At 32.0% G+C, this 137676-nt stretch overlaps 20 protein-coding genes, 2 long non-coding RNA genes and 3 pseudogenes across 34 annotated transcripts; 11 read left to right on the top strand and 14 right to left on the bottom strand.

The window, feature by feature from the left end:
• Positions 1-373: 373 nt before the first annotated feature.
• Positions 374-2989, bottom strand: LOC149496372 (UDP-glycosyltransferase 74E2-like). The gene is made up of 2 exons (XM_089722075.1): positions 2227-2989; positions 374-1435 (listed from the first exon to the last, which is right to left on the bottom strand). The coding sequence occupies exons 1-2, from the start codon at positions 2860-2862 to the stop codon at positions 683-685; spliced, it is 1389 nt and encodes a 462-aa protein (XP_089578201.1). The 5' UTR covers positions 2863-2989; the 3' UTR covers positions 374-682.
• A 6521-nt stretch (positions 2990-9510) lies between these two features.
• On the top strand, positions 9511-10984 carry LOC105636666 (mogroside I-E synthase). The gene is made up of 2 exons (XM_012219990.3): positions 9511-10152; positions 10250-10984. The coding sequence occupies exons 1-2, from the start codon at positions 9511-9513 to the stop codon at positions 10982-10984; spliced, it is 1377 nt and encodes a 458-aa protein (XP_012075380.1).
• Positions 10985-13058: 2074 nt separating this feature from the next.
• LOC105636665 (mogroside I-E synthase) lies at positions 13059-14613 on the top strand. Its single transcript, XM_012219989.3, has 2 exons — positions 13059-13705; positions 13811-14613. The coding sequence occupies exons 1-2, from the start codon at positions 13079-13081 to the stop codon at positions 14540-14542; spliced, it is 1359 nt and encodes a 452-aa protein (XP_012075379.3). The 5' UTR covers positions 13059-13078; the 3' UTR covers positions 14543-14613.
• A 1676-nt stretch (positions 14614-16289) lies between these two features.
• LOC105636664 (mogroside I-E synthase) lies at positions 16290-17893 on the top strand. The gene is made up of 2 exons (XM_012219988.4): positions 16290-16996; positions 17102-17893. Exons 1-2 carry the CDS (start codon positions 16370-16372, stop codon positions 17819-17821), a joined length of 1347 nt encoding a protein of 448 aa, XP_012075378.2. The 5' UTR covers positions 16290-16369; the 3' UTR covers positions 17822-17893.
• A 1193-nt stretch (positions 17894-19086) lies between these two features.
• LETM1 (LETM1-like protein) lies at positions 19087-27785 on the bottom strand. 3 transcript variants are annotated; one of them, XM_020680331.3, is made up of 15 exons: positions 27672-27785; positions 26490-27128; positions 26086-26398; positions 25026-25172; positions 24853-24941; positions 24628-24720; positions 23965-24091; positions 23501-23565; positions 23208-23382; positions 22749-22943; positions 22418-22465; positions 22080-22226; positions 21909-21991; positions 20014-20129; positions 19087-19559 (listed from the first exon to the last, which is right to left on the bottom strand). In XM_020680331.3, exons 2-15 carry the CDS (start codon positions 27074-27076, stop codon positions 19489-19491), a joined length of 2256 nt encoding a protein of 751 aa, XP_020535990.1. In that variant the 5' UTR covers positions 27077-27128; positions 27672-27785; the 3' UTR covers positions 19087-19488. The 3 variants fall into 3 exon arrangements, with proteins under 3 accessions (XP_020535990.1, XP_020535992.1, XP_012075377.1); XM_020680333.3 differs by having other exon boundaries at positions 26490-27105; positions 27672-27774; XM_012219987.4 differs by having other exon boundaries at positions 26490-27743.
• A 3467-nt stretch (positions 27786-31252) lies between these two features.
• LOC119370908 (uncharacterized) lies at positions 31253-33232 on the top strand. Its single transcript, XR_005178458.2, has 2 exons — positions 31253-32036; positions 32676-33232. It is a non-coding gene; the product is annotated as an uncharacterized LOC119370908 (long non-coding RNA).
• Positions 32558-40751, bottom strand: LOC105636662 (integrin-linked protein kinase 1). Of its 2 annotated transcripts, XM_012219985.4 has the most exons (13): positions 40000-40751; positions 39709-39783; positions 39499-39603; positions 38437-38522; positions 37112-37232; positions 36602-36681; positions 36353-36415; positions 36134-36252; positions 35849-35934; positions 35536-35660; positions 35048-35179; positions 33514-33591; positions 32558-33106 (listed from the first exon to the last, which is right to left on the bottom strand). In XM_012219985.4, the coding sequence occupies exons 1-12, from the start codon at positions 40420-40422 to the stop codon at positions 33522-33524; spliced, it is 1485 nt and encodes a 494-aa protein (XP_012075375.1). In that variant the 5' UTR covers positions 40423-40751; the 3' UTR covers positions 32558-33106; positions 33514-33521. The 2 variants fall into 2 exon arrangements, with proteins under 2 accessions (XP_012075375.1, XP_012075376.1); XM_012219986.4 differs by lacking the exons at positions 32558-33106; positions 33514-33591 and adding an exon at positions 34680-34855.
• Positions 40752-45810: 5059 nt separating this feature from the next.
• On the bottom strand, positions 45811-48951 carry LOC105636660 (Ribosomal protein L2 family). Of its 2 annotated transcripts, none has more exons than XM_012219982.4 (3): positions 48687-48951; positions 47119-47306; positions 45811-46567 (listed from the first exon to the last, which is right to left on the bottom strand). In XM_012219982.4, exons 2-3 carry the CDS (start codon positions 47225-47227, stop codon positions 45975-45977), a joined length of 702 nt encoding a protein of 233 aa, XP_012075372.1. In that variant the 5' UTR covers positions 47228-47306; positions 48687-48951; the 3' UTR covers positions 45811-45974. The 2 variants fall into 2 exon arrangements, with proteins under 2 accessions (XP_012075372.1, XP_012075373.1); XM_012219983.4 differs by having other exon boundaries at positions 47119-47257.
• A 119-nt stretch (positions 48952-49070) lies between these two features.
• On the top strand, positions 49071-55059 carry LOC105636661 (ACT domain-containing small subunit of acetolactate synthase protein). Its single transcript, XM_012219984.4, has 12 exons — positions 49071-49409; positions 49724-49937; positions 50263-50346; positions 50442-50510; positions 51554-51637; positions 51732-51884; positions 52959-53045; positions 53354-53458; positions 53553-53675; positions 54027-54179; positions 54345-54410; positions 54662-55059. The coding sequence occupies exons 1-12, from the start codon at positions 49180-49182 to the stop codon at positions 54743-54745; spliced, it is 1452 nt and encodes a 483-aa protein (XP_012075374.1). The 5' UTR covers positions 49071-49179; the 3' UTR covers positions 54746-55059.
• A 446-nt stretch (positions 55060-55505) lies between these two features.
• LOC105636659 (2-alkenal reductase (NADP(+)-dependent)) lies at positions 55506-58194 on the bottom strand. Its single transcript, XM_012219979.4, has 5 exons — positions 57752-58194; positions 57130-57307; positions 56763-56929; positions 56387-56469; positions 55506-56049 (listed from the first exon to the last, which is right to left on the bottom strand). The coding sequence occupies exons 1-5, from the start codon at positions 57980-57982 to the stop codon at positions 55671-55673; spliced, it is 1038 nt and encodes a 345-aa protein (XP_012075369.1). The 5' UTR covers positions 57983-58194; the 3' UTR covers positions 55506-55670.
• Positions 58195-59963: 1769 nt separating this feature from the next.
• LOC105636658 (Transducin/WD40 repeat-like superfamily protein) lies at positions 59964-63879 on the top strand. Of its 5 annotated transcripts, none has more exons than XM_037639985.2 (3): positions 59964-60241; positions 61314-61499; positions 61860-63879. In XM_037639985.2, the coding sequence occupies exon 3, from the start codon at positions 61886-61888 to the stop codon at positions 63539-63541; it is 1656 nt and encodes a 551-aa protein (XP_037495913.1). In that variant the 5' UTR covers positions 59964-60241; positions 61314-61499; positions 61860-61885; the 3' UTR covers positions 63542-63879. The 5 variants fall into 5 exon arrangements, with proteins under 5 accessions (XP_037495913.1, XP_020535984.1, XP_089577391.1 ...); XM_020680325.3 differs by lacking the exon at positions 61314-61499 and adding an exon at positions 60547-60666; XM_089721265.1 differs by lacking the exon at positions 61314-61499 and adding an exon at positions 60519-60666.
• A 1514-nt stretch (positions 63880-65393) lies between these two features.
• On the top strand, positions 65394-68082 carry LOC149496371 (2-alkenal reductase (NADP(+)-dependent)-like; annotated as a pseudogene). The gene is made up of 5 exons (XR_016320865.1): positions 65394-65761; positions 66048-66225; positions 66349-66515; positions 67513-67668; positions 67832-68082. The product of XR_016320865.1 is annotated as a 2-alkenal reductase (NADP(+)-dependent)-like (transcript).
• LOC105636722 (2-alkenal reductase (NADP(+)-dependent)-like) lies at positions 67861-68340 on the top strand. The gene has a single exon (XM_089721266.1). The coding sequence runs from the start codon at positions 67867-67869 to the stop codon at positions 68206-68208; it is 342 nt and encodes a 113-aa protein (XP_089577392.1). The 5' UTR covers positions 67861-67866; the 3' UTR covers positions 68209-68340.
• Positions 68341-68478: 138 nt separating this feature from the next.
• Positions 68479-72794, top strand: LOC105636656 (2-alkenal reductase (NADP(+)-dependent)). Its single transcript, XM_012219977.4, has 6 exons — positions 68479-68658; positions 68954-69208; positions 69628-69805; positions 69932-70098; positions 71871-71953; positions 72278-72794. The coding sequence occupies exons 2-6, from the start codon at positions 68972-68974 to the stop codon at positions 72654-72656; spliced, it is 1044 nt and encodes a 347-aa protein (XP_012075367.1). The 5' UTR covers positions 68479-68658; positions 68954-68971; the 3' UTR covers positions 72657-72794.
• Positions 72795-73481: 687 nt separating this feature from the next.
• Positions 73482-75213, bottom strand: LOC105636655 (2-alkenal reductase (NADP(+)-dependent)). Its single transcript, XM_012219976.3, has 5 exons — positions 74883-75213; positions 74634-74811; positions 74339-74505; positions 74108-74190; positions 73482-74019 (listed from the first exon to the last, which is right to left on the bottom strand). The coding sequence occupies exons 1-5, from the start codon at positions 75129-75131 to the stop codon at positions 73641-73643; spliced, it is 1056 nt and encodes a 351-aa protein (XP_012075366.1). The 5' UTR covers positions 75132-75213; the 3' UTR covers positions 73482-73640.
• Positions 75214-75844: 631 nt separating this feature from the next.
• On the bottom strand, positions 75845-77868 carry LOC105636654 (2-alkenal reductase (NADP(+)-dependent)). The gene is made up of 5 exons (XM_037639989.2): positions 77508-77868; positions 77194-77371; positions 76717-76883; positions 76451-76533; positions 75845-76370 (listed from the first exon to the last, which is right to left on the bottom strand). The coding sequence occupies exons 1-5, from the start codon at positions 77736-77738 to the stop codon at positions 75992-75994; spliced, it is 1038 nt and encodes a 345-aa protein (XP_037495917.1). The 5' UTR covers positions 77739-77868; the 3' UTR covers positions 75845-75991.
• A 1927-nt stretch (positions 77869-79795) lies between these two features.
• Positions 79796-81618, bottom strand: LOC105636653 (2-alkenal reductase (NADP(+)-dependent)). The gene is made up of 5 exons (XM_037639987.2): positions 81252-81618; positions 80864-81047; positions 80509-80675; positions 80339-80421; positions 79796-80238 (listed from the first exon to the last, which is right to left on the bottom strand). The coding sequence occupies exons 1-5, from the start codon at positions 81492-81494 to the stop codon at positions 79860-79862; spliced, it is 1056 nt and encodes a 351-aa protein (XP_037495915.1). The 5' UTR covers positions 81495-81618; the 3' UTR covers positions 79796-79859.
• A 1747-nt stretch (positions 81619-83365) lies between these two features.
• LOC149496370 (uncharacterized) lies at positions 83366-86364 on the bottom strand. Its single transcript, XR_016320920.1, has 2 exons — positions 85977-86364; positions 83366-83675 (listed from the first exon to the last, which is right to left on the bottom strand). It is a non-coding gene; the product is annotated as an uncharacterized LOC149496370 (long non-coding RNA).
• A 1559-nt stretch (positions 86365-87923) lies between these two features.
• LOC105641608 (NADPH-dependent oxidoreductase 2-alkenal reductase) lies at positions 87924-94443 on the bottom strand. 2 transcript variants are annotated; one of them, XM_089721927.1, is made up of 6 exons: positions 94275-94443; positions 90676-90828; positions 90086-90263; positions 89379-89545; positions 88998-89080; positions 87924-88547 (listed from the first exon to the last, which is right to left on the bottom strand). In XM_089721927.1, exons 1-6 carry the CDS (start codon positions 94356-94358, stop codon positions 88169-88171), a joined length of 1044 nt encoding a protein of 347 aa, XP_089578053.1. In that variant the 5' UTR covers positions 94359-94443; the 3' UTR covers positions 87924-88168. The 2 variants fall into 2 exon arrangements, with proteins under 2 accessions (XP_089578053.1, XP_089578052.1); XM_089721926.1 differs by lacking the exon at positions 94275-94443 and having other exon boundaries at positions 90676-91045.
• Positions 94444-96428: 1985 nt separating this feature from the next.
• On the bottom strand, positions 96429-128930 carry LOC105638622 (probably inactive leucine-rich repeat receptor-like protein kinase At5g48380; annotated as a pseudogene). Its single transcript, XR_016321010.1, has 3 exons — positions 127825-128930; positions 124954-125964; positions 96429-96872 (listed from the first exon to the last, which is right to left on the bottom strand). The product of XR_016321010.1 is annotated as a probably inactive leucine-rich repeat receptor-like protein kinase At5g48380 (transcript).
• On the top strand, positions 105643-113179 carry LOC105638628 (G-type lectin S-receptor-like serine/threonine-protein kinase CES101). The gene is made up of 8 exons (XM_089722089.1): positions 105643-106956; positions 107059-107163; positions 107267-107409; positions 111462-111497; positions 111776-111986; positions 112081-112318; positions 112401-112551; positions 112660-113179. The coding sequence occupies exons 1-8, from the start codon at positions 105792-105794 to the stop codon at positions 112969-112971; spliced, it is 2361 nt and encodes a 786-aa protein (XP_089578215.1). The 5' UTR covers positions 105643-105791; the 3' UTR covers positions 112972-113179.
• Positions 116840-119937, bottom strand: LOC149496369 (NADPH-dependent oxidoreductase 2-alkenal reductase-like). The gene is made up of 5 exons (XM_089722005.1): positions 119598-119937; positions 119005-119182; positions 118298-118464; positions 117915-117997; positions 116840-117464 (listed from the first exon to the last, which is right to left on the bottom strand). Exons 1-5 carry the CDS (start codon positions 119835-119837, stop codon positions 117086-117088), a joined length of 1047 nt encoding a protein of 348 aa, XP_089578131.1. The 5' UTR covers positions 119838-119937; the 3' UTR covers positions 116840-117085.
• Positions 124449-125036, bottom strand: LOC119370903 (NADPH-dependent oxidoreductase 2-alkenal reductase pseudogene; annotated as a pseudogene). Its single transcript, XR_016320875.1, has 2 exons — positions 124954-125036; positions 124449-124853 (listed from the first exon to the last, which is right to left on the bottom strand). The product of XR_016320875.1 is annotated as an NADPH-dependent oxidoreductase 2-alkenal reductase pseudogene (transcript).
• Positions 128931-130145: 1215 nt separating the features above from the next.
• Positions 130146-132335, top strand: LOC105638623 (probably inactive leucine-rich repeat receptor-like protein kinase At5g48380). Its single transcript, XM_089721838.1, has 2 exons — positions 130146-131134; positions 131372-132335. Exons 1-2 carry the CDS (start codon positions 130295-130297, stop codon positions 132311-132313), a joined length of 1782 nt encoding a protein of 593 aa, XP_089577964.1. The 5' UTR covers positions 130146-130294; the 3' UTR covers positions 132314-132335.
• Positions 132336-132418: 83 nt separating this feature from the next.
• LOC119370905 (probably inactive leucine-rich repeat receptor-like protein kinase At5g48380) lies at positions 132419-134277 on the bottom strand. The gene is made up of 2 exons (XM_037639991.2): positions 133540-134277; positions 132419-133463 (listed from the first exon to the last, which is right to left on the bottom strand). The coding sequence occupies exons 1-2, from the start codon at positions 134182-134184 to the stop codon at positions 132588-132590; spliced, it is 1521 nt and encodes a 506-aa protein (XP_037495919.2). The 5' UTR covers positions 134185-134277; the 3' UTR covers positions 132419-132587.
• Positions 134278-137676: the final 3399 nt, after the last annotated feature.

Genomic DNA, 137676 nt, shown 5'->3' with positions numbered 1-137676 from the left:
AGCAAATGAATAACAAAGGACGAACCCCGCAATTTACCAAAATCAACCAAAATAAATAAACCTACATGACACTTACATTTTCTGATGTCCAAGATGCCAAATAATTCAGATTAGATACTATTTTACATTAATATATAAATTATCTTTTACTGTTGTACGTTAATCTTTCAGTAATAAACCGTTGGTTAAATTACAAGTAGAAATTTGTTATCAGTCAATTAAAATAATCTATTTTTGACAAATATGTGCTATAGATATGATTACAGTTGAATTTCAAATTGGAATCGAACCGGTGAAAATTCATATCAAATCTTGCTTAAGGAACTAAAAGAAAGAGAAAAAGGAAAAAAAAAAAAAAAGTTAATATGAGAAATTATTTGCAGAAGAAGCCGCCAATATTATTGGTTAACTTACTAGTTAATTACAAAAGACAATCGGGTAGAGAATGATAATCTTAACTTGTTCAACACTTAGCCCACCTGTTTTCCACTAATACATTCCGGTTTTGCAGCATTACAGGTTCAGAATTTCTTGAAAATAAAACAAGAAATCGCGTAATCCCTTTCTGCACTTGCATATTAATTCTTACATAAATGTAAGAAAAGTACCATACCCTTAATACTGCTTAGAAACATGGGAGTTTCTTTTTTTTTTTTTTTTTTTTTTGAAGTTTACAATGGTATTAAGGGCAAGAGAGATTCGAACCATTAGAGTTGCACACAAGTTTTGATACAAATTCTTCAATATTCTTGTCAGAGCTTCCGCCTTCATCTACTGCCTCACAAGCTAGTTTCTTCCATTTCTCGGAGTTCTTTCTGATTCGATTCCCAGTTTCTCCTTCCATCACTTCCCCTATACATCTTTCTATCTCTTCCTTAACAACAATTCCTTTTTCATCATCTACTTTTACTCTAACTCCTACTTTCCAAACATCAGCAATAAATTTAGCATTAGTTGGTTGATCCGTCCACTGTGGCATTGCCACCATTGGCACTCCTAAGCTCAATGCCTCCAGCGTTGAATTCCAACCGCAGTGAGTTATAAAGCAGCCTACTGATTTATGAGCCAAAACATCTAATTGAGGACTCCATTTTACAACTAAACCCATGTCTTTTGTCTCCTCTATGAAATTGTCTGGAAGTTTTTTGTCTTCTGATTCTCTTACTACCCATAAGAAGCCTTTCTTGCTGCTTTTCAAACCACAAGCCAGTTCTGTCATTTGGTCTTCATTAAGGGCAGCCAGGCTACCAAATGATATGTAAACAACTGAGTTGGGTTCCTTTGCGTTTAGCCAATTCATGCAAGCATCTGAATTGGGTTTGAAGAGGCTGAGGCCATAATCTTTGTCATCTTCCAATTGCTTGTCCAAGAACATGGAAGGAATTGTTGGTCCAATTGGCTTTGTCGGCCACTTTCTTGCCATCCAATTCACTATCTGATAAGAAATCACCAACAAACAGAACACATCAATTGAATAGCATATATACCACCCGGTACCCAGTACGTGTCAAGCTTAGTATTCGTCTTCAAGAATACATGGTTTTAATATCAGAATCTGCAATTTTCTGCTCCAATATATACTCAAACATAATAACAATATATAAAAAATGAAGCTCAAAAGAACCCAACTCTTTGGTTAACTCTCGACCCCATGGCGCAGCTGAGTCATACATACACTAGGAAACTTACAGGGGCAGCCATTTTACACGTGAGGAGAGCAACGTTTCATAAAACAAAACAGATTCTCAATATCCAAATCAGGTTGTGTTACAGCTAGCTATTGTAGTGAGTTCAATTAGCCCCACTCAAGTTGAAAATATTTATTTACCATATAAACTTAAATTGATAAAAAAATTTTAAAAGTGCATTTTATGTAAGAATATCTTCAGGTCCGTTATCGAACAAACAGATAGTATTATTCTGATTAAAGCGCTGAACACTCCCCTAAACATTATTCTTTTGTTCATTAATCAAGGGTTTGAGATTTGACATTGATTTTCTCCTAGAGATCCACACATAAAATTTATAGTGTATGAATTATAGCACGTACGTGAGAAGTGACAATGAAATGTCGTGTTCGGACAATAATTTACGATAGAGTTCAGAAATTGATGATGTCCTATTACTAGATAATAATTTACTTTGAACAATTCTAAATACAGACGACAGTCACTATATTATTTAAAACTAAGTATTCTGATTTTGAAATATAAAGCATATGCGTACCTCATCTTCAAGCTCATAAAATGTGTTCCAGAAGAGCCAATCCACGTCGTCAATATTAGAAAACTGACTGAAAACCATGTCGTATATAGCCCGATAAGCTCCTGGACCATTAACGAACGGCGGCAGATCATTGAACTCCAATTCCGGCAAAGAAGGCAGTAGAAACGACATCTTATCCTTCTCAACAGGAACTTTCAACGACCCATCGAATGCAAGATAATACAAAGCACAAACGGCGACGTTTTGAGTAAAAAAGGAAGCTCCAAATGCTCCAAACTTTCTAGCCACATCTAAAACCCAGGGTAGGATAGAGTCATATACTATACACTTAACAGGGTATTCACTGCTACTGTATTTTTCTATCAATTCTGCTAAGCTTTTCGGAACTGAAGATTCGTATCGGGCGATAAATTCTGCTGGGTCCGTTGATTTTTCTCCTTTGTTGAATCCATCATATATGGTTTCTGTATCGATGCAAGTTGAACTGTTCTCAGTAACGGAGGAGCTGCTGCTAGTTATGAAGGTGACTTTCAGGTTTTTTGATGCTAAGCGTTTTGAGAATTGAAGCATTGGGTTTATGTGGCCTTGTATTGGAAAAGGGAATACAAGTATATGGGTGCTTTTCTTCTTCTCCATTTTTTGGAAGATGAGTGGTTTCTCTATCGCCAATTCAGGATCAGAAGCAAGGAGACGTGTGCAGTAACTGAAGGTACAGAGATGATTTATAGACAAATAGTATGAGGAGCCAATGAACACCAGGGATGCTTGGCACACATTTACCTGTCATTTCCATATTTTATAAAAAGCGTTACTATTCATATATATGGCCAAAAAGGTTTTGGCCAACCTATCACAAATAGGGGTGAGCAAACTTTGGAAAAAACCCAAAACCGAATTGAACCAAATTATTTTCGATTTTTGATTTGGTTATTCGGATTTTGGGTTCGGTTTTGGTTAAAAATTTCTATAATTTCAATTTTCGATCTTTGGATTGGTTATTCCAAAATATTTATTTTTTGAATAAAATTAAACTGTTTGACCGAACCAATGCCTATCGAAATTGAACTGGCTAGTTTGGTTTGATTTTTAAAATTATTTCAGTTTGGTTTGGTTACCAATGCCCGTTTACACACCCCTAATCACAAAATATTATATATCAGGAGTGTTTCTGGTTCAGCTGATAAGTATTTCGTATCGAACAGTTAAATTGTAAGTATTTGATAAGTTTTTAAATTATTAGCTGATAGCTAGCAGAAGTTTCAATCAACTGCACAACCATCAACTACTAGCTATCAACAACCATTATCAACTGGTATGAACTGCTGAACCAAATAAGTCCTAAATTGGTTTTAAATGTGTTTACTATTTTGTGCACATGTTTTGTGTATTAAAATTTTTAAGTAATTCATTTCATTATGGGTCTTGATTTGGTAGTGAACTTCAACTAATTGTTGATAATTCTGCCCAGGCAATTGGTAATGGGGATGTGCAGTAATTCAATTTGGTTTCGAACCGAACCGAACCGATAAGTAAACTACATCTTCTTTTTTTTAAATCGAACTAAAAAATCGAATTATGCATAGCACCAGAGAGAACTGATTCAATTTGCTTATGTTGATTCAATGTAATTTTTGGATAAATTTGACTGTTTTCTATAATCGAACTGAAATTTAAAATTACCTCAAATCATAAATCGAACCGAATAAATCAAATGAATAATTAAACTAAAAAACCAAACTAGATTAATTGTGTTTGATTTTTCAGTCTTAACTGATATATTTCTTGCTCCTAATTGATAATTAATAGTTGGAAGGTAATAATTGATATATGATAATCATTTGATGCTCTTTTCATTCTTTTAAATTTTGACACTTCTAATTTTTATACAAGAATTAAGAAAATAATTGAAACTATTTAAAATTTAAAAAATATGCTATAATTAACTAAATTACTTTTTTATTAGTTCTCTAAATAATTAATATTTATTTAGTGGAAAAATATCAAGAGATAGGGGTAAAATTAAAAAAAAAAAAAATTAATGCATCATCAACTTTTGAAGTGACAAGTAAACTGAAACAAAAAATTTTAAAAATATTGAATTTCACATAGTGGAGGAAATAATATATTTTTAGCTATCCAATGAATATATAGACATTTGAAAGAAACTCTATATTAAAAATATTAATTAAATTTATTACGAGCATGACAATTTTCAAAATTATATATAATGAAAAAATTAAATCTATAAATAAAATAAAATAAACGTTTGAAAAAATAATAAACGTAAAAACAGAACACCACAAAAGTAGAAAGCAATAAACAATCCACCACCAGATTTACACACTGTGGTTTTTATTTCTTCAACTTGAAACCAAATAAGGAAGATCTCAAAGGATTCTGAAGATTAATTCTAACAAAGCCAAGTTAATCAATCAAATAAATAGAACTAGAAAAAAAAAAGAGAAACACATGAATCACACAGCAATTCAAATTGAATCAGATTAAAAAAAATCATAAAAACTGCATTTTTCCAGTAAAAAAAAAAAAAAAAAAAACCCAAATGGATAAATATTTCCAGTGATAAAAAGAATGAGAGAAGAGTCAAATTAGAAGCAATTGTCGCATGCGTTGATTTTTTTTTTTTTTGCTGGGTTGATGAATGGCCACTGATGAAGAGCCACCAGAAAGATAAATAAGATTTTCACAAATGATAACAGTCTCTTCATTTGCTTTTCTGTTTTGTATTTTTGAATCAATCAAAACTGTTCTCAAAAGTGTTTCCAGATTGTTAGCTCAAAACATAGATTTTAGAAAAAAGAGAAAAATAGGAGAGGAGCGCGAAGAATAATGTTGAGGGTGAAGAAAAGGAGAAAAACGTAAAAATAATAAATTTGGCGTAAAAAAATAAATGTAATAGGAAAAAGAAATAAATTATTAAGTTTATCATCTAATAAATGCTCTTAAAATAGAGGATATGATTGACCGTGTCTATTTATTTTTGACACATCAAATAAATATTAGTATTGGAGAGAGTTTTTTTAAATCTTTCAATTTTTTCGATGTGGCAATTAAATTAGAACAATTCAAAGTAGCGTCAACCCACGATAAAATTAGAATAGATATCTTTTGCTTTCTACTCGCATAACTTCATAGCCTGCGTTTCTATCAATCATATAAACGAATTTGTGTAGTAGACAAATTCATTTGTCTCAAAACAAAAAAAGAATTCGTGTAACATTAATATCAACAAAGAAAAAATGAATAGTAACAAATAGGACAGAAAAAGTTCAATCATACGGCACTCCTACTTTAGAAATCAAATTACTGCTAATTAAAATTTTTATCAAATATCCTTAAATTAATTATTAAGTGCAAATTAGCAATTAATCATATAATTCAACTAAAAACAAACGTTTTTTTTAATCAAAGATGAGTGGTTTGATCGAACTATATAGGAATTTGTAAATTATTATTTTTGATTGGTATCCTATAATTTCTCATATAACTGTAATTTCTTTTTTACCCTAAACAAAGCTATATTTAGGATTAATAATGATTTGTGCTAAATATCACCAAATTTTCTTCTTTACTCCTTGTGCTTAGACTCTCTCTCTCTCTCTTTAAAGATAATAGTAAAAGAAAATTGTTAATTTTCTATATGACATAAAAAATGCTACAGAACAAAAGTGCTGACCTAATTGCATATGTAAAAGAAATGCTAAATGACAAGAATTGACAGCATAAAAACGACAGAGAGTTTTATATGCTTGAAATATTGTGATTATTATTATATTTAAAATGATTTTTAGAATAAATAAATAAGATTATTAAAAACTAGTCAATTTCGTAAGTATTTACATGTTTTACCATTTTGTTTGTTTTTGGTAGTAATTTATGTAGCAAGTTTTGACACTCAACTATTGATGTTTGACTAAATAATACCAACAACATGAGATTTAGAGATTAAGTTACTTATTAGAGTTGGTCTAATCTCAATTTAAATTTTGAGAAGTGTCTATAGTCCTACTTATGGATCAAACTAATGAAATTAAAGATTTTTATTGAAAGGAGAATATTTCTAACCATACACTTGAAAAATGAAAGAATAAAATCGGAATACGTTTTTAAAAAATTCGACGGATAAAGAAGTCGTTCAAATAATAGTTACGTGTGAGCATTTGGTTTTATTTGATCTATTTTGAGAAAACTTTCAAATTGAATTAGAACAAAAAATCTAGGTAGATTGAAAAATGAACCAAAATGAATAAAATTGCCCATTTTTTAATTAAAACTGAACCAAAGTGAAGCTGTATTAATTATATTACTTTTCACTTAATGTTCATCTGATTGAAATAAAGTTTAGTGCATACTTAGATAAGAGTAAGGACGAGGCCAAGTTGTAGTGAAGGGGCCAATTCCTTTTGTGAAAATTTACAATATAAAAACCAGAGTAACGATTAGTTGAAATTGAATTCTCAATTCAAATTATTGAATATAAGAATGTTTTCAAAATTAATTGTGAAAAAATATTGAAGTATGAGGATTGAATCACTTTACTTTATTATGTTAAAAGTTTCTCCATACAAATTTTAGAATGATGATTGAATTACTTTAGTGTCTCTTTATATATATTAAACTAAATTAAATACTTTTTTTTTAAAATTTTTTATATACCCTTTAAAATAAATTTTTTATCTACTTAATTACAAGATTTTGTAGAAATTATAAAAATTATAAAAATTAAAGGGCTTATTTGCACTTGTCGTCCTTTTTTTTAAAGATAATATATTAGAATTCTATTAAAAAATTTCAAATCAATATAAATATTACAAAGAGGATATGATCCCTCTCCTGAAGAGTAAACATAGAACAAAAACTATTATAATCAAAATAATTGATGTTTGCTAATTTAAAAAGAAATCTTAATCAAAATTAGAGGATGAACTTGAAAAAAACAAATAGATCTTCAAAAGTGGTTGGTTTAATAAACCCGTCGAATCTTCTATACATAGCTTAATTATCCATGAAACAGTTGTTTATGACGAACGCAAAGAATTTGAACCACTAAATCCAATAGAGGAACAAACTGCACTACCATCATGTAGTTGAAAAATTCTCCACAAATTGCACACATGTTCAAATAAAACCAAACAAATGCAAAAAACAAAATAAACATTCCACATAAAATGGAAAGATCATAACCTCACACAAGATGGAGATAAAACACAAAATAATAGTAGAAACATAATAACATACATCTATGCCAAAATAGATATAGATTTATAACTTATTAACCAAAAAGACATGAAAACTTGCAATAAAACTAAAAATACGAGAAGAGACTGTCATAAGAGATAAAAATCAATTCCCTCCCCGTATCTACACGCTTGGTTTGTGTTTCAATAAAAAAAAAAAAATTGAAAAAAATTTTAATGGTGAATGGGAGAAAGAGAAAGGGAGGGGCGGCAACTACCCAATATCCCACAACTTTTTTCCACTTAACACTTGCACTTGTCCTCCTTGAAATATACCTTATATTTCTTAATTATCTCTATTCAATTTCTCATTTAAAAATACATCAACGTAATACAAAAGGTCGACGACCGGTAAATTAAAAGGCTTATCAATGGCAATCTTAGTTTGTGAGTTTTGGGGCTGGGTTGAGATGTGGAAGAAGACAACAAAATTTGGAATATTAAATGAGTGGACAGATTGCCGTTAGCTTTTTAAATAGCTTTTAACGTTTTGACTGGTCAAATCGTTAAAAGCTACTTAAAAAATTATTTAGTAACGTAGCATTTTGGACCAACTTTTTTAGAGGTTCGGTAACGTATCTTTTAACGTTTCATGAAAATGTACTCAAATAGTTAACAACTACTAAAACAACTAATTTTATCGAACGGACTCTATATCTTTTTATGTTTCTTATGTGCAAAAAGTTTTAAAAATGTGATTTCTTGATTTGTCTTTCCTTTGTTTCATTAATTTTCCAAAGAGTACTTAGGAAGATATTACATACGATACAACAACAATAATAATAATAACAGAGATCTTATAATAAGAATTAGAACAAAGGCAAAACAACAAGACATGGCTTTCTGCCAACACTACATGTTGGTAAAAAGGACAAAACTACAGGACAGAGATAGCATGTGCATTAATTGAGGTTAAGATGTATGAAAAACGACATATCATACGAGTGTAAACGCAAAACGACATTTTATCTTTTGTTTGGTAATTTTCTCTCTAAATATGTATACAGGGAGTTCATGTCTATCACCTAACTTGAATTGTCCTTTCTCATTTAACACTTCTACATAAACTTAATTGTTTGTTTCCTTCAAACTAAACTGTAGTTATCAAACGCCGCCGTATACATTTTATATTCTAGAATCGTGTATGATTTAAATGGAACTAAGGTGGTATTCAATTAGTATTCTTTTTTTCTATAAATATAAATTCTTTTGGAATATATTTTCTTTATTCATAAATATAAATCAAGAATATTAAAGAGTAATTAATGAATTTTTTCGAATTTTACCTTTATATGTATTAAAATGCATTAATTAATAATAGTGTGAGATAAAATGTAATTTAATTTAGTCAAATTAATGAACTTTTAGTTATAATATAGAGAAATTAATTACTTTCTTAATCACTCTGCAAAAACCTTAAAACGACTATATTTGTCCGGCATATGTGCTATTAAAACATTTACGATCCAATCAAATTCAATTTTATTAAAAGAAAATTATGCCGGTCGTTTTAAATTATGTTAATTTTATTATCAATAAATAACTGAGCATAATTCGTAACATTAATTAAAATTAAAAATTCATTAATTCATTAACTGTTATTATTTATTATACCTAAGTTTAATATAAATTAATAATTTTTATTATAAACATTGATTTTAAAATTATCGAATCCTATGCAGCGTAATCAAACTTTCGGAATTTTAGGCACTACTAAAGTTTTGTAGGAATTTTATAAATATATCTTCTTTATATATATATATATATATACACACACACACTAGCTACTGTTTGTGCTATGCTCAAACTTTTAAATAAGAGTTATATATATATATATTTTAAATTTTTAATAAGTTCATACATGATTTATTTTATTACCCTACATATATGTTTTACCTTTTTAACATTTTTGACATCATCTCCTTATCACCATTAGACCATAAATTATTCCTCTATTGTCTTCATAATCACAGCTCTACTCATGTGTATGAGAGAAAGAGAGAACAGAAAGCAAAATAGTTAACAGAAAATGGAGAGAAATCAAATAGCTGTTGAAATTCATGTAATAGCTCTTCCTTTCCCTGCACAAGGCCATATTAACCCAATGCTACAATTCTCTAAACGCTTAGCCTCTAAAGGACTCAAGGTAACCCTAGTCACCTTCCTTGAAAATGAAAATTTAACAAAATTACCCAAACACAGCTCAAATATTACTATCGAGTCCATTTCCGATAACAATGCAGTAATTTCCACGGTAGAAGAATACTGGAAAAATTTCAGTTCAATGGTAGAACAAAAACTTGTAGAAATGGTTGAAAAACAAAACAAGTTCGGTAAACATATGAGAAGTTGTCTTGTTTATGATTCAATTATACCTTGGGCTTTAGACATAGCCAAACAGCTTGGTCTCTCTGCAGCTTCATTTTTTACACAGTCATGCGCTGTTTCGGCCATTTATTACCATGTTCGTGAAGGGAAGATAAATGTTCCAATAGAGCAGGACTTTGTTTCATTAGAAGGGATGCCACAACTTGAGAGCCATGACCTACCTTCTTCTCGTTACAATTCGGAGGACCAGCCAAGCTTCATAAGCTTAATGACTGGTCAGTTTTCAAATTTGAAGGATGTTGATTGGATTGTTTTTAGCAGTTTCAATAGCTTAGAAGAAGAGGTAATTGCTAATACTTTATATTCATTTGGTTTATAATTAGCAAATTAGTCCTTTATAGAAGTATAATAGTACGTATTTCTTTCAAATGACAATTCAGGTTATGAACTGGCTGGCAACCCAATACCCAATCAAGCTAGTAGGACCAACAATTCCATCAAGGTACTTGGATAATAGATTGGAGGATGATGATGATGATGATTATGGCCTCAGCTTGTTCAAATCCAATACCAAAACTTTGATAGAGTGGCTAGATTCAAAAGAAACTAGTTCAGTAGTTTACGTAGCGTTTGGAAGCTTGGCTGCCTTGGGGGAAAAGCAAATGGAAGAAGTAGCAAACGGCTTGAAAAGAAGCGATTACCATTTCTTATGGGTAGTTAGAGAATCTGAAGAGAAAAAGCTTCCACAGAACTTCGTCGATGAGACCTCTGATAGAGGTCTAGTTGTGGGTTGGTGTCCACAGCTAGAAATTCTATCTCATAAGTCTGTAGGATGCTTCATTACTCATTGCGGTTGGAACTCAACGCTTGAGGCGTTAAGCTTGGGAGTACCAATGGTGGCAATGCCTCAGTGGGGAGATCAGCTTACCAATGCCAAATTTGTTACTGATGTGTGGCGAGTAGGAGTTAGGGTAAAAGTGAACGTAGAAGGACTTGTAAGCAAGGAAGAAATAGATTGGTGCATAAGGCAAGTCATGGAAGGAGAGCCTGCAAATGAGATTAGAAAGAATTCGGAGAAATGGAAGAATCTTGCTCGAGTAGCAGTTGGTGAAGGTGGGAGTTCTGATATGAATATTGATGAGTTTGTAAAACAACTCCAATCTTATTGGAACTAAATAGTCAAAGCTAAATTAATACAATGCTTGTGTAATAATCAACTAATATTATCCTGTTATTTCAGTTTTAACTAGCTCTGCGTTCTGAAACTCCAATATTACTCTAACTAATAAGGAAAACTGTGGTAAGAAAATACTCTTATTTCAACAAAATTTTATTTTTATTAGTTTGATTCACGAGTACGACTATGGACCTGATCTAAATAAATGAATCCCAAATGATAATAACTAATGATAAAACTTGTCTACCAAATCAATCTATAAAGATTTTTTTGAAAAATTATTTTTATTAAATATGCAATGAATTTGAAAAGAATTAGATTCATATATTATTGTGAATGGATTGAAAAGGTTTTTTTTTTTTTTTTTTTTTTGAGTACTCATGAGAGAATTCGAAATTAGCTCTATTGTAAAATCATATATACACTTACTTACCAAAATTCGACTCAGCCTGTTCAATATATCTACATATGACTTTCTACGTAAAAGTATGTTTGATCTACTTAAATACGTAACCAAACCCCCTTTTAAATTAATTTAAAGTAACCGATATAGTGCAATAATAATATCATGTTACCACTATAAATGAAATGATAATCAAACAAAAATAAGATACGCTAAAGGTGAGACTAAATAAAGATGGTAGAAAAATGGATAAAATAATAATTAAGACACTTGATATTTTTGTTGGATTGTGATTTCAATCATTCATATTAATTAAGACACTTCAATATATTTAGTTACCAACTTTATAAAAAAAAAATATACTAAATCAATAAAATAATATATTGTATGTCTAATAAAAATATGATATTACAATTAAAAGCATAATGGAACCCTTTCAAATAGCTCAAAATTATCTCCTTATTGCTTTATCACCTAAGGAAATAGGATTTTAACATGTTCCATTAAATTATATAGTTTTATAGTTCAGTTTTCTTCTAACTATGGAATTTCAAAAATAGTTTTGAAATATATAATTTAATAATTTTATTAAAATTAAAATATACTAATAAAAAGTAAGTAATAAAATAAAAGTTTATTATATGGATAAAGATATGATTTCTTTTTTCATTTTACATTTTCATTGCATATTCCATTGGTCAATATTTTAAAAAATACATTTCATTTTATTTTATTTGTCCGAAATTCCATTTTGAATTCAATTTCGATTTGAAATTTCAATTTTAATTGAAATATTCCAAACCAAGTTCGACTGCTGCTTGGGAAATTAAAGTGATTGTCTCATTCATAACAGAAGTTTAAAGAGATTTAAGGATCCGTTTACTCTTGAAAAACAATCAATATGTAAATTGGTTAATATTTAATTATGGAAATATGACATATGATACCAAAAAAAAAAAAAAAAAAAAAAAAAAACATTAATTGTAATATGAGTTAGAACAAAGGCAAGACAACAAGACATGGTTTTCTGCCAACACTACATGTTGGTAAAATGAACAAACCTACAAGACATAGATATCAAATAATTGAGCAACACAGTTAAGATTAAGATACATACTAGACGACATAACATTGGGTGCAAACACAAACGACATTTCAATAATCTATGGCCATCTGTGACAATTTGTTTGGTCTTACATACAAAATTATCTTTTCAGCCGAATGTATATATGTTGGTGTCTATTATTACCCAACTTAAATTGTCGTTTCTCATTTAACTCTTGTAAATAATTTTTTTTTGTTCCTTCTAGTAGGAGTGTAAGATTGGAGGGAACTTGAATGTACTTGTCGAAGGCCGCCATATATAATTCATGATATATAAAGTGTACCAATTACTCCCTCCGACGCATATATAATTTTTTGTCCTACTTTCATTTTTCATCCATTATTCCTTTTTTCGAGAGTAAATAATATTTAAGTTTTATTATTTTACTTTTATTTAATATGCTGTAAGGTTTTTCAAAAAAAAAAGTAGGAGGGTGAATTATTTGCCTAAAATCAACTTTCTTGGCATCATCTTCATCTTTATATCATTATTAGACTGCAAGTGGTTCCTCCATTGTCTTCTTAAACACAGACCATATATAAATGCCTCCATTGCATATCTATGTACAATCTAAAGACAGAGAAATGAAGACTGAACAGTACAGACCCTTTACTGAAACTCATGTCTTAGCACTTCCTTTGCCATTCCAAGGCCATATAAACCCAATGCTTCAATTCTCCAAGCGTTTAGCCTCTAAAGGGCTCAAAGTCACACTACTTACCTTCATTGACAACCAAATAACAAAAACCAAAAATGGCTCTGTTAATATAGAGTTCATTTCTAGTGATGCTAATGAAGAAGATGACTATTTCCAGAACTTGAAGTCCATAGTATCAGTAAAATTGCCAGAAATCGTCGCTAAAATTAGCGAGTCTGGTTTCCCTGTAAGTTGTCTCATATACGACTCTATAATGCCTTGGGCTTTAGACATGGCAAGAGAGCTTGGGCTCTTTGGTGCTTGTCTCTTTACGCAGTCTTGTGCTGTCAGTAATATATATTATAAAGCTAATGAAGGGAAGCTCAGAACTCCTGTTGAGAAGGTTCCTGTGTCGATAGAAGGAATGCCATTGCTTGATCTTTATGACTTGCCAAGTTTCTTTTTTGATTTGGAGAATTACCCTACTTCTTTAAACCTTTTGACTAATCAGTTTTTGAATCTTGGGGATGCTGATTGGGTATTTTTCAACACTTTCAATGGATTGGAAGATGAGGTATGTTGTAATCATCCAACTTAATTTGTAAAAATGCTTTTAATAGTATTTTTGATGTATTTTCTTAATTACTTATTGCTAAAAAAGTTAATCAATTTTCAATAGGTGATAAACAGGATGACAGCAAGGCAATTCCCAATAAAACCAATAGGACCAAGTATTCCATCAATGTTCTTAGACAAGAGAATACAAGAAAACAAAGAATATGGTCTGAACCTCTACAAGCCTAATATAGAAAGTTGCATGAAGTGGCTAGACTCAAGGGAAACTTTCTCAGTAATTTATGTGTCATTTGGAAGCCTATGTATAATGGGTGAAAAGCAAATGGAAGAAATAGCATTTGGCTTGAAGAGAAGCAACCATTATTTCTTATGGGTAGTAAGGGAATCAGAAGAAGAAAAGCTTCCAAGCAATTTTGTTGAGGAGACAATGGAGAAGGGCATGATTGTAACTTGGTGTAATCAACTAGAAGTTCTAGCTCACAAGTCTATAGGCTGCTTCATGACTCACTGTGGGTGGAACTCAACAATGGAGGCATTGAGCTTGGGAGTGCCAATGGTGGCAATGCCTCAATGGTGTGATCAAACTACTAATGCAAAATTTGTTGCTGATGTGTGGAGGACAGGGATTAGAGTTAAGGTAGATGAAGAAGGAATCGTCACGAAAGAAGAAATAGAGATGTGTTTAAAGGAGGTTATGGAAGGAGAGATCAGAAAAAATTGTGAGAAATGGAAGAAACTTGCTAAAGAAGCAATGGAAGAAGATGGAAGTTCTGATAAGAATATTGAGGAATTTGTGGCAAAATTAATGGCTACTTCACATATTACCAAAATGTGAAAGTCCCTAAATATGTTTGTTTATATATGAAATCATTACATGTTCCTATAAATAAGAATTTATTTTCTTTATATATCAACCAAATGTAAAAATCTATTTCACTTCATAATATAAAATGTATTGTGTTTTCTCACATCTTAACTCAATAAACTCTTCATATTGTTCCTTAAATTTTTTTTTTTCATACCATATATTTTTTGCGGACTGGAAATTTAATACCAACTCTGGAAATTTATTCATAATAACAAACTCTGTTAGTTTAATACCAACAGAAGAAATTTGGAAAATGGAAATTCAGGGCAAAGTCCCGATTTCAGACAAAGAAAGGAGAAAAAAGTTAATCTATTTGGGTTAAAGAAGGTTATTTTGACTTCCTTCGGTTTATGTTAACCCAAGGTAAAGTAGTGGATTCCATATTAAATATTGTTTCAGTCTTTTTTAATGTCTGATTTTTAAATTGGGGTGTCAATATGTTTAAGTTTTCAGATAGTGTGTTTGGGATACAAATGTAGTTTTAGGCGATTTTGCAATGACTTGCATAGTTGGGATATTTTTATAGTTTAAGTTAATTTTGTAAATTGAAATGTTTAGTTTAATTTACAGTTTAAAGTTTTTAATAAGTGTAAATTTATGAGTTAAAGTATTCAATAAAAAAAAAGTAAAAGTTGAGAGTATTAAAAAAATTTACGTACAATAGGTGAATTTATACAGTTGACAATTAGTTTTCTAAATAGAAGTATTACATACTATCCACCCCCAAAAAATAATTATTTAATTATAATACTACAAATTAGAACAAAGGCAAAGCGACATGACATAGTTTTTCCCAACAGGTATGTGCACGGAACAGCGGGAATCCCGACCTATTCCTTAAAATTGTCCAGGATTTTTCATTCCGAAAATATTCGAATATCAATTTAATAGTTTCGTCATGAATTTCATTTTAAAAGTAATTATGAAATTGGACTGGTTATTTAATTAAGATCAACGTACACCAACCTAAATTTCATTCTATCCTGTCTCATTTTTCTTTAAATTATAGGTTTCTCTTTTTGTTTTTATGAATTTCAAATTATATCCATGAAAGTCACTTCATCTTTTTCATTTTTTATTTTTTTAACCACAATTACTTGTTAACATAATAATTATATAAATAAAATAGTATGCATTTTTCTAAATATAAAACGGATCAATTAATTAAATATATTTTTCAATAAAGTTTTTTCTCTATTATTCTACCGTATTTATTAAATAAATCTTTCTGAATAAATTTTTCTATTAAATAAAAAATATATAAAGATTAATCAAAGAGAAAATATTAAGTATAATTAATATGATTATTGGATTTTGATTATGCTTAATGTTATTATTATTATTTTTTATATGATATTAATTTTAAAAAATAATTTTATTAATAATTATTTTTATAATATAAAGTTAATATAATCAAATTATAAAATATAAATACAGATCAGTTAACAAGTGATAAGGAAAAGTTATAAAACGCACCTAATAAAATTAGCCGGTGATCGAATAAAATAATTACATTCTAGTCAAAATCAGTTACTAATTATCTGAAATAGTTGAAATAAACTCTCCATAAAATTTATGTATGTGCATTCTCTTTTATTTTTATAATCTCTTTTTCTATTTGAAATTTAGGAAAACAATAAAGGAAAAGAAAAGGATATAATAGCTGTCATACATTTTTGGCATCATCTTTCAATTAGAGGTAGACCACAAGTCATTCCTCTCTTCTTACATTCTTAAATACGGACCATATATGTATCACTCTATTGCATCTCTGTGTAGTCTGATAACACAGAAATGGGGACTGAACAGTACAGACCCTTTACTGAAACTCATGTCTTAGCGCTTCCTTTGCCATTCCAAGGCCATATAAATCCAATGCTTCAATTCTCTAAGCGTTTAGCCTCTAAAGGGCTCAAAGTCACACTACTCTCCTTCATTGACAAGCAAATAACAAGAACCAAACATGGCTCTGTTAATATAGAGTTCATCTCTAGTGATGGTAATAAAGAAGATGACTATTTCCAGAACTTGAAGTCTATAGTGTCAATAAAATTGCCGGAAATCGTCGCTAGAAATGGCGAGTCTGGTTACCCTGTAAGTTGTCTTCTTTATGACTCTGTAATGCCATGGGCTTTAGACATAGCAAGAGAGCTTGGGCTCTTTGGTGCTTGTCTCTTTACACAGTCTTGTGCTGTCAGCACTATATACTATAAAGCTCATGAAGGGGCGCTGAGTACTCCTGTTGAGAAGGTTCCTGTGTCGATAGAAGGGATGCCATTGCTTGATCTTTATGACTTACCAAGTTTCTTTTTTGATTTGGAGAATTACCCTACTGTTTTAACTCTTTTGGGTAATCAGTTTTTGAATACTGGGGATGCTGATTGGGTATTTTTCAACACTTTCTGTGAATTGGAAGATGAGGTATGTATATATCATCGAAATTTATTTGTAAAAATGCTTTTAATAGTATTTTTGATGTATTTTCTTAATTACTTATTCTAAAATGTTGATTAATTTTCATTTTAGGTGATAAACGGTATGATAGCAAGGAAATTCCCAATAAAACCAATAGGACCAAGTATTCCATCAATGTTCTTAGACAAGAGAATACAAGATAACAAAGATTATGGTCTGAACCTCCACAAGCCTAATATAGAAAATTACATGAAGTGGCTAGACTCAAATGAAACTTGCTCAGTAATTTATGTGTCATTTGGAAGCCTATGTGTAATGGGTGAAAAGCAAATGGAAGAAATAGCATTTGGCTTGAAGAGAAGCAACCATTATTTCTTATGGGTAGTAAGGGAATCAGAAGAAGAAAAGCTTCCAAGCAATTTTGTGGAGGAGACAATGGAGAAGGGCATGATTGTAACTTGGTGTAATCAACTAGAAGTTCTAGCCCACAAGTCTACAGGCTGCTTCATGACTCACTGTGGGTGGAACTCAACAATGGAGGCTTTGAGCTTGGGAGTGCCAATGGTGGCAATGCCTCAATGGTGCGATCAAACTACTAATGCAAAATTTGTTGCTGATGTGTGGAGGACAGGGGTTAGGGTTAAGGTTGATGAAGAAGGAATCGTCACGAAAGAAGAAATAGAGATGTGTTTAAAGGAAGTTATGGAAGGAGAGATCAGAAAAAATTGTGAGAAATGGAAGAAACTTGCTAAAGAAGCAATGGATGAAGATGGAAGTTCTGATAAGAATGTTGAGGAATTTGTGGCAAAATTAATGCCTACTTCACAATAGGGTTGTTCATATGTGTGTGTATAGTTACTTTAATTAAAATACATTAGCTAATGTACAAGTTATGTGAATCAATGACAGAGTCACGCACCAAAGTTAGGAGACCATAGGAAAATTTTAAAGAATTGAAGGATTTAAATAAAATAAATTAAAATTTTCACTGTTTTACAAAATAAAATTTAAAAAGATTTTTGGGCTAATAAAACCTTCCATTTCAGCTAAAGACCGATTTAATACCCACTTGCCACCACCAGTTCAAATTAAGGGTATGTTCACCCATATAAACTTTTAGTAAATATTCTATTAGCCCTTAGCTAATAGATATTTATATAGTAATTTAAATTAAAAAAATATTTGATAAAAATAATTATTTAATTAATTATTTAATTTAAAACACAAAAAATATTAATTATTTAATTAGTTAAATTAAAAAAAAACGATGGATATGTTTGTAAAAAAATTTAATTCACTTTTATAAAATGTTAAAAGTTAATAAAAAAATATTAAAAATTAAATTAGAGAGCACTTAATAGAAAGTTATATTATCGAACGGTACGGTGAATAAAGATAGAGTTTTAACTGTGAGGTTGAGGGCGAGGGCCAGACACCGTACATCCGCCACTGATCTAAATGATGTGTCTTTAACTATACAAGAATCTTTCGTGAATTGAACACTATACACAGAAATTCAAATATTAAAAAATACTCTTATGTCAAAATTGATTAATTTCCCAAGCTCAGAATAAATGCCAAAGGAATTCATTCAATCAATAATCCTGTTTGTGATTTATTTGTTCAGACGTGGTTGTCACTTTCATTGTCAGTCTCCTCTTTAAACTTCTTTTCTTTAAAGACCTCATTGCTTCCATCACCATTTGAAGAAACAGAGATAATATTTCAACCTAATGTCTTTGTTCTTTTCCTCCCACTCTCTTTTACATAAAAGTTTTTGTTCTGTAGCAAATAACTGCTTCAAGAATGATGTGAACACTTGAGTAACTTGCATTATATATATATATATATATATTTATTGAGAATGCCTTATCTAAATTCAGTGTGTGAGGTCATCCGATCAAATCAATGAAATTTTTCTTTTTTTTAAATGAAGTTATTGCTGACCATGTACTGAAAAAAAAAAAAAGGATAAACTGTGAATAATCAGGCAGCGGAGGCAGAATTTGGGCAAGGCTTATCCATATGTACTTGCTTTCAATACTAAGATTGGTAGCAAGCAGTAAATTCAACAAGACGGGCGATACAAGCTGGCATGATCTCAATCAGATGCACAGAATTTATTTAGGGCACTAATTTTTCATCTACATAACTAGAAAGCCTAATAATAAAGGCTTAAACAGTCTTTTCTGTATACATGTATGTATATATTTTCTTCTTGCCTATCACCGTAACTTTTCTTTACAGCAGTAGAGTAGTAAAAATATGCAACCTCATCAAGATAATATAATAGATGACCTAAAATAGTTGTCCCCTATATAAATATATATAAATATATATATATATATATATATATATAGAAAGGTATTATAGAGGCCAAAAATTGACAGTTGGAATTTGAAGCATTCAAAAAAACTTACCAATGCTATAGGATTAGTTGACTGAGCCTGATTAAAGAATATATTAGACTCAAAATCAGGAATTATCTAATTACTCCACTACTCGGCGTTATTGCCATCATCCGTGCCACTCCCCAACTTGACAATATCTTCAACGAGAATCTTCCCATCTGTTCAATGAAATTAATGACAGTAGCTGTTACATTAGATAAACATATTATAGTGGAATAATTAACTTCTTGACATAAGAACAGAAAAAAAATTATCGTGATTAACAGGGAAAAAGTGAAGCGACAGATTTAGCAAGAATTTTCTGGCCCCTGCTCTGTTTCCCGCTTTACAGTTTTAACTGTTGTTCCAAATCCTGATAAGCAAACCTGTTAAACCTATATAGCATTTGCTTCGGGCAACAAATAATTCACTTGTAATTTTGGTAACAATTCACTTGTAATATTAGTAGAGGAATATTTTTTATGAGATGGGGGAAGTTTTTGTTTGTTCAATTTTCAAGTAGGAGAAACGCCATGTTTAGGACAACAAAATACAATGTCAACCGATGCACATACACAAGTGTGTATATGCATAAATATTGAGAGAGTAGAAAGAGAGGACTGATTGGCTGACCTCCATCTTTGGAAAGATTGCTGATGAGCTCTTGAACACCTTCCTTGCCTAATGTATCCTTCAAGTACATAGCAGCAGCTGCCACCTCTTCGGGACTTACTTTGCCATCATAATCCCTGCACACAAACAATTTAACCAAATATGACTTGTAGTTTTAGATTGTGGAGGCAGTTACTGCCACAGGTACAATTCAGATATCATGTTAGAATTTGACTGAAGTTTGATGAATGAAAGCGAAAAGACATAAAATGCTAAAAACCAAAACTTCCAATCCTAATAGTTACATACTTATCTTCCATTTCTGCAGGTGATTCGCCAATCACTTGGAAACAACAGATAAAACATGAGAAACGGATGTTTGTTTCATAAAAGTTCCTTTCAATTATTATTCATTTAATATCAAACATATTTTATTAAATTCTTTTTCTGAACTTAGATTTTTCGATGATTGTGAATTATCGATTTGAGCGACTCTAGTAATAACTTTTTGCAGCAGTTGCAGAATAGGACTAATCCAGTCCCATTTAGGCCCATTTGGTGAAACAATTTCTTTCTGTTACTATTTCTGATTCCATTATTCAACACCCTGACTGTTACCATAACTTTTATTTTGTGTTTATTAATAATCGAAGCAAAAGTAATGACCACTGAAATTTTACATAATTAAAATGACTATTACTTTAAATAATTATATGACCACAACTACCAAAGTGCACATCAAACAACCAACAAAAATTTAGAATTCTCATTGAAATTAAAAAAGAGAGAGAGAGAGAGAATTAATAATAAAATTACACACTGCCAATCAGCTAAAGAAAAACTGATTGTTCCACAGATTAATGCCAAAAAGATAAACAAAGGAAGAGGCATCTACCGTTTAAAGTACCATCAAACAATCCACAAAATTTAGAATTATCACTGAATTTAAAATGATCAACAAACAAAGATAATTAATGATAAAGTTACACTGTCAATTAGCTACAGAAAAACTGATTGTTCAACAGATTAATGGTACAAAGATAACCAAAAGAAGGGGCTTTTATGGTTGTATTCAACTCGATGTTTAAGGAAAGATCTCAATGTTATATTTTCATTCCATTTCATTGTGCATGTGACACACTAACACCACTGATTATGAAGCAAAATTATTTTGTCATTTTTTCAAGCATGTACAGAGAGAGTTATCATTTTACCTTCTATTTGAAAGACTTGCATATTTCATCAAAATTTGAATGAACAGGAATTACAATCAAACACTCAAAGTAGGGACAGAGCTATCAGATTACTATTTCAAAAAATTCACTAACAAAATACAAGTAGGGGTTTATGCCCTAGCAGCCTATTGATTGATAGACCACCTCATAATGCAGAAGGTCCAGGAATTCAAGCTCTAACAACTCCCTCCCCTTAAAAGTTCCGATGTAACCAAAAGAAAAGGACCAGGAAAAGGGGGGATGGCGGCAGCAGGGGTGGTTAAAACTACAACTATGTTGTTTATTTATGTTTGCATTCACCCACACTCGTGCATGCACATATGCATATATTAAAATAATTGTCTTTCCTTGCTATCTGGACAAGAAAAATAGCAACCCTTTTATACTAACTCCAAAGCAAACCTCATTCTATTAGCCCTGATTTTTGTTTTCCTCCCTCATACATAATAACCAGCAACAATATCATGCTCTAATGGCCACATACTCTACTTCGATACTACAAAGAAACCCTGAGTTTAAGACTGCACAGTAAAGTTTCCAATTGATGGCTGATTACAAACACACATAATATAATAGAGTCTATATATCTTTAGCTAAGTAGAGGACATAAACACATGTAAAACTGACATTCTAGTGAGCAAAGAATAACCAAAAAGATAAAACACCACAAAAATGATTCACCTGTCCAGTAGTCTCCAGTGATCACCAATTTTGGCATCCACATCGTCTATTTCCTTCTCAAGATTTTGCAGCATGGCATCAACCTGGAGCATGATAAATGACCCATAACAGTCAACAGCAGCTAAAATTTGCAAATAGGAGCTGAAATGGTAATTGATTCTATGAGTTCACCTTTTCTATTAGTGCAGAAGAAACATCATCATGTTCATCCACTTCAGAAGCATGATCACTTTCCTCCCGCGCAGCTATATATGCCCTAATGGCCTCTTTTTCACCATCTGTACCCTCTTTCTCTACCATGCTATTGTAAAGCTCTATCTGAAGTATATTTTACTAATTAGAAAAAGTTCGAAAACCTAAAAATAATGCCCAGTACCTAGAAACCAGATCATTGACTTCCCAAGCAGATCAACATTCAATACAAAGCACATGGAGAGAAAATGCCATTCAGTGTAATAGGAAAATAATGAACAAAATCTTCAGAGATATTCCAAGTTCAAAATGCATACCTCCTTATTGACTAGGCCTAAGAACTCTTCTCGTTCTCTATTCACTGACTGCAAGATTAGCAAAAAATAAAAATGAGAAGACTAAGAATATCACGACACTTATTAGGAAAATAAGAAAACAATTAACAGAACATAATTTTGTTCACTAGAAGTCCTTTATCCTGCTAAACCATGGGAAGTTAGGTTGAGCCTTCCCTTCATCAAACGCTTTTGAGGGTGCACCCAACTCCCCACACCTCCCCCACCCATAAAAAAGGAAAGCATCATGAATGGTTAAAAAAAAATTAACAAAATTTTTAACATTAAAAACTTCGAAAATCTGAGTCCTTACAGATGCGGATGCTAAAACTGCTAGTGCACGACTAAGTTCACAAAGATGCTCTTGTTTCTCTAATGTTCTAGCTCTAGCTCGTTCTTGTGCTAAAAGTGCTGCTGGGGTAGTCATCTCTTTGAGTGCCGAATCTTCTTCACTAGCTTTCGATTCTTTCATCCTGGCAAGCTCTTCTTCCTCTTTCTCCTCCTCTTCCTAAAATTATCAATTCAAACCAACATAAGTAACTCAAAAGATGCACTTAAGTTTCAAGACGCTTTAAGGCTCCTTTTTGAAAAAGTGAAGGGTGCAAGTCACACCAGAACCCAAGGTTTAGCCATTTAATTTAAGACTTGACAGACAGTACTGAATATCCCTTTTCAGCTCACACCAAATGAAGCAAAATGATGCATCAAAAAGTAAATACCAAAATGTTTAATTTTTGCCAAAACACCAAATATACTGTTTTAAATTTCAAACCTTGATCAGTTCTTCCTGCATCTCAAGGTACTCCAGCTTCCTCCTCCTCTCTGAAACAGAATCTTCTGATGGCAAAGCTGTAACACCAACAGTATCCACAACCTCATCAGGCAGAGAAGACAGTGTTGCTTGCATAGCTTCTTCTGGTTTCAATTTTCCAGACACAGTAAATGCTCTGCATGTGGTTTAAGACTAGAGAACTCAGACACAATTTAATGAAAATGTATGGGTGAAGATAAAGCCTTAAATGAAGAGGGGGATGGAGTTAGGAAAAAACAGGAACCTTTGGATACCTTGAAAGGATCAAAAGGGAAGATGGAACAGAGTGATTAAGAGACAGATCCAACCAATCACGAAGCTGCATATAAAAGGCAACAAGTTGAAAAATTAAATTACATATAACTTTAGTTTAAAATATCCCAACCCCTAGCCAGTTGGAGTTCTTTACCAACATCACGAGTATACTGTACTTTTGCCTATAGACCATTTTCTAAAAATAAGTCCCTAACTTTAGCCTCATTAAGAGAAGGAATGCTCGAATTATGGAATTATGAAGAAGTGAAGGTTAGTTAACTCATCATGAACATACACCAATGTAAGGTTTACCATTCAAATATGAAAATGCACCAACCCAGTGACTAGATATGCTGTTTGTCATAGGCAAACATAACATTATTGCCCCATGGACAAACTAGCTGATTATATCCTGGAGAATCATGTCTCAAAAAAATATGCAAAAAAGGCTAAACCCAGATACCTGTTGCCGCATTTCTTCAACAGATAACAAACCCAGCATGCCTCGCTCCCTGCACTCTTCACGAAGTTCAGCCTCTGAAAGAGACTCCACGCCCTCAGCCTGAATCAACTTATCATCATTCTTGATCCTATTAGAAAAATGCATGATCATCAACATTAATAACACAATCTATACCTATCAAATTGCCAAAGAACAAGAAGTAAGGTCAACTGCTAAACCTTAATTCTGAACAATGAAAAGATATTATTGGAGGACTACGATAATAAATACATTGAAGATCACATTACAAAGAAGCATAGAGATTAAGGTGGTTCCCACGGAAAAAGATATTTTAGGCAACAAAGTGGCACAGAAGGTGCATGCATCCTTCTCAAACTCAATTATGAGGAACCAAAAATATATAAACAAGATACTTCACTATTTTACTCTGGAAGTATCAAGGAAAACAGCCAACTCAAAGATTCATAAAGCTTCATACGCAGGAAAATTAAGTACAAGGGACATAGAAGATCAATTTCACAAGACCACAATCAAGCAAGAACTAACCTTCAAACACCCAAACTTTGGCAATACTTTACTGTCACTTCAAACATTCATCATTTGACACTAGAAGAGGATACACAAAAGTACTGACGCATTCAAGGGGGGGAAAAAAGATCTCACCTTTGAAGTCTTTTACGAAGCATAAAACGCAAGTATGCATCTGTTCCAAAAGGACTGATTCCCATGTATTTGCACATGCTGACCAACCGAGGCCTGAAATGAGCAAAATAAAGCAAAAAAAGGAAACATATCACTTAAAAGCAAATACCCAAACAAGGGAAATAATTAGATGACTTTAAATGCAGAAGGAAAACTAGCTGCTGCCTGACTACACCAAAAACCAACCTGCTAATGTTATCCAAGGTTAGTTCATCATTGAACAGTTTTGCAAAGCCCAAAATCTCATCATTAGAAACCCCTGCACCTCTTCTAACCTGCATAATTATCACATGTTGCATTGATGAAAATGAAAAAATTGACAAGTAAAAACTATATTGGCCAAAATAAACAGTTTTTACCCTGTTCAAAAACTCATCAAGATCCTCAGCAGTTTTCTTAATTTCTCCACTCCGTGAGTTTTGGACTTCCTTTGCCATTTCTTTGACGGTATCCTGGAGAAACTTTGCATATTCTATTCTTGCATTCAGCCTCCTTTTCAGTGCTTCCTATGCATTGAGTAATTGACAAGAAAACAATAATCCAGTTAAAAAGGCCGAAAGAACCTCCAACACCACCACCCCCCCCCCCCCCCAAAACCCCAAAAAAAAAAAAAAACCCAAATTTAGAGTACCATATCAAGCATAGTAGGGAAGCAAACAAGTTGAGTTTAATAAAACAAAACTGAGCAAGTTCCACACGTTTCACCTTTCATAGGAATTTGTTGAGGTTAAGTGTCCCATAATGAGCTTGATCATGGCTTGGAATAAGTCATGAGCAAACAAGCCAAACTTAACTCCTCAGTTCATAAGATACCGCTTATAAATATAACATTCAAACACAAAATTAAACTATTACAAAAATATTAACTAACTTGAATTCAAGAAACTCATAAAAATAAATAGTAGACTTTATTTTCCAAACAACAAAAAAACGCTTTTATTTGCCCAAATATGCAAAAACAAACACATAATGCACCTAATAATTAGTCAACAAATTTACTGACTTGTTCCTGAATAACCAGCTCATCTTGATCAAACTTGGATTATCTGTCAAATGATGCCAACGGGCATCAAACTTGAGAATTTCATCAACCTGAGTTCCTTGTTTTTAATGAGGAACTCAGTTTGTTTTTAGCCCTAGTATTTAGATATTGGTAAATCTGTATTTGCATAATGTGTGTTGTTATCGGCAAATGCATTCACAACACAGGTCATAAGATTATATATAATAGTGACGCCCCAACATAAGAATGTTCCATTCTATATGATTTGACTTTTGAGCATGCAATGTACTATAAAAATGACCTCATTTCATTCTCCAACAAAGCCAAATAAGACTGCCAGACTCAACCACTGAAGGAGAAGAAGAGAAACAAGTTAAAAACTACAATAAAAGGTGATTGACCATCAAAATATGTACCTGTTCCTTCATCTTATCCTGAAAGGTTGATGGCAACATGTTGGGGAATAGTTTCAGGAATACGGGTAGCAGAAATTCCATGAATGGAACAATTATAAAAACAGCAAAGGGGACTAATCTAAAAATGTCTGCAGTGGTACGAGTTAGCTGTTGTCTCTCCCTTCTTGATAGACTCTTCCCACCAGCAAGTTTGAATAGCAATCTTGAACTGATCCTCACATCAGCCCATAGAAGCTTAAATCCTAACCAGTAATGTTTCAATGTTGAAACAAATTCATGTTTCAAGTGAGTGAGTTTCTTTCCCCAATCCTCCCTGGAGAATGAATAGCAAATAAGCAAACAATTTGAAAATATACAACCTGCAGACAGTAATGATAAAACATCCCAGAGGTAAAGTTTTTAACCTGCTCATAGAAGTTACAGCCCTTAAAGCAGGACCAATCCCCAGAAGCATGGCCCATGTTCTTTGTAAAATGAATTTAACAGAATTTTGAGATTCATGCAAACGTTTGGCTTTTGCTTTGGCCTTTGCAGTACTCAAACCTTCAACAGCTTGATCACATTCTTCAGGAGATGCTTCCTTTCTTTTTCTAGCAGCTATTTCTTCATTTCCCTCATCATCACTGCCCAAATCAGGTTGCTTTGCTGTTGCAGTGGATGCATTGCGAACAGAAACTGAAATTGACCTTATTGGACAAAAAAACTCTGACCGCACATATCCAGGACCTGAAACGGCAGTACTATAAAACTTATGCCTGAACTGTCCTACACCTGTAAAGCCAAGTAATTCAACTCTTCCCACTATATTTCTTTGGGGTTCCTTTACATAATTAAAATTTGAAGAGGATTGGTTAGCAATATAGCTACAGCTGCTTGGATCCAAATTCTGAGCAGCATGTCCAAGAGATTGGATGGTCTGAATTGAGCGAATGTTGATATTCAAATAATCAAAAATGAATCTTTTCCGTCTCAAAATTGCTCTGGAAGCCATTTTTCAGATATTCCCCCTCTTCAAGAAAACTGCAATCGCATACTCAATTATGCTGGCACACAACAGATTCACAGAAGAATTTATAAAAAGAAAAAAAGAAAAACAACAAAACATATATGTCCTAAATTAAACTATCAACAACTAAAGCATTGTCGAACTTCATAAACAATTTTCAATTCACTTCACAAAGGAGAGAATTAAAGAGCTTATGATGGCTCAGTAAATGTATATATATATATATATATACACACACACACACACACACACACAAACATATATATCACTCAGAAAGCCGTACAATATACTTAAATATATTCAAAACAAATAATTTCATTAGAGTTTGAAAAACAGAGCGCAACAAACATGGCATATTTGAAGCAAAATCAATTCCGCCGCATACTATCCTTCATCCAACCAACCAACAAAAAGAAAACATAGGAACGTGAAAATCATAAGAAAAAGACACAAGAAAATTTTGAAAAAAAAAAATAGAGAGCAAAGCATATGGTGTAGAATAGATTTTCCCGCTAACCAAACAATGCCAAAACCTTAATATAGAACATGCCTACAGTTTTGAGTCGAAAGAGAAATCCACCTGGAGTGAATTAGGAAAGGAAATATTAAAAAAAAATAAGACCGGTACTTAGGCAGCGGTCTTTACATTAGAAAGGATGGGAACCTGGGGGAAGGGGTTTAAGAAGGGGATGGGGAAGGGGTAAGTTCATGTGTGACGGAGCTGCATGATTATAAGTTGGTAGTAGCCGTTCGATTAGAGTGTTTGACAATGTGGGGTCTAGAGATGTTGCGAAAGAACTGTTGGACCAATAGCGGTTTAAAAATATATATATGTTTTTTACTGTGTTAATGATAAAAATAACTTCAAACTATTCCTTTTAACTTTTTATTATTCTTTCACAATTTTTTATTGTTTTGTTTATAAACCACCGTGTCAGGACTCTCTTATCAGATATCACAGACATAATTTTTTATTATTACAATTTTATATATAAAAATTTAACAATACGTTTGATCAATCAATTCTATAAAATTTTATGGAATTCATTTAAAAATTTAAAAATTTAAAATTTTGTATTTAAAATGAGAAAAGATATCAATTTTAATTCTATGAATTGAATTATTCGGGTATGCTTAACTCAAATTCCATTTGATGAAATTTTAAAATGAATTCCACGAAACTAAGTCATTGAAATTTTCATTGACAAAATTACCTTCAACTATAAATTCAATTGTTTTTACTCTTTTTTTCTTTTCTTTTTCTTAGAAAATTCCCACTAACGTTCTTTTTTTTTTCTTGAAATCTGGTAATAACTAGTAATAATGTTTTATATTTTTGAATTCACTACTCTTTTTTATGACGTGTGTTACACGTTAATAATGCTCGTTATATTTTTATTTTTTATACTCTTTTAATTTTTTATTTATTAAAGCATAAATTTTTATTTAGATTACAATAAATACAATTGGTTAATTTGTATTAGATTTTACCATATAAGCTACTTGCAATGTTATTTCTTATGTATTTGATTCTATTTTCATATCATGAGATGGTCTCTAAACAAAGTTAAATCAAATCCTTATACCTAATCATTCAGTCCCTAACTTATAAATACAAATTCTTAAAACTCTGATAAGTGTTCAAAAAGAAAATTAAGCTATCACTCAGTCTCTAACCATTGCGTTTAATCCCAAACCAATATCTATATACAGCTATAATGAAAATTAAGAAAATGATATGAATTAATAATGGTAATCATTTTGGCTATAATGATAGTATTACTTACTCAGTGCATTAGAGAAAGGAATATATGAACATACACACAAACTCTTGAAATCCAAAAAAATGACCGAAAATAAAAATATACAGTTTTAATTTTTTTCAATTTCATAAATTTTTTTTTTCAAGTCAAATATATTTAGGATATAAAAGAAAAAATATCAAGAAAATTAAAAATATTTAATCAAGAGGCCATCTATTTATTGCAATGTAGATATAAATCTCTTACTAAATTAAAGTGATAGTAGTTACTAATTAATTCAATAACAAAAAAAGAAAATAAAAGTAACAAATTTTTATTAAAAATAAAACTCTTTTAAGAATTCAATATATAACAAGAAATAAATTATATTAAAAAAATTACCAATTTCAATTTCAAAAATAACTTTGGAAATGCTATAATTTAATTAAATTTGATTTTGATGGACAAAAAAAAAAAAAAAGTTAAGTCAATAAAGGAAAAGTACAACGCAAATCATGCTAGTATCCAATATTGGTTAGTTAATGAGTTTATTCAATTATTTTATTTCTCTATTGTTCTAAGTTGCAAATTTAAAATAAATAAATAAGTTAATTAAGTAATAAAAAAAAGATTAGATAAAAGAAACATTAGATCCTCTCGAAATAAACTTACAATTTTTCATACAAACATACAAAAAAAAGAAGAACATACTTTTTCCTTTTTATTATATATATTTATTTATTTAAAAATAATTTTTAGAAATTATACAATTAAATAATAAAATATAATTTTTCTTTTTTCGTCTTAACCACAGATATCCCAAGTCCACTAAGTTAGAACTAAATCATGCTCGTAAGTATTTGCTCCATGCATGTGGATCGAAACCTCAACCTTATCTGAGAGAGAAGAGTGTTGAACCACTCATCCAAATACTCGTTCGTATAAAAATGTAATTTTTGAATTGGCTATGACTAAGATTATTTTAAGATATTCTAAATTTTATTGAGGACAATATTAAAAATTCTATTATTCTCCCATATTTCCACATTTATATATAGTATAGATATAGATAAATAGATAGATTAGTAATAACTAGTACAAAAATTGAAAATTCCTACCAAGATTTTATATTTTTACTTTTTTTTTTTTCCTTTTAGTTACTGGTAATAACGATAATTTTTTTTTTTTTTTGTAATCTAGTAATAAACGTTAATTTTCTACCGACATGATTATTATTATGAAACTATAAAAATTGACTATCAATAATTGTTGCCAAATTCAATTGAAAACAGTAATAATTTTTAAAATATTTTTGTAGTTTTCGTATTAATTAATTAAATCAATAAGACTTTTAACAATTAAAACAATTATTATGATGAATGTAAATACGTATATAATTAATTAAAAAATAATAAATTATTATATTATATATAATAAATATAATTGGTGTTTTTTATTTATTTTTATTAAATTATTATGTCAAGGGTATTATAAGAAATAAAGATAAATGAATTTTTATTTAAAAATTTATTCTAAACATAATTTTATAGAATTCAATTGAATTTCTTATTTTAAATTATAATATATCAAACATGAAAAATTTATTTATAAATCAATTCTACATGGAATTTATTTAAACATAAATTTTATATTCATAATTTGTTTGTTCCAAACATGGTGTAAGTCTCGATTTATCTATATCTAGTCTATAACTTATAATCTATTTATTTTTAAGGGACCAATAACCCCTTAATGAAATTTGAGTACATTTTATTAGTTGATTTGATAAAATTTATTAAATTATTTTTAAAAATACATATAGATAATTAAATAGTTCAGAATTTTAAATTGTATTTTTTAATATATATATATATATATATATATATATATATATATATATATATATATAATAAATAATATGTGTATGCAATTATGATATCCACTATTTATTATTACTCAGGTAGAGAATAGAAGAAGCTCTAACTCGGATTTTGATTAGGAGGAGTAATAGAAAAGCCTGGACGATCTAAAAAATTTAAAAATACAAGAAAAGAATAGCATCAGACTTCGTCTAATTAAAATAAAAAAAGATTATGGAATTAATGTAATGAATTATCTACGTATCTAATTGCAATAACTAGACTAGATTCTATCGAAATTTCGGTAATATCTCCTCTAAAAATTGAACAATCCCCTTATTTAAATATCAATAATTTCATTAGATTTTCATTCAATTCAGATAGCTCGACAATCAATAAAGTCAAATTTTCATCCTCCTTCAAAATAACAATATCAATATTTAAGCTCCAATACTAACTTTATTTGTTACTACACAAGGTTAAATAAATAAGCAAATAAATAAATAAATGAAAATTAATATTAGTTTAACCTTAGATCCGACTAGTATAACTATCTTTTATTTCCTTCACCATTAACTATGATTTTGTAATCCATTTACCGATTCACGAAGCATCGTCTTCATAAAAAATGATAATGGCTAACAATCCCATTTTAATCGTCTTATTAAATATAAATAAATCTTTATATACATCAACCAATACGAAAACTTGAAAATACACTCATTTATATATTAGTGTTTCTACAACAACTCAATGTCACATGATATTGCTGCCAAAACAAAAATTCAAAGTTCTTCTACACTATAATCTTAGATTACACACCATCCAACCAATTTCACTGGTTTCACCGGAGGAGCAGAGAAGCGACGAGTCGGCGGTACCAAACGCAACAGATCGCGATAGCAGCTCCTCGTTTTGCTGCGCCAGTCGAAACAGAAGAGAGAAACGAGAAAGGAAGGGATCGGAGCTTTGTCGTCGTTGAGACAGACTGGAGTCGCCGAAAAGTCGAGAGGGGAGCTGCAACGTGATTTCCCGAACGAAGCAAAGTCGCAGCTCTTCCTGCGACAACTGCACTAGCTTCGCTAGCCTGAAATGGCAGAGGAGAGGGAGAGAGAGCGGCATGGGAGCGGCGGCGGCGGAAGGAGGCGGTTCTGGTCTCAGGCGATCGGGAAAACGAAAAGAAAAAGCAAGGGGGAGGGCTTAAGTCGGCGCTAAAGGGGAAAGATGGGTTTCTAGAATTTGCTTGGTTAGGTTTTTGTGAATGATTTGGTTCAAATCGAGTTTGGTTCGGTTCAAATCATGGTTTTTGTGTTCGATTTCCAATTGGTTTTCACGTAGTTGCAGGTTTGTTTCAACTGTATAAAATACATATTTGCAATTTACTGGTTAAACAAATTGGGTATTAATTTATTAAATTTTCAAATATAATTTTCATAGGGTATTAATTTATTTAATTTTCAAATATAATAAATTTTATAATGCCATTGGTTTAGGATTAATAATTAAAATTTTTAAAAATATAATTTTGAGTTATTTAATTAATTAATTAATTAATCAACTAATATTAAAAAATTATTAAATTATTAAAAATTATCTGCCATTATATTTTTCATGTCTCCTTTTTTCTTTAATAAAGTCTAAAATCTATAATTCAATAAATATATATACGTAGACAATAAACCATGTTATGTTTTTTTTTTTTTTTTTTTAGTAGAGAATAAATTTAATATTAAATGTTAATTGGATGATTAAATTTTTAAACATAAAAACACACATATTATAAACATTTACTTATTATGTGAAAAATTATATATATATATATATATATATATATATATATATAATGAATTTTAAAGAAATAGCAATAAATTGAACTGGCCGGAGGATATTTGTAATCCATTTAACTCAATCACACTTAAAAATACATCTTCATGAATAAAATGCACATGTTCTTCATTACTTGATGACACTTGGATGTGGCAGGAGGATGCTAAAGGAATCTATACAGTCAAAAATGGGTATAAAGTGCTTTACAACCAACTCCCTAATGCTTCCATTTTACTTCAACAGTTATGGAAATCTATTTGGAAGTTCTTGTTACCGCCTAAAGTGTTGAATTTTTTTGTGGCGAGCTCCGAGTAATGTTCTTCCAGTGTGTGCTTTCGCGAACCGAAAACGGTCCTCCATTGTCCAGTGGCTTGTCCGTCTGCAAGACTGTGCTGGATTCAGTCTCAGGTGGGTTAGTGGGGAGCTGTGTCAATTTTCACAAAGTGGTTCACTATTATACAAGGTAGATTGACAGGCAACAGCTTCAAAAGGCCGTAATGGTCGCGTGGCAATGTTTCAAGAGCTTCAAGAATGGCGAGTTGTCAAGTTGTCTTCGATGTGCTATAATGCTCCAGTCACGCCATTCACTGTTAAATGGCAGCCACCAAGTTAAAATTTTTCTTAGTGGTAGGAGTCTGTGGTTGGGCCAAAAATTTTACACTAAAAAACTATATAAAATTATTTTTACTTTTAAAGGAATCACTCAATATCAATCAGTAATACTATATATTTATTTTCGTGCCATAAACCTAACACTCGTGTCAATTAACAATATAATATATTTATTTTCGTGCCATAAACAGACAAAAGACTTATTTATAATACATAGTCATTTAGTTTTAATCTTAATCCATTTATTTTGCATTTAAGAGAACCGTATTATGGTATTATGACTTATTTGTAACGCCCCTAATGCATTAAGTAGGACAGCGGCAGCATGATAGAGAAAAAAGGGGAGAGAAAAAAATATGTAATTGACATATGGGCGGCTGACCTGACGTCTTAATATCTTCTACTTACTCCGCCTAGCCACATCAGCTGTCCAATATCCCTTCCGGCCTTAGTTACTTTACTGTTACAAATATGAAAAGAATTAGACAATTTTAAGAGATAAATTTAAGATGTTGGCCCAACAATCAAACAATCCAGTTCAAAAAAGACAAGAACCAACCAGAACAGATGAATGTTAGAAGAAGATGCGTAGAAAATCATTTGCATGGTATTGTACTTCCATGGCAAATAAATATATCTTTTCATTTCAATTGGTAAATCAAATTTGTAATTTATCATTATATTTGGAACAAATGAACCGTAAATGTAAAATTCATTTATAAATAAGATTCTCATATTTAGTACGTCATAATTTAAAATGCGGAGTTCAATTGAATTCTATAAAATTATATTTAAAATAAATTCTTAAATGAAAATTTATTTATTTTTATTTCTTATAATACCATTGACATGATAACTTAACAAAAATAAATAACAAACACTAATTATATTTAATATAATAACTTCATATAACTAGTAGCATTCATCATAAAATTATTTTTAATTAATGTAAAAAGTCTTGTTGATTCAAGTAATTAATTTGGAAACTAAAAAAACTATGTAAGAAGTTTAATACAGTTTTTAATTGCATTTGAAAACGATTATTGATACCCAGTTTTCATAGTTTCATTGTGATACTCAGTTTTCATAGTTTCATTGTAATAACTACGTTATTACTAGATTTAAAAAAGAAAAAAATTAAGTAATTTTGTCAATAAATCCCTCAATGGTTCAATTTTATGGAATTCATTTAAAAATTCCATCAATTTTAGTAGAATATGATTTAAGCAAACCCAATTCTACAGAATTCAATTCGTATAATTCAAACCTCTATTTCTTGTCATGCAAAACACAAAACTTTGGATTTCCAAATGAATTCTATAAAATTTTATAGAATTCATTTGTTCCAAACGGATTTTCAGTAAAATTTAAGTTAGACGTACCAAATTCTACAGAGTTCAATTCGTAGAATTCAAACATGTATTTTTTGTCATTCCAAACACAAAACTTTGGATTTCCAAATGAATTCTATAAGATTTTATGAAATTCATTTGATCCAAACGGGCTCTACGTGTGAAAATCAATTATCAAAAGATAAGTATTTGCACATATTATACAACCTCGATTTCATTTTCATTCCAATTTAATCTCCCGAGTTTCATTTTTCATTTGGTTTATAATTAGGATATTGTACATTAAGCTTTCAAACTGTCGAAGCTGATGGAGATTTTTCCAACTTTACCCTACTTTTGATTCTTCAAATGGAAGTGAATGCCTCTTATATCCTGCACATGACCCCAAAAAGGGTGACAACTATTCTGTCCATATATGTATGTATTAACATACAGATAACCCTCCAAAAATGCTAAACTACTTTATGTAGAAGGTCTATGCCAAGAACCTTGGCATGGCTTCTTTTGTTTCTAATAAAAGGAAAAACATTGCCACTTCAAACAGATTTAGTAGGAGAAACATACCAAGGAAGCTTAAAAGTGTCCTTCCACCATCCGTGTTTTGAACAGTTGACAACTATTCTGTTCAATCGTACAATGATTTCGGAAAAGGTTGGCCTAGCAACAGGTTCCGGATGCCAGCATTCATCGATCAACCTGAATGTAGCAAAGATTACATCCAAATCGCATGTTTCATCATATTCTTATAATATAAGTAACATATGCACATAAATAGAAGGAATTAAGAGGCTTGGACAACCAGATGATGCTTTGAAAAAAAACCTTTATATTGTGACCTTTCTTAAAGTTCTTAAGGCAATGGGAAAAATCAACCCCACGAACCTAGAATTGTAAGAATTGTTACTAACTTAATTCCATTTAAGAATCCTTTCCAAGTAAACAATATCCCTAGTACAGTTTTATACTCATCTTATTCTATTAACTTCTGTTCAACCTGCAAAAGAGTAACAGGCCATAGCAAATATGATATCTTACTGAAAAACTAAACTTACTCTTTTAGATCAGGAGGATAACTTCTTGCTTTTGTCTTGAAAGCTGGTCTTTGTTTCTCCAAACACATCAACCTGAAAGCCTCTTCAGGAGACTTGGGATGGAAAGGCAATACTCCCTCCATCATCTAAGTGCGGACAAAATACAAAAAGGGGGAAGAAGTATTTAGTATTTACACGTGCTTCTTACCACTAAACCATTGTTGCCTTAATGCTTATATGACAAATCAGATACAGATGTCCTAATTAGACTTCATGGAGTTGCATCAACTTGTTGGCTGCTATTGTATAAGATAATTTAAGAAAAGAAATCTACCTCATATACGATGATACCAAAAGAATATGCATCCACGCTTCTATCAAATATTTCCCCTTGATAAATCTCAGGCGCCATATAAATATCTGCAAATTAATAAAAGAACACTATTACAAGTATAACATAAATTGCACTTTATGGGATTAGATTGGTAAGGAGTCACAAAAAATCCTAACAAATCATGAATTGGTTCTGCTTTAAACTTTATCTTGAAAGCGGATGTTATAGGTGCAAAGTACAAGAAATATCCTATACAATAATGGATTTTGCACTAGAAGCGCTTACTTGAAGGATCAATGGGGGTCCCTGGTGCTACTTTAGCTTTGTCAGGTGAAATCTTAGACAACCTTATCAAACCAAACCCAGCTACCTTCAAATGACCACCATTATCCAGCAAAATATTTCTGGCACCTTACCAAAATTTCAAATATTAAAGAAGTGCACGTCCAAATGTCTAATAACAGAATCTCATGCAATATTAACTTCTTCATTTGGTTGTCTTACTTCGGCTTTAAATCACAATGTATGATTGGATCTGGTTTGCATTCATGAAGATAGTTCATGCCCCTGATATCAAGAGATCAAGTCATCTTAAAAATCATCAAGCTGGAGACAAATGAGAGAAGTATAAAATTGGACAAGGACTTGAAAGCATTATTAACTATATCTATCTGTTGGTGTAATAGTGCAGCAATTATTCTAAATTCATTAGATAAGAAAACATGAACTTTTATTCTAAAGAGTTGAACGTGCCTAGCAATGTCAAGAGAGAATCTCAAAGCTTTGGATGGAGAAAAACGCCCTTTCTTCTGAAGATAGCCTGCTAAGTCACCCTGAAATATGCAAAACATACTGTTAAAATTAAGACTCAAATTCATTCAATCAAAGTGCTGCACTGCCTGCTACTGCGCTACAACATTTCCCTTGTGTAACCAGACTAAGGAAGAAACTGCAGTGAAAGACATCTATGATGGATCTAATTCAACAAATCAAATCCAGATGATTTCTATCAGGAAATTTGAAAAACAAAGGAATGCAAATTTCAAAACGATTGAAAATGAAAGCAATGGTTTAATTGAAGATACAAAAAATGAATAAGAGTCTGGTATATCATCAAGCTGTAAACTGCTATACGATTTGTTAATAGGAAACCTCCTCATACCTGAACTTCTGGACATATTGGATTTTTCAGTTTTTATTGTAATACATCACATAGTACCCGGTGAGAGAGAGAGAGAGAGAGAGAGAGAGAGAGATGCTTACTTTTGCATGATACTCAGAAACAATCATCATGGGTATATTTTGGGTAACGGCGCCTACAAACTGAACAACATTGGGATGCCTTACCTTCTCTAATAAGGTCAGCTCATGTTTGAAAGCATTTCTGTTACACAGAAGAGGAAAAAGAAAAGAGAAAGAAGAGAGAGAGAGAATAATGAGAGAAGTGTTAAAGTCCTGAACAATAAATTCCACAATTTCTTGGAACATGAAATCCCAAATAAGTAACTGTAAAGGAATTCTAGCAGCCATAATAGTACTCAAAATGGAGACAATAACGTTGATTATGTGGAATGATACAAACTTTCAACTGCCAACACTTCATCTGGCAATAATTTAGTGTACCTTATTACAAAATATATTACTAGCATTATTAACTTGAAGGCGAGCATGGAATATAATTGATGTTAATTCAAATAGCAAACTCAAGCAAAACACATCAGACAAAGAAACTAAAAAGAAAAGGTTAAAAAGTATGTCCATCACCTAAGGAAAGTGAACTGCAATTGTAAGATGCTAAAATAAGACAACAATAGGTACTGTTACTGATATCAATAAACATTACATTATTTGACATGAACTGAAGAAAATACTTGGTGTGCTAGTCCAAGTAAAGGAAAAGATCATGATGAAAATATACACATTTTTCAATAGAAACTAATGACAAGTTGATGATGGAAACTGCCATCTTAATTGAAACTACAAAGGATTATCAAGTTGTAGATCACGAGATTCCATTACAAGGTAAATAAATAGAAGTGCCTCACTTTCAACCTATGACCACCACCTGGGATTTCCTTTGACTCTTGCATGCTATTGAACATTCATAATATCTTGAATCTACAGTTAGCTAGTACTTGCTTCCAGGAATATCCCAGATCATGAGTTTTTAGACGAACTCAAAAATAAAAAGGGTTCTCTCCGTATCATGAACGAACTTAAAAGACAAGATGGTGCCTCATGTAGAGAACATATTAATAAGCAGGAAGTGCTTAAAGGATATCCCATATTCCCCAGTCAAACATAATAATAGCAATAAAACATGTAAAAAAATTGAGTTGTATTTGCAACAGGGCTGTATGGACATGAAACAAAGTCTAGTATACAGAAATTTCATCAAAATAAAAAGGATAGGCAAGTCTAATTACTGCAAGCATATATATACCGAATTCTGTATAGGAAATAAATATATATGGTGATATTAATTGCTAATATCAGAAACCAAAGCATATCCAGTCCTGAAAGAAAAAAAAAAGAAAGAAGAAAGAAGAAAGAAGAAAGAAGAAGAAACTAGAAAAGTGAGAACATACATGCTCTCAGGGTCTGAATAGCTGTCCTTATCAAGTATCTTTACAGTAACCTTGGTACCATTCCATTTGGCCACTTGATATGTTCCCTGTATAAAAAATATCCATTAGTAATTCTGATAGAACATCAAGCAAAGAATTACAAAAATCACTTCCCTGCTGCAGAAAATATACATCAATACTTTACAGGTTAAGTAGCTGTAATTATTCAAAGGAGAGACCTTTGGAATTTCCTTTCTTTTCGTCATACACAAAAAAGGCCATAGTTTTAAAGAAAAAAATCAAGCCTATTCTCTTGTTTCAACAGAAAATTAAGGCCTTTTTAACCTACAAGAATACTAAACAAGAAATAAAATTGTGAAAAAACTATGGGAAAAAAAAGCAAGTGGTTATAATAATTTTTTTTTCTTATAATTAAACATATTAATCTAAGTTTTCAAATGATTAAACAGCTTAATCCCAAAGTCAATGCAGCATCACAACTCCAGTAGAACACAAAGGAACACATGAGATAAACTAAAAGCAGAAACAGTATATTATATATTTAAAATACAAATTGCTGAGCGGCATCTTCTTGCAAGCACAGCTAAGTTCAAACAAAACAATATCATGATATTATTGAATAATTCCAACCATTAAAAAAAAAAAAAAAAAAAAAAGCAGACAAGAAATACTAACTGTGAATGAATAAAAACATGAACAAATTACTCAATAAAGCGAACTTGATATTAACAACTACATATTACAGAATAGACATTCTCTTAGTCACAAGCTATGTATGTCAAACAGGAAAGGCAACCCTTATCTGTCATTATATCTGCACAAAAAAGAAATGCATGCTCATCTAGATAGCTAGGCAAAGCATCTTGCCTCCTAGAAGAGAAATAATTCCAAAATAAAGAAGGATTAGTAATTAGTTCTATTATCAGTTGTAAAAGAAAGGGAGGCCTCAGAAGTCTTTGAATCATCATTTATCATTGATTTTTGAAAAGCGCCCATTACACAACTTGCCCCAAACAAGCATAATTTTACTGGAATCTTGAAGGGAATAATATAAGACTATACCTTTGAGATGCCATCAGCCTTCCGAACCTGCAACTCTAATGGATTAAGCTCATACTCTGGAACTTCTCGAGGATTCGCAACAGTCATTGGCGTCTTCCTGGTTTTCTAAAATATTGATAAATACGTGAGCAATCAATCCCTCTCATTTTCAAAATAATAAATAAGTACATATGCTCAAAAAGGAAAAAAGAAATGAAATTCATGTTATACCGGAGCTTTAGCTCCTCGAGCCTTCAAAATATTGTACACATCTATATTGCCGTAGTACTTAGCATCGGCACACGCCTGTTCAAACAAAAATCATATAGAATATATATAAACATATTGAAGATATAACATTAGAAATGATTGACCAAACGTTACATTCCAATTTCCACTTTTTCACATAATTAAACTCAAAATTGGAATTCGTTTCCAGGTTTTTAATTTCCTTCTGACCAAACTAGACCAAAAAAGGAAAAGAAATGTGTGTATATATATATATATATATATATATATTACCGTACTCCCCCAGCGATCACGAGCATCAATATTAGCCTTTCTAGTCAATAACAACTTGACAACCTCTACGTGTCCTTCACAAGCAGCAATATGCAAAGCAGTCCTTCCATCCAAATCAATACTATTAACATCAATTCCTTCATTCAACAAATCCTCAACCCCTCTCACATCTCCTCTACACGCCATAAACAAAAGCTGCATCGTAGAGTCAAGATTGTCCGGCACTGTAAACTGTTCATCGTGAACAGGACTCCGCCGTATAGGATCGAGTGAAGATTGTCTTCCAAAGCTAAATCTCAAATTATTCCTCCTCGGATCAAGTGACGACTGCCGTGAGAATTGTCGGCTGAAAGACTTCCTCAACGACCCGGTTGAGAACTGCCGCGAGATTCCTCTCCGTAACTGCGTAGTGATTCCTTCCATTTTTTAAATTATTGTTACTGTTATGTATCGTTTTTGTTTTGATTATTTTCGTTTTCTTTTGCTCTCTCTTTTCTCTCTCTCGTTATGTCTGGTTTGGTTGCTCGATGGATCGAGAGCGACTCGGGAGAGGAGAGTTAAGCTCTCGATATCGAGCGAGGGAAAGAGAGAGGAAAGAAAAGGGGAAAAGAACGAAGTGAGTTACAAGGGAAAAGAAATGAATGATGGAATGGATGGATGGTTTTCGGGATCCGAGCGAAGCGCAAGGGAAAGGGAAAGGGAGCGACAGGAGAGAAGGAGAAAGAGAGGGAGAGAACAATTTGTCGATTCTGAGGAAAAAGCCGTTATAATTTTAATTTTTATTTTATCCAGTGCATGCGCGTGTACGCTGCCTGTATAAAAAACACGGATACGGTCTTCTATTATGCGGTTAATACCTTTTTTTTTTTTTTAAGATGGTTATTTTTGGAAGTTGTTAGATAGGGGCAATTCGATAATATAATTTACTTTATATATTTATACACGTTAAGAAAATAGCAATTAATTTATTTGTATAATTTTTTTATTATACTCATTTTAAATAATACATGAAAAATTATTATATTAGAATAATATATAAGAATTAACGAGGATTATTAAAAATAAAATTAAATTTAATAATGATATAATAGGTAATTTAAAGATTAATTATCAAACAAAAAGAAAAATAACTATATTTTGAAATAAAACAAAAAGAAAAAATGTATTATATTTTTAAAATGAATAAAGTATTTATTTACCTAAACCATAAAAGAAAAGTTAAAAGTTAAAAAGGTATTTATGGTTTCATAACTCGCTCATCCTATCACGCGGTTAATATTTTTTTTTTTTAAAGATAGGTTATTTTTGAAAGTTGTTAGGTAGGGTTTATTCGGTAATATTATCTATTTTAGTGACTTTAACTAAACTATAAGAGGAAAGAAAAGTTAAAATGAAAAATTAAAATTTAAAAGTCAAACTTTAAACATATTTAATATTTCATACATCACTCTATCCTCTAAAAATTATTATAAAAGATATGTTACCAAGTAGAGACATTATTATTAAGTTATGTTATCTAATATTATAAATAATAAAAATAAAGTTTTGAATCGGTCAACACACTAAAAATTAATTTAAAAGCTATTATCGAAACTCAAATTAAATTAATTTTAAATTTTAAATAAAAATTAAAATTGAATTAAATAGTGTAAAAAACATAGGCTAAATTGATTCATTTATTAAATTTAGAACGTCCGTAACTATTCTTTTGAAAATTTTGGATCCATTTTTAAGATTTCACAAAAGTCAAACTAAATCAAAAAAATATCTATTTTACTAAAATCGAACTCAAACTACATGCAATAAAAATTAAACAAAATTAAATTATTTAATGTCAATTAGATGTGGTTTGGTTGGTCTTGAGTTCGAGTTCTCTCAAACATAAGTATTTTCATAAATTTGATAAGTTCATGGGAATGTTACTTATATTGTGTAGTAGGTAATATTATTTCGACTTATCGACCTTTTGATAAATAAAAAAACAAATTATTTTAATTTAATCAAAATATATTCACTCCTAGTTATGAATTTTTCTAATTTTTATAAGTTGTGGAACATTGTATTGCAACCTAATTCATTATAATTAATGAAGAAATAGTCATTAAAAATTTCATTTTGCAATTTTTCTTTCTTTAGCATTCCCTTAAAAAAAAAAAAAAAACGAAAGAATAGAACTCAAAAATTCACGGAAATTCAGTAACATGCAGAAAAAATGGCGACAACGTAAAGTTTACGCAAGTCTGACACGTAATCTGTACACTAATTTAATTTATCATGGAAATGAAAATGTAACAACTTGTTAGTAGAAAATAAACTCTTTTCATTGAGATTACGCAACACTTCAAACAAATAGTACCAACCAAATACCTATGTTGGCATTAGGTTTGACAAACTACATACTTAAGACTTAATAATTTATGATCCGGGAAGAATTTTAAAATTTTAATCATATTTTTTAAAAAATAAAAATGTAATGTTAGGAATAATTTCAAATATGATTTCAATATTATCTTAAATGCACCGCTATGTTTTATAAATCTTTATATAATATAATCGAATATATATTTTAAATGTATATATGCATTTAATATTACTATTTACGCATGAACGAAATTATGAAACTGTCGGTTTTTATTTAAAGAATGGTAAAATCGAAATCTAAACTCTAAAGCAATTTTTAAAGAAATCTAAAATGATTGATTTATTTGGTTTGCTTTTGATTTGGAGTTAAAATTAAATAATTTTAATTTATATAAAAAAACAATAAATAGTAATATTAAGAAATATTAAAGTAATTTAATAAATATTTTTTTCATGTTTTATAATAATAATGTAAGAAGGGAGATGTCTCATATCGGACACATTTCTACTACATAAATTTTTATCAATTTGATGAATTTAAGAGAATTCTCATCTTACCTAAATCTTGTTTCCAACTATTTTAATTATCCAATAAAAAAATTATAAAATAATAAATTAAAATTTTATTTAATAATTTTTCATGTCACAAATTTTTTTATGATTTAAAACTAAAACCACTCATTACAAATCGAAATTAAATTATATACATGCAATTTTGATTTTAGTTTGAAACTAAGAATCTAATTATAGTTGGGTTTCAATTTTGACAAATTTAATTTCCGTTCCAAATCCAACGGAGCCGAACCGTGATTATGCCTATTGCTACTTATCAAAACTAGGTTTTAAGCATCCGCAGGTAAGGATCTGGAAGAAACGATATTGTCGTTTTATGGAACATAAAAAAGGCAAGAGAATATGATGTCGCTTTCCCGTAACCTTGCTTTTTTACCGAAATGACATTGTCCACATTGCCATGCACTGGCACAAGCGAGGGAGACATTGCTCCAACTTTAATGTGAACAAGTGGAAGCTGGCAGCTTAACCAGATAATGAAGATATGGTATGGGCCCACGTGACTGGGCAGTTAGGTCAAATTAATTGCTTAATAATAAATAAATAAATATGATCAATTGAATTTTTAAATAATAGCTATAGATATAGCTTCTGGCAGTGGCCACTCTGCCGCTCCCTCTATTTAATTTCCAAACGTGGTAGAGTCTCATTTGTCAGAGGGCCATGGGTCCCACATAAATATTTATATTTTTGTTCTCATCCTTAAAAAAACAAAAAAAAAAAAAAATCTATATAATCTTTTTAATAATTTCACTTTGAATATTCCACTGCCATCGCTAAAGATGTATTTGATTTAGCAATTTGTCTATTGAATTTAAAAGTAATATATAAATTTACTTAGAAATCAATTTTTTTTATACTTTATCGCTGAATTTGCATAAAAAATAAAAAGCTTATTTAAAAAAATAATTTTACTCCCTCCATTCTAAAATATTTATCTTTATTTTTATTTTTAGATGTTCTAAAATATTTATCTAATTGATTAAAGAGATAATATTTACTTTTACTTTTATATCTCTCGTTATAAATTAATTTTAAATTTTAGAAATAATCATTTTATTTTAAAGGAAGAAAATTAAAAAAAAAGAAAAATATTTTATATGGTGTGACATTATTATTAGTTTGTTTGAAATGTAAGTTTTTATCGGATAATGTTTTTGTGTGAGATCGATAATTTTGCGTCTATAATTCTATCTGAAAATAATTTTTGATACAGTGTTTAGTGATTAAGTCAAATCATTAAATATTAGTATTTTGTGATGTGATGTTGATATAAATGTTTAAAGCTTTAAAAAACGAATTATGAAACATTTGACAATTATTAAAAAAAATAATAATTATTAAAATAATTAATTTTATTCAAGATTACTTGTGAATTTGGTATTGTATTTCATACAAGTAAGAAACTATTAAAAACTGAGTATTTTATTTCTACAGTTGGAACATGATGTCGGCAGTAACATGATCCCAATTTCAATATGTTACACACTTACGACTTTTTATTTATTCATTTATTCATTTTTTATTTTATTATTACAACATTGTAATAGGAAATCCGCAATGGATAGAATAATAATTTATGAATTTATTTGTAAATTCAATCCTGAATGTTGTTTTTTAATATACTCTTAATTTTTAATTTAACTCATTAAATATGTCAATTTATAAAATTAAATCTATTAAGCACTTCAACTTGTAAAATTATTTTATTGAATATTTTAAATTACAAATTAGATCAATTAAACACATATTAAATAGTAAAAAACTATTACTATTATTGCTGAATAAAATAAATACTAAATTGTGGAATTCTTTTAGATTTCGCTTAATCTATTTCCTTAATCTAATCTATTAATAAATCCCTAACTTTAGGTCTTTTTCAAATTGATTCAATTGTAAAATAAAATATCATGACGTGTATATTTAGGGAATAGTCGCTTATGAAAAGGTAGACAATATTATCAAAATTTGAAAGTTCAAATATATAATAGGTCATTCACAAAATTCAAAGTGCCGTAAAATTAAAGCTGTAAAATTCAAAAATAAATTTGTTCATTTGATCATATCATTTGAAACTTGCAAACCAAAATTTTTATAGATTTTTCTAATGTGTCAGAGATTCAAGTTGTGTGCTATTGACTATTATCCCAAAACTTGTAACAACAAACATGCAATGCTCAACCAATACTAAAAAAGGAAAAACATAAGAAATTGCAACAGTCGATCTAAATGTTGTTACACCCAACATTCATGGACTTAAAACCAATATTTTTTTTTGAGCAAATCTAAAGTAGATACCATGTATCTAAGACAAGTGGACTTATAAAAGGTACAATAATACAACAAAAAAGCCAAAGTTTGGTTTCATTCTTGCAAGCTCATAATGACAAAATTTTATATGTGAAAGCGAGCTCATAGATCCCTGAGCTTCATGGAATAATACCATAGCATATGTGCATAACTGCATACATGTTCTAATTGTTCACTAAAGTAAAAGAATATGGAATCATAGTTACGCTTGTTAAACGTGTTTTGCCTGATAAAAACTAATAAAATTACTACTACATGCTATAGATTGTGAAGATAATAGCTAAGCTAATTAAAACTCCAATTCACCAAGTTGTGAGACAAATATCTGTATAGGAACAATTAAGTTTCACTTACCCAAGTGCTTCCCTAATCCAAATTCAAGAGCATCTGCAAATCATGCAGCCATGAAAGTTAAAGAGTTAGTAATTTGTAAACTAGCACAGTGAAAGGAGTACATTATGCATTACCAGATACAGCAGCCAGCATTATGTAATTAAATAGAGCTGAATTCAAAAACCAAAATTGCAAATAACAGCAACAAGTGTGCACATATACAGAGTGCATCGATTTTGGATTTATGAAGATGCAGATATTAAAATTGAACTAATGAAACAGTTTAAACCAACGTCATCCAAAAACATACTTCATTTTATGTGTATATAGCAGACCTAATAATTAATTTCCTGATACGAAACCCAGTGCTACAAAATGAAGGAACAAAATAAAAAAGATCAGTTAGAAGCAGCATCCTGCTTGCGATCTTTATATTTCTTGGCTTTCTTTTGTTTGTTCTTTGGTGCTTGATACAGGCCAAACTTGCCACTCCGCTTCTTTTCTTGATTCCTGCCACATTTAGTTGGCTTGCCCCATGGTGTTTGTGACACTCTCCCAAAAGACCCACTACTTTTGCTCCGACCCTCACCTCCACCATGAGGATGATCAACTGGATTCATTGCCACTCCTCGAACTACTGGTCTTCGACCCAACCATCTGCTCTGCCCAGCCTTCCTGAGCTTCCGAGAATTATGGGTGGCATTTGAGACCCTGCCAATTGTGGCCCTGCACTGAGAATTGAACATTTTTTCAACACCTGAAGGCAGTTTCACCAAACATTCTTTTGATGTCGGCTCTTTCAATATCTTAGCACAAGTTCCTGCAGCTCGAACCAGCTTCCCACCTTGACCTGGGTTCACCTCAATATTGTGGATCAATGTTCCAATGCGCATAGAAGCCAACGGCATGCAACTTCCTACTTGTGCATTGATATCAAGATGAACCATTTGTTTCATCATCTTGTCCCGCAATGTCGGAGTATCAGCTACATCTGTCATAATAATTTTTAGATGAGGGTGAGAAAGTTCATATTTTGTGCTAAAAGCACATCTTAAGAAAATGAAATCAAGCTCTTCAGTATGAAACAACATTATTTTGGACAATACTCGCCAATAAAACCATTTTTATCATCTTATGAAGATTCACGATAAAAGAAAACAAAGAAAAATACAACGAGTTCCTAAATATCTTCTTTTCTATCAAGGAAGAAAACATAGAACATCTATTTTATTTATTTTTCCAGTTTTTAAGTGATCTAAGAGCAAATGAATCAAATACAACCTTTAAAATAAAGAAATAAAACTATCATTCATCCTTGCATTTTCATTCATTATAGTTAATCGCGGTTACTTTTAAATTTTTCGTTTCAACTTTTCCCTTTTCCTCCATTTCCTCAAGAAACACCAAAATACCAAAACCTTTCCTTTTCAGCAGTAAACTTAACATGCATATTCAATCAATTAGATGCCAAATAATCAAACTCAACTTGGAAGAATAGGTATTAGGCAGAGAAATTGAAATTGGGTGAAAAGAAAAAAGTACCAGTGGAGAAGTTGCGCAGAACATTATTGATGGAGGAATGAGAAGAAGAATGCTGAAGAAGCCTGTTCAAGACAGAAGATGCAGCAGCACGAGCTCTCCATAGAGACATTGATTCCTATCAGGTGCGTCTTTAAGATCACTGTTCACAAGGGTTTTAGGGCTCTTCAAGTGGTTGAAAATGACAGCATCTAACAATCCATATTGATAAATTACTATCGTGAGGTTTAATCTAACATACAGATAAGTTTCTGTTATTTTAAAGCTATATTATATGATTCTTGAAAATTAAAATATTCTTCTCAAAATAAATAAAACAATAAAATATTAACTATTTAATTTTTTTACATATGTTGGGTTTGAAGAGTTTTAGACAAGAAATGTTTTAGTGACCTCATGAGGTTTAACCTAGCCATTAATTTTTAAAATTTAAATATATTATCTATTTAATGAATGATATATTCTAAAAAATATATATTTTTATTTACAAAAGTACCCAATAAATTTATGTTTTTGATTTCTACACGAACAAAATAAATTATAAAAATTTTGAAAAATTGTATGAAATCTTCAATTCGAATATGTTTTGATGGTTAATGAAAAAAGTAAAAAATATTTACATTTATTAATAAAATTCTCTATTTCTTTTTTCAAAGCCCGACATCTCAAAAATCCTCAAAATCTCACATAATTATAGCCAATTTCATCAATTGTATATTCTAACTTCATCCATTGCATATCACTTTTTTTGTATGTTCTAATATTATCAATTGTACATAGTACCAAAGGAAAAACCAATATCATAACAAAGAAGGAGATGAGAAAATTGAATTAGAAGGCAATTTCAACGGCCAAGAAGACTGGTTTCAAAGTCGGAAATTAACTATCTCAATGTATGGAATACATACATTGGCCTTGTATAGCGATCAAATCCAAAACAAGCCAAACAAATACATATTAAGAATCAAAGGACTACATAAGTCCTCTTTTAGATAAAAAATTACAGAATGCCACGCATTTCTAAAAGGCCAAATATCCATAAGCTTTATTTTGACGCACATATATATGTAGCTCAACTAGGATTGAAAATCCTGAAGTAACCAGGCAAGAACCCTGTTCTTATGGGACTTAAAATTTTAGTTTTATTCATGTATTTACAGGTGGTCAGAGAAAGTTCAAGTTATTTCAATACCCATTAGCAAGTTACTCGAAGACACATTATCTTTATGAGGCATTTCATCAAACAGATTACGTGCTTTTAATCAGACTACCAAATCTTGCACGGAAATCCACTAAACATTTCCTATACAATCAAATCCAGAACCCATGAGCCTTAATCAAAACACATTACAATCTAATAATTCGTATATAAAAAATTATACTAATAAGCATTGAAGCTAAATGTAATTCCAATACAATCAAGTAATAGAGATTATGATATACCAAGTAAAATTACCTTAAAAAAATTAAAATTTACTCATTGAGTTTTCTCTAACAAGCAAGTGCAAACTTAAAAATTGTTAAAAAAAACAAAAGAGAGAGATTAATGAAAGAAAAAAACGAAATTCTACCTGCTATAGAGGTTTCCGCGGAGCTAGAAAGAGGAATGGTGTCCGAGAGAGAGTTTTTTAGAGCAGTTGCCGTCGGAGTGAAAAGACGGATTAGAACAGAACGACGGGCTACTGGAACGAATAAGATAATGGATGCATTTGTTAGTTTAGCTTTAGGTTTTGAAAACTGCGTAGATCGAGCAACGAGTTGTCGTTGAACCGAGGGGGAGAGAGCCGCAAATAGAAACGACGAGCGTAGCGGGTTTAGTTGCAGAAAGGGTTTTAGAGGCGATTTTTCATGGTGTTTACTATTATTACAGTAGAATTTAACTGTAAAAGGTTAAGGGCAATTTAGGAAATCTAAGTTTTTAGAATCCTGCGGCTATAGCAGCTTCTGATTTTAGCTAGGTGCATGATGACGCATATGATTTTTTGTAGCAAGTGAATTTCTCCTGCTTTTGCGTCGTCTTCTTCATTTCTCGAGCTGTGCTGATCTCTCTATTTCTGCATTCTCATGGCGGCTACATCTTCAACAAGCTTCACAACAATTCACACTCACAAACCCTCTGCTTCTGCTTTTGCTTTGAACTCTGCTTTTGGTGCCCCCTCTTCCTTGGCAATTTCGACATGCACCACCAACCATTACCACCGTAGAAGGAAGCTCGTAGTCTCTGCTACTGCTGCTGATAATCATAACAACATTTCTACTAGTGTATCTTCTTCTTCTATAACTTTATCAAAAAAGTATGTCAATTTCTTCTTCTCTTTGTACAATTTTCTTATGTTTTGATTTCTGATTTGTGTCTTATTGGACTGAAACTGATTAATTCAATTACTCAAATCTAAAATGGGCTGTTAGGTTTGGCTTTCGGTTGTTGTGAAACATGATTGTTTCATTTGGCTAAAGTAATTTAATTATCTAAACCATGAAGACGGTAAATCTGGGATGCTACATTACCTATAAATTTATTTATAGTCATGAATAAGTATTAAATTCTCTTCATCTGGTTGTTTTGATGTGTTTAATTCCGTTTTCTCTCTCTTTTTGGTGACTTCAGGGTTAGGAGACATACTATCTCTGTGTTTGTTGGCGATGAAAGTGGAATGATTAATCGAATTGCAGGGGTTTTTGCGAGAAGGGGATATAATATTGAGTCGCTTGCTGTTGGTCTGAACAAGGATAAGGCCCTTTTCACCATTGTTGTCTCTGGAACTGAAAAAGTGCTACAACAAGTTGTAGAGCAGCTTCAGAAACTTGTCAATGTTTTAAAGGTTGCAACTTGCAATATTATATAGGATTCTCGATTCCAAACTTTTGACCTTTCATTCATGTTAGGGCTTCTAATTTGGATTTTTTCTGGCATTTAGTTTTTTACGTAAGCATATTTACTTCCCTTTGAACAAAGTAGAGTAATCTGGAATTTGGTAACTGAATCACTTTCAACAATGGAAGCGATCAGAGAGAAGTATTATATCACAGATATATTTTTCACTTTACATATAAGAGCAGTATATTGAAAAGTAAAGTGTTTGATCTAAAGAATTAAGAGCGGGAGGTTCTAATTCCTCAATTTCTTATGTTTAATTTGATAGCCAGGTTGAAGATCTCTCCAGTGAGCCACAGGTAGAACGGGAGCTGATGCTTATAAAAGTGAATGCAGATCCTAATTATCGTGCTGAGGTAATTCTTTGGTAGATGAGTGACAATGATCTTCATAATTTTCAAATGCAAACATGTATCAACTCTTGTTACGTTTTATTTCTTTTAATCTCCAGATCAAGTGGTTGGTTGAAATTTTCAGAGCAAAAATTGTGGATATCTCAGAGCACTCAGTCACAATTGAGGTGATGAATTTTGAACTCAGTCAGATTGATGAAAAAAATGGAGCAAATGAACTTAACCACTAAGATTATTCTGTTGTTTATCACATTCACTGGAATAGAGAATTTGTCGTTGGCAGAAAGTCACAACACATTTATTCATGTTTGTAAACAGAGTAAAAATGCATATGAAGGTATATAAATGTACTTATTATGTAAATACAGCCATGATACATAAATCTCATAATTTGTCTGTTATATGAGTGGACCTTAATTGAGATCCAATAGGGATTCCTTGGGTCGTGGTCCAGATTCCTTGTCGGCTTTTTTTTCTCTCAACACTAGGAGTTGCTCATCTGGCTGCTAAGATGGCATCGTGACAATATTTACTATTCAAGCAACTCAGTTGCATAAAAATTGTTGTTCAGGGACCATAGAGCAAAAGCGTATAATTGTAGAAGCATTTAAACATTCCTGGTGTTTTTGACAATTATGGATTAAAAAAAACCATCAGGACTATGCTGTTTCTTGATAATGATAAGATAGATTTGCTACTGAATTTCACTTGATAATATGACTCCATTGCACATGCTTAGCTGTAATAGGCTATTCCTATTATCCTCTAAATTTATATTGTCTTCTGTACTCGATGCTCTTGTTACTACAATAATAGGAAGCTATTGCTGCCTTCAAGGATACATTCTTGGTTATGAACAGAAATTAGGGAATAAAAGAAGATGGTCTAGTATGCTATTAAGTTTGGAATCGAGGTCATGGCTTTAACATCAGGGGTTTTGGGTGGAAAAATTAATAACTTTGGTTGATGCAAATTTTTATTTTATTTTATTTTTTGGAATTGTGAAGTATGATTTTGAGAATAATAAGATCATGTTAGCAAAATCTACCTCATCGACAACATTTTGAGCTCACCACCAGCAAGTCTTTTTTTTTCTGTCTAAGCATCTAATGTGTTTTTACTAATTGAACTTCCATTGCATTTTCAAATTCAATTGTCTTTGTGAAGCCATAAAATTCCTAAATGACAAGTTCTTCTGCAAATGGCTTAGGTAACTGGAGATCCAGGGAAGATGGTTGCTGTTCAGAGAAACCTAAAAAAATTTGGAATCAGAGAAATAGCAAGAACCGGAAAGGTTGTCTTTTAGTTGTCCTTTTCATTGACTTACATTAGTTTGTGTCTGCTTGCAGGTTTTGTTGTTAATTTCTGAACCAATTGCTTTTTAATAGATTGCATTGAGAAGGGAAAAAATGGGTGAATTTGCTCCCTTTTGGCGATTCTCAGCTGCTTCATATCCTGATCTTGGAGAAATAAGGCCTGATGATGCTCCTTTGGGGTCTAAATGCAGAGTAGTCAGAGGTGAAGATGATACGTCCGTGGGGGTATGCATTTCTGCAAGCTTTACTTTTGGTTCTACCAGATGATTATTTCTGTGGCCTTAACATTGATATGTACAGAATTGATTATATAAGGCTAGCATTTAGCTTTTCTTTTTTTCTTTAATCAGCAACAGCAGATCTTTGTACGAGTAAGGTCTTTTGCATACTTCACTTTATGTTCTCGTTGTAATTAGGAATGACAATAGGGCTTTATTGGTGCTTTTGTTCCAAATTTCACCTTGTTAGGGAAAAAAGTGGGGAAAAGTATTGGGCGTGGGCTGGAGTCCATGTTTTATTAAAATCAAATTCTTTTTTATTAAAATCATAATTTCATATATTATCGTGAAATGCTGAATGCATCTATATTAAAATATCAATACTATTTGTTAATATTTGAGGAGAAAATAATAATTCTATAAAATTAGGAATAAATAGTATGTCTTCAAAGATAAACAAGTTCTCTCATATTTATTTATATAAATCAAGTTATAAAATAACAGTATGTTTTTTAAATTGGGGTAGAAATGGGACAACAGCCTAAACCCATCCCTGCCCTCTAGCTTTTATGGGCAGGAATTTCCCTTTGGGCTCCTGCAGTGTGGATAAAGCCAATGGTGTGGTGTTACTGCTATCTCTAAACTGGTTTTCTTACACGGTAATATTTATTATACCCTAATATCTTAGTTTAATATTAGTTCTTTGAAATGAGTTTTCACATGATTCTCACAGGTTGCGCCAGAAGCTTGTCTACATTATTTTTTATCAACATGGCTTTGGCTTATTGTTGAGAATTGCAATGAATACTCTATTCATTAATCATGTTCTAGAACTTTGTTTTGTCAAAGAAATATGTGCTGGATGCTGTTTCCTTGTGCTATTGCAATGCCATATATACTTCACTTTTGTATTCCTATTTTTGTCCATCTAGTAACTGAAGGCTGGATATATGTGTCAATATCAATCTTAGTTTTTATGTATATGTGCTTTTCTTATTCTCACGCATATGTGTACTTGATTTTTTTTATAACTGTGTTAATAGATTGTGCATTTTTACCTTTTCCTGTCCTGTTAATCCAGGGTGATGTTTATCCAGTGGAGCCATCTGATGACTTCAAAGTCGCTCAAGTTCTTGATGCTCATTGGGGTGTTCTCAATGAGGACGATGTAAGAGTGCTTATTTCTGCGTAGAACTTCTGTTTCCTGCAATCTAAGCTTTTTTATTAGGAGTGAAAGGGACAATGCAGTATTAGGAAAAATCCTTCCTCAATTTCTAACATTGAAGATTAGTTGAGTAAGAGTTATTTATTTTGTATATTTATGCTTACTGTTTTCATTTGATTCAATTGCAAAACTTCTTTCTTTCTTTCTGAAATTGAATCTGTGTTACAATGGGGATGGTGCTGTAGAGATATTGCTCCTATTTACATTGATATAATATAGCGAATGTATAAGTACTTGGTTAAATATTTCAGACTACTGGACTTCGATCTCACACTCTATCCATGCTTGTAAATGATGCTCCTGGAGTTCTTAATATTGTGACTGGGGTATTTGCTCGAAGGGGTTATAACATTCAGGTAGGTGCTTTCTTCTCCTCTTTCTCTGTCTCTTCTCCTCTTCCGCTGAAAACATTTAGTCACTCATCTTCTTTGTTTTTTCCATCTGCATTAGAGTTTGGCTGTTGGGCACTCAGAAACTGAGGGCATCTCTCGAATTACAACAGTCGTGCCTGGTACAGATGAATCGATAAGCAAGTTGGTGCAGCAACTATATAAGTTAGTAGAACTTCATGAGGTGAGGAATTTCAGTAATCAGAATGATATGATATATTAGGCAAGTGTATGAGTTTTTATGGGATCTTATCATTTCTTTTGCATAAATCTCTTGTTTAGCCTGTGAAAGACAAACCCTTGTATTACCAATCACACCCTGTCTCCAAGCTTTTACTTCAACCAGAAAGCATGGCAAAAAACTGTCTTTGGACTTTTGACCTAACATGCTTTGCTTCTGAATCACTTATATCCAAAATCAAATAGTTTATTACTTTCAGAGGTTAGAGGCACTTAATGGGTTAGTACAAACGTGTTTATGTTTGTTAACATTTATGTTAAGAAGTTAAGTGTGTTCTGATGAAAACTACTTCAGGTTCAGGATCTTACCCACTTGCCATTTGCTGAACGAGAATTGATGTTGATAAAGATTGCTGTAAATGCTGCTGCTCGGCGTGATGTTCTTGACATTGCTAGCATTTTTAGGGCAAGAGCTGTTGATGTATCAGACCACACAGTAACTCTTGAGGTAAGTAAAATTCATTCATTTTTTCTTTTGTTAACAATAGCTAATATTTGGTTATTACAATCCCGATTCCCCATTTATTTCCTGTCATTTCATCTGCCATGGTTTTGTAAGAGGCTGTCGTGCTGTATAAGTCCCAATCTCATTGCCTTATAATGCTCATTCCAGCTTACAGGAGATTTAGACAAGATGGTTGCACTGCAAAGGTTGTTGGAACCCTATGGTATTTGTGAGGTTTGTTTTACAAATCTTAAATCTTCTGAGTTGGAATTTCGAACTATGCATGTTTCACTGCCAATGGAAACATGTTACTGCAGTTTTCTTTAGATCTACTATAACAAACTCCAAACAGCTTGGGCAGCATTGTTCTGTTCTTTACAACAGTTTTAAACTAATAGAAATCTTACATCACTTTGATGTACGTCTAGTCTGCTTTGTCCTTGTATCTCTCATCTAGTAATATAACATTTATACCTCTTCTTTAGGTGGCAAGAACTGGGAGAATAGCATTGGTGCGTGAATCAGGTGTAGATTCTAAACACCTCCGAGGATATGCTTTTCCTATATAATGAAAACTTGATGTTGCTTTTTTACCTGGCGATGCGGAAACCCCAGTGACGGCAAATTTGTGCCTTGCACATGTAAAAATACAATATGTATTTCATGGACAAGGATAGACCAGTAGTTTGTGAATTTTAGTGGATGAATTAGCATTGCAGCTTCCCAATTTTTGTTGTTTTTAGAACATAGTTCCAGCTACCAATTTTTGTCTTGCTTTTAGAACATTACTTTTCTCTCAGTGTGCCATGTTTATAGGTCAACAGTTGCTTTCAAATTGATATCCTTTTGAAATTTCTTTAATGGCGATCTAGTTATTTATTAATTTTTTGAACTATGATACGGTTATTTCTGTAATTACAATAGTAGGAAATAACATCTTAGTTACTAAGGGTAGCAAAACGTAGCAAAACTTTTGTGAATAGGCTATCAATTCATGGGCTGAAAATGATTCTAAAAATGGCTGAAAGCATAAAAGAATCCCAAGTTCAAAATTTACAGGCCAAATATTTCTTTGTTGTTTTAGCCGTTTCAAAAGAATTGTGAGATGGGATATATTAGGATTAGATGCATGAAATTCAAAAAATCCCTCAAACTAAAAATTAACATTATTGTTTGTACTGCTATTGAGAAGCCACTGTTGAAAATATTAAATAAGAAATCGTTAAGGTTTGTTTATTTTAAGATAGCTTTCGCACGTTTCAACTTGAAAGTCCAAATAACTCGATTTTCTACCCTAAAAAAATAATAATAACAATAATAATAACTCCATTTTCTAATCAAAAGGACAACTTCTATAAGCAACACATCTCCATGAATAAAACAAGTCATAAAGACACAGGAGCAAATATAAACCATTTAAACAGAGGCCAAGACACATTCTCAGGAGCTCTAATGTCTGTAAAGACTAAAAAGTAGACTATAATCATATTATTTTCATTCACGAGCAACAACAACCAACTGTTTTCCAACATTCCGGCCAGTGAATAGTCCTATTAGAGATGTAGGTCCACTCTCAAGTCCTTCAGCTACATCTTCTACATATACAATCTTGCCTTGTTTGATGTAAGGGATAACCATTTCTAGAAATTTGGGATAAAGGTGGTAAAAATCACCAGCCAGGAATCCTTCCATGCGAATTCGTTTCGCAATAATAGATGCTAAGTTGTGTACACCTTCGGGATTTTCAAGATTGTACTGAGAGATCATTCCACAAACAGCAATTCGACCACGAATCCTCATGTTGAGGAGCACTGCATCAAGCATTTTCCCACCAACATTTTCGAAGTAAATATCTATGCCTTCAGGAAAATACCTGCAATCCCAATATAACACTATTGTTAGATATGAATATAAAATGCCAGGAAATGGGAGATAAGAAACAACTATTTGGTTTTGAAATGGCCTATGAACAGCTTTAGAGAGGTGCAACGTTTCCTGTGGCAAGATCACCTGCATTTTCTTTTCAATGCACATTCACTACATTACGTCCAATTTGACCTACATTTTGTTTTCTTAAAACAGAACAACCCAATTAAGTATGTGGTGTCTTTTTGTATATTATAATAGATTTCCAATGAAACTTTATACTAATATAGCAGACTATATCAGACCCAAGCTTGACAATGATACTTAAAATTTTATGTACTTGCCTTTTAAGAGCTGCATCTAAATCTGGCTCTTCCTTGTAATTGAAAGCATCATCGAACCCAAACTTGTTCTTCAGCAGATCAACCTTGTGTTGACAAAATGATAAGGAACAAAAATTAGCAGCCAATAAAAATTTGAAAAAAAAAAAAAGCAGCATAATACATGGCAAGAGAATAAGAATACTAGTTTCTAATTAGTAGTCTGTCTATGCTTTTGTTTCACTTGTTTACTGTAAACAGAGAGCTAAGAGCTTTGCAGTTATGAGCAATACAAAATATTTCCAACTGGATCAAATTAAACTAAACAGACTAAAAGAGTTATTGTATCCATATTATGCTCAAGAGGATAGCATGCATAAGAGGGTTGGACTTGGCTCACCTTCTCTTTAGAGCCAGCGCTTCCAACAACGTAGCAACCCATTAATTTTGCAAATTGCCCAACAATCTGACCAACTGCACCAGATGCTGCTGATACATAAACAAACTCTCCTTTCTTTGGAGAGCAAACCTCATAAAAACCGGCATAGGCAGTCACACCAGGCATACCTAAGAAGCACAAAATAGCAACAATAGTATGAGTTTGACAAAAAGTACGCAGGATTGCTAGAAAATCCCTATTTTCCATGCAACAAAAATTTAAATGTTCCAAATGCAAACACATTATTTCAAATCCTAATTTCACGTACTTAACATTCCAAGTGTCTTGACCAGTAGCAGTAAATGTATGGTTAAAAATATAAACTGACCTAAAATTCCAGTATAGTAGGAAAGAGGTAGATCAGTGTGTTCAATTTTAATTAAAAGCTGTGGTGATGTAATGAGACTATATTCTTCCCACCCAGTAAAACCCCAAGCTAAGTCTCCTTTCTTGTAATTTGGATGTGTAGAATCCAAAACTTTGACCACTCCATATCCATTCATAGGCTGCATAATTCAAAACACCAAGTTACCAAAAGAATCTTACCTTCAATAGAAAAACCAACAAAAGCAGAACTTAAAATTTTCTAGACATTATAAGCAAAGCAAAACAAAATGGGGGAATTAGAAAATTTTGTCAGCATTTTCTGTAAACCTTGATTGTGTAAACCCTCCAACAAATAAGAGAAATGGTAATTGAAAATTCTCCGTTGACCCTAGTTGGTTGGTCCAAAGAGTCTCATCTTATAGGCACTAACAGTTAGTTACATCAAGAAATTTCAGAAATTCCATTCTAACCAACTCCTCCCCATCTCTCTCCCACCCCACACCCCACACAACCCTCCCCCCCCCCCCCCCCCCCAAAAAAAAAAAAAAAAGGAAAAGAAAAAGAAAAGAAAAGAAAAGAAAAGGAAAAAAAAACAAGAAGTGGGTATTTTATGAATCACTGACCTTTCCAAGCTCAAAGGAAGGAACAAAGGTAGGGGTATCACGCTTAGTCATGCGACCACGCATATAAGGATCACAAGACAGGTAAAGATTCTTTACCAAAACAGCATCTTTATTGCCTTCTGGAATCTTAAGCCTTATAGAAGAAGTGACGATTTCCATGTCAGATTCCTTTGGAAACCCAGATACATAATTCTTTAATATTACTTGCTTGTTTCTTACTTCATCGGCCATTGTTATTTGATTGGTAGCTCTGTAATTCAGTCTCTCTGTTTTGGTCTTCTCTTCAAAGCAAAATGGAAGTTCTTTAACCCTTTTGTAGGCTTATTATTGATTACTATGGAGTGTGAACAGTGTATCGACCAAATCAGATATTTGCAATGAAAGCGGCTAACTAAAATGGGAAAGCCAACAATCTGATTCTAGAAACCTTTAGATTTCGGTTTATGTTCTTTCTTTCGGTTTTTGGGCTTGGATCAAATTTAGCGGTCCGTTCGGTATATATATATGATTATTAAGATCCCTAAAAATGTCCGTATTAAATTTTTGAATTGAAAAATATTTTTCTTTTAAAAAAATTTGATTTTATTGATTACAAAAATAATTCAATTTTCATTGTTTTATATTAATTTTTTATTTAAATCTAAATTGTATTCAAAAATTATTTTTATGTTCCTTATGTTTTACAAAATATATTAATTCATCTTTGTTTTTTGTACTAATTATTCCATAGTCCTTAACATAAGTCTCCGTCTAACTCTTTAGTTCTTCCGATGAAAAAGCAATACTTTTTCTGTTAATTTTACGTAAAAAAGATAGAAATATTTTCATTAGAAGACTTAGAAATATAATTTTTCTATTTTTAACTACCCTTAATTATAGTATATTATGAGACCCACAAAAAGTAATCAACGGAAACACTGTCAACCTTATCCCTCCCCGTCGGTCAACCTTATCCCTCCCCGTCGGTCCATCCATCGTAAATCCAAATTTCTAATCGAAAGCTCAATACATACGTCAAAGACTATGAAATAATTTATACAAATAGAGGATAAACTAATATATTTTGCAAAACTTTAGGGATTCGAAAATAATTTTTCTTTTATTAAATATAATAAAATATTATATTACATACTACATAATATATATTAAATATAATAAAAATACAATATCTTCAAAGATTTTAACTTTATAGGTAAATTTTTTTTTGAAGGCAAATTTAACTTTATAGGTAAATTTAATTGGTTTTTTATATTAATTTTCTATTTAAATAAAAAATCTATTTGAAAAAAGAAAAAAGTGTGTTATATAATAAAAATAAGATTTAAAGAATATAACATTTTTAAGGATTTAAATATTGGTTAAAAAAATAAAAATAATTTAATTTTAATTAGTTATATTAATTTTTTATTTAATTTAAATTTTTATTGAATAAAATAAAAAATATATTTTATACTAACTAAGGTATATTTTTAAGTATTTTATAGAAATTTTTTTATTAAAAAATAAAGATAATTTAATTTTGATTAGCAATATTAAATTTTTATATAAATTTAAAATTTGTTAATGTAAGGAAATATATTACATAATAAATAAGGAAAAGAAAAAAATTTAATAAAATAAGGCGGGTAGAAAAACCTATTAGAAAACGTTGATTTTGATATCTAATAAATTCTACCTACCAAAATATAAATTGCAATATATAAAGTAATAATTGTCATGCTTTTTATCTAATTTTTTTATTATAAATTTATTTTATATTTTTTTATCGTTCATAATTTTTTTAAATTTATTTATACATGTTTGTCTATACTTCAAGTTATTACTTTAAGGTAATATAAATTATCATTATTTTTTGTTATCTGTGTTTCATGTTTATATAATAATATGCTTTTTTTGTTTCAATTGGCTATATACAAAAATACTATAATAGCATTTTTTTTCTTTCGAATTTATTGCATAAATATTTCACTTATTAATCAGATTATAAAATTTTAATTTCACACGATATATTTAAATATGAAATGTATACCATTTATACATTATATGTACTTTAATTTTTTAATAATTTATTTAATATATATATTTTTATATCTCAAAATAAGTATACTATATCATATAGCCGAGCAAAGCGGTGAAAACCGTGGAGCAGCTTATAAAATTTAGAAAAAGAGGGACCAGGTCAAAAGAAACGAAACTACACCGGTTGGATGGATAAACTCAACGAGCGCACCATCCAGGTTTAACAGAACCTACATAAAAAACTATGTCGTTTTGGTTATAGGGTTTTCAATTTCCAGTTTCACTCAGAAGCACAAAAGCTAAAGCCGTGAACCGTTCTCTTTTTGTTGCCTCTTGAGTGTTGCCTCATCCTGCTCATCAATCTCTCGCTTCTTCGCACTTTTATGCAAAACTCGAGCTCAATCTGTCCTTTAAACCCTAATCTTTCCAATAGTCATTGCCAACAATAATTAAAAACCTCGCGTATCTCAGGTACTTCCTTTAATAATTTTTGATTTTATGTGATTTGTGGTTTTTGCTTTTTGTTTCGTTTGAAATTGGGTTTTCTGGTTTAGGTTTTCATTTTGCTGAACTTTTTTTAGGTGTGATTTGAACCATTTTAAATTACTTCATTTCTGGTTACCTCCAGATGCATCGGCAATTTTGTCGTTCTCTTTGTACGTTGGATTGTATTTGGAGCCATATTTCTAGAGTTATTGATGCTGGAACTAAACTAGTGACCAATTGCTAATTGACAGCTTTTTTTCAGTTCTTAAAACAGTATTTTTTTGCTTCAGTATGTTAAAGCTTCTATGTAGTCGAGCATTTTCCTGAAGGAGAAACTATCAATTTTGAGCATAGTGACTTTGTCTTTGAGCTGTATGCTTGAATGCACCAAGGAAATGGATCTGTTGAAGGTATTGGTAGGACTATATTAGGTCCTGTAGTGCATGCTAAATACAGGCCTGAGAAAAGCTTGGTTTCCTGTAAAGATTTAGACAGATTAAGGAAAATAGTACGTTCTCTAAATGTTATTGTTTTGTTGATAAATTTGAAGTTTTATCAATTATACTTGACTGATAAAAAATGGCTTTTGGTGTTGTTGAACTTTTGCTCATCTAACAGAGTTCTTTATTAAGGCTACTCTTTGTTTGCTATTTGTAATTTTTTATTTGTAGTTTAAGTCCTGAGAATCTGCTTTGGGTTGGCAAAATACAGCATCGTATTTTCAGCATTACTGGTTTTCTTTGGACACTTTTGCCACTGAAATAATTCCTCAGCTGTAGGTGATTAAATGCTGCTATATTGTAATTTGAGTTGATGACCTCTTGATTATAAGATTGTCATTGTTGCAATATATATATATATATATATTACCTGTTTTAGTGTACGAGTTCAAGCTCGAGCTTGTAAACGAGCTGAGTCTCAACTCAAGTATATCTATCATAAACCGGGCTCAAGCCCTTCACTGCTCGGCTCGACTCAGCTCAATCACAACTCTAGTTTCAATAAAAAACCTAAAGACCTAAACTGACAAATCCATCCATTATCTTACTCATTTCAGCAGTTGCCATCCTCTCTATTCTAATCTTTCTTGATTTCTCCAAGTCTCCGACTCTCTCATCTTGCAAGCCACCATCGACGACTCTTCCATTCCTAGAACAGCCTTTTCACTCTGACGGAAACTGCAGTAAAACGTTCTCCCGTCAGTCACTGCTGCTCTTTTTTAATCCATCTTTCTAGCTCAAGGGTAACCTCTAAACCAAGTGTAATTTTTATTTTTTTTATTAATATCTCTCTTTCATTACTTATTTACATTTTTAATTTTTCACATGCTCATTAGAGAAAACTCTAGAGACAATAAAATTTAATCTTTAGGTAATTGTACTTGGTTTATCATAATCTTTGTCACTTGATCGTATTTAAATTACATTTTAGTGTAACTACTTATACTTAGCTTCAAAGTTCATTGTGACTGCCTGGTGACTTTTGTGGAACTAATTTAGTGTTTTATAATCTTTGTGGAACTAATAAAATATTTATAACGCTTGGGTTATTTAATTTTTTACAAATCAATAACAGTTTTGCTTGAAATGGTCTCACTTTGTAGGCATTGAGAGTTTCTTTTGTGGAAAGATGAGTTTGATTTCTCAAAATGTTGGCTCTAAAAACAGAGACAAGACTAGAAAGGAGGAGACTGATAAACCTGCATTTATGGAAGGAAATAAAGAGGGTGATGGTAGAGAATATGATTTGGTTATATCAAAAGCCAAAAGGAGAAGGAAAGAAAACGAAGAGCTTGATGAAGGAAGGGAAATGAAAAGGTTGGAGAATTTTTTGTTTGGGTCCCTATACTCTCCTATTGAATTTGGAAAAAATGATGAGACTAGGGATGGTTCTGCTTCATTCTTTGTGGACCGTTCGGCAAATAGCGAATTGTCTGTTTATGAGGAGGATTCCGAATTCAATGAGAAAAGTGACCTTGAAGAAGAAACTAAACAAGGGAAAGCTGTATGGGTTGATGATGAAGAGGAAAAGGCCACAATTAATATTTCTAAGATTAATAGGTTAAGAAAACTTAGGAAGGAAGAGGATGAGAGCTTGATTTCAGGTCGGGAATATGTTGCAAGATTAAGGGTTCATCATGCAAAGTTGAATCCAGGAACTGAGTGGGCTCGACCTGGTTTTCAGTCAAGAGATGATAGTGAATCATCAGATGAAGGAAATGGCTTTGCAGCAGCACATGGTTATGAGGATGCTGAATTTTTTAGTGATATTCTTCGAACAAATGAAGATCTTGTAGTGAAGAGCAGGTCGAAACTGTTGCCTGGGCGTCTTGAGTACTCAAGACTTGTTGATGCAAATGCTCAGGATGCATCCAATGGTCCAATAAATTCAGTGCAGTTCCATCGGAATGCACAGTTGCTACTTGCTGCTGGATTAGATCGGAGGCTAAGGTTTTTTCAAATTGATGGTAAACGGAATACAAAAATACAAAGTATCTTCATTGAGGATTGCCCCATTCACAAGGCATCATTCTTACCTGATGGATCACAGGTTGTTATAGCAGGAAGAAGAAAATTCTTTTACAGCTTTGATTTAGTGAAAGCAAAAGTTGATAAAATTGGCCCCTTAGTTGGCAGGGAGGAGAAGAGCTTGGAAGTTTTTGAGGTTTCCCCAGATTCTAGCACGATTGCTTTTGTGGGGAATGAAGGTTATATCTTGTTGGTGTCATCCAAAACAAAGGAGCTTATTGGGACTCTGAAGATGAATGGAACTGCTCGTTCTTTAGCTTTTGCAGATGATGGGCAACAATTATTGAGCCATGGAGGTGATGGACAGGTCTATCACTGGGATTTGAGAACCAGGACATGCATTCATAAGGCTGTTGATGAAGGTTGTATAAAAGGCACAGCACTTTGCAGTTCTCCATATGGAAATTTATTTGCTGCTGGTTCAGATAGTGGCATAGTAAATGTTTACAACAGGGAGGAATTTTTAGGTGGAAAGAGAAAGCCAATCAAGGCAATTGAAAATTTGACCACTAAAGTGGATTTTTTGAAATTTAATTATGATGCTCAGATATTAGCCATTTGCTCACACATGAAGAAGAATAGTTTAAAGTTGATACATGTCCCATCATTTACTACCTTCTCTAACTGGCCTCCTCCAAATAGGTCCCTGCAGTATCCCCGCTGTTTAGATTTCAGTCCTGGTGGAGGTTTCATGGCTGTAGGAAATGCTGCTGGGAAAGTATTGTTATACAAGCTACACCATTACCAGCATGCATAGAAGGTATATGAGAAATGGCAGAACCCCCATTGTTGACCTTAAATCAGGTAGGAAATTCCCTTATTCTGTGAGGTGTTGAGTTGATTGAGGTTCGAAGAGAGTTAGCAAATGTACAAGTGCCACTTATTTTTGCATGCAGGTGCTTCTCAATATCTTGGAGGTTATTAAGGTAGCTTTGTTTTCAAATTTTTGGTTATACATCTGTCAATCAAGTTTTGTTTCAGTAGTCATTTGATGGTTGTAAGATCTTCAGCATTTTCCGGCATCAACTTTAGACATAGAAGAATTTTCTACAATGAATTTTATTAATTTTAAATTACATGTTGTTCTCCTTGTTATGCTTGTTTTTTCTTCATTTAAATTATACCGTTTAATGCTGTTGCTTTTCTTATTTTTATGAGCACTGGAATGTCTGTCGTGAGACGGGGTTTCCAGATACAAATAGTCATGAACTAGATGTAATTAATTCTCACTGTGCACAGTAACTGGTACTAGACTTGTAGCAGAATTGCGATGTTTGATATTTATCTGCAACAAAATTTCTGGACTAAACCATCCTTAGATAGTTGTACTGTTTGTATGTGCTAGCGGAAGAGGAGATTAATTAGGTGCTTTTTACCCCATGGAACCCATCGATCTTATCTATACAAGGGTGTCTGTGCTGAAACAGATGGAAAATTGGCAGATTTTATTCTTTGTAATGGACCTTCTATTTTCCTATTGACAGAATTTTAAAATATCTTTTTCTTTGATTTTTCTGAGATGTGGAGTAACCTGGTGGAATTTTTGTGTGATTTCATGTGATTTTTTGAGGAAAAATCACAAAATACTAGTAAATTTATATATTGCTTGGGTGTTGGAATGCTATTGTTAATTTTTTTGTCTCGGAAGGGAAAGAATAGTTGGCACTGATTTTTGGTAGGACATTCTATTTGTTGAGACATATCACTCACTTATAGACACCTTCAATAAAATAAAGCCACATTAACAATTTATTTTTTTTTTCTACAGGAAAAAATAGTTGAGGAAAAAATAATGAAGAAAAACCCTGAAATTGAAGAAAAACTTGAAACATACCGTATTAGGGAAGGACAAATAGAAAGAAAAAACTAGAAAATGGATTAATAAAGAAAGAAAAAAGAATTATTCTCGTTCTATATTCAGACTAAAAACACAAGGAAAAGGAAAAAAACCATTTTTCTAAAATTTTCCTCTTTTTTATTTTTTCATTTTGTTTCCTTTCCTTTCTAATTTCTAATCCAAATAAGGTGTTACATTCTATTTTGTTTAAGTGAATTTCTGAAAATTTAATCAAATTCAATTGAACTTCATATTTTTAATTGCTTTGCCTGGAAAATAAAAAATTATAATTCAATTCTATGAACTGCATATAACTAAAACCAAATTCTATAATGTTTTTCTTAAATATTGAATAAATATTGAAGAAAGAGAAAATTTGAAGATTTTCCAAGCCGAATTCTGTGGCAATTGGCAAACAAACAACCCCAAATCCCATACATTTACTCGCCAAGACGTATGATCAATTCAATTCTGTTTGTCTCAGTCTGTACAGGCTATAAAGTTATCTTTCCTGTGTGTCAAAAATAGAGATATATCATGGTGAAGCAGTGAGCAATAAGCAAGTGATATTGAAGGACTACGTCCCTGGTTTTCTTCAAGAATCAGATTTCTACATCACAATTGGTTCCATCAAACTCAAGGTCCCATCTGTATAAATGGTGTTCTTGTCAAGAATCTCTAGTTGTCTTGCGATCCCTACATGAGAAACCGAATGAGAAATTTCCACGGCTCATATATCCCACCCTTCAAGCCTGGTTCGGTCGTTCAACTCCTATCCATTTCCGTTGTTATTCTTCTTTTTTTGTTTTTTGTTCGTTTTTGGATGATTCAATTTCTTAAATCCTACTTGCATATAATTGTCGTATTGATTTCTATTGTGAACTGTAATTTTTGGTTGGTTCTGTGATTATTGTTCATGGATAGTTGATATAAATAATGACGTGTAAAGGCATTGAATAGTAATTTTGACTATTGAATAATATACAATATATTACTTCTCTTCTCTTTTAATTCTCTTTTCTTCTCCATAATTCTTCTCCTCTTCTACCACTTTTTTTTCAGTTTTCTATGTCTTTCTCACTAACCAAACAACTGGGTTAGGATTCATATGCCTGAGAATTCTAACAGAACCGTTGTTAGGTATTTCTGTTTTTTCGTTTTTAGTATTCTGAAGTAATTTTATAGCTCTCTAGTTGTATTGTTTTGTCGGTCTACAGTGATTGTAGTTCCTTAACTCTATTAGCTTTAAATTCATATACTAGTTGGTTCTGTTTAAAATCTCTGTATAATTTTTTCTTTAATTTTTTTAAGATTAGTTTCTTTTCTTGGAAAACTTTTATATATACTCTAATTCTCATGCAATAAAAAGAAATTGAACCAAAGTAATAGAATTTTGATTTTGAGATGTTTGAAACAATATATGCAGCCTAAAACTGGCTCGTGGAGTGGCCAAAGTTGTGGATTCAAATCACTCGACTTCAAGAAAGGTGACACAGTAATTGGAATGACTGGGTGGGAAGAGTACAGTCTTATAACAGCAACTGAAACACTTGTTAAAATTCACGAGAAAGATGTGCCTCTTTCTTATTATCTTGGAATTCTTGGTGAGATGTTGCTTCCTTCCCCTCGTTTCCTCCTCTCTTTTATTATGCACTCAATTTATGCAACTAGTTAGATCACTGTTGTTGGTAATGGTTGAAGCTAATTTAATTATTTTATCTTTTTAGGTATGCCTGGTTTGACTGCTTATGTTGGTTCCTACGAGATATGTGCTCCTAAGAAGGGGGAATTTGTCTTCGTTTCAGCTGCTTCTGGTGCAGTTGGTCAGCTTGTCGGGCAGTTCGCAAAATTGACAGGTTGTTATTTTGTTGGCAGTGCTGGAAGCAAGGACAAGGTGATCATCCTTCATGACTGCTCATTTTATTAATTCAATCCATAATATGCCCCTAGGTAGTTTGCAAAATCGACAGGTTGTTATGTGTTTAGGTATCACTTGCTGAATTTGTTCTCTTATTGAATTTGAATATATGTCTCCAATGCAGCGACTTTTTTGTTCTCTGTTTCCCTCTCTATCCAATGTAGTGTGTCCAATCCAAAATGTGTCTAGGGTAGCCTCTACTACCAAATTAGTTTCAGCTTCTCAAAATTCATCACCAACCATAAAATTAAGAATTTTGTGGATGCTTTGGGTGTTTATGATGCTTTGTAAGTAATTGAAAAGGATGGGAATTTGAGGTGCATCTCTAGTTAGAAGCCAGTTGAAAGTTACTATTGTGAATAGAAAAATGGGGGAGAATTCACACATCCAAGTATGCTTACATATTATAAATATTTATGGTATGATCTATTATTCTACTGCGATCGCCTTTTTTCTTTTTGCTTAGCATTTAACAACAATATTAAGTTACTTTTAGATTTGCATGCTATATTATTTGTTATCCACGTGACTTCTGTACTTTTTTTTTTTAAACTGGTACAAGCCATTGGTTGAAATACTAGTTAAATTTTATTGTTTCAGGAAGTTTACTTTATATATCTAATACCAGTTTAGCAATTTTCAGTTTACTTGCATAGAAAAAATTTATACAACACAGAAAATATATATCATCAATTAATAAAGTCTTAAGTGGGAATACATCTAAAAATTCATTGAAGGGTTCTGAGGTATTTTTTTTGCAGTTAGGTCTTTTCTATGCATAACCAATGCATCCTAAAATTAGCATGGAATTGTAATTCCGAGTAGCAGGTAAAATTCTTCTCAAGGATATATTCTATCTTGCACAGTGCTTATTCATGGATAAACGCCATTGAGGTATGGTATATGATGATCTGTCAAATTAAGAAAGCAGCCTCATTAACTAGTTCCTCATTTTTATTTGTGTGAATGCAAGGTTGATCTATTGACGATAAGTTTGGTTTTGATGATGCTTTCAACTACAAGGAAGAGCCAGACTTGGATGCAGCTTTGAAATGGTTAATAACAAAATTTGCTGAACTGAAATCTATATATGGAGTCTCAGTCAGAAATTTAGAAAGAAATCAAGAAGGTCTGATGATCAAATCTATGGTTTTAAAGCCTTAATGAAGGCATCGCTTCTTCCTCTTTAGCCTTAAAATTCGTAGTTATTAGGATACAGACTATATACTTTTTTTTGTCCTTAATGATCAAGTTATTTAGTGTTAAAATATGGTTTCAATGCTATGTGGCAGGTAGTTCCCTGAAGGCCTAGACATATATTTTGAAAATGTTAGGAAAGATGCTGGATGCAGTTCTACCAAACATGAGGGTCCATGGAAGAATTTCAGTTTGTGGAATGATCTCACAATACAACCTTGAGCAGCCAGAAGGTGTGCACAACTTGATGCATCTCGTTTCAAAACGAATTCGAATGGAAGAATTCCTAGTTCTTGATTACTTTCACATGCATTCCAAATATCTGGAAATGGTTTTGCCTGTCATCCAAGAAGAAAAAATTGTGTATGTAGAAGATAGAGCAGAAGGGCTTGAGAGTGGCCTAGCAGCTCTAATAGGGCTCTTCACAGGCCACAACATTGGGAAACAGGTGGTTGCTGTTGCTCAAGAATGACTTAACTCAAATCTTGTACCTGGAAATCAAATTAGGATGTCTAATTGTCATGCTGAGCATATATAAATACTGAGGTGTAAAAGTAACTCTACTGTACATTTTCATGATTAATAAAATTTAAGCGCTTGAACATCTTGGTAATTGTTTCAACTTTCAATTACATGAATCCAATAAAAAAGAAATCTCCAGGTTGGATCTTCAGGGTTTTATAAGGATCCATTACATAAGAAGATGGAGATGCAGGAAGAAGGAACACTGAAAAAACTACTCTTTCTTAAAGCATATTGTTTTTCTCTCTCCTATAACTTGATCTGAAACCAAGACCATGAAGAACCAATATGCCCATTTCCTCCAGTCACACTCAAAATTACGAAATACTCAAATTATGTGCGGAAGAGGTTGATCGACTGCTTGAATCCACGGAAAGATGCTGCCAATCGCGCGCTCTCTGTCCGTCTTCTTTGCCGCTGCAATTTCTATTTCGATAATTAGGGATTTATTCTTCAATTATCCAACTACTATTACATATTTCTTTTTCATTTCAAAATTATTTAATTACTTTCTTTTTTCACTTTTGACACGTATCCTACACGCGCATTTTCCAGACACAAGCTAGGTTTATTTATCTGGCCAATGTTATGCGAGTTGGTGTGGAAAATGTCACAAGCTGGGTTTTGTTTTCTTCCTTTATTTGTAAGTTAGGGGCTAAAGTGGCCATTATTTCTTCCTTCCTCTGTGTTCATAGATAGAGATTGATGCAACAATGGAGAGTGATCATGGTGAAGTAGTGAGCAATAAGCAAGTGATATTGAAGAACTACGTGCCTGGTTTCCTTCAAGAATCAGATTTCTATATCAGAACTGATTCTGTAAAACTCAAGGTCCCATCTGGTACAAATGGTGTTCTTGTCAAGAATCTCTACCTGTCTTGCGATCCCTACATGAGAATCCGAATGCGAAACCTCCACGACTCATATTTCCCACCCTTCAAGCTTGGTTCGGTTAGTTAAACTCCTACACATTTCCGTTTCTTCTCTTTATCTCTTTTAATTGTTTGCTGTTTCCTTTTTGGAGAGTTTAATTTCTTAAAATTTCAAAGATTTATCAGAATTTTGGTTTTTTTTTATTATTCTGAAGTAATTTTATAGCTCTTTAGAAGTATTACCTTATCAGTATACAGTGATAGTAGTTCCATAACCCAATAGGTAGTAGCTTAATTCAATTCATAGAGTAACTGGGTTTGTTTGCAATCTCTATTTAAAAGTTAAACTTTTTTTTTTTTTTTTTTTTTTTTTTTTTTTTTTTTTTTTTTAAGGTTTAGGTTTTTTATTGCAAGAACTCTTTTACTGTATTTCTTATCCAATAAAAAAATGGAACCAAAGGAATTGAGATTTTGAGATGTTTGAAACAATATATGCAGCCTATTACTGGGCGTGGGGTGGCTAAAGTTGTGGATTCAAGTCATCCAGACTTCAAGAATGGTGATTTAGTGTTAGGCATGACTGGGTGGGAAGAGTACAGTCTTATAACAGCAACTGAGATGCTTTCTAAAATTCATGAGAAAGATGTGCCTCTTTCTTATTATCTTGGAATTCTTGGTAACATGTTGCTTCCTTCCCACTCACCTCCTCTTCTCTTTTATTATGCACTCAATTTATGAACCTAATTAGATCACTGTTGTTGGTCATGGTTGAAGCTAATTTAATTGATTTTTATACATTTAGGTATGCCTGGTTTGACTGCTTATGCCGGTTTTTATGAGATATGCTCTCCTAAGAAGGGGGAGTTTGTCTTTGTTTCAACAGCTTCTGGTGCAGTTGGTCAGCTTGTCGGGCAATTTGCAAAATTGACAGGTTGTTATGTTGTTGGCAGTGCTGGAAGCAAAGACAAGGTGAGCATCCTTCGTGAATGTTCATTTTATTTAATCCATAATTTGTCCCTAGTATCACTTGCTGAATTCCGATACTTGTTCTCTTACTGAATTTGAATATTTGTCATTGTCCAATGCAAAGACCTTTTGGTCTCTGTTCCCTTCTCTATCCAGCGTATTGTGTCCAATCTACAATGTGTTTGGGGCAGCCTCTACTGGCATTGTTGTTTAGTTTCTCAAATTCACCATCAACCATAAAACTAAATAATTTGTATGCTTTGTAGCATTTTATGATGCTTTTAAAAGTAATTGAAATGAATGGGATTACAAATTGCATTTCTAGTTATTGGGAAATAGTGCAATGACACATCTTCAGCGATGGTGCTTTCTGAGTTGTGAAGTGGGTGAAAAGGACTATCATATTTGGGGTAGAAGCCAGTTGAAAGTTACTACATAGTGAATAGGAAAATGGGGGATAATGCACCATATATCAAAGTGGCGTGGCGTTTCACAGTGCGAGGTTGAATGATCATTCTTCTTTTCCCAGAATTAAACTTGCAATCCCATAAATAGCCTCTACAAGAACTTCTCTAGCAACTTCCTAGGAGTTAAGCTATTGAGTAGTACAAAACTGATTACATTTCAATCATTTTTGAGAAAGATTAAAGATTATGTAACTCACAGAAATAACAATTTTTTTTGTTAAAAGCTCACAAACACATTCATTGACATGCCAGTAAACCAGATTTGATTCCCTTTGTTTTTGTTCTTTTTGTCTCTTTATGAATGTCTGTCATGCATATAAATTTCTGTCATACATGGATATGGAGAATCAGATGATTCCACAGTCTGAAGTTCTTCGAGGATTATAGATTTGATTCCACAGGATGATTCCAAAATCAGATGAAATTTTGGATGCAGTCTTGTTAGCCAAGGTAATGCATATTTTACTTTTTATTAAGCTGAAACTGGAAGTGAAACAATAGCACATACTTACGTTTAGAGACGGGTGGAGGGTGGATAGTGGGTGACTGGGTGCTTTCTTATAATCAAATTCTGATTTCTGTTAATTGATGATATGTGATTTGGATACTGTTTTAATTTCATCCTGTGCACAAACTCACAAATTGAATAAATTATTGAACTAGTACGGGTATAAGAGATAAATGTAAAGGTAAAATACATCTGAGGTATCTTTAAATTATACTTTCACTCCTGTAGGTTGAGAAAGTATGCAGAAACTACGGATATTATAAATTAAAGTTTATTATATTACTGTGGTTATCTTTTTTTTTTTTCCCATTTATTATTTAACATAAATAGTAGCTTGTAGATTTGCATACTGTATTATTTGTCATCCATGTGCTATAATGCAAGCTTAAGGTTGAAATCCTAGTTAGGTTTTATTGGTTCAGGACGTTTATTTTTTATGCCTTATACGAGTTTAGCAATTTTCACTTCATATGCACAGGAAAAATTTATACAAAATAGAAAGTTTGTATCATAAATTAATAAAGTTTAAATGGAGGATAAACTTTCAGTAAAGGGTGCTGGGATTATTTTTTTTTATTTTTTTTTTCCTTTTAGACCTTTTTTATGCATAACAAAATACATCCTAAAGTTAGCATGGAATTGTAATTCCTAGAAGCAGGTAAAATTGCAAGTTCTGAAGGATGTATCCTATCTTGCACAATGCTTATTCATGGATAAGCCATCAGGGCGTATGATGGACTGTCAAATTAAACAAGCTGCGTCATTAACTAGGTTATTGTTTTTGTTTATGTGAATTCAAGGTTGAGCTATTGAAGAATAAATTTGGGTTTGATGATGCTTTTAACTACAAGGAAGAGCCAGACTTGGAGGCAGCTTTGAAAAGGTTAGCAACAAAATTTGCCAAACTGAAATCTGTGTATCGAGTCTCTGTCAAATAACTTAGAAAGAATGAATCAAGAAGTTCAAATGATCAAATTTACGATTTTTAAGCCTTAGTGAATGCATTTCATGTTCCTTTTCAGCCTTAAAATTCCAAGTTCAAGAGATTCATGAGTTTATTTCTCTCCTAGTTGTTCATGGTTTACCAGTGCATTTAACAATGGCAAGCAACTGCCTAATCAGTTAGGATTACAAGCTACTCTTTTTTTCTTGTCCTTTAATAACCATTTATTTACTGTTAAAAAATGGTTCCAATGCTACGTGGCAGGTACTTCCCTGAAGGTATAGACATTTATTTTGAAAATGTTGGAGGAAAGATGCTTGATGCAGTTCTACCAAACATGAGTATCCGTGGACGAATTTCGGTGTGTGGTATGATCTCACAATACAACCTTGAGCAGCCAGAAGGCGTGCACAACTTGATGCATCTTGTTTCCAAACGAATTCGCATGGAAGGATTCATGGTTCGTGATTACTTTCATCTGCACTCGCAATATCTGGAAATGGTTTTGCCTCTCATCAAAGAAGGAAAAATTGTTTATGTAGAAGATACAGCAGAAGGGCTTGAGAGTGGCCCAGCAGCTCTAATAGGGCTCTTCACAGGCCGCAACATTGGGAAACAGGTGGTTGCTGTTACTGAGGAATAACTTAACCTTATGTGCAGCATCTATTATGTAACTTGGATTTTATCTGCACCTAGTTAACCAGCTTATTGTGCAGTTGAACTGCTTGATTGTGGATATTGCAAGAAGAATAAAAAGTGGTCAGCTGTATATTTCTAGTTAGCAAGACTCACATAAAACTACTTGAAATCTGGTACCAGAAAGTGTCAAGGAACTGAAAATTATTGAAAGAAAGATCAAGAGAAAACAGAGTTTTAAGATCGAAAATCCAACTTGGGACTAAAAATTCTGAAAAATAATTGTACGACAAATCGAGAATGGCAAGTGAAGAAAAATTGATATGGACTAGTGGAGAGAAATGACTAAATTGACACCTTTACAAGCTCAAGAACATGGCCAGCAGAATTGTTGCAAATAACTCTGGACCAACTGCAACAGTTTCATTGTCAATTTTCCAAGAAGCTAACTGGTTTGCAGGATCAGCAAGATTATGCTTCAGTTTCAAAAGAGCTTCTCTTTCGCTCTTAATACAAACTGAATTGCAGAATCCAAGATTAATGGTTGATGTAATGAGAAACCAAAGAATTAGACTCTTTTTTGACATTTTCTCTCCCTTTTTATAACTTGAAATTTCTATATTTGGCTCCATAGCTTAACCTTGTAAATGGATTGCAATTTATGATTGAAAAAAAATTACTAGACCTTGCGGATACCCAAACGTGCACGACATTGTGCTTTCTTGTCGTAGAAAACAGAGTTGCTGTTTCATTTAGGTCCATAGAAAATCGGCATATACCCAGGAAAATGGAACGCAAGGAAATAATATACAGTTGACATGAAAGCAACTAATTTATGAATTTCCCTGCACGTCGCCTGACTATTAATTTAGACTGAATACCAAGTTTTTGACTCTTGTTTACAGGAAAAAAAAAAAGGCTATTCCTTTTTAACTTGCATGAGAATAATCTTAAATTTATTGGCAAATGACTTGGAATTTCTGAAGCAAATTTATCCTTGAGCAACTATTACCACTTGCTTTCCCACATTTTTGCCACTAAAAATTCCCACCAGAGCTGCTGGACAGCTCTCAAGGCCTTCAACTAGGTCTTCTACATACACCATCTTCCTTTCTCTTATGTAAGGCAACATTATGTCTAAGAACTTGGGAAAGAAATGGTAATGATCAGTGACAACAAATCCTACCAAGTGAAGCCTTTTATAAATAATGCACATTAGGTTTTTTATGCCTTGAGGTTGATCAAGAGTGTACTGTGAAATCATTCCACACTGAGCAATGCGGCCATGGATCCTCATGTTCAGTAGTACTGCATCGAGCATATTTCCTCCAACATTCTCGAAACATATGTCAATGCCTTCAGGAAAGTACCTAGAAAACAATCCAATACAGCAGCAAAAATGACATATTATGAACAATCTTAGCTAGTATATATGGGATCCAGTTTTAATGATCTAACCTTTTCAAAGCTTGGTCGAAGTTCTTTTCTTCTTTGTAGTTGAAAGCCTCATCAAACCCAAGTTTGTTCTTCAATACATCAACCTTGAATGGGAAAATATATGAGAAAAAGAACTTAGATCTCTTGTTGAAATTGTATCCATGCAGGTAAATTTAAAAGTTGGGAAGCCATTAGACTTTTTTCTTGTAAAGTTCAAATGATAATTTATGTGTTACAGTCAATATTCAATACCTTTTCTTTACTTCCTGCACTACCCACCACATAACAACCCATCAATTTTGCAAGTTGTCCGACAACCTGGCCTGTAGCACCAAATGCTGAGGAAATGAAAACCCTTTCTCCTTTCTTTGGAGAACAAAGCTCATTAAACCCAACATAAGCTGTCAAACCTGGCATCCCTATATTATATATGAAATAAAAGGAAAAGAAAGAAAAAAAATCCAACAAAGTAAATTTTATTCAAACAATTCTACAATGATACTCAAAAATAAAAATTGATAAAAATAATTGAGAGAAAGATGTATACCAAGGATTCCCAAATAGTAGGAAAGGGGTACATCTGTATGATGAATTTTAAAGAGAGTTTCAGGTTCTGTAATGAGACAGAACTCTTCCCATCCTGTCGTTCCCCAAACTAGGTCATCTTTCTTGAAATCTGGATTTCCAGAATCCATTACTCTACCTACTCCATAACTTGTCATCACCTGCAATTTTCACTAATTATAGTTACTTTAATTGTTAATCCAATTAATTAAAGAGATAATTAATTACTTACAGAACCAGGAGGGTAGGAAGAGAAGTAATCAGGATTGTCAATTCTTGTGGATCGAATATACTGGTAAGGATCTATTGATAAGTAAAGGATTTTGACAAGAACTGCATTAGATCCTTCTGGAATCTTCAGCTTTATGGGATCATTTGTTATGAACATGTCTGATTCTTTGGGGAAGCCATGAATGAAGTCTTTGAGTTTCACCCTCTTGTTGTTGACCTCTTCTCCTACATCTACATCTCCGGTCTCCATTGTTTGCTCTGATCTTTAGAAAGATTAAAACTCAGTTTCTTTCCTTTTGTTTCTCATAATTTTTTTTCCACTGTTATATCGTATCGCTATCATTGTCACTGTCACTGATGATAAGATTATTTTTGTCCATTATGCTTTAATAATTGAAATTGATTCACAACCATAACATTGAATAATGATGTATTTGCTTTATTAAAAAGTTCATACAAAAACAGAACCATTTGGATGTACCGAATTAAATGAGTTCGTTGGATCCAATTTTCTGTCAGACTTGAAAATTACTCACTGGAGTATTGAAAATTCAAACGGTGCAACCCGATTTACATTTTGACCAGTACCATCTACAATGAAAAAGCTAACAAAAAGGTTTATCTGTATTATAAAATAGTTAACAAATAAAAATTGTTACGCAAGTTAGTTTTAAACAGTCCTATACCCTAAATCCTATTTCCAAAACTTTAAAATTTTGCTCTGTAAATTTCGAAAATTTTCCTTTAATTCAACATAAACTAATAAAGTATTTAACCCATAAATCTTTATTTTTTTTATTTACTAAAAATTCTAATGGGTAAAAATAGCATTGGACTGCACAACATAGATATGTAGCTCTCCCCTAATCTACAAATTAGTAAAAATATTTATAGTTTAGAGGACTGAAATCCAAGATCTCCCCATTTTACAATCTCATCAAAAGAAAACTAACCAGACTCCAATTGATCTGCCACAAGTTTTTATTTTCATAATCAAAGAAAATTATAATAAACTTACAAGTGACAACCCCTTGTCTTAGGTATGAGAGTCACCAAAAACAAGCAGAGATTAATAAACTTTCGAACTAAGAAAAACTAATTTTCGCAAAATCAATCACTAGCAACAACAACTACTCCTTTTCCAGTACTTTGGCCAGTAAAAAGCCTTTCTAAGGCTTCAGGTCCACTCTCAATGCCTTGGTTAACTTCTTCCATGTGTACTATTTTTCCTTCTCTTACATAAGGCACCACATGATCCAAGAACTTGGAATATAAGTGATTATAATCATAAACTAAAAATCCTTCCATCCGAATTCTCTTATATACGATCTGCATCAAATTGGTTACACCTTCAGGATGTTCAAGATCATACTGAGAGATCATTCCACACGCAGCGATTCTGCCATGAACTCTCATGTTTAGTAGCACTGCGTCGAGCATTTTGCCTCCCACATTCTCAAAATATATGTCAATACCATTTGGAAAGTACCTGTAATGAGAATACCGAATATCAATTTCAATAGCTACCTTATTATATTTATTTATTTTCTAATATGGAAATTAATTAACCTTTTCAGAGCTGCATCGAAGTCCTTCTCTTCCTTGTAATTGAAAGCTTCATCAAATCCTAACTTGTCCTTTAGAATATCAACCTGTTTTGAGGCCAGAAAATTCAAGAATCAGCGGTACACAACCATCCCATCATATAATTATTCTATATTTGGTATATGAAAATTTGGATTCAAGATGCTCAATTATATATAAATCAATAAGATTATATCTGATGATTCGCATTTAATTACTTTAGTTTCGAAATTATGTTGAAAATATAATACCTTTTCCTTGCTTCCAGCACTGCCAACAACATAACAGCCCATTAGCTTGGCTAATTGCCCTACAATCTGACCAATAGCACCATATGCTGATGATATGAACACATGTTCTCCTTTCTTAGGAGCACATATTTCATAGAACCCAACATAAGCAGTGTGGCCAGGCATCCCTTCATTTGATATTTTTTTTAAAAAAAAAATCAAAATGTTAGTAATAATATATTTTATGCATAATTAAATCTTGACACTCATTTTCTTATTTATATCTCAAGTATTATTTGTTAAGATTCGGGAAATACCAAAAATATAAAGGATGGAATGCTAACTCGCGAATTGATTTGCACTAATTTTTTAGCGTTAGTTGGTAATCTCTTACCCATTCATTCATCTCTATCCTTTTCAATTTGCAATGTTATTATTAAATTTTTTTACGTGTATCCATTCGGTTCTAGTAAGAATTTCCCAGAAAGAAACACTTACCAAGAAGTCCAGTATAATAAGAAAGAGGCACATCAGTGTGTTGGATCTTTACAAGGGCATCAAGGTCTGTTAAGAGACTATACTCTTCCCATTTTGTTGGGCCCCAGACCAAGTCTCCTTCCTTGAAATCTTCAGTGCCTGAATCCACAACTTTTGCTACTCCATATCCAACTACTGGCTGTTTGTTACATAATCACCATGGAAAGATATAATACAAAACACTGATGACTAATCTGGGTAATGAAGCCAAACTTAAGATGACTGAAAATCAAGAATCAAATTATCTATATATATATATATATATATATACTTACAGATTGGGTAGCAAAGGAGTAGAAAAGGCGATCATGCTTCTTTTCCTTGACACCGCGCATGTAAGGATCGCAAGACAAGTAGAGATTCTTAACAAGAACAGCTTTTGTTCCTTTTGGAACTTTGAGCGATATGGTGGTTGTTGTAATGTACATATCAGATGCTTTTGGCAACCCATATATTTCTTCTCTGCAAATCACCTGCTTGTTGCTTATCACTTCCTCACTTGACATTTTGTTAGTGTTTTTGGATATATTATCATATCCAGAGCATATGTCTCTTTTATACTAGTTGAAGATGATGTCTACATCTATTTGATTGCCATATGTTTATGTTCAAATGGTTACACCTAAAAAAAAAACAAGTATCAGCTATAATAAAAAATTCTGGCGGCTATCTTGGTTTAGGAGAAGTAACGTGGAAGCACCTGAAGCTTAATAATTATTTTATCAAAAGACGGGGAAAAAAAATCTAGGCGGCTTCTAAGTTTTATTTTCATTTTTTAATAACTCCAAATATTTTATTAAAAAGAGAAGAAACCAGTACATGCACACAGATGAAAAAATAGAAAAATTTATATTATATATCTATTCATATATCAAATCATTTAAAAATAATTTTGAAACTCAAATAATAATATTTTTTTGTCGTTTATTAAAAAAAATTTAAAAAATTCCTCTTTTAATTGGAAGGGAGTAGGGCGAATCCACACATAAAAAATAAAAAAACTGACCTCAAGAAAAGGTGCCGAACTATAAAAATAACTGGGTAATCATGATTTAAGGTAAACCTTTTTAGTGCTAATTACCGGTGTTCGCAGCTGTCAAGACAGATGGCTTGGTATGGAAGACCTTGATCATCTTTCAAATTTTAAATTATTTAAATTCTAAATATATAATTTATTGATCAAAGATCATAGGAGCATATCTACGTTGAATATAGACAAGTCTTATTTTGAAATTTTAATATCTTATGTGAATATATGTATATAATAACTTGATGCATTATCTTACTTATGCTTCCAAATAGTAGGTTTTTACTCGATAAAATTTGAGTAATTAAATTAGTTAATTGCAGAAACCTCCATGTAAATCTGTTGAATGATTGTCTACTTGTCAAGGATGCCTGCACCCAATTCAATCATCATTTATTTATTTTTTATTTTTCATCACATAAATTAAATATCAGGTACCTTCATCATTGTCTAAGTATTACTAGCTACTACTTTGTTTTTTCATGGCTAAATAAATTGAAGAGTGCAAATAATATCTTGCCCGAATAATATGACTGATGTCCTGAAACTAATTATTATTAGTATTTCGTATTATTATTATTAGTATTTCGTATTTTCATAACTCCGTGAGTTGCAATTGGGTTAGATTCACCTATGACACCTAAACTACAGGAGTAATCAAATTGTTGTATCCAAATTTTATTTTTTTTAGTAGTGAAAGAGGAAATTCAAATCTGTATTTATTATTAGGTCGTACATGTGTATGTAAGAATCACGAAATAGGTAGAGACTCTTAACAAGAAAAGCTTTTGATCATTTTGAAACTTTGAGCGATTTGGTGGTCGTATATGTATATATGGGAATCCTTTTGGATTAAATTATTGAATTTTTTTTTTTTGGACAAGGCAAATTATTGAAGTTGCTTCATATGTATCTGACAAATTGAGTAAAATTTCTAATTTATTTCTATAAAAATTAGATAAGTATCATCTTTGTTTCATTATACATATTTTCTATCTATTATAAAAAGCAATAATATATATATATATATATTAACAATAAATAAAACACAACTAATTTGGTTGTCTCTCAATTTTGATTCGATTATTGACAATTCAGTTTTCTATTTTTTCAATTTTGATTTTTCAATTAGTTTTATTAGTTGAGTTTAATACGATAGTTATAGTAACACGTTGACGGAGCTAGGGGGCAGGGGTGGCCCCCCGCTCCCCAATAAAAATTTTTTTAAAAGAAATACCCACAAAATATTGAATTTTTTTTTTTTTATTTTTGCCCCCCAAAATAGTAAATTTTGTCGATTTCCCCCTTAAACTCTAGAAATATGTTTTAGCCTTTAATTTCAATTCGTGGCTCAATCACTGCAATGACATGCAAATAATGAAGAAAAATAGGAAGAGAAGGCTGATGCGTAGAAAACATCTTTAGAAGCAAGCTTATATATATATAAACTTTGCAAGAGAATTAGAACACATGTAAGGGAAATCTTATCAGAAAAACAGAAACAAAGGCTAATATATCCTGAAGAACAGCAGAAGGGACAGGAAAACCATTTCATTATTATATATAATGAAGTAGAATAAGAAAATTACACAAGGATTCATCACTCACGATGAACTACAACCACCTGTTTTCCAACATTTTGACCGTGAAAAAGCCCTGCAAGAGCTGCAGGGCCTTTCTCCAGGCCTTCAACAATATCCTCCACATATGTTATCTTTCCTTCTCTAATAGAAGGCAATATAAAGTCCAAGAACTTGGCATATTCCTTAAAGTACTCAATAACTACAAACCCTTCTATACGAACACGCTTATAAACAATAGACATCAAATTATGAACCCCTTCAAGTTCCTCGCGATTGTACTGTGAGATCATTCCGCACGCAGCCACACGGCCATGGACTCTCATGTTCAGAAGCACTGCATCTAACATTTTGCCCCCAACATTTTCGAAATAGATGTCAATGCCTTCAGGGAAGTATCTATATATAGCAATTCAAAAAAATCAGTTGTGAAGTTATAAATATAAATTTTGTATCTAATAGTTGAGAAGCTAATATATAATTTTCTTTAACAGTCAACCTTTTCAAAGCAGCATTCAAGTCATGCTCCTCTTTGTAATTGAAAGCCTCATCAAATCCAAAATTGTTCTTCAATAAATCAACCTAAATTTTACATGTTAAATAAAAGTGAGTAATTTATTTATTTTTAAATTGGGATTATAGAATAAGGATAACAGTGAATAGAATGACCTTTTGTTGAGTTCCAGCACTTCCAACAACATAACAACCCATCAACTTTGCAAATTGTCCGACAAGCTGACCAACTGCACCTGCTGCTGCTGAAATGAAAACATACTCTCCTTTCTTTGGACAACAAACCTCATAAAAGCCTACATAAGCTGTCAATCCAGGCATACCTAAAATAGACATATAAAAAGGAAATTACTGAACAATGAGTGAAAAAGGTTGCCAAAATTTAAATCTCTCTTCTCTTGCCATTTGACGCAGGAAATTGATAGTTGGGCAACTTTCTCTTTTTTGTTTAAATAAATAAATAAATAAAAATTTGAATATTAACGAGACATGCCTCCCCCATATAGCTTACCAAGAATTCCAGTATAGTATGAAAGGGGAACATCAGTGTGCTGAATTCTGAAGAGGGGTATTTCAGGTGTGATAACAATTAGACTATACTCTTCCCATCCGGTCATTCCCCATACTAAATCACCTTCTTTAAACTCTGGGTGCCTTGATTCCAGTACTTTGCCCACTCCAAACCCAGTTAGCGGCTGCAAGATTTCACCAACAACAAAGTTTATATGTGCAAAAGAAGCAACTTGAGCAATCAATCCATAATACGGAAAAAGTTAGACTAAATTTTATTTATATCATAAAAGGATTAACATTTCAGAATTTTATAGTTCAATTGACTTTTACTTACTGCATTCTTGGCAACCAAACAGAAGCCAGATCAGAAAGAGTAGAGAGCTTACAGAGCCAGGTGTGTAGGAAGGGAATATGCTAATATTCTGATTCTCCATCATCTTGATTCGCATGTACGGATCACAGGAGAGATAGAGATTCTTTACAAGAATCCCATTGGAGCCATCCTCACGCACCTTCAGCTTTATACTACCATTTATCACTTGCATGTCTGATTCTTTAGGGAAACTAGTCACGTAGTCTCTGAAAATAACCTGCTTGTTGCTTACTAATTCTCCACCACCAGTCGCCATTGTTAATCTGCTAATATCTAGGCAGGGAAGTTAAACTGAGGCTGTCTCCTTTTTCTTTTCTTTTATTTGGGTATGTCAAGGAAGCTTTCAAAGTAATCTTTTTTTATCCACGAAGATGGGTCTATGAATGCGGTTGGTTTGAGTTCATTGCTTCTTTTGGTCGTGGATAGGCATGGCCGGTTAAGCGAACCTCCAGGTTCCAGTTTACTGAATTACCGGTTCAATTAGTTTAAAATTTTGAACCGGAATCAACTCTTGAACCTTCAGTTCCGATTTGATTTCGGTTTCACATGGGTCCGGTACAGTTCCGATGAACCGACGGTTCAAATTACAGTTCCGATTCGGTTTCGGTTTACGTAAATTTTTAAAAAAATTAATAAAATTAATAAAAATTTGATTCCGAATTCATAAATAAATAATAATTTTAAAACGTTTAAATTTTATTAAATAAATAAATTATTATAAAATTTTAAAAGAAAAACTTCTATTAACCAACTTAGATCTATTATTACATTAAATTTACAAATTTTATTAATTCACTAATATAGAAAATTATAATATTTTTATTTTGGACTTTCATTAAATTAAAATTAAAAAATTTAATTTAGTTGCCTACGTATCCGGGTGGAAATTGGAGGAAATCAAAGCCTATGTAATTTTTTTTTTATTACAATGGAAAATAATCTCCCAATTATTATAATTAAATTTATTTATAGGTGTCACTAGTCGCCGTTAATGAGTTGGAAATCAAAAGTCACATATTATATAATTTGAATTAAATGTAACTCTTTTTTCCTACAATTTAAAGTTTTTTTTTTTTTTTTTTTTACAAATCAACTATTCATGTATCATTTTTTGTACAAATTAAATCAAATCATGTGTACTTTTTTCACCACATTTTATAAATTATGTACCATTGTGTATTTCTCTTCACCATAAATCAAATCAAGTGATATAAATCTTTTTCTAAAAATTTTAAACTACAATTTTGTTTGTGCATCCGTTTCGAACTGGATTGGAACCGCCAGTTACTACCGGTTTCGGGTTGATTCAGGTTTATATTTAATATTCACATGAATTTTAACTCATCCTTAAATTACCAGTTTCAATTTAAAATTTTAAACCACCAGTTTCAATCTAATTTCGATTCGTATATAATACGATTCGATTTCGATTCGAACTGAAGCGGTAGCCACGCATAGTTGTGGATGAGAAGATTTTGGATTGATACCTACTCGAGCTACCAGCCACTTGTTATTGCTTTATCGTGTGTTTTTTTCCCCCTCGTATTGTTTTTTTTTTTTTAATTTTCATTTTTTACTTGCTTTCGATCCGTCATTTTTATATATGGCCTGGCCTTTAAAAATAACTTATGCTTGCTGATTGACGGAGATTTCAGTCCACAAAAATAAAAATCTTGAAGAAGTAAGAATCCTTTTCACCTTTTATTTTCTTTTCTTAAAGAACCCTTTTCACATTTATAAGTACATGACCTAATATAACTGATTGAATTATTAATTTAATGCTCCATCAATTTTCCCCTCTTTTTCGATAAATAAATTAAAATGTTTCTAAGATTTTAATTTATATATTTTTTTTGGTATTATCCGGAAATGTAATCCCCTCGGCTCATAGAGTGTAAAGGTTTTTAGAATAAGATTACTCACTTCAGACAGCTATAGAGGTTGCGGATAACTGATAATAAATGAACAATAAGTGTTTAGTAAAAGATGTACCAAACTGTCACGACCCGATTCCATGGGCCGGACCGGCACTAGGGCCCAGGTAAGCTTAAGGCTCCCGAGGCCCGTAGTAAGCCTGAAACACTAAAATTTGCTATCTCAATATAAATTTCAAATATTCAGCCCATATTACTAAAAAAATAAACCTCAAGATTTTATTTCATCTTAGCCCAAATTTATCTTCTACAAAATTCCACAGTTCGGGCCCAATTTACAATACATCACATTTCTAATATAGGCTCACAGAATCATTTCGTCTATGATAATACACGACTAAGTGTAAGTAAATTCTACAACTGCGGAGTCACTAACTATTTGGTATACATAGCTTTTTATACATATAATTACATAGTAAAATAATTATAGAACTAGGAAAATTTCTTTATAGCCCTGCGGTGAAGAAACATAGCTTATACCGAATTAAAGAGAAATTTACTTCCTGAAAAATTAAACAAGACATGTGAGTTTTTTAAGGAATAATAATTATTGCACAACACACGCAGTCACGCATATGTGTATACATATCAATCTAGTCATCCGACTAGTTATATGCTCACGCAGCCAGTCACACAAATGACACATCACCAGCACTCACAATCATTAACATCTTCATATAATCACATCACGTGGAAATTAGTCAGTGGCGCCACCTGAAACCCCAACGAGCCGTCCTCACACATGGCTCGCCCTCTCGTACATGTGCACCAGGGAGCCGATCCCCCATACGGCCAACTGGTCTAATCCTTACTGACCAGTCCTCTCATTGTTTTTTTTTTTTTTTTTTTTTTTTTCCACTCTCTCGTTTCTTTTCCATATCGACAGGAGGCAACCCGGTGGTCTCCATCCAATCTAGATCATCAAGTGCTCACAACAGGAGGCCACCCTGCGGGCTACAATCAAATCTAGATTATCAAGTGCGCAACAACAAGAAGCCATCCTGTAAATCCCCATATAATCTATATCATCAGGTGCACAAGGGGGCGCCGATCTCCCATTTTCCCGGCCGACGGTCAAGTATCATATCTTATTCAGGATCCACATCACAGACCGTCCTCACAAACCCATGGTGGTCCACTTCATCCCAATTCCACACAAACAAAGCATAGCATAAACACAACACAATTAATCAAACATTGCAATTAAGTGCAGACATATTGATCAGTTGGACAACGTAATGCAATGCACAACTAGACAACCATTCTCAAGTGCAATTAAATAAATAAATAAATAAATAATATTAAGAATAAACAAACAATTAAATAAATTATAATAATGGAAATAAATAAATAATTGAATAATTCGATGAATAATAATGAAAATAATTAAATAGTTAGAGCACTCTATTTAATATTTATGAAGTCATAGAATTAATCTAAATAGACTTATTAATTATGTCATTACTTAAAACTAGTCTAAGTTCTATCGAAATTTCGGCAGCATTTCCCCTAAAAATGGGACTATCCACCTGTTTAAATATCAAAAATTTCATTCAATATTAACTTAATCCACACAGCCCATCCGTCGGGCAATCAATCAAATCAAATACCCATCCGCCTTCAATAATATATCACCAATCAACCAAAATTTACAAATTAAAAGACCTTCAACTATTCTAGGAATATTATCAATAATTCTTTGCTTAAGGTATAAACAATATCATTAAACATTTATTAAAGTTCTAGACTAACTATTAAGAACTAATATTTCAATTAAATTACAATTTAATAAATTCTTCTACTAGATAACTCAACTCGAAACTTAACATATAACTAAAGCTTCATAAATTTCTCCGTCTTAACATAAAAATACCACTTCTAGATATAGCTAAAGAGTTTTACAATTGAATCGTTAAATTTGCAGGAATATTGCTATCAAGCAGTAACCAACACTAACCAACATAAGAGTATTGAAAATATAAATATATTTACATACATCTGTTTCCATACCAATTATTTAAAATGGTACGAAGTACCTGAAATAGCTACTGCGCTCAAGAAAAATATATTTTTGCTTAAACTTGAGCTCATATCGCATTAAGAACTTGGTTTATGACTTCGCATATTCATCCCAAACACTATAATTCAAGAAATCAACTAAATAATTACTGCTAGCTCAAGGATTTCAAGATTTCCTATTAAGTACCCATAATATATCCCCTGGTTTTGCACATTTTTTTTTTTTTTTAATAAAAATTCAGTTTATAACTCATTCAAATTGGAAACAATTCAATTCCTCCTTCCTAAGATATCGAGAACTTGACCATATAGCTAACTAGTTGTTTTTAAGCTAAAGAATGCTTAATTCTTCACAAGGATTTATAATAAACGCAATAATCTAACCATCCCAATATAGATAATAAACGCAATAATCTAACCATCCCAATATAGGAATCATTTATATACCGATTTCAAGAGCAAAAATTCAAAATTTCCATTAACATTCGCCTAAACAGTAGCTAAATTTATGAATTCCTGCAATAGATCAAGTACTAGCGATAATGTTGCTGTCATAATCATGCTATATTTATTCTTAACTAAAATTCCCTTGTTCATGCTAAACTTATCCATTAACTTAGCTAATAATTTAAACTAACTTAGAGAATCAAATTTTCCTAAAAAAAATGTATGACAGTAGGAGCTAGGGTCTAGATTTATGTAATAGTTTTATTCACGATTCAAAACCTCCATCTTTGATCAAGGAATTCATAAATTAAACTGATGAAGGTTGGGGATTGACTTACTCAGCTGGAAAATGTCAGAAACTTGAAGGTGAAAGCAGGTTACGCGACTGTCTCGAGTGAAATGGAATCGCGACTCGCTCGTGATTTCCATGCTTCGCCAGAATCGGAGACGAAGAAGGAGAGGGAGAAGCTCGCTGTCGATGAAGGGGAGGACTGGAACCGTTCGGTGGTGACAAGGTCGCCGGAAAATCAGTGGAGTTGCAACGCAACTTCCCGATCGAACGAATCGCAGGCTTCCTGCGACAGCCGCGCTAGCCAGAGACAACAGAGGTGAGGGAGAGAAAGAGCGGCACGGGGAACGGCGGCGGAAGGCGATGGGAACGGCGCTGGCTTCAGGTGACCGGAAAAAGCGAAAGGAAAGCGAGAGGGTGGAGGTCGACGCCGCTGGAAGAAGAAGAAAAAAAAAAAAAGAAAAGAAAAGAAAAGAAAAGAGAATTCTAAAGCTTCTAGACCATTCCGGTTCGATTCGAACCGGTTTGGTCTAATTCTATGATTTGGCTCAATTTGTTTGGTTTTCGAGTTTTTCGCTTGATTTTCGAAAAATCGAATTGGTTTACGGGTCCAGTTTAGCAATAATAAAATACTAGCTGGTATAATCTCATTGGTTGAAATAAAAAATTTAGTTTTTAAATGAAAATTCTACGAAATTAAATTTTCGGGTCGTTTCACAAACTATTGCTCTTAATATGTAAAATGACAAATAAGAACATATTGTTAAATAAATTTAAATTTACACATAAACTATTTCTAATGAATTAAATAAATGAAAAAATAAAAAAATATTAAATTATTAATCTTAATTAATAAAATATATGAGAATGTTAATAAAACCTATTTAATTATTATCTTCTTTTTGACATTAAATTATGAGCAATTTGGCTACGTAAAATATTAATATGAACTGCTTCAATTTTTGGTTGAGTTTCTTCTAGCTGAATGTCATTTGTATTACTAAATATTAAATGGCATAAAATTAAGATCTTAATCTAATCGAACTAATGCTGGATTTGCCAATACTTTTCTCCGAACATAATTATCGGTTGTTATATATGTAATTACAATACCTTTATGTATATGAAATGAGTATGTAGGCGCTAGTCATAATATCTTTCGTCTTACTTTATAACCTTTAAAAGTTCTTTCAACGCAATTGATGTGTTATTTTTATAATATTTTTAATATAGTTTTTATTAAGATTTTTAATATTTTTAATTACTTTAATTAGTTTTTATTTAATTTTATTTATGTTTTTGTTCAAAATTTCCTTGAATCATATTTCACTTGATATCGAGGAATTTTGTAGGATTTTTTATAGAAAACTAGCCAAAAATGCAGAAAAACTTCCATCAAACTTCAGAGCAAACTGACGAGTTATTGTTGCACTTTCTCTTTGATCAAGAATGGAATATGACTTTTGGTTTTCTCTCACAGCAATGGTATAGTTAACATAGGTTAATTTAGTCTTTTCCAGGAAAAATTAGGGTATTTCCATCTTTTTAAATGGAGTTAATGGAAAAATGAAAGAAATTGGATGGAAAGACCAATTAATTCAGCGGTGGTAAACCTTAGAACTAATAATTAATATTATCAAAATACAAAGATGATTTAGTTAATTTGATTAAATGTGGAACTAAATAATAATTTTCTCTAATTTATATAACTAATGTGGGTGGTATACTATTGAGCCATAAATAAACAAAATTTTCATTTTTATGCTTCAAAAATCATAGCTCTCGCCTTAAACAGAGGAATCAAAGGCTAAAATGAAATAGCAGTACCATGGACTGACATTTTTGAGGTTTGCATGAACCACTCTGTTTTGAACTTCTCTCTTCTTTTGTTTTTAATTCTCACCCTCTCTCTTACTTTCCCAAGATAATAATTGTTAAAATAAGATGTTTGCTAAATACAATTATATAATTAATTACTTCAGCTTAAGCAATGTGATAACCAGAAATGGGTTTTATTATTACTCAAAAATCTGAAATCTGCTTCTGAACAGAAAATTACAGCCCTTTGTATGGCACACGTCAAGCCAGAATAAGGTTTAATACATAAAATCTTCTCTTTTTTTATTTTTCTTTTTCTTTTTTTCAGTACAGACATACTTAAATAACACACAAATATGAAATTGCCAGAGTACAATAGAACTTTATTCCTGCATTAACAGATAATCCAAAAAGTAGGCAAAATCACTCATGAGCAAGTGCTACAACCTGTTTTCCAACGTTCCGGCCGCTGAAAAGGCCCAGCAGTGCAGAAGGACCATTCTCAATGCCTTCAGCTATGTCCTCCACATAAGTAATCTTGCCTTCTCTAATGTGAGGCAGAACAAAGTCCAAGAACTTAGAATACTGGCTGAAGTAATCAACACATAAAAATCCTTGTATTCGAACTCGTTTATAAACAATTGTCATCAAATTGTGCACTCCTTCTGGGTGCTCCAGATTGTACTGAGAAATCATTCCGCAGGCAGCGACTCGGCCATGGGTCCTCAAGTTCAGAAGAACTGCATCAAGCATTTTTCCTCCAACATTCTCAAAGTAAATGTCAATGCCTTCAGGAAAATATCTGGAGAATGGAATTTAATGAGTTCTATTACATATTAGATGGCTCTGAGAAATTTTGTACGGAGATTACATTAGTCTCACCAATATGTGGTAAGAAGTTTTCTCATGGTTGTGGTCACACAATTTCAGTTATAAAAAAAACAAAAGTATTTCACTGGAATGCACAATTTTATCATGACGTATGTTTGTCATAGATAAGAGCCACCAAGAAATGTTGGCACAGCATGGGCAAGATACCAGATTTTCATATTTTAGTTTTACATATTCCTGTTACGGTACATATTGTTCTACCAATATTTGAATAATAGGAAGACGTATATATTAATTGTAGGCAAGCAAAGATCCCCAAAAAATTAAAATAAATGGGAATTATGTCAAACAAAGAACTTAAAATTTTCCATCAAGTTTGAGAGGAATGTTTTTAACTTTTTCTTAAATAACACACACTGACCTTTTCAATGCTGCATCCCAGTCTTGCTCCTCTTTATAATTGAAAGCAGCATCGAAACCAAACTTGTTCGTCAATAAGTCAATCTTTATGTGAGACAAACCAGAACAAAATTAAATGAGTTCAGCATGTTTAATCATCATTGAAACCAAACTTGTTCTTCATAAAAAACCATCCAATCACTACATTTAATAAAGAACAGACATAATACAAAATATATACTATATGCAAAATGCAGAAAGTGATCATACAATAGAACTTTGGCAAGTAAATAGGTTAAATGACGATTAGGATGATAATTCTTGATTCTTTTCATGTAACAAGTCATTCAATAAGAAATGAAGATGAACCAAAGATGGAAGTGTGCTCTTCATAGTGATTCACCTTTTGTTGACTTCCAGCGCTGCCCACAACATAGCAACCCATCAACTTTGCAAACTGCCCAACAAGCTGACCAACTGCACCCGACGCTGCTGAAATGTAGACACGTTCTCCTTCTTTAGGAGAACAAATATCTTGCAGACCGAAGTAAGCAGTGATGCCAGGCATACCTATTAAAACAAGAAATAAGTTAAAAATTTACAAACCATAATATCCTAACCAGAAAAGAGACCGGATATTAAACATTGTTGAAATTTTGTCCGGATGGTTCTATTAACAGCAACAAAGTAGTCTGAATCTTGTATAAAAAAACTTTTCAAGTCTCAGTTGTTTAGCTATACAAGTCTAGATTACTATTATAAGAAAAGCTACAAGTTTGAGAACCTTTCAATAGAAATTTTGATTAGAGAATCAAACCAATGATGCCAAAAATAAGAAAATTCCATCAATACCTTTCCAATTAATCTAAACTATCATAATCAAAGAACTGATAAATCTAAATTCTGACTAGAGATTGACAAAAATTAAGAAAACTCCATAGATACCCAAACTCCTAATTTATCTACATACAATAGTCAATAACACCTCAATTTCATCAATAAGTCTGACATTCAAACAATCCTGACCAGAAAAGGAAAAGAAATTCCACCAGTAGCAAAAGTCCTAACCAATAAAAATTCCAAGTATCATAAACTGAAGAAAGAACTTACCAAGTAGTCCAGCGTAGTAGGAAAGGGGAATATCTGTATGGAGGATTTTAAAGTAGCTTTCAGGTTTTGTTAAAAGACTATACTCTTCCCAACTTATAACTCCCCACAAAAAGTCACCTTTCTTGAAGTCAGGGTGCCCTGAATCCACCACTTTGGCCACTGCAAATCCACTTATTGGCTTTTTTTTTTTAAAAAAAAAAAAAAAGAAAGAAAGAAAAGAAAAGCTCATAAGATGACTGGGCTATTCAATTTGGGTACTAATTTCACATAAAAATCATCAATTCTCTCAAAACCATCATAAAAAATTTCAGCAATACAAAAAAGAAAAAAAAAAGAAAAAAAAAGAGAAAGGACTAACAAATAAGAAAACAATTTACAAACGATGAGAAGAAAAGGTATTCAGAGAACAAAAACAGAGCTATTCAATTGATGCAGTAATTTCACATCAAAATCATCATATTTTCCATCACCTTTATAAGAAATTAATACAACCCCAGAAACAAACAACTATAATTGGTTCCAAAAAAACCCAAAAATAAATAATAACACAATTTATAAAATATAAAGAAAAATGGATTGAGAGAAATTACAGAGCCAGGAGTGAAAGGAGCGAATTCGGTATCATCTGCCGGGCCATTACTCATGCGACCACGCATATAAGGATCACAAGACAAGTAGAGATTCTTGACCAAAACAGCTTTACTTCCTTCTGGTACTTTAAGCTTAATAGAAGTAGTGTTTATGTACAAGTCAGATTCATTAGGAAACCCAGTCACATGGTTCTTTAATATCACCTGCTTATTGCTCACTACCTCGCCTTCGTTCGCCATTGCTTCTATTTTCTGTTTCTGAGTACTTCTTTCTATAAATGACCTTATCTTTTCTGACTTCTACTGATAGTTTCTGGAAAGTTGATAAGAAGAGGAAAGCATTATAAACGTGAATTTCGTCAGTTGGGGCAAAAGGAATACAGAAACAGGTATGCAATAACTCACATATACGACGTAATGCATGATATCTTTGATTTGACATTTTAAAGATGTTTTGTTTTACTGGAAATTACTATTACATCCATTATCTACTAAATACAACTACTCAGTACCTTAATTTTTTGATATGCTTTTAAGAATCCTTATATTGCGTCACAATTTTAGTCATTCCATTCAATTTTATCTAATTAGGGTAAAAAAAAAAAAAAGGATGAAATTTCATTTTAAAAATACCCCTGTGTTCTTTTTTTAGGAAGAAATATGAATTTTATTAATGGATATCTAAAAATAAGAACCAAATATATATTTTCATAAATTTTTACATTAAATCATTCATTTGATTTTGGTACTAGAAATTGATTTTTTTGTAGTGGACCATATATTTGATTTTATTATTAAAAATTTATTTTAATAAATATTAAATTTGAGGTTTCATTTAATTTATAAAAAACTATCTTCAAGAAATATTTATCTCAATAAACAATAACGTAGAAAAAAATATCACCAAATATTTTAAACATTGATATTATTCACTAATAACAAAACAAAAATTTATCCAGAGGAATAATTTTAATTAAGGTCACAATTATTTATAAATTGCAAAATATTAAAAATATTTTCAACATGATTAAGCATCCAAAGTTAAATAAAAACATCACAAAAAAATAAGATTCCTAATAAAAATTTAAACCATTTCCAAAATTTGCCATTTATTTCCAAAAGAAAATTGAAAGTTTTTTTTTTTTTTTTTTCAAGTCTATCAAAACCATCTCTTTAACCTGTTAGATCAATCTGTTTCTGCCACTTATTTTCAAAAGAAATCTGAAAGTTTTATTTTTAATATCTACAATATCAGAACCATCTCTTCAATCACTAGATGAAAAAAAAAAAAAAAAAAAAAAAAACAAAAGCACCGGTTACATCAATCTATTTCTTCTTCCTCTAATCCATCTCCTCCCAATCATAAATTGGATTATAGATACAACGATCCCGTTGGCTTGAAAACAATGAAGATAAATGCTCTTGATTTGTCTCCTAAACAGTTGGTGAAAATATAACCAAAACACAGAAAACTATGTGATATCAATTTATCTCTTCATAAAAGAAGATTAGTGATAAATTGGGTTTGTACAAAAAAAGAAACGTACAAGGAACTAAGAGAGAGAAAAAGGAAAATAAAGTTGTTGGAGAGAGAGAAAATTACTTGAAATGAAAATAGTAAGATTATTTAAATAATTTTATATTTATTTAATGGACAAAATATATTAAATTAGACGAAAGGACTAAATGTACACCGGAATAAAAATATATTGACTTCAAAAAGCATTTAAAAAAATGCTGAGACTGACTAAAACTGTATTTTCAAATGTATAAGAATATAATAATAATTTTCCCTTTGTATTACGCTATTTTCTTGATTCCACGGTTTCCATTAGTAGTAATAGTAAGAGGAATGAATGTTAACTGGTTAGTGCGTTATGATGGGTTTCACTAGAAGTGACTGCTTAGAGCGCATTATGACGGGTTTCATGGGAAGTATTTCAACTTTATGAACACATAAGATATCAATTTCAATTTATAATTTAAAAGTGTTGGGATTAATTTGTTGGAATTAATGCTCTGATACCATTTGTTGGATATCAGCGCAGTGATAAATTTCAAGATTGGTTAATAATTTATAACATAAAAAATAATAACAGGAAAGGCAACCAAAATAATATTAACACACAACACCAAATATAATTGTATTAATAAGAAGCAAATATTCACAAAGTTTAAGGAAAGAATTACTTACTTGGTTTTTGCTTGGTGTTTGCTTGGTTTTTACAAATGAGAGGAGGGATGGTATTTATAGACATTTCCACCTCCTCAATGTACGGATAAGATTTGTTTACAAAAATGGACGGTCTAGATTACAAGGAACATTCTAGAGTTAGGTAAGATAGTTTCATTACATCTCATGTGTGGAGAATTGTGGAATATTCTAGAATGTGGGCTTGGACCTCTAACTTTGGGCTTGGGGTTTTAGGCTTTAAGCTTGCCAAGTATTTATATTATTGTAGTAACCCATTTTGGTGGTTATCTTTTCTAAATTAATCAGTGATATTTTAATACTCTCCCTCAATGATTAATTTCTCTTTCTTCATCATTCTCAACTGTTGGCGAAAATACTTATATGTTTATTATTGTTTATATAAGACGTCTAATAGTATGTAATAATACACTAAATTATGCAATAAGGTCAATTCTTGTCTTTTAATAATATTTATTAAATTCGTAATTATTTTTTATATAACGGAGATGACTCAATCAAACCAAATTTCCTATATTAGATTGCAGGAACGTTATTATACTTTCGTTTATTTATTTTCATTAATTTATTTAAAAAATTTTTATTTTATATAAAATTATTATATTTTGTTTTTGATTAAGAATTCCATTTTATTAGTATACATAAAATTTCTGTGAATATATAGTAATTACGATATTAAATTTACTATGTTTGATTTATTATATTTTGCTAGACATTGTTTTTAAAATTTTTAATTACATTTTTAATATTTATACATAATTGCATTACCTTTTTGCAATTTATCATTCCATTATTATTAATCAAAATAAATAAATAAATAAATACACAATGGAATACTCAACCATCGTCAACCAATACGGGTGAAATTGTTTATTGCATCTAACGGGTGAAAAGAATTTTTGATTTTTTAGTAATTGATAAGATATAGTTTGATTTTTTTAGTAACCCAACTATTTGCCCAATCCTAATTACATGGGCTAAATTCATATCACCTGCTTGTTGCTTATCACTTCCTCAGTTGACATTTTGTTAGTGTGTTTTTGGATATATTATCATTTCCAGAGCATATGTCTCTTTTATACTAGTTGAAGATGATGTCTACATCTATTATTGATTGTCATACGTTTATGTTCAAATGGTTATACCTTAAAAAAACAAATATCAGCTATAATAAAAAATTCTGGCGGCTATCTTGGTTTAGGAGAAGTAAGAGGGGGAAAAAAAAAATCTAGGCGGCTTCGAAGTTTTATTTTCATTTTTGAATAACTCCAAAAAATTTATTAAAAAGAGAAGAAGCCAGTACATGCACACAGATGAAAAAATAGAAAAATTTATTTTATGTATCTATTCATACATTATGTATTTATTTTATGGTGGTTGTTGTAATGTACATATCAGATGCTTTTGGCAACCCATATATTTCTTCTCTGCAAATCACCTGCTTGTTGCTTATCACTTCCTCACTTGACATTTTGTTAGTGTTTTTGGATATATTATCATATCCAGAGCATATGTCTCTTTTATACTAGTTGAAGATGATGTCTACATCTATTTGATTGCCATATGTTTATGTTCAAATGGTTACACCTAAAAAAAAAACAAGTATCAGCTATAATAAAAAATTCTGGCGGCTATCTTGGTTTAGGAGAAGTAACGTGGAAGCACCTGAAGCTTAATAATTATTTTATCAAAAGACGGGGAAAAAAAAAATCTAGGCGGCTTCTAAGTTTTATTTTCATTTTTGAATAACTCCAAATATTTTATTAAAAGAGGAAAAATCATTACATGCACACATATGAGAATATTGAATTGAAAAATATATATACTTTTTTTTTTCTATTCATACATCAAATTAATTAAAAATAATTTTTAAATTTAAAAAATAATATTTTTACTGTTTATTAAAAAAAGAAAAATTTTAAAAATCTCTCTTTTAATTGGAAGGGAACATGGCGAATCCACCCATGCAAAATAAAAAAACTGACTTCAAGAAAAAGTACCAAATTGTAAAAATATTTGGGTTAAACACGATTTAGGGTAAATCTTTTTAATATTAATCGATATTTATAACCTTCAAGACAGATGACTTGATTCGAAAGATCTTGACCATCTTTTAAATTTAAAATTATTTAAATTCTAAATATATAATTTACTAATCAAAGGCTATAGGAGCGCACATGTATAGATGATAAACTATATTGGATATTTACAAATTTTATTTTCAAATTTTAATATCTTAGGTGAATGTATGTATATAACTTGATGCATTGTCTTACTTATGCTTCCAAACAGTAGGTTTTTACTCGGTAAAATTTCAGTAATTAAATTAATTAATTGCAGAAACCTCAATGAAAATCTGTTAAATGATTGTCTACTTGTCAAGGACGCCTGCACCCAATTCAATCATCATTTCCTTTTTTTTTTCTTATCACATAAATTAAATATGAGGTACCTTCAACGTTGTCTAATTATTACTAGCTACTACTTTGTTTTTTCCATGAGTAAATAAATTGAAGAGTGCAAATAATATCTTGCCCGAATGATAAGACTGATGTCCTGAAACTAATTATTATTAGTATTTCGTATTTTCATAAATCAGTGAATTGCAATGGCGGTTAATTTCACCTATGATGACTGAATTACAGGAGTAATTAAATTATTGTATCTAAAATTTAAATTTTTTTTTTTTAGTAATAAAAGAGGAGATTCGAACTTATATTTATTGTTAGGCCGTACATGTGTATATAAGGATCACAAGATAAGTAGAGATTCTTAACGGGAAGAGTTTTTCATCTTTTAGAAACTCCGAGCGATTTGGTGATAAATGGGAATCCTTTTGAATCAAATTATTGAATTTTTTTTTTAAGAAGGCAAATTATTGAAGTTGATACATATTTATCTGACAAATTGAGTAAAATTTCTAATTTCTTTCTATAAAAATTAGATATTATCATCCTTATTTGATTATACATATTTTCTATCTATTATAAAAAGCAATATATATATCGACATATTAACAATAAATAAAACACAACTAATTTGCTTTTCTCTCTATTTTGATTCGGTTCGATTATTGAAAATTCAGTTTTCTATTTTTTCAATTAGTTTTATAAGTTGAGTTTAATATGATAGTTACAATGACACGCTGACGGAGCTAGGGGGCAGGGGTGGCCCCCCGCTCCCAATAAAAATTTTTTAAAAAGAGATACCCACAAAATATTGAATTTTTTTTTATTTTTGCCCTCCAAAATAGTAAATTTTGTCGATTTCCCCCTTTAACTCTAGAAATATGTTTTAGCCCTTAATTTCAATTCGTGGCTCAATCACTGCAATGACATGCAAATAATGAAGAAAAATAGGAAGAGAAGGCTGATGCGTAGAAAACATCTCTAGAAGAAAGCATATATATATATATATATATATATATATATATATATATATATATATATATAAACCTTGCAAGAGAATTAGAACACATGTAAGGGAAATCTTATCAGAAAAACTGAAACAAAGGCTAATATATCCTGAAGAACAGCAGAAGGGACAGGAAAACCATTTCATTATTATATTTAATGAAGTAGAATAAGAAAATTACACAAGGATTCATCACTCACGATGAACTACAACCACCTGTTTTCCAACATTTTGACCGTGAAAAAGCCTTGCAAGAGCTGCAGGGCCTTTCTCCAGGCCTTCAACAATATCCTCCACATATGTTATCTTTCCTTCTCTAATAGAAGGCAATATAAAGTCCAAGAACTTGGCATATTCCTTAAAGTACTCAATAACTACAAACCCTTCTATACGAACACGCTTATAAACAGTAGACATCAAATTATTAACCCCTTCAAGCTCCTCAAGATTGTACTGTGAGATCATTCAGCAAGCAGCCACACGGCCATGGACTCTCATGATCAGAAGCACCGCATCTAACATTTTGCCCCCAACATTTTCGAAATAGATGTCAATGCCTTCAGGGAAGTATCTATATTTTAGCAATTCAAAAAAAAAATCAGTTGTGAAGTTATAAATATAATTTTGTCATCAAATAGTTGAGAAGCTAATAAATAATTTTCTTTAACAGTCAACCTTTTCAAAGCAGCATTCAAGTCAGGTGTTAAAGTTACAGCTACAGCTCCATTGAAGAAATTGATGCAAGTGTTGTTGATAGTTTTTGGAGGTATTTGTTAAAGTCATTTAGATTTTGTTGTAGTCAAGAAGTAGTTGAACTACCTTGCTTTTAGGTAGGTTTGGTGAACAACCTTCCTTGACTTATGGAAGGTTGGTGAACAAACTTTAGACTAGCTCTACTATAAATGTTTATATTATGCTGTAATGGAAAATATAAGAAGTGAATATTTGTTTCTTCACACTTACAAAATCTGCAGTTTTTTTTCATTTTCTGCAGAATTTCCTTCTCTTTCTTAATTTTCTGCTCTTCTAAACCAACAAGTGGTATCAGAGCAACCTTGATCTCAAAGGGCTGTGTGTGTGTTTGAGTGAAAATCATAGAGAAAGCCACCAAATAAACCAGAATTTGTGAAGTTTTTCTGTTTATTTGCTTTTCTGCAAATGGCTTCCAGCACCATGTCTCTTTCACCACCTCATTTTAATGGGGAAAACTATCATGTTTGGTCTGTGAAGATGAGAGCTTATTTCAAGGGGCTTGGATTATGGCAGTATGTGGAGGAAAACAGAGTACCTCCACCTCTTAATCAAAATCCAACCCTTCAGCAGATTAAACAACATGAAGAAGAGGTTGCTAAGGCTCCAAAAGCTCTGTCCTATATCCATGCATCTGTTGCAGATCCTATCTTCACCAAGATTATGACATGTGAGACAGCACATGAAGCTTGGGAGAAGTTAAAAATTGAGTATCATGGATCTGAAAAAACTAGACAGATGCAGATATTCAATTTAAGAAAAGAATTTGAAATGTTGAAAATGAAGGACAATGAAAATGTGAAAGATTACATTGATAGAGTTATGAAAATTGTAAACCAAATTCGATTGTTGGGAGAAGAGTTAGAAGAGAAGAGAATCGTGGAGAAAGTTATGGTGACTCTCCCTGAAAAATTTGAAGCCAAGATTTCTTCTCTTGAAGAAACTTGGGACATGTCACAAATATCCTTAAATGTGCTTTCAAATGCTCTACAAGCTGTAGAACAAAGAAAAGCCTATAGGGAAGAAGAAACCATTGGAGAGAAGGCTCTTGTTGTGACTCATAAAACAAAAATGCAAGAAGGAGGTTCAAAAGGCCAGCAAACTGACAGAAAACCAAAAATGAAGAAGAATTTAAGAAAAAATTGGAGGAAGGACAGATTTCCACCTTGTCCACATTGCAAAAAAACAAACCACACTGAGAACTACTGCTGGTTCAGACCTGGAGCTCAATGTAAGGTTTGTAAGCAATTTGGTCACACCGAGAAAGTTTGTTCTACAAACCAGAATCAACAAACACAAGCCCATCATGCACAAGTCACCGAAAATTCTGAAAAGTATGAAGAACAACTATTTGTTGCAAATGAAATTGAAGAATGTGGTGTCTCAATTGAAGCTAAAGAAGCATGGCTTGTTGATAGTGGCTGCACTAACCACATGACACCAAACTTGATGAATTTCGATAGCTTGGATACAAACTATTCTTCAAAAGTCAGACTTGGAGATGGTAGGCTTGTTGATGTCAAAGGCAAAGGAGATGTGATTGTACAAACTCCTTCAGGTACAAAGCTTGTTTCCGATGTTCTTTACGTACCGGAACTAAATCAAAGCTTGTTTTCGGTTGGTCAATTGCTGGATAAGAATTATAGTTTGCTATTTAAAGATAAAACTTGTGAAATAAGTGATCCTTCTGGCTCAAAGTTATTTGCTGTCAAAATGAAACGGAGAAGCTTTCCTCTAAATTTAAGAGACTTCGAAGAAGAATCTTGCTTGAGTCATAAAGAAGAATCTGATTTGTGGCATAAGAGACTTGGTCACACCAATCTCAATTCATTAAAATTGCTGCAATCCAAGAAGTTAGTTGCTGATTTGCCATCTATAGTTGAAGAAGACAGCAGTATATGTGAAATATGTCAGTTAGGCAAACTCAGCCAAACACCATTTCCATCTGATCAAGCATGGAGAGCTTCTATGAAACTTGAATTAATACACACTGATGTGTGTGGCCCTATGAGTGTCTCATCTTACAATGGCATCAAGTATTTTCTATTGTTTATTGATGACTACACCAGATTCTACTGGGTATATTTCCTCCAATTCAAATCTGAAGTTTTCAAAATGTTCTTGAAGTTTAAATCAATGGTAGAGAATCAAGTTGGCTCCCCAATCAAGATTTTAAGATCTGATAATGGGGCTGAATTTACATCCAATCAATTCAAGCAATATTTGCAAGAAGCAGGCATTCACCATCAATTAACAGTAGCTTACACACCTCAACAAAATGGTGTAAGTGAAAGAAAGAATCGATCTGTGATGAATATGGCGAGATGTCTCTTGTTTGAGAAAAATCTACCCAAAGTTCTTTGGGCTGAAGCTGTAAACACTGCTGTATATCTTCAAAATCGGCTTCCAACCAAAGCTATTGATGGAAAAACTCCTTTCGAAAGCTGGTTTGGAGTTAAACCATCGGTAGGTCATCTCAAAATCTTTGGAAGCATATGTTTTTCATTTATTCCAAATGCAAAAAGAGGGAAATTGGATCAACGAGCTGAAAAGGGAATTTTAGTAGGCTACAGCAGTGAATCCAAAGCCTACAGAATTTTGAATCCTGTTACTAAACAGGTGTATGTCAGCAGGAGTGTCAAATTTGATGAGAAAGGTGAATGAGATTGGAGTAAAATGGAACCAGAAAATTCTAAATCAGTTCTTGATTTTCAGCAAGAGCAAGAACTTCCAGTTGACAATGAAGAAGAATCAGATGAAGATGATTATGCAATTAGAGGGACTAGATCCCTAGATGAAATTTACAGCAGATGTAATGTTGTCTCACTTGAACCAACTCAGGTGGATGAAGCCTTAAAATTGCCTGAGTGGAGAGCTGCCATGGAGGAGGAGTTGAAGATGATTATGAAAAACGAAACATGGATTTTAGTTCCTAGACCATTGAATAAGCATGTAATTGGAACTAAATGGGTATTCAAATTGAAATTAAATTCTGATGGTTCCATCAATAAGCACAAAGCAAGATATGTTGTTAAAGGCTACGCTCAACAGCAAGGGGTTGATTTTACAGAAACCTTTGCACCAGTTGCAAGATTTGACACTATTAGATTGATTTTGGCACTAGCAGCAAGTGAAGGTTGGCAAGTCTTTCAATTGGATGTGAAATCAGCTTTCTTAAATGGTTCTTTGAAGGAAGAAGTGTATATTGAGCAGCCTCAAGGTTTTAATGATGGAAGCAATAGAGTGTGTTTGTTGAAGAAAGCACTCTATGGTTTAAAACAGGCCCCAAGGGCCTGGTATGCCAAGATTGATCATTACTTACTGAATTTGGGTTTTAAACGAAGCTTGAATGAGGCAACACTTTACGTAACTCAACAAGGAAGTGATGTGCTTATCGTTTCTGTGTATGTTGACGATCTACTTGTCACAGGCAACAATTTATAATTAATTCAAGAATTCAGATTGAAGATGCAGCAGGTTTTTGAGATGAATGATCTTGGCTTAATGTGCTATTTCCTTGGGATTGAAATTGCTCAAGATGAGCAAGGGATTTTTATTTCACAAAAGAAATTTGCTTGGGAGCTGCTTAAAAGGTTTGAACTTAGCAAATGCAAACCAGTGAGTACACCTACAGCCCATGGAATAAAATTGCAAAAGGATGATGGTTCTCACTCTATAGATGCTTCAACTTATAGGAGCATGGTTGGTTCTTTGCTGTATTTATCTGTAACAAGACCAGATATCATGTTTGCAACAAATTTACTGTCGAGATTCATGAATTCTCCAACTGAAAACCATCTTACAGCAGCCAAACGAGTTTTGAGATATGTGCAAGGGACTGCTGAATTTGGTTTGTTTTATAGAAGATTAAATGGTGTGAAGTTGTTGGGGTTCTCAGACAGTGATTGGGCTGGGTCATTGGATGATATGAAGAGCACTACTGGTTTTTGTTTTTCACTTGGTTCTGCTGTCATTTGCTGGGGAACAAGAAAGCAAGCTTCAGTCGCTCAATCAACTGCAGAGGCAGAGTATGTTGCAGCATCTACTGCTGTAAATCAAGCTATTTGGTTGAGAAAGGTGTTAGTGGATCTGAATTTTCTGCAAGAAAATCCAACTAAAATACTTTGTGACAATAAATCAGCTGTTGCTATGGTTAAGAATCCAATTTTCCATGGAAAAACCAAGCATATAAAAATCAAGTACCATGCAATTCGTGAAGCTGAAAAGGAAAATGAAATTCAGATTGTTCATTGCAGTTCTGAAGACCAAACATCAGATATTTTCACCAAGGCATTGCAAAAACCAAGATTTGAATTTCTTAGGAATAGACTTGGTGTTTGTCTCAACTCTTGCATCAAGGAGGAGTGTTAAAGTTACAGCTACAGCTCCATTGAAGAAATTGATGCAAGTGTTGTTGATAGTTTTTGGATGTATTTGTTAAAGTCATTTAGATTTTATTGTAGTCAATAAGTAGTTGAACTACCTTGCTTTTAGGTAGGTTTAGTGAACAACCTTCCTTGACTTATGGAAGGTTGGTGAACAAACTTTAGACTAGCTCTACTATAAATGTTTACATTATGCTGTAATGGAAAATATAAGAAGTGAATATTTGTTTCTTCACACTTACAAAATCTGCAGCTTTTTTTCATTTTCTGCAGAATTTCCTTTTCTTTCTTAATTTTCTGCTCTTCTAAACCAACATCAGGCTCCTCTTTGTAATTGAAAGCCTCATCAAATCCAAAATTGTTCTTCAATAAATCAACCTAAATTTTACATGTTAAATTTATGCAGCATCTATAATTTCACTTTGAACATTTTGAGTTTATGTTCAAATGAGCTACACGGAAGTTGCAGCAATGGTGAAGCCACGCCAAGCCTCTCGCTAAACCAACAGTATTAGGATATTCTCCCAAGTACCACATCGAATAAAAAGGAGAAGAGGAACCAAAATATAATGGTTCAAACCCAACCCACTAGTATGAGCTTTTTTGAGAGGTGCCCAAAAACAAATCCGTGAAAGCTTGGCTTAAGCGAATAATATTATATTAATTCGGGTTTGGGTGGTACGCGCCGTCCTATCAAACAGCAATTTTCATTCTTAAAGGCCATTGCAGAGTCTTTCTTTTGTCTTCCGTTGAATGTAACCAATCAAAAAGGTTTCCATTTGATAAGTACTTATACACGAGAAGCCTTTTATTTGTTCTTTGCAGAATCCGAGGAGTGGAAGTAAGTTGTCATTAATTTATTAATTTATTTAAAAAAATTTTATTTTATATAAAATTATTATATTTTGTTTTTGCTTAAGAGTTCCATTATATTAATATACATAAAATTATTGTGAATATATAGTAATTAAGATATTAAATTTACTATGTTTGATTTATTATATTTTGCTTGACATTTTTTTTAAATTTTTAATATTTATACATAATTGCATTACCTCTTTGCTATTTATCATTCCATTATTATCGATCAAAATAAATACATAAATAAATACACAATGGAATACATCAACCATCGTCAACCAATACGGGTGAAATTGTTTATTGCATCTAATGATGTGTATACGGTTGGTTTAATTCAATTATATTAAATTAATTTGAATGAAACCAAATTTAATAAAAATTTATCAAGAACCTAATTAAATTGAGTCAAATCAGTTTGATTCAAGTTGATTTTAGTTGGAGTTTTGATCAAGTTTCTTTAGTTTTTTTAGGCTTCAAACTGAATTGTGCCAAAAGAATTTTTGATTTTTCATCATTAATCAAAATACAACCGGATAGAAAAATAATGAACCAATTCAAATCGAATAATTGATAAGATATAGTTTGATTTTTTATTAACCCAACTATTTGCCCCAACCCCAATTACATCTTTTAAACATGGGCTAAATACATATCTCTATACTTTATTAAAAAAAATATAACCATTTCAATTTTTATTTTGACGCATTAAATAATTAAATTTATAAAAATAAAATAACAAATTAGACACTTTAATTTATAAATTTTTTCTATTTTTAATTAATTAAAAAATTTAAAAATTATCGTATTAAAAATTATGATAATCAAACGTTAAATCATTAATTCTCTCAAACCCATCATCAAAATTTAACAAAAAGACAAAATAATAAAACATAAATTTATTGGGAAGTAGATGAAACTGCCAAGAGCTTTAAATTTAATGTGTGGGGTAAAGAATACAATTGACGTAATGAATGATATCTTGAACCGTGTATAAAATATCATAAATTTTGAATGAATAATTACAAAAAAAAAAAAAAAACCAAATAGACGTTATGATTGCTAAAATGAATATATCAAACCCTTTTTCTCCGCCCCCTCTTGGCCTTGGTGAAAGGGTAATCATGCTTGCTTATCTATCAAGTATGAAAAATAAATTGTAGTCACTGTAAATAAGACCATTTGACATCTCAATTCATAACTTGTACTTGCATTCTTTTTGAAGACAGAAAAAGAAAAAAATTCTTTTTGAAAAAAGAAAAGAAAACGAAAGACCTGCCTGGTTGTCTATTTCTCTATATAAGGAGTTATGATGATTACCTACCAATGCAGAAAGTCAAATCAAACTCTACTGCTTTGAAGTATCCATACCGTAAAGTCGGTGGACAATGACCGGGAATATCATTTTCGTCTCACAAACTTATTAACACAAGTAAAAATTAAAATACACTACTCCTTTTTATAAACAAAAGTCATTTCAATAATTTTTTTATAAATAAAATATTAAGAAATAATTAATAAATTTTTTAAATTTTACTTTATATATATTACATATATTAATTATTAATAATATAAAATAAATGATAATTTAGTTAAATTAATAATTTTTTTACTATTATATAGATGAAATCGTTTTTTAAATCAACATATGGAAACTTTAGATAATTTTCACTTGTGAATAGAAAAAGTATTACATTCGTTCCAATAATTTTAGCATTCAACTTTTTCATAATAATTGAGAAAATATTTTAACTATCTAATTCTATATAAAATAAAGGTAATTAACTAAATTACCTTTTAATTAATTATTTGTAATTAAGAGAGAAAATTTGCTTGAGATACTTAAATAATAGTAAATCAAAATAAAATTAATAATTATATTTATTTTCTAAAAGTGTTGTTTTTTATTTTGGAAGAGTCAAAAAGTGTTGTTTAGTGAAAAAAAAAGGTTAAAAAAAATCAAAGCAAGGTAGTAGTAGTAAAAGGTGGATGTCAGAACTTTCGATTTCTTTTCTTTTCGTAATTAAAGTGATTTTAGTTTCGTAAATAATGGGAAATTAAAATTCGTAAAAAAAACTATCTTTTGATTTTAGTTTTGGTTGATTCGTAAAAAAAACCAAAACTCTAAGCTAAATTGCATAGACCAGATAAGTATTAACAAAGATTATTTTTTGGTAAAATTAAAAAAAAAAAAAACCTATGAAATATCAACAAAGATTAATACTTGTTATACATATTATTATTTAATTTTTTATATATATTTTCTTAATAATTTTTATTTTATGACATCATATTATAAATCATTTATATTTTAAAAATCGAAAGGCATAATTATATTTTATGATGAGATATTTCAAAATGGAGTAAAATTTAATGACTTAAAAAGAAAAATTAAACTATCTTTTGATTTTTACAATACTTTTTAAAAATACTTTTTTTATTTGTTACCGAGTTAAGAATGTAGCTCTATTACTGAAAGTATACTTCCAAAATAAGGAAAATCTAACTAAAATTTATAATGAAATGACCTAAAAAGAAAAATTAAATAACTCAATAAAAAGTCAATAAGAATAAAATAATTAATACCTCTACAATCAAGAAGGAAATGATCGTTTTTTTTTTAACTCTAAAACTAAAGTTTTAAATAAGATTAATACTATTTTTTTTTCTGCACACACATTTTGCTTGTTGGTTTGTATTACATAAATTTTACTTTGTGTTATAAAATTTGTTTTCATTTTAATAAGATTTCTTGCAAGACTGATACAATAACGGACGTTTGGTTAATAAAAAAAAAAGAAAATCAATTTCCAAATAATATTTTCTTTAAAAATGACTTTTTTGACCATAAAAATATTTACCACTGATTTATTTTTCCGAAGGTATTAAACAAAGAAAAATTATGAAAAATTTTTTTCCGTAATTTATTTTATAAAAATAAATAGAGCTTAAATAAACTTTCATTTACTGTACTACAATAATAAATGGGGAAATAGAAATATATATATATATATATATATATATATGTGGACTTATTGCCAAAGACGAGTAATAGCTCTGCGAAGCTCTCTCCCTCTGGAAAACCGTGTCTTTGAAAATTGCCTGGCACCTACTAGCGATAAGTGAGAAGAGTGTGCGTGGTGAAGAATGACTTTTTCATATTGAATTCGATAACCACCATGATTAATATTTTATTAATATTGTTAAAATATTAGTTGACTTGTCAACTCATAGAGGAAGGAAATTAAGAGGAAAAAACGAAAGATAATCTTTGCCGTCTAAGGATTCTTATTTTTTAAAACTCTTTGCAATTTTAAAAAATCGAACGTATATTCTCAATTTTTTCATATTGAATTCGATAACCACCATGATTAATATTTTTAAAAAATATATTTATTTGATCTATAGACATTTTGTAGGCAGCTAATTTCTTGTATTATATGTATATGTATTTGAGCTCAAAAAAACGAAGATAAAGCAATAATAAAGCTACGGACATGGCTGACAAAGAAATACTTCTATTATTGTATTTAACTTTTTCTTTGTTTTGCTTCTGTCACGCTTCAACCAATTATACACAGCTCAAACAAGGTGATATGCTCAACTTTTCCGATCAGCTTGTTTCAACAAATGGGCTTTATGCTTTAAGATTCTCCGGCAAATACCTAGCAATAAATTGCACCTACGTGAACACCGAGGGCGGTGATCTAAGCGACCATGCTGTCTGGTTAGCCAACAGAGACAAGCCAATCGCCGAAAAATCTAGTTATCTTACTGTAGATGATGCTGGGAAATTAATAATCAAGCATCCTGATGGCCAAATTGAGTTGTATTCAGGTCCGTTCGCTTCCCCTGAAAATTTGACAGCTGAATTAGAAGATAACGGTAACTTTGTGCTGAAAGCGAATTCCGGCGGCCAGACACAAATATTATGGGAAAGCTTTGATAATCCGACGGACACGCTTTTGCCTGGAATGAAATTAGGGTTTAACAGTAAGAAAAATAAAAATTGGTCTCTCACATCTTGGCTAGGTGAAGAAACTCCAACGCTTGGAGCATTTACTATGGAGTGGGATTATATAAAACGCGAAATCATCGTTAAACGGCGGGGAGTTATATTTTGGACTAGTGGGACCTTGACTTCTGATGAATCATTTGCAAACATTCCTTTTCCAGATCCGTACAACCATAACTATAGGTTCGATATAGTTTCAAATGGAGAAGAGGAATCTGTTAGCTACCGGCTTTATTTTATTGAGTTCACTCCTGTTGAGCGGAGAAATATTTCCAGGTGGTTTTTAGATTATGATGGAAGCATACGGGACGCAGGGAGGCCAACAATTTTGTCTTCTGCAACTTGCGACGGATATATAACAAAATATGGATGCGTGAAATGGGAACTCCCGAATTGTAGGAACGATGGTTCTAAATTCGAATTAAGAATTTCTAACTATCATTCGGATGATGTCGCATATGATGAAAATCAGAGTCTTAGCTTCAGTGACTGTAAAGATCTATGCTGGAAAGACTGTAATTGTACTGGAATTCGGAATCATGTGCTAACTGGATGCTCATTCTATCGCGGACCTTTTGATTTCACAGGTTTGACAGGGAATGAACCACAATTTTATGCGATTATCCCTGGTCCCCCGCGTCCCCCTCGTAAGTATTACCTAGATAGTTTAGATTTAAATAATAATTGATATTTATAATTGGTTGCTGTTGTCAATGAAAGTTTGTATGGCTCTGCTGAATTATCTACAGTTAATGAGGTTTGGAAATGGATAGTGATTGCTTTAGCAATTGTTGTGTTCGCGGCATTAGTGGGCATATTTCTGTATTTGCGATGGAAAAAACTCGAACAAGAAGGTATATTTACCTTATGTCATTCATCCAATATAAATATTCTTAGCATTGCTCAAACTGAATTCCAAGTTTCTAATTTTTAATCTTTCTGAAAACAATCAAACAGAGAAATTTCTAAAAGAACTCTTGACGTCAAATAGACCAAGCGATGCAAATGAGCTTCAAAATAGCAGTAACATCGGCCATAATTTGCAACTATATAGCGTTGCATCCATAAGAGCAGCCACCAATTCTTTCTCATTGCAAAACATGTTAGGATATCGACTCTGATACCAGTTGTTGGGCATCAGCTCTGATACCACTCGTTGGGCCCTTTAACCAATTAAGAGAAAATAATTACGGCAGCGGAATAATAGAAATGGGACACACAGAAATTTACGTGGTTCACCCTCAACTCTTTTAGGGCTACGTCCACGGGACAAACTCCGAATATTTCTTCCACTATTAAAACAATAGTAGGTACAAAGAGAGTAATACAAAAATAGTGGCACACAAAGTGTTTCCCAAAAACACCCCAAAATAATCCTCACTATTTTTCTCTCCCTCGTTTTAGGAAACTCATCCTAAAACGGTAACACTCGCTCTCTCTACATTTTTTTCTTTCTTTTCTGGTGTGTTTTGTGTTCTGCCTCTGCCTCTATTTATAGGCAGGTTAACGCGTAGGAATGCCATGTACAACTCCTGCCGTGTACAACTCCATTGCCTTCCATTTTTGACTATGCGTAGGAATGCCGTGTACAACTCCGTTGCTTTCCATTTTTGACTTCCTTGATTTTCCTTTCAAATTTATTGTGGGTCCCACTTGAGTGGGCACCGCACAACAAATCTCCCCCTGCACACTCAAGTGGGACTTTAGCCATCATCGTCACTCCAGCTAACCGACAGTATTCGAACTTCTCCTTTGAAAGAATCTTCGTCAACATGACTGATCCATTTTCTTCTGTATGGATCTTCTCAAGCTGTAACAGCTTCATCTCCAACACATCCCTGATCTAGTGATAGAATGGAATGAGGAATTCTTTCCAAGGTGAATTGAGCTTTGACTGTCACGACACGGCTCCCGCTGCAGCTATAATCTATTAGATCTGCCCACCATCTTGTACCGCCGCTACAACTTTGCGGGACACGCCGCCCGAACTCCTTTTGTCGGGAAGACTTTCGACACAAGGCACCACCTGCAGATCTTTTTTCGATATAGCCACTATTTCTTCCTTCTCTCCATCCGTAGAAGGGCATTCTCCTGTGACAACCATAATTTCTTGGCTCTTCAATCTTCATGCCAAGAATTTGCTTTGCTGGTCCTAAGTCTTTCATGAAAAAGACTTACTTAGCTGTATCTTCAAGCTAGAATTCTGACCAACAGTCACCATATCAACCACATAGAGCAAAAATAATGTAGTCATCATCAGAGAATATCTTTATAGTGATCTGAAGTAGTCTTTCTGTAGCCTTGCTCCCCCATAACAGACTCAAACTTCTTGTACCAATGTCTCAGTGCCTGCTTCAAGCCATACAGACTTTTCTTCAGTTTGCAAACACAATCCTCTTTTTCTACAAAACTCTCTGGTTGCTCCATGTATATTTCTTCTTCCAAATCTCCATGTAGGAAGGTAGTCTTTCCATCCATTTGCTCGATTTCCAGATCAAAACTGGCGGCCGTTCCGAGCACTGTCCGAATGGATGTCATTTCACAACTAGTCTAGCTTTGAATCGTGGTTGGGAGCTGTGTTCTTCCTGCTTCATCCTGAACACCCACTTGTTTTTCAAAGCTTTCTTACCTTTGGGCAACTTCACCAGCTCAAATGTTTCATCCTCATGCAAGGACTTCATTTCATCTTGCACGGCTTCAATCCAGTTCCTTTTGTGTTCATTTCCATAGCTTCTTCAAAGCTTTCAGGTTCTCCCCCGTCAGTCGTCAGTACATACTCATTGACTGGATATCTAGTAGATGGTTGTCAGACTCTACTAGATCTTCTTAATGCTTGAGAACCTTCTGGAGCTGGCGCCTGAACATGAACACCACAATCTTCATCTGGTTCATTTTCATTAGGAACTTCTGGATTTTCTAACTCTAGCACTTGTTCTTGTGGAACAGTTTCTTCATCTCCAATTTGTCTGCGTTCTATTGGAGGTACTCTCTGTATGTATATTGGGTCTTCATCAGATCTATTGGTACTCTGCTTCAATATCTTCAATAGTCTGATTTTCAACAAATACAGCATCACGATTTCATATAATCGTCTTCTGGATTGGGTCATAAAACCTATAGTCACATTGGTCTTGGCCATAGCCAATGAATACACACTGTCTAGTCTTGACATCAAGCTTCGCCCGTTCATCCTTCGGGACATGTACGAAGGCTTTGCAATCAAACACCTGCAAATGATCATAGGAAACATCCTTTCCTAACCATACTCTCTCTGGAGTATCATACTGTAGAGGGAAACAGAGTGAACGGCAAACTGTTGTGAGTAACGCTTCACCCCAAATCTTTTAGACAACTTTGCATGTGAGAGTAAACATCTGACTCTCTCCATCAAAGTTCTGTTCATCCTCTCAGCCAAACTGTTCAGTTGTTGCGTCTTGGGAAGTGTCGTTTGATGTCGAATGCTATGCTCTTTGTAGAAAACATCAAATGGCCCAGTGTATTCTCCACCATTATTTGTCTTGATACACTTCAGCTTCTTGCCTGTCTGTCTCTGAACCAGGTTTAGAAGGCTTCAATGTGTATACCCAAGTCTTCCTAGAATGGTCATCGATAAATATCACAAAATATCAATTTCTACCATATGACAACGTCAATGGTCCACACAAATCTGAATGAATCAGATTTAATACATTCTTCATTCTAGAAGGAGGGATAATCTTGAAAGCTACTATGTTTAGCTTTCATGCCATACAATCAGGACACTTATCTAGGTGAACTTCATCCAATCCAGGTAGTACATTCTTTCTTGCCAGAGTTTTCTTACTCATGTGGCGTAGTCGTTTTATGCCATAAGTCAACTGTACTATCATTCTCCGCTACACTCAAAGTGTCTTGGGAGAGTTTTGCATGCATCACGTACAGCTTTCGGCCTTTAGCTACTACAAATGAACCTTTTGTGAGCCTCCACTGACCATTTCTGAAGGTGCTACAGAAACCTTCATCATCAAATCTACAACTGAGATTTGGACGCATGCTCAAAAAACCCATTTTTCATCAGTCTTCTCTTCCGGTTTAGTTCAACTAAACACAAGCAAATGCATTTTGATTACCATAAGGAGATCTCTCATTTCTCCATATATGGTAATTCCCGCCATGTAGACTGATCATTTTACTTGTCCATTTTGACTTGTGCAGAATATCATCACCAACATAAACCGTATACATGAACAGTAGTATACGTGAATAGTGACCATGAATAGTAACAGTATACTCGAATAGTAACTGTATTCGTGAATACTAACTGTATGCGTGAATAGTACTATGCGTGAATAGTGCTGGGCTTATTTGAAACGGACTCAGCAACGCCAATAGTACTGTTCACCATCAACTTTGAGTTACTATTTTACTATTCATCACTAAGTCGATTCTGCAACGTCTTTCCGAGCGGACAACACCAATGGACTCGTCGTAATTTTCTCTTCATCGTGGTATATTTATTTTCAAAATATATCCACGGATCCGGTACCGCTATCTGACCGGCTGGACCTGCCGAAACCTTCGGCTCTGATACCACTTGTTAGGATATCGACTCTGATACCAGTTGTTGGGCATCAGCTCTGATACCACTCGTTGGGCCCTTTTAACCAATTAAGAGAAAATAATTACGGCAGCGGAATAATAGAAATGGGACACACAGAAATTTACGTGGTTCACCCTCAACTCTTTTAGGGCTACGTCCACGGGACAAACTCCGAATATTTCTTCCACTATTAAAACAATAGTAGGTACAAAGAGAGTAATACAAAAATAGTGGCACACAAAGTGTTTCCCAAAAACACCCCAAAATAATCCTCACTATTTTTCTCTCCCTCGTTTTAGGAAACTCATCCTAAAACGGTAACACTCGCTCTCTCTACATTTTTTTCTTTCTTTTCTGGTGTGTTTTGTGTTCTGCCTCTGCCTCTATTTATAGGCAGGTTAACGCGTAGGAATGCCATGTACAACTCCTGCCGTGTACAACTCCATTGCCTTCCATTTTTGACTATGCGTAGGAATGCCGTGTACAACTCCGTTGCTTTCCATTTTTGACTTCCTTGATTTTCCTTTCAAATTTATTGTGGGTCCCACTTGAGTGGGCACCGCACAACAAAACAAACTCGGACAAGGTGGTTTTGGACCTGTTTACAAGGTAGAGTTATATATATATATATATATATATATATATATATATATATATACATTTGTTACAATTCTACTATGTGAAAAACGAATCATCCAACTTCACTTTTGTTTAATTTGGTTTCATGTTTTTTCTGCAATTTAGTTTGATTCTTTATTTGTTCAAGTAATTTTAATAGGCTCTGTTTTCTCTCACTTTTAAATACGGGAATTAGAACAGAGTGAAACGATGGTCATCTTTATTACAGAATAAAGAAATTAATCTTCAATTATGCAATTACTGCACAGGGAAAATTTGCAGATGGGCAAGAAATAGCAGTGAAGAGACTATCCAGAACATCAGGACAAGGGCTAATAGAGTTCAAAAATGAGCTTATACTCATTGCTAAACTGCAACATATGAATCTTGTGAGACTATTAGGTTTTTGCATCCAAGAAGAAGAGAGATTGTTGATTTATGAGTACTTGCCAAATAAAAGCCTTGACTCCTTCATCTTTGGTAAGCAAGCTTTCGCTCCTCCTTTCATGGAAGAAGTTGAATATGTTCATCTCATTTATTTAGCTCATATTTTTATTTTTATTTTTTTTTCAAGATCAATCAAGAAAGCAGCTATTGAATTGGAGAAAGCGATATAATATCATCGAGGGAATAGTTCAAGGTCTAACTTACCTTCATAAGTACTCAAGATTAAGAATCATCCACAGAGATCTGAAAGCTAGTAATATATTACTTGACAAAGACATGGTTCCCAAAATCTCAGATTTTGGTATGGCAAGAATTTTCAGGGCAACGGAGTCTGAAGCAAATACTAACAGGATTGTAGGAACCTAGTAAGTAAAACATTATCATTATCAACTTAATCAAACTTACTTCTCAATTTCATTTTTCTTAATTAAAAAAAAAATATTGCAGTGGTTACATGTCTCCAGAGTATGCTATGGAAGGCATTTTCTCCATCAAATCCGATGTTTATAGTTTTGGAGTTCTAATGCTTGAAATTATAAGTGGTAGAAGAAATCACAGCACTTACCATTATGATCGTCCGCTCAATCTTGTGGGTTATGTAAGTTTAATTATCTCATTAATGTTTTCATATTATTGCATATCCCTAAATTAAATAAATTATATATTTATAAATTAAATAAATTAATTGATGATAATTTTATCTCAGGCATGGGAGCAATGGAAAGGAGGAAGATGGGAACTAATATTAGATCCGACGGTGAGCGATTCAGCATTAAACGACCAAGTTCTGAGATGCATTAATGTGGCTCTGCTATGTGTAGAACAGGATCCTTATGATAGGCCAACCATGCCAGATGTTTTATCTATGTTGACTAATGACGTACAGCTTCCAATGCCTAAGCAGCCTGCATTTTATGTGGGAACTACCACTGTAAAAACAGGTGAGAGTAGTACTAAAGACTTGGCTGAAAAATTTTCAGTAAATGGCTTGTCCGTAACTGATATGGTTGGTCGATAAATCATGGTTTATTATTGTATTTTTTTTTTTTTAATTTTAATCATCCGATGTCCGAAGTCCACTTACCCGATTGATCCGGATTCACTTTGGGCAGACTTACAAAGGGAGGCAAAGCGTTCCCTCCCTTTAAACTTCCTTAGTGTTTGAAGGGATTCCATTTCCTATAATAATCAATGTGAAATGTATATATAAATTAGTCATAGTTACGCCCTTAGAGCGTAGTTATAGTATATTGTTAAAATAATAATATTATTTATTTTAATATTAATAATATTGATAATTAACATGCATTTTTTCTTATTCAAAACTTGACCACGTAAAATCTCTCCTTTCAATTAATAGATTTTATAAAATAAAATAACAAGGAATGATATTTCAAAAAAGAGAGAAAATATTTAAATTCATTGAATAAAAAAGAATATTATTACTCGTGATATTAACATTAACAATATATTTAAAAGTAACAAAAAATTTTACAATATTTAATTTTAGTTGTTACATGCAACTACTCTTATTCCAAATATTAATAGTTTTGCATTTATATAAGTTAAATTAGAGAAGAATTTGTGTTGTATCCGAAATTGTAAAAAAGCTTTCGAAAACAATTTAAATGAATTATATTATCATATGTAATTCTATATATATAATTGAAATTATTCAATACAGATAATTAAAAATAATAATAGTTACAATTTAAATAAATACTTAGGTGTCCAATTATAATACGATAAGATAGAACGTAAAACTCAATAATTGATAAAATAAGAAAAAAAATGTTATAGGAAGTCATTTAATAATAACTAACTTAAAAAAAAATAAAGATAAAGTTAACAAATTAAAATATACAGATAAATGAGGAAATTTTTTACAGGTAGATATATATATATATATATATATATATATATATATATATATATATATTTAAAAAGGAAGTTAATACTGAAATTAAATAATTTAATACTCTAATTAACAATTAGAAACTAATTGCAAAACACAAATTCAAACAACAACTAATTCATAACAATTCAAATAATTTATAATAGCAACTAACCTGGTAAAACACAACAATAAGTTAAATAATTTATAATTCACTCAATCTTATAGATGATGATATAAGCTAAATTCAATTGCTAGTGAAGGAGTTAGAGGGAGAATAGAGAATGAAGGCATTTTAAGATTGTAATGGCTAATGGAAAATAGATAGGTGGAAAAAGGAATATGAACGGAAAATATATAACTGAAAGCAAAATAAAATAAAATCAAACAAAAGGTAATTATATATAACTTAAATACTCAAAGAATAGATAATTATACATAGATAAACTTCAACCATTTAAATAATTTAATATGGGTAATTCATAGTATAATAATAATTAAAATATTTAAGTTGTCTAATCACAACACAAAAAATTAAAGAAAATGTTTAAAAATTTCTAAAAAAAGAAAAATACGCCTCAAACTTCTCTTTGTTTCAACTTTTATACATATAGATGTTTGGACTGTAAAACTTTTCATTCTTAATTGTCAATTGAAAATACAATAATACACTGTGACAACAGCTTTTAAAGCAGCATTAGTATTTTGAGCAAGGGTAAAATGTTACCTCTATTATTTTAAATTGTTCAGTGAAGTAAGATTTATAGAAGTGTTTAGAGTTTGAGGGCCATCAACATCGAATTCGCTGGACTCCTCCGGTTGCTGGCATGTATAAGCTTAATGTTGATGCTTCTTTTGTTCACCAAACTGGGACTACTGGTTGTGGTTGGTTCTTACAAGATAGTTTTAGCTCATGTGTTGGTGGCGGGATGAAGCAGTTAGGCAAGGTGCAGTCGCCTTTAATGGCAGAAGCTCTAGGCATTAGAGAAGCCCTCAATTAGTTGAAAAGAAAAGGTTTTGTGTTACAGGTGGATGTGAAAGGTGATTCCATGCTTCTAATGCAGGCTCTTAGTCGACAGGAAGAAGATTCCTCTTATGTTGGTTCTCTTATGTCTGAATGTAAAGCTCTTATTGCTAAGTTTTCTTCAGTTTCTGTTAGGTATGTTAAAAAGACAGCGAATTAGACTACTCATTCCTTAGCAAGGGCGTCTGTTTCTATGACTGGCTTTATGGATTGGGATTCTGAGTACCCAACCTTTTATTTCTGATGTAATGGCTTTTGATAGTATTAATAAAACTAAGCCATGTGGATTTTTCAAAAAAAGTGTTTAGAGTTTGTGAGAGCAAATTATGAAATGTTACTCACTTTAATATTAGTTAAACAGATAAAAGCTACAATATACCGAATAGTTTTGGGCGCAAGAGGCCATCGAGAGAGAGAAAGGATAGAGAGAGAAGGAGAGTTTTAGAAATAGAGAATACTTTTAACATTGTCGTAATTCCAAAAGAAGCAATACAATAGTTTGTATACCTTAGCTAGGTGGCAACCCACTCCACATTACTAGCCAGTAAGAAATAACATGATATCTGACTCATCATTATTATACGTCAGTTACAAATAACCACCCCCCACCCCCCAAAATGATTAAATACTAAGAGTTCAAGTCCTTATTACATAATTATATCCTAACAACTCCATTCTTTGTTTAAAAAATCTTGATCTTGCAATAAATAGTAAATCCTATAAAAAATTTTTGCTATCAACAGATTTAATTAGCATTTTCCATTTTAAAACTCTAAGCGGCAGATGGCAATTAGCAGTTTTTAAATAAAATAAAAAAGTTTAACGAACATTTTGTATGGAGAAATCAAGTGGTGGAAAATAAACATGAAACTGGATAGGAACCTCATAAACCATTTGTTAATCACAAAGATGAATGGCCTTCCCTGAAGTCTTCGTCGACTTTATTCAAATACAAGTCTTGATTCCAGATGAAATCGGGAACTGCAAGTCTCTCGAGTTTCTTGAACTACCAAATTTATCTTTTTTTTTTTTTTCCTGGTTCTTGTGTTAGCTGTTAAGCAATGCAAACTACCGGCGAAAATTCCTGAGTGCCGATTTGACAAGAATTCATTGATTTGCAGAAATTCAAAGCATATTTTGCTAAAAATGGCGTCTGCAACCACAAGTTCGCTCCAGAGGCAACCAGGTTGAGATGCGCCGGCGTTACCTGTTAAATGGGAACAACGATCACGTTAGTCCTTTCTTTTCGTTCTAGGTTGATCAAAAGGTTCCATCAAACTTCAGAGCAAGCTGACGAGTTATTGTTGCTCTTTCTTTTTGATCAAGAATGGAATATGACTTTTGGTTTTCTCTCACACCAATGGAATAGTTAACCTAGGTTAATTTAGTCTTTTCTAGGAAAAATTAGGGTATTTCCATCTTCTTAAATGGAGTTTAGTCTTTTCTAGGAAAAATTAGGGTATTTCCATCTTCTTAAATGGAGTTAACGGAAAAATGAAAGAAATTTGATTTCTTAAATGGAGTTAACGGAAAAATGAAAGAAATTTGATGGAAAGATCAATTAATTTAACGGAGATAAACCTCAGGAACTAATAATTAATATTATCAAAATACAAGGATGAATTAATTAATTTAATCAAATGTCAAGACTAAATAATAATTTTCTCTAATTTATATAACTAATGTGGGTAGTCTACTATTGAGCCATAAATAAACAAAATTTTCATTTTTATGCTTCAAAATTCATAGCTCCCGCCTTTAAACAGAGGAATCAAAGGCTAACATGAAATAGCAGTACCATTGACTGACATTTTTGAGGTTTGCATGAACCACTCTGTTTTGAACTTCTCTCTTTCTTTTGTTTTTAATTCTCAGCCACTCTCTTACTTTCCCAAGATAACAATTGTTAAAATAAGATGTTTGCTAAATACAATTATATAATTAATTACTTCAGCTTAAGCAATATGATAACCAGAAATGGGTTTTATTATTACTCAAAAATCTGAAATCTGCTTCTGAACAGAAAATTACAGCCCTTTGTATGGCACACGTCAAGCCAGAATAAGGTTTAATACATAAAAATCTTCTCTTTTTTTATTTTTCTTTTTCTTTTCTTAAGTACAGGCATACTTAAATAACACACAAATATGAAATTGCCACAGTACAGTAGAACTTTATTCCTGCATTAACAGATAATCCAAAAAGTAGGCAAAATCACTCATGAGCAAGTGCTACTACCTGTTTTCCAACGTTCCGGCCGCTGAAAAGGCCCAGCAGTGCAGAAGGACCATTCTCAATGCCTTCAGCTATGTCCTCCACATAAGTAATCTTGCCTTCTCTAATGTGAGGCAGAACAAAGTCCAAGAACTTAGAATACTGGCTGAAGTAATCAAAAGCTATAAATCCTTGTATTCGAACTCGTTTATAAACAATTGTCATCAAATTGTGCACTCCTTCTGGGTGCTCCAGATTGTACTGAGAAATCATTCCGCAGGCAGCGATTCGGCCATGGGTTCTCAAGTTTAGAAGAACTGCATCAAGCATTTTTCCTCCAACATTCTCAAAGTAAATGTCAATGCCTTCAGGAAAATATCTGGAGAATGGAATTTAATGAGTTCTATTACATATTAGATGGCTCTGAGAAATTTTGTACGGAAATTACATTAGTCTCACCAATATGTGGTAAGAAATTTTCTCATGGTTGTGGTCACACAATTTCAGTTATACAAAAAACAAAAGTATTTCATTGGAATGCACAATTTTATCATGACGTATGTTTGTCATAGATAAGAGCCAACAAGAAATGTTGGCACAGCATGGGTAAGATACCAGATTTTCAAATTTTAGTTTTACATATTCCTGTTAGGGTACATATTGTTCTACCAATATTTGAATAATAGGAAGACATATATATTAATTGTAGGCAAGCAAAGATCCCCAAAAAATTAAAATAAATGGGAATTATGTCAAACAAAGAATTTAAAATTTTCCATCAAGTTTGAGAGGAATGTTTTTAACTTTTTCTTAAATAACACACACTGACCTTTTCAATGCTGCATCCCAGTCTTGCTCCTCTTTATAATTGAAAGCAGCATCGAAACCAAACTTGTTCGTCAATAAGTCAACCTTTATGTTAGACAAACCAGAACAAAATTAAATGAGTTCAGCATGTTTAATCATCATTGAAACCGAACTTGTTCTTCATAAAAAACCATCCAATCACTACATTTAATAAAGAACAGACATAGTACAAAACATATACTATATACAAAATGCAGAAAGTGATCATACAACAGAACTTTGGCAAGTCAATAGAAGTTAAATGACGATTAGGATGATAATTCTCGATTCTTTTCATGTAACAAGTCATTCAATAAGAAATGAAGGTGAACCAAAGATCGAAGTGTGCTCTTCATAGTGATTCACCTTTTGTTGACTTCCAGCGCTGCCCACAACATAGCAACCCATCAACTTTGCAAACTGCCCAACAAGCTGACCAACTGCACCCGACGCTGCTGAAATGTAGACACGTTCTCCTTCTTTAGGAGAACAAATATCTTGCAGACCGAAGTAAGCAGTGATGCCAGGCATACCTATTAAAACAAGAAATAAGTTAAAAATTTACAAACGATAATATCCTAACCAGAAAAGAGACCGGATATTAAACATTGTTGAAATTTTGTCCGGATGGTTCTATTAACAGCAACAAAGTAGTCTGAATCTTGTATAAAAAAACTTTTCAAGTCTCAGTTGTTTAGCTATACAAGTCTAGATTACTATTATAAGAAAAGCTACAAGTTTGAGAACCTTTCAATAGAAATTTTGATTAGAGAATCAAACCAATGATGCCAAAAATAAGAAAATTCCATCAATACCTTTCCAATTAATCTAAACTATCATAATCAAAGAACTGATAAATCTAAATTCTGACTAGAGATTGACAAAAATTAAGAAAACTCCATAGATACCCAAACTCCTAATTTATCTACATACAATAGTCAATAACACCTCAATTTCATCAATAAGTCTGACATTCAAACAATCCTGACCAGAAAAGGAAAAGAAATTCCACCAGTAGCAAAAGTCCTAACCAATAAAAATTCCAAGTATCATAAACTGAAGAAAGAACTTACCAAGTAGTCCAGCGTAGTAGGAAAGGGGAATATCTGTATGGAGGATTTTAAAGTAGCTTTCAGGTTTTGTTAAAAGACTATACTCTTCCCAACTTATAACTCCCCATAACAAGTCACCTTTCTTGAAGTCAGGGTGCACTGAATCCACCACTTTAGCCACTGCAAATCCACTTATTGGCTTTTTTTTTTTTTTTCAAAAAAAAAAAAAAAAAAAAGAAAGAAAGAAAAGAAAAGCTCATAAGATGACTGGGCTATTCAATTTGGGTACTAATTTCACATAAAAATCATCAATTCTCTCAAACCCATCATAAAAAATTTCAGCAATACAAAAAAAAAAAAAAAAAAAAAAAAAAGGACTAATAAATAATAAAACAATTTACAAACGATGAGAAGAAAAGGTATTCAGAGAACAAAAACAGAGCTATTCAATTGATGCAGTAATTTCACATCAAAATCATCATATTTTCCATCACCTTTATGAGAAATTAATACAACCCCAGAAACAAACAACTATAATTGGTTCCAAAAAAACCCAAAAATAAATAATAACACAATTTATAAAATATAAAGAAAAATGGATTGAGAGAAATTACAGAGCCAGGAGTGAAAGGAGCGAAATCGGTATCATCAGCCGGGCCATTACTCATGCGACCACGCATATAAGGATCACAAGACAAGTAGAGATTCTTGACCAAAACAGCTTTACTTCCTTCTGGTACTTTAAGCTTAATAGAAGTAGTGTTTATGTACAAGTCAGATTCATTAGGAAACCCAGTCACATGGTTCTTTAATATCACCTGCTTATTGCTCACTACCTCGCCTTCGTTCGCCATTGCTTCTATTTTCTGTTTCTGAGTACTTCTTTCTATAAATGACCTTATCTTTTTTGAAACATAAATGACCTTGACCTATACTGATAGTTTCTGGAAAGTGGATAAGAAGAGGAAAGCATTATAAACGTGAATTTCGTCGGGTGGGGCAAAAGGAATACAGAAACAGGTATGCAATAACTCACATATATGACGTAATGAATGATATGTTTGATTTGACATTTTAAAGATGTTTTGTTTTACAGGAAATTACTATTACATCCATTATCTATCGAAATACAACTACTCAATACCTGTATTTTTTGACATGCTTTTAAGAATCCTTATATTGCTTCACAATTTTAGTCATTCCATTCAATTTTATCTAATTAGGGTAAAAAAAAAAAAAAGAGAATGAAATTTCATTTTAAAAATACCCCTGTGTTCTGTTTTTAGGAAGAAATATGAATTTTATTAATGGATATCTAAAAATAAGAACCAAATATATTTTTCTTAAATTTTTACATTAAATTATTCATTTGATTTTGTTACTAGGAAATGATTTTTTGTAGTGGACCATATATTTGATTTTATTATTAAAAATTTATTTTAATAAATATTAAATTTGAGGTTTCATTTAATTTATAAAAAACTATCTTCAAGAAATATTTATCTCAATAAAAAATAAAGAAGAAAAAAATATCACCAAATATTTTAAATATTGATATTATTCACCAATGACAAAACAAAAATTTATTCAGAGGAATGCTTTTAATTAACGTCACAATTATTTATAAATTGTAAAATATTAAAAATATTTTCAACATGATTAAGCATCCAAAATTAAATAAAAACTTCAGAAAAAAATAAGATTCCTAATAAAAATTTAAACCATTTCCAAAGTTTGCCATTTATTTTCAAAAGAAAATTGATTTTTTTTTTTATTTATCAAAACCATCTATTCAATTAGTAGATGAAAAAAAAAAACCAGCAGCACTAGTTAGATCAATCTGTTTCTGCCACTCATTTTCAAAGAAAATTGAAAGCTTTTTTTTTTTTTAACACTATCTCTTCAAAATTACATCAATCTATTTCTTATTCCTTTAATCCATCTCCTCCCAATCATAAACTGGATCATAGATACAACAATCGGGTCGGTTTGAAAACAATGAAGATCAATGCTTTTGATTTGTCTCCTAAACAATTGGTGAAGATATAACTAAAACACGGAAACTTATGTGATATCAACTTATCTCTCTGTAAGAGAAGATTAGCGATGAATTGGGTTGTACAAAAAGAAACATACAAAGAACAAGAGAGAGAAAAAGGAAAATAAAGTTGTTGGAGAGAGAAAATTACTTGAGATGAAAATAGTAAGGTTATTGAGGTAATTTTATATTCATTTAACGGACAAAACATATTAAATTGGACGGAAGGCCTAAATGTATGAGGGAATGAAACGTGTTGACTTCAAAAAGGCATTTTAAAAAATACAGAGACCAACTTCAACTAAAGTTGTATTTTCAAATATATAAGAATATAATAATAATAATTTTCCCTTTGTTTTACGCTATTTTCTTGATTCCACAGTTTTCATTAATTGTAATAGTAAGAGGAATGAATGTTAACTAGTTAGTGCGTTATGATGGGTTTCACTAGAAGGACTTAGTGCGCATTATGATGGGTTTCACGGGAAGTATTTCAACTTTATGAACACGTAAGATATTAATTTCAATTTATAATTTAAAAATACTCAAATTTTAATTTATTATTTAAAATTATATGACCATACCAACAACAAGCAATAATATAATTTAAAAATACTCAAATTCAATTTATTATTTAAAATTTTAGTGTAGTTGACTCAGTTATTATCATGTCCATACCACAGCAATCAATACTTATATGTTTATTATTCATATAAGACATCTAATAGTCCGTAATAATACTGTAAATTATGCAATAAGGTCAATTCTTGTCTTTTAATAATATTTATTAAATTCGTAATTATTTTTTATATAATGGAGATGACTCAATCAAAGCAAATTACCTATATTAGATTGCAGGACCCTTATTATACTTTAGTTTATTTATTTTCATTAATTTATTTAAAAAAATTTATTTTATATAAAATTATTATATTTTGTTTTTGCTTAAGAGTTCCATTTTATTAATATACATAAAATTATTGTGAATATATATTAATTAAGATATTAAATTTACTATGTTTGATTTATTATATTTTGCTAGACATTATTTTTAAAATTTTTAATTACATTTTTAATATTTATACATAATTGCATTACCTTTTTGCAATTTATCATTCCATTATTATTAATCAAAATAAATAAATAAATAAATACTCAGTGGAATACTCAACCATCGTCAACCAATACGGGTGAAATAGTTTATTGCATCTAACGGGTGAAAAGAATTTTTGATTTTTTAGTAATTGATAAGATATAGTTTGATTTTTTAGTAACCCAACTATTTGCCCAATCCTAATTACATGGGCTAAATTCATATCACCTGCTTGTTGCTTGTCACTTCCTCACTTGACATTTTGTTAGTGTGTTTTTGGATATATTATCATATCCAGAGCATATGTCTCTTTTATACTAGTTGAAGATGATGTCTACATCTATTATTGATTGTCATACGTTTATGTTCAAATGGTTATACCTTAAAAAAACAAATATCAGCTATAATAAAAAATTCTGGCGGCTATCTTGGTTTAGGAGAAGTAACGTGGAAGCACCTGGAGCTTAATAATTATTTTATTAAAATAGGGGGAAAAAAAAAATCTAGGCGGCTTCGAAGTTTTATTTTCATTTTTGAATAACTCCAAATATTTTATTAAAAGAGGAAAAATCATTACATGCACACAGATGAAAAAATTGAATTGAAAAATGTATATACTTTTTGTGTTTCTATTTATACATCAAATCAATTAAAAATAATTTTTAAACTCAAAAAAATAATATTTTTACTCTTTATTAAAAAAAAAATTTAAAAATAGCTCTTTTAATTGGAAGGGAGCATGGGGAATCCACCAATGCAAAATAAAAAAACTGACCTCAAGAAAACGTATCGAATTGTAAAAATATTTGGGTTAAACATGATTTAGAGTATATTCTTTTAATGCTAATCGGTATTCGCAACCGTTAAGACAGATGACTTGATTCGAAAGATTTTAACCATCTTTTAAATTTAAAATTATTTAAATTCTAAATATATAATTTACTGATCAAAGGCTATAGGAGTGCACATGCATAGATGATCAACTATATTGGATATTTACAAATTTTATTTTCAAATTTTAATATCTTAGGTGAATGTATGTATATAACTTGATGCATTGTCTTACTTATGCTTCCAAATAGTAGGTTTTTACTGGGTAAAATTTCAGTAATTAAATTAATTAATTGCAGAAACCTTCATGAAAATCTGTTAAGTGATTGTCAAGGATGCCTGCACCCAATTCAATCATCATTTCCTTTTTTTGTTTTTTTTTTCATCACATAAATTAAATATCAGGTACCTTCAACGTTGTCTAATTATTAGTAGCTACTACTTTGTTTTTTCATGACTAAATAAATTGAAGAGTGCAAATAATATCTTGCCCGAATGATAAGACTGATGTCCTGAAACTAATTATTATTAGTGTTTCGTATTTTCATAAATCAGTGAGTTGCAATCGCCGTTAATTTCACCTATGACCGACTGAATTACAGGAGTAATTAAATTGTTATATCTAAAATTTAATTTTTTTTTTAGTAATAAAAGAGGAGATTCAAATTTGTATCTATTGTTAGGCCGTACACGCATATAAGGATCACAAGATAAGTAAAGATTCTTAACGCGAAGAGTTTTTCATCTTTTGGAAACTTCGAGCGATTTGGTGATAATATATATATGGAAATCCTTTTGAATCAAATTATTGAATTTTTTTTTTAAGAAGGCAAATTATTGAAGTTGATACATATTTATCTGACAAATTGAGTAAAATTTCTAATTTCTTTCTATAAAAATTAGATATTATCATCCTTATTTGATTATACATATTTTCTATCTATTATAAAAAGCAATATATATATATATATATATCAACATATTAACAATAAATAAAACACAACTAATTTGCTTTTCTCTCTATTTTGATTCGGTTCGATTATTGAAAATTCAGTTTTCTATTTTTTCAATTAGTTTTATAAGTTGAGTTTAATATGATAGTTACAATGACACGCTGACGGAGCTAGGGGCCAGGGGTGGCCCCCCGCTCCCAATAAAATTTTTTTTAAAAGAGATACCCACAAAATATTGAATTTTTTTTTTATTTTTGCCCTCCAAAATAGTAAATTTTGTCGATTTCCCCCTTAAACTCTAGAAATATGTTTTAGCCCTTAATTTCAATTCGTGGCTCAATCACTGCAATGACATGCAAATAATGAAGAAAAATAGGAAGAGAAGGCTGATGCGTAGAAAACATCTCTAGAAGCAAGCATATATATATATATATATATATATATATATATATATAAACCTTGCAAGAGAATTAGAACACATGTAAGGGAAATCTTATCAGAAAAACTGAAACAAAGGCTAATATATACTGAAGAACAGCAGAAGGGACAGGAAAAAAATTTCATTATTATATTTAATGAAGTAGAATAAGAAAATTACACAAGGATTCATCACTCACGATGAACTACAACCTCCTGTTTTCCAACATTTTGACCGTGAAAAAGCCCTGCAAGAGCTGCAGGGCCTTTCTCCAGGCCTTCAACAATATCCTCCACATATGTTATCTTTCCTTCTCTAATAGAAGGCAATATAAAATCCAAGAACTTGCAATATTCCTTAAAGTACTCAATAACTACAAACCCTTCTATACGAACACCTTCAAGCTCCTCACGATTGTACTGTGATATCATTCCGCAAGCAGCCACACGGCCATGGACTCTCATGTTCAGAAGCACCGCATCTAACATTTTGCCCCCATCATTTTCGAAATAGATGTCAATGCCTTCAGGGACGTATCTATAAATAGCAATTCAAAAAAATCAGTTGTGAAGTTATAAATATAAATTTTGTATCTAATAGTTGAGAAGCTAATGTATAATTTTCTTTAACAGTCAACCTTTTCAAAGCAGCATTCAAGTCAGGCTCCTCTTTGTAATTGAAAGCCTCATCAAATCCAAAATTGTTCGTCAATAAATCAACCTAAATTTTACATGTTAAATTTATGCAGCATCTATAATTTCACTTTGCACAAATTGCTCTCCTAAAGTGCCAATTGTCGTGTACACATCAAGCATGCTTGGCCGTTGCTCTGCAATCTCTTGAACACAAGTACATGCAAGTTGAAGACATTGAAAGATTTCATCATCATGTCCTTGCCCTATCAGAAGCTCATCCACGAAATCATGCAGACAATAAGAGTTATTGGAAGAATGGTAGCTTACCCATTTATCCAAGCTTCCATCAGAAATGTTTAAAGTAGCAGCATTTTTTCCTGTAATGAGCTCAATCAGCAGAATTCCATAGTTGAAAACATTTCTTTAAGAAAACACCTTTCCCCAAATTCAGTATCCATAACAAAACCCCTGTTTGAGTTTATCTCATTTGGATTGACAAGTGTCGCCCTTCCGAAGTTTGATAGCTTAGGCTTAAAATTCCGATCAAGCAAAACACATTTTGAGTTTATGTTCAAATGAGCTACACGGAAGTAGCAGCAATGGTGAAGCCACGCTAAGCCTCTCGCTAAACCAACAGCGATTTTCATTCTCAAAGGCCATTGCAGAGTCTTTCTTTTGTCTTCCGTTGAATGTAACCAATCAAAAAGGTTTCCATTTGATAAGTACTTATACACCAGAAGCTTTTTATTTGATTCTTTGCAGAATCCGAGGAGTGGAAGTAAGTGGTCATGTCTTAATCTTCCTAATATCTTCAATTCAGATATGAAATGCTCTTCAGATTGTTGAGAATTATAGATTTTCTTGACTGCAAGAAACCAACCATTAGGAAGTGTTGCTTTATACATAATCCCCGTTTCTCCATTTTCGATTATGTTATTTTGGCTAAAATTTTCTGTTGCGTTGCTGAGCTCTTCAAAACTCATTCTTGTAACAAAATTCTCCAGCATAGAAACCTGTAAACATATTCAAGCTTATTGGTATGAGGCAGAGCATCGGATATATTTGCATTATGACATAAATATGCTGACACACCTATTTTTGGAAAACTAGTACATGTCACATTATTGTGCAGTCACATTGTTGTGCAAGTTGTCTGGGTTAGGAACCGGTACATGCCATATTTCGATCTATAATAACTTGCTTAGACCCGGTTTATTGGCCGATCAATTGATTAGATCAATAAAAAAACTATTTTTTTAATGAGAATATTTTTTATCATTTAATGGGGAAAAAAAGAGATAAAATGAGAATAGTTTTTAAAAAATATATATATTAATTGCTTTGGTCCATAACTGCCCTATAGATGTAATTTGACTGCTCAAAAGAAGTTCGGTTGATCATGTCGCTCTATCTGAACCAAAATTATTGTTTGTCTCATCTTGATCTTAAAATCAAACCGATTAAACAGCACAAATTGACTAATACAATTCGAGTCGATTCGATTTAAATACCCATTTTCAGTTCGACTCATTTTACTTATGGAAATTTCAGTTTTGTATTTTCTTTCACCTTAGTTTGATTCAGATCACTATTTGCTCACCCCTAAATGTAGGAAAAATAATTTTCTTTAAGAGTACTTTTAATATCTTAGTCACTTAATGGAAAAATAACTATTGGACCTTATAATGTATTGGAATTATAATGCAAAGGCTAGAGAAAGATTAGAGAAGAATGAGATTTCTTATTTCTGGAATTAAAAATATTAAATCATGTGTCATTATCTTACTTTTTTGGCTTATATGTAGAGTTATGGGCTAGGTCTAGACGTCCAGTAAGTATTATAGGGCTAAGGGCAATTTTATCAATCTTTTTTATACTCCATTATTTGACATGCCAAAATCCGACGTGTCAAGTTATTTATCATCTTAATCAGTATTATTTTGAATATTAAGTGGACTTCATAAGTCCTATTTATGTTTCTGGCAAGCCACGTAAGACGGAGACACCTGATTAAAAAAAATTTATCGATTTAAATATTTGGTTGTAAATATTTTCCGTTAAAACACTGAAATAGAAATTTTTCGAAAGTTCAGACACTAAATTTATAATTAACCCAATTTAAAACATATAATTCATTTGAGTTTGACATAATCATGCATGTAATAAATTTATAATTGAAAATTCATTTACTTTTATTTCCTAAAATATCCTTAAAATAGTAATTTCATAAAAATAAATCATAAATACCAATTATATTTATGTTATGCTATATAATTTTTTTATATTTTTATTAAAATAAAAGTAAATTATTGCATTTGATTCAGTGGTAAGTGTATATTTAACTCGAATCTCTCTCAATAGTAAAAAAATGTTAAAAAATATTTAAATAAAAGATAAAAATATTAAAATAAAAAACACATTAATAAAAAATATTTTTCTAAAAAAAATAAAATTTTAAAATTATTTTGGTCAAGTTTAATAAAATAAATAAGTTAAATAAGTAAATTGATAAATTGACTTTGTAGGAGAAGAATGGTATAGTTTTGTCATCAAAAGTTGAATTACTTAGTTTTGTGGAAATTCCACTTATTTTGTGAAAATTTGATGTAATTATATTCAATCCCATGAATTGAATTTCTATAATTGAAATTGAAATTTTTTTTTTTTTAATTTCAAACACAAAAATATGGGTTTGCAAATGATTGCACAAATTTGTTCCAAACAAAGGGGTTAACAATTTGAAACTAGTATTTTCAGCATACTGCCTCATTTTTTTATTATTATTTATCAAATATGAAACCTAAATAAAGTTCGTTAAGATTATAAGTGTCCCAGTAAATATAAGAGTCTAACTAATAACGTAAATGAAATACCTCATTCTCCAGTAGAAACTCCAGAGTTGACGAGCTCTCCAAATGGTCAAGCTCTGTTTTCTTGCTTTTTCTCTTCATCATCATCATCACCATTGTTGTTATTGTGATCCTCTCATCCTTTGTCCCCGCATGCACCCAAGGTACGCAATAAGAAGCATAAATTACCATAGCAGAAATCAAAGAAACTGCGTATCCAATAGCAAACCCATCTTTGAATGAATAAACAAATCGCCAGTGGAATTTCTCCGAATGAACTCTGCATCTTTCCAAAGGCCTTCCACAGAGTCCACTGTTATTTGCGTAGGATCCAATATATGTAGAATTAAAATTGGGTACTGCTCCTGATAACAAATTATTAGCAACACTAAACCACTTGAGCCGACTAAGCAAACCAATTCCTTGTGGAATATGACCGGTTAAACTGTTGTTGTCAAGTCTAAGAACAGTTAAATTAGAGCAATTAGCAATGCTCAATGGGATTTCACCAGAGAATTTATTGGAGGATAAATCAAGCAATGTAACAGACGGTAGTAGTTTTTGAATATCAAATGGAATTTGTCCATAAAGCTCGTTATTGGTTAAGTCTAGGACTGTTAAGCTTGTACAATTTTGAAGCCCTCTAGGGAACCGACCTTTAAGTCCCATATCATAGAGGCTGAGACTTAAAACCTTGTTTTCATCATCAGGCCCGCAATCCACACCAGCAAACCTACAAATAAAACCTTCTATATTGTTGTTGAAATTCCAGGAAGAATTCAAGTAACCAAAAGGGTCTTCTAAGGAAGCTTTGACAGATTTTAAGCAAGCAATATCAGTTTCTGTACTGATAGTTGCAGTAAAAGTGGCCAAAAATGAAAAGATAAATATGCACAGAGAAACTGCACCAACTCTTCTAGTTTTGCAAGACATCTAATTACTGAAATCTAAAAGCTGCAAAAGAAACAATATAGTGATGGATAAAGGATTCAAGGAAGGGCTAGCAATGAATTATGTATATGCTCAAGTGGATGGACTTGTCTAGCAACAATTGATGGTATGTGTAACTTGCTAGCTACAATATTTAAAGAGAATTGATGGTATAATTTTCACATTGTAAAAAAGCTCGATCCATGAAAAGCATTTATAGAGAGAGGATAGCCACAGACTCTAAAACAAATTAATATTATATTTAAAGAAAATGTGAAAATACCCGAAATTTTTTTTTTTTAAAAAAAGATATACATATACATATATAAGTCCAAGGAAGAATCCTGTCCTCCAACATGCGTTGGGCAGACTTTGATTTGCATGTACACAAATTTTCCATACCGTAAAAGACTTGCTTTTCCACGACCCCGACCGGATCGAGAAAATTTTTTTTCCAAAGCCAACATATAATAAATATTATAAAGATGACTTAATAGCAATTTAAAGAAGGGTCCTAAAGGAAATTTATAAAAGATGAAAAGTGAATTAATCCCTTCTTTTTGGGTTCGATGGTTTTTACTGTTTCATATTTTTCCTCAATTTTGTAATATAAGTTCAATTTCATCAAGGTTTATTTGATGTAATTCTATTTTTTTAATGAATGAATTCAATGATACGGTCGGAAATTAAAATTAGGGGGTAAAATAAAATTTTTAAGAATTAAAGGGATGAAATTGATAAATTTATTATTTTAAGGATAAAATAAAAAAATTTGAAATTTTATGACATAATTCTTTGAAAAAGAATTAGTTAGAGGCGGGCCACCCCGGCCCCCTAGCTCAGAAATACGACTTTTATTTTTTTAATAATTACTACTTATTAAGTGAGTAAATTAACGATAGATAATTTTATGGATCCTACATTTACCTATAAAATGTTAATAATTTTCAATTTTATCTATAAAATAATAAATGTTTTCAATTTTATCTCCCTTAAATTTTAAAAAAAATTTACCCCACCTCTTATTTTTGGCTCCGTTACCGGTATTGATATATGGTTATGATGGATTATTTGTCTGTATTGTAGTTTTATTTTAATATTAAATTCTATTTATTTATTTAAAGGAACATGATATTAATGCAATATAGGAAAAGTTTATAACTGTGGTTATCCTTTAGAAAATGTAGTAATTTTAAATAAAAGAACTAAAATTAGAACCAAATAACCAAAACTGCAGAATGGAAGTACCTAATTGAAATTTTGAGAACTGGAACTGAGACAGTGTACCGAATTTCTTTTGTTTCAATTCCAGTTCCTGAAAAACAAGAAATCGAAACTGGAACCAGATAACCACGAAGCCCCCAAGGAAGTATCCTCTTTCAATATCTATATAGCGGGTCAACCAGCCCGAAGACTTTGATTTCGATGTACATGGACTTTCTTTTTTCCACCACTTCAATTTTCCATGCCGTGAAAGACTTGCTTTTGGACTTTCTTTTTATTCTGCAGTTAAATATTTCGTAATCGTATTTCAAGAACAACACAATATTTCTGTACAAGAATTATGGGGTTCTTGTTCTTCATCCACTTAACTCTTTTATTTCTCTTGAGTACGTCTACATTCAGTACCAGCACTGATACTGATATTGCATGCCTGAAATCAATCAAAGACTCCTTCAAAGATCCTCAACATCGCTTACACTCTTCCTGGAACTTAAATAACAATACCCACGATTTCGTCTGTTATTTTGCTGGTGTTGATTGCTGGCACATAGACGAAAATAAAGTCTTAAATCTCAATCTCGCCAATATGGGTCTCGAAGGCAACTTTCCTACGGGTATTGAGAACTGCACAACCCTTACAGGCTTGAACCTTTCAGGCAACCAAATCTCCGGCACAATCCCATCTGATATATCCAAAAGAATCCCATTTCTCTCCGTTCTTGATCTATCTCACAATAATCTCTCTGGTGAAATTCCTGTTAGTATAGCCAATTGCTCTTTCCTTAATGTGCTAATACTTGATAATAACAGGTTAACAGGGCAAATACCGACGGAGATTGGGCTCCTGAGTCGACTCCGGAGATTTAGTGTTGCTAACAATTTGTTGTCTGGGCCTGTGCCTAATTTTAATCCTAATTTCACTGCTTGGGTTGGTAGTGATGGTTATGCAAATAATGAAGGACTATGTGGTGTACCTTTGGATCCTTGTCTTCCTCCTCCTATTGAGTTCCCTGTTCCCTTCTTTCATGGGTTTGTTGTTGGTTATGCTGTTGCTTTTGCTCTGGTTATTGTTCTTTTTGCTCTGTATTCTACAACCAAGTTTTCGAAGAATAAGGTTCTAGGGAAGAAAATTAAAAAGCCAATAAAGATACCAATTGATGGAAGAAGGATGGATATAAAGGTATATATATCACTCTCTGTATTTAACATATTCTGGGTACACAAATTATTATTGAATATTGTTTATGGGCTTATAATATATTTTGGAAAAAGTTTTCAACATCATTTTCAAAAAGCTACATTAACATCCTCTACTCTACCCATTAGCTTGGTCTTTAATGTTAATTCATTTTGTCTAGTTGTTTAAAGTACCCAGATATTATATAATCAAGAGAAGTTGATTTTTTTTTTTCAACAGATTTCTACATTGGAGAGGATGGTTACAAGAATGAGTTGCAAAGAAATTGCTGATGTAACTTCAAATTTCGATAAAGAGAATATCATTGGTCAAGGAAAAATGGGAACAATGTACAAGGCAACACTTCCAAATGGTTGGTTTCTTGCTATTAAGAGGCTCTACAATTTCCAGAATTTCAAGAAAGAATTTGTATGTGAGCTAATGACTTTAGGTAGGTTAAGACACACTAACTTAGTGCCTCTAATAGGATTCTGCATAGAAAAGAAAGAAATGCTTCTAATCTACAAATACATTTCAAATGGAACCCTTTATGATTGGCTTCATAAAACCAAAATTGGTGGTGATAATAACATTGATTGGCCTTTAAGGGTTAAAATAGCAATTGGATTAGCAAGAGGCTTGGCTTGGCTTCATTACAACCCTAATATTCAGGTTATTCATCTCAACATAACCTCCAAATGTATTTTACTTGATCAGAAATTTGAGCCCAAAATGTCGAATTTCAATGGAGCTCTGTTCTTGAATCGAAATGATATACAATCAACTAGAGATTTCATTGTGCATAGAGAATTTTGGGAGATGGGTTTTGTTAAGAAGGATGTCCACAGCTTTGGAATGCTTCTTGTTGAGCTAATTACAGGAAAGGATCCTACTGGAATCATCAATTCGTTTAGCATATTTAATGGTACTGAGCTTTCAATTAGTTCTTCTGGACTTTATGATGCTATTGACAAGCGTATTGTTGGGCAAAGAAATGATGGAGAGATATTTCAGATCCTGAGAATTGCTTGTGATTGTGTTCAGGCCTTTCCTGAGAAAAGGCCAACAATGCTTAAGGTCTATAGAACATTAAGGGCTATTGGACAGAGATATGGGCTTGAAGATGATTCTGATATGTTGTCACAAACTGAAATCTCCATGTTTAAATTGGGTTTGAAATAATAATGCTATTGATTTCACTTTTCTCGACTGTGTTTTTTCTTTTAATACATCCAAAATATTTTTCCAATTTATACTTTGCTTTGCTATTAATTTGATTAGAGTGGATATTGGAAACAAATGATTCATATAGCCGATCCGAACTAGATCGGCTCTAATTAACTACTACACTTGATATACAACTTACAGAATGTGTGTAACAGAAGCATGCTTTTGCTTCCAACAAATCTCAAGCCTATTAAGAAATTTGTCCTAATTTCTTGTAGCTTGTAAAATCTCAATCGCTGATAGTGCTAATTGTCGTGTACACATCAAGCATACTTGGCCGTTGCACTGGAGATTGATGAATGCAGTTAGACGCAACTTTGAGGCATTGAAAGATCTCATTGTCATGTCCTTTCCCTATCAGGAGCTCATCGACAAAATCATGTAGACGATCAGAGTTACTAGAAGAATGATAGTTTACCCATTTATCCAAGCTTCCATCAGAAATGTTTAAAGAAGGAGAAACTTTTCCTGTAATGAGCTCAAGAAGCACAATTCCGTAGTTGAAAACATCTTCCTTAAGAAAACATTCTTCCCAGAACTCAATATCCATAACAAAACCCCTACTTGAATTGATCTCTTTCGGATTTATGAGCGTTGCCATTCCAAAGTTTGATAACTTAGGCTCAAAATTCTGATCGAGTAAAACACATTTTGTGTTCATGTTCAAATGAGCTACACGGAAATTGCAGCAATGATGAAGCCATGCTAAGCCTTTTGCTAAACCAATAGCAATTTTCATTCTTATAGGCCATTGCAGAGTCTTTTTCTCGTCATCCATTGAATGCAACCAATCGAAAAGGTTTCCATTAGACATATAGTTATACACCAGAAGCCTTTTCTTTGATTCTTTGCAGAATCCGAGGAGTGGAAGTAAGTTTTCATGTCTTAATCTTCCTAATATCTTCAATTCCGATATGAAATGTTCTTCAGATTGTTTGGAATTACAGAATTTCTTGACTGCAAGAGACCAACCATTAGGAAGTGTTGCTTTGTACATAATCCCCATTTTTCCAAATCCAATTATGTTATTTTTGCAAAAATTTTCTGTTGCATCGCAGAGATCTTTAAAACTCATTCTCGTAACAAAATTCTCCGATGTAGAAACCTGTGAACATATTCATGCTTGTTGGTATGAGGCAGAGCATCGGATATATTTCCAATTAACAAAGTAAAAGAAATACCTCTTTCTCCAATAGAAACTCCAAAGTTGACAAGCTTTCCAAATAGTCAAGCTCTGGTTTCTTGCTTCTTCTCTTCATCATCATCATCACCATTGCTGGTATTGTGATCATCCCATCCTTTTTCCCCATATTCACCCAAGGGATACAATAAGATGCATAAATCACCATAGCTGAAATCAGAGAAACCACATAACCAATAGCAAACCCATCTTTGAATGAATAATCAAATCGGAATTTCTTGGAACTGTTTCTGCATCTTTTCAAAGGCCCTCCACAAAGTCCTTTGTTAGAAGCATAGCGATCAGCTGAAAATTTAGCATGAAAAAAATTGGGAACTGGCCCTGATAACATATTATTAGAAACATTAAAAGTCCTTAGCCGACTAAGTCTACCGATTCCTTCAGGAATTTGACCTGTTAAACTGTTGTGTTCAAGTTTAAGCGAAGTCAAATAAGAGCAATTGGCAATATCCGGTGGAATCTGACCGGAAAAGTTGTTAGAAGAAAGATCAAGACTTGTAACAAAATGAAGCTTTTTTGATATATCGGAAGGAATTGTTCCTTGAAGGTTATTGTTAGACAGGTTTAGGCCGGTTAAGCTTGTACACTTTTCAATTCCGTTAGGAAATTGGCCATTGAGTCCCATATCACTAAGTTCAATATTCAATACCCTGTTTTCATAAACATGCCAGCAATAAATCCCGACGAATTTGCAGATGTTGCCTTCTGTATCGTTGTTGAAGTTGTTAGATTTCTGGCATTTCAGTTCCAGCATACTGTTAATATTTTTCTGTTATTTCTTTTTTTTTACAGCATCAAATGGTGGAGTTAGTGGCTTAAGTTAGTGGCTGTTTTTTAGCTCTTAGTTGCAGATTTTTTATTCAGTTTTTATCCACCTTATGAGTGGCTTCTAAATAGGAAGTTTGTTATTTTCATTCTTGTATAAATTCTGCAGTATTCTTCAATGAAAAATATGCTGGAATTCTCTATCAATCTCATAAGATTTAATCTGTAAATTCTCCACTGTAGTTTGTTTTAACAGTGGTATCAGAGCAGTTTATCTTACGGGACCAAACTACAACCAAAGTTTTTTTAATCCAAAACTCCAAATGGCATCCAGCAGCCAATCTTTAAACCCGCCTATCATCTTAACTGGTCAAAATTATCACATTTGGTCAGTGAAGATGCAAGCTTTCTTGGAAGCCTTTGATCTATGGGAATCTGTAACAGAGGATAAACCAATTCCTTCTCTACCAGCAAACCCCACCTTAGCACAAATCAAATCCAACAGTGAAGAAAAAGCAAAGAAATCTAGAGCCAAGTCAGTTATTCAAAATTCAGTAGCAGATTCTGTGTTCTACCGAATTATGGCTTGCAAAACTGCAAAGGAGGCTTGGGACAGGTTGAAGGAAGAATACCAAGGCAGTGATAGAACACGTCAAATGCAAGTTTTGAACTTGAAAAGGGAATTTGAGTCGTTGAACATGTTGGAGGATGAAACAATCAGTAAGTATGCCGATCGAATTTCTTTGATTGTTAATAACATAAGATTGCTTGGTGAAGATTTCTCAGATACAAGAATTGTGGAAAAAGTTCTTGTGACTCTTCCAGAGAGGTTTGAATCCAAGATTTCTTCTCTTGAAGAGTCCAAGGACCTAAGTACGATTTCATTAGGTGAACTAATGAGTGCACTTCAAGCGCAAGAGCAAAGAAGGAATATGAGGCAGGAGAGATTCACCGAAGGAGCTTTCTCTATGCAAAAGCAAAACTCTTATAAGGGGAAACATCATCCCAACCAGAAAAATAAGGGCAAGCACGATGGTGGAAATTGCAGTGAAGGGTCAAAGAAACTGTTTCCTTCTTGCAAACACTGCAAAAAAACAACACATCTTGAGAAATATTGCTGGTGGAGACCTGATGCTGTATGTGGCAGTTGTAAGCAGATTGGGCATGTTTCCAAAGTCTGCAAATCCAAAAACAAAGGCTCAAAACCTTCTCAAGCTCAAATGGCAGACGAAAATAATGCACAGGAGGAGCAACTTTTTGCAGTTTCTTGCTTCTCAATGAATGACTTCTCTGATGCATGGCTTATCGACAGTGGCTGCACTCATCACTTGTGCAATGATGCAGAGATGTTCAGGACTCTTGATGTTACCTACAAATCCAAAGTAAAGGTGGGAAATGGAGAATTCCTAGAAGTCAAAGGAAGAGGATTAGTGGCTGTCTTAACAAAATCAGGTATCAAAACCATTCCAGATGTTTTGTACATACCTGAAATTAGCCAAAATTTGCTAAGTGTTGGGCAAATGCTTGAAAAAAATTATTCACTTCTTTTTAAGGATGACAAATGCATTGTTTTTGATCCTTCTGGAGTTGAATTATTTAGTGTGAACATGAAAAATAGAAGTTTTGTGGTAAATTGGGAGAAAGCATCTGAGAAAGCTTACACAAGTGCTTCACATTCAATTACAAACTTATGGCATAAAAGGCTGGGACATTTCAATCAAAGAACAATTGCTGAAATGAACAAGAAGGGTCTGGTGGAAGATATGCCTGAAATTTCCTATGATACTCAAGTTTGTGAGATCTGTCAGCAAGGGAAGCAATCGAAGCTACCATTTCAAACAAATCAGGCATGGAGAGCAAATCAAAAACTTCAACTCGTCCACACTGATGTGTGTGGTCCGATGACAACCAAGTCCTTGAGTGGTAACAATTATTTTCTCCTATTTATTGACGACTGCACCAGGATGTGTTGGGTTTATTTCATTAAACTCAAAAGTGAAGTCTTTGATGTGTTTAAACAATTTAAAGCTTTAGTAGAGAATCAATGTAATCTTAAAATTAAAGCTTTAAGGTCTGACAATGGTGGAGAATATACTTCTCGCCAGTTTGCTGAATTTTGTAAAAGTGCAGGCATTGAACATCAATTGACTGTACCTTACACTCCGCAACAAAATGGGGTGTCTGAAAGGAAGAATAGGACAGTAATGGAGATGGCCAGGTGTCTTTTAATTGAGAAACACATGCCAAACCAATTCTGGGCAGAGGCAGTCAATACATCTGTCTATTTATTAAATAGACTTCCCACAAAAGCTTTGCAAGACAAGACTCCTTATGAAGCTTGGTATGACCACAAGCCAACAGTACATCATATCAGAATCTTTGGGTGTATATGTTATTATCAAGTCTCTGAATCAAAAAGAAGCAAGCTAGACAACAGGGCTGAAAAAGGCATTTTCATGGGCTATGGTTCATCGTGTAAAGGGTACAGAATTTTCTGCTTGAAAACTGAAAAAATAATTTTGAGCAGAGATGTAAAGTTTGATGAGGCTGCTGTTTGGTGTTGGGAGAATCAAAAGGATACTCAAGCTAATCTCTTTCCAAAAGAGCAACCTCAACTTGTAGCAGATGATTTGGTGGATGACTTACCGGTGAGAGGTACAAAGTCCTTAGAGGACGTTTATGAAAGGTGTAGCTTAGTTGTCAATGAACCAACAAGCTACGATGAAGCACAAGAATTTCAAGCATGGAGGAGAGCTATGCAAGCTGAATTAGAAATGATCAACAAGAATGAGACATGGCAGCTAGTTGATAGGCCAGCAAATCGCAAGGTGATTGGTGTAAAGTGGGTCTTTAAGACCAAATTTAATTCTGATGGTTCAGTTTGTAAGCATAAAGCCAGATTGGTGGTGAAGGGATATGCACAGCAATATGGGGTGGATTACCAAGAAACTTTTGCTCCAGTAGCAAGGTATGACACAATCAAACTCCTTCTTGCTTTTGCTGCTCACAATTCATGGCAAATTCACCAACTTGATGTCAAATCAGCATTTCTGAATGGGTTTCTCAATGAAGAGATTTTTGTAGAGCAACCTGATGGTTTTTTAATTCCTGGTAAAGAGGATCAAGTTTATCTTCTAAAGAAAGCTTTGTATGGCTTAAAACAAGCTCCAAGAGCTTGGTATGAAAGGATGGACAATCATCTCATGCAACTTGGCTTTAGCAGAAGTCAAAGTGAAGCTACCTTGTATGTAAGAAATACAGATGATGAGTGTTTAGTTGTTTCAATTTATGTTGATGACATGCTTGTGACAGGTAGCAAACTTGAACTCATTCAAAAGTTCAAGAATGAAAT

Source organism: Jatropha curcas, chromosome 5 (genome assembly GCF_041381405.1).
Source record: "Jatropha curcas cultivar XTBG-Jc1 chromosome 5, XTBG_Jcur_1.0, whole genome shotgun sequence".
In the NCBI taxonomy this organism is placed as follows: Eukaryota; Viridiplantae; Streptophyta; class Magnoliopsida; order Malpighiales; family Euphorbiaceae; genus Jatropha; species Jatropha curcas.
Note: the sequence above shows the minus strand (reverse complement) of the source record. Positions and strands in the feature narration are given on the sequence as shown.

What these genes read in the sequence shown, in the direction of transcription:
- LOC105636653 (XM_037639987.2), bottom strand. Translation starts at nt 81,494, where the DNA reads ATGGCGACTGGTGGTGGAGAATTAGTAAGCAACAAGCAGGTTATTTTC. An exon ending in CTTCCTACACACCTGGCTCT is followed by an intron (nt 81,048 to 81,251) that starts GTAAGCTCTCTA and finishes GAAATCTTGCAG; the next exon opens with CCGCTAACTGGGTTTGGAGT. An exon ending in ATACTATACTGGAATTCTTG is followed by an intron (nt 80,676 to 80,863) that starts GTAAGCTATATG and finishes TGTCTATTTTAG; the next exon opens with GTATGCCTGGATTGACAGCT.
- LOC105638623 (XM_089721838.1), top strand. Translation starts at nt 130,295, where the DNA reads ATGGGGTTCTTGTTCTTCATCCACTTAACTCTTTTATTTCTCTTGAGT. An exon ending in GAAGAAGGATGGATATAAAG is followed by an intron (nt 131,135 to 131,371) that starts GTATATATATCA and finishes TTTTTTCAACAG; the next exon opens with ATTTCTACATTGGAGAGGAT.
- LOC105636654 (XM_037639989.2), bottom strand. Translation starts at nt 77,738, where the DNA reads ATGTCAAGTGAGGAAGTGATAAGCAACAAGCAGGTGATTTGCAGAGAA. An exon ending in ACTCCTTTGCTACCCAATCT is followed by an intron (nt 77,372 to 77,507) that starts GTAAGTATATAT and finishes TGTAACAAACAG; the next exon opens with CCAGTAGTTGGATATGGAGT. An exon ending in TTATTATACTGGACTTCTTG is followed by an intron (nt 76,884 to 77,193) that starts GTAAGTGTTTCT and finishes TATCAAATGAAG; the next exon opens with GGATGCCTGGCCACACTGCT.
- LOC105636665 (XM_012219989.3), top strand. Translation starts at nt 13,079, where the DNA reads ATGAAGACTGAACAGTACAGACCCTTTACTGAAACTCATGTCTTAGCA. An exon ending in TCAATGGATTGGAAGATGAG is followed by an intron (nt 13,706 to 13,810) that starts GTATGTTGTAAT and finishes AATTTTCAATAG; the next exon opens with GTGATAAACAGGATGACAGC.
- LOC105636666 (XM_012219990.3), top strand. Translation starts at nt 9,511, where the DNA reads ATGGAGAGAAATCAAATAGCTGTTGAAATTCATGTAATAGCTCTTCCT. An exon ending in TCAATAGCTTAGAAGAAGAG is followed by an intron (nt 10,153 to 10,249) that starts GTAATTGCTAAT and finishes ATGACAATTCAG; the next exon opens with GTTATGAACTGGCTGGCAAC.
- LOC105636656 (XM_012219977.4), top strand. Translation starts at nt 68,972, where the DNA reads ATGGAGAGTGATCATGGTGAAGTAGTGAGCAATAAGCAAGTGATATTG. An exon ending in TTATTATCTTGGAATTCTTG is followed by an intron (nt 69,806 to 69,931) that starts GTAACATGTTGC and finishes TTATACATTTAG; the next exon opens with GTATGCCTGGTTTGACTGCT. An exon ending in GTGCTGGAAGCAAAGACAAG is followed by an intron (nt 70,099 to 71,870) that starts GTGAGCATCCTT and finishes TGTGAATTCAAG; the next exon opens with GTTGAGCTATTGAAGAATAA.
- LOC105636659 (XM_012219979.4), bottom strand. Translation starts at nt 57,982, where the DNA reads ATGGCCGATGAAGTAAGAAACAAGCAAGTAATATTAAAGAATTATGTA. An exon ending in GCGCTGGCTCTAAAGAGAAG is followed by an intron (nt 56,470 to 56,762) that starts GTGAGCCAAGTC and finishes TGTCAACACAAG; the next exon opens with GTTGATCTGCTGAAGAACAA. An exon ending in TTAGATGCAGCTCTTAAAAG is followed by an intron (nt 56,050 to 56,386) that starts GCAAGTACATAA and finishes TTGGGATTGCAG; the next exon opens with GTATTTTCCTGAAGGCATAG.
- LOC105638628 (XM_089722089.1), top strand. Translation starts at nt 105,792, where the DNA reads ATGGCTGACAAAGAAATACTTCTATTATTGTATTTAACTTTTTCTTTG. An exon ending in ATTCTTTCTCATTGCAAAAC is followed by an intron (nt 107,410 to 111,461) that starts ATGTTAGGATAT and finishes GCACAACAAAAC; the next exon opens with AAACTCGGACAAGGTGGTTT. An exon ending in AACAGGATTGTAGGAACCTA is followed by an intron (nt 112,319 to 112,400) that starts GTAAGTAAAACA and finishes AAAATATTGCAG; the next exon opens with TGGTTACATGTCTCCAGAGT.
- LOC105636655 (XM_012219976.3), bottom strand. Translation starts at nt 75,131, where the DNA reads ATGGAGACCGGAGATGTAGATGTAGGAGAAGAGGTCAACAACAAGAGG. An exon ending in CTACTATTTGGGAATCCTTG is followed by an intron (nt 74,506 to 74,633) that starts GTATACATCTTT and finishes TATATAATATAG; the next exon opens with GGATGCCAGGTTTGACAGCT. An exon ending in TTCGACCAAGCTTTGAAAAG is followed by an intron (nt 74,020 to 74,107) that starts GTTAGATCATTA and finishes ATTGTTTTCTAG; the next exon opens with GTACTTTCCTGAAGGCATTG.
- LETM1 (XM_020680331.3), bottom strand. Translation starts at nt 27,076, where the DNA reads ATGGCTTCCAGAGCAATTTTGAGACGGAAAAGATTCATTTTTGATTAT. An exon ending in AGGATAAGATGAAGGAACAG is followed by an intron (nt 25,173 to 26,085) that starts GTACATATTTTG and finishes CTCAATGCATAG; the next exon opens with GAAGCACTGAAAAGGAGGCT. An exon ending in CTTCGTAAAAGACTTCAAAG is followed by an intron (nt 24,092 to 24,627) that starts GTGAGATCTTTT and finishes TTTTTCTAATAG; the next exon opens with GATCAAGAATGATGATAAGT.
- LOC105636661 (XM_012219984.4), top strand. Translation starts at nt 49,180, where the DNA reads ATGGCGGCTACATCTTCAACAAGCTTCACAACAATTCACACTCACAAA. An exon ending in AGCACTCAGTCACAATTGAG is followed by an intron (nt 50,511 to 51,553) that starts GTGATGAATTTT and finishes CAAATGGCTTAG; the next exon opens with GTAACTGGAGATCCAGGGAA. An exon ending in GAAGGGGTTATAACATTCAG is followed by an intron (nt 53,459 to 53,552) that starts GTAGGTGCTTTC and finishes CATCTGCATTAG; the next exon opens with AGTTTGGCTGTTGGGCACTC.
- LOC105636658 (XM_020680325.3), top strand. Translation starts at nt 60,639, where the DNA reads ATGCACCAAGGAAATGGATCTGTTGAAG. An exon ending in AGGAAATGGATCTGTTGAAG is followed by an intron (nt 60,667 to 61,859) that starts GTATTGGTAGGA and finishes CTCACTTTGTAG; the next exon opens with GCATTGAGAGTTTCTTTTGT.
- LOC105636722 (XM_089721266.1), top strand. Translation starts at nt 67,867, where the DNA reads ATGTTAGGAAAGATGCTGGATGCAGTTCTACCAAACATGAGGGTCCAT.
- LOC105641608 (XM_089721926.1), bottom strand. Translation starts at nt 90,915, where the DNA reads ATGGCGAACGAAGGCGAGGTAGTGAGCAATAAGCAGGTGATATTAAAG. An exon ending in GCGCTGGAAGTCAACAAAAG is followed by an intron (nt 89,081 to 89,378) that starts GTGAATCACTAT and finishes TCTCACATAAAG; the next exon opens with ATTGACTTATTGACGAACAA. An exon ending in TGGGATGCAGCATTGAAAAG is followed by an intron (nt 88,548 to 88,997) that starts GTCAGTGTGTGT and finishes TCCATTCTCCAG; the next exon opens with ATATTTTCCTGAAGGCATTG.
- LOC119370905 (XM_037639991.2), bottom strand. Translation starts at nt 134,184, where the DNA reads ATGGGACTCAATGGCCAATTTCCTAACGGAATTGAAAAGTGTACAAGC. An exon ending in AGTTTCTATTGGAGAAAGAG is followed by an intron (nt 133,464 to 133,539) that starts GTATTTCTTTTA and finishes ATATGTTCACAG; the next exon opens with GTTTCTACATCGGAGAATTT.
- LOC149496372 (XM_089722075.1), bottom strand. Translation starts at nt 2,862, where the DNA reads ATGGAGAAGAAGAAAAGCACCCATATACTTGTATTCCCTTTTCCAATA. An exon ending in TTTATGAGCTTGAAGATGAG is followed by an intron (nt 1,436 to 2,226) that starts GTACGCATATGC and finishes ATTTCTTATCAG; the next exon opens with ATAGTGAATTGGATGGCAAG.
- LOC149496369 (XM_089722005.1), bottom strand. Translation starts at nt 119,837, where the DNA reads ATGGCGAACGAAGGCGAGGTAGTGAGCAATAAGCAGGTGATATTAAAG. An exon ending in CTCCTTTCACTCCTGGCTCT is followed by an intron (nt 119,183 to 119,597) that starts GTAATTTCTCTC and finishes AAAAAAAAAAAG; the next exon opens with CCAATAAGTGGATTTGCAGT. An exon ending in GCGCTGGAAGTCAACAAAAG is followed by an intron (nt 117,998 to 118,297) that starts GTGAATCACTAT and finishes TCTAACATAAAG; the next exon opens with GTTGACTTATTGACGAACAA.
- LOC105636664 (XM_012219988.4), top strand. Translation starts at nt 16,370, where the DNA reads ATGGGGACTGAACAGTACAGACCCTTTACTGAAACTCATGTCTTAGCG. An exon ending in TCTGTGAATTGGAAGATGAG is followed by an intron (nt 16,997 to 17,101) that starts GTATGTATATAT and finishes TTTTCATTTTAG; the next exon opens with GTGATAAACGGTATGATAGC.
- LOC105636660 (XM_012219982.4), bottom strand. Translation starts at nt 47,227, where the DNA reads ATGTCTCTATGGAGAGCTCGTGCTGCTGCATCTTCTGTCTTGAACAGG. An exon ending in TCTGCGCAACTTCTCCACTG is followed by an intron (nt 46,568 to 47,118) that starts GTACTTTTTTCT and finishes TTATTATGACAG; the next exon opens with ATGTAGCTGATACTCCGACA.
- LOC105636662 (XM_012219985.4), bottom strand. Translation starts at nt 40,422, where the DNA reads ATGGAAGGAATCACTACGCAGTTACGGAGAGGAATCTCGCGGCAGTTC. An exon ending in TATTCAGACCCTGAGAGCAT is followed by an intron (nt 37,233 to 38,436) that starts GTATGTTCTCAC and finishes TCTGTGTAACAG; the next exon opens with AAATGCTTTCAAACATGAGC. An exon ending in GACCCCCATTGATCCTTCAA is followed by an intron (nt 35,935 to 36,133) that starts GTAAGCGCTTCT and finishes ATTAATTTGCAG; the next exon opens with ATATTTATATGGCGCCTGAG.